We start from the raw sequence: 140,000 nt of genomic DNA, 5'->3' as shown, positions 1-140,000 counted from the left end.
CTCTGCTCCACTCCTCTCCCCTTCCCTCTCTGCTCCTCTCCTCACCCATTCCCTCTCTGCTCTTCTCCTCACCAATTCCCTCTCTGCTCTTCTCCTCACCACTTCCCTCTCTGCCTTCCCTCTTATATCTTTAAGAGTTAATTTGGAAAATGGTAACTCGTTATACAAACTTTTTCCAAACTTTTCCCCTTCCCTCTCTGCTCCACTTCTCTCCCCTTCCCTCTCTGCTCCACTCCTCTCCGCTCTTCTCCTCTCCCCTTCCCTCTCTGCTCCACTCCTCTCCGCTCTTCTCCTCTCCCCTCCCCTCTCTAATCCTCTCCTCACCCATTCCCTCTCTGCTCTTCTCCTCTCCTCACCACTTCCCTCTCTGCCTTCCCTCTTATATCTTTAAGAGTTAATTTGGAAAATGGTAACTCGTTATACAAACTTTTTCCATGGTGCCCCAAGATTGCTAATGAGTTGCTTGTTACAGGATTAATTGAATCATCGTAATAATTAAACATAGTTAATCGATTTGATAAAGCAATCGTCATCACATTAATGATAGCCAAGACACGACATCCTTTCCCTCTCTTCTCCGCTCCTCTCCTCTCCCCTTCCCTCTCTGCTCCGCTCCTCTCCCCTTCCCTCTCTTCTCCGCTCCCCTCCTCTCCCCTTCCCTCTCCGCTCCTCTCCTCTCCCCTCCCCTTCCCTCTCTGCTCCTCTCCTCTCCCCTTCCCTCTCTGCTCCGCTCCTCTCCTCTCCCCTTCCCTCTCTGCTCCTCTCCCATTCCCTCTCCGCTCCTCTCCTCTCCCCTTCCCTCTCTAATCCTCTCCTCACCCATTCCCTCTCTGCTCTTCTCCTCTCCTCACCCCTTCCCTCTCTGATCTGCTCCGCTCCTCTCCCCTATCTGCTCCTCTCCTCTCCTACCTTCAGGAGTGATCTGTTCTGTTATGTCTCTCTCAGACAGAAAGCCGTGCTGTTTCATAACGATGGATCTCTTCCTGGCTCCAGGTATAATGAATCCAGACTAGTGAGGCTCTGTTGGTAGAGCATGGTGTTTGCCATGCCAGGGTTGTGGGTTCGATTCCCACGGGGGACCAGTACGGACATAATGTATGAAATGTATGCATTCACTACTGTAAGTCGCTCTAGATAAGAGAGTCTGCTAAATTACTAAAATGTAAATGTATTAGGGCCCGCGTCGCTAATGGAAACTATTAGCGTTAACTTCTAGCATTACATCAATATTTGTTCTCCACTGTTTCTACATGACTATATTACATCAATATCTGTTCTCCACTGTTTCTACATGACTATATTACATATCTGTTCCCCACTGTTTCTACATGACTATATTACATCAATATCTGTTCTCTACTGTTTCTACATGACTATATTACATCAATATCTGTTCTCCACTGTTTCTACATGACTATATTACATCAATATCTGTTCTCCACTGATTCTACATGACTATATTACATCAATATCTGTTCTCCACTGTTTCTACATGACTATATTACATCAATATCTGTTCTCCACTGTTTCTACATGACTATATTACATCAATATCTGTTCTCCACTGTTTCTACATGACTATATTACATCAATATCTGTTCTCTACTGTTTCTACATGACTATATTACATCAATATCTGTTCTCCACTGTTTCTACATGACTATATTACATCAATATCTGTTCTCCACTGATTCTACATGACTATATTACATCCATATCTGTTCTCCACTGTTTCTACATGACTATATTACATCAATATCTGTTCTCCACTGTTTCTACATGACTATATTACATCCATATCTGTTCTCTACTGTTTCTACATGACTATATTACATCAATATCTGTTCTCCACTGTTTCTACATGACTATATTACATCAATATCTGTTCTCCACTGTTTCTACATGACTATATTACATAAATATCTGTTCTCCACTGTTTCTACATGACTATATTACATCAATATCTGTTCTCCACTGATTCTACATGACTATATTACATCAATATCTGTTCTCTACTGTTTCTACATGACTATATTACATCAATATCTGGTGCCATATTCTCATCTCTTTGAAGCCTTTTCTTGTTGTGGTAATCCCCCACCCCTCCCTGGGTCCCATGCTTCGACTTGTGTCCATGTAGATCTTGGGGATTAGGATTAGACCATATGAAAGGAGGTGTGTATTGTGTTTTATCAGTCAAAGAGGCTGTGTGTGATTAGGCTCCTCATGCTCCCATCGAAACAGTTCGGAACAGTTGGTAAATATTATTCTGACATTTTATGATGTTTTTCTTTGTTTTGGTCTAAGGAAAGGGTTTTTCCGGCTGTTCGTGCACAAATGTTTTCTCGAGGCAAGCCGAAGTCGGTAGCCTAAGTCTATGCTCCTTTGTCGGTGATTGGTCAACAGTAAGGATTCTTCAATGGAGTGTTTATTGTCATTCAATGAGAGATGAATTGTTTTCATGCACATTTTTTCCACTTGAGAAATACTGCCCCAAACATATTAGCTAGATGTAAAAATTAATAACAGATTTATTGAGTTATTTTAGATTAATTCTGATTATTCTGAGAAAGTGTATACTGGCTACGGTGTCTCAAGATGGACAAACAGTACAATTGCCGTTAAAATTTTTTTTTAGCGAAGGTCTTTTAAAGGAATATGTGAGCACACTCGTTCCGTTCGCCTAGACAAGTTCAGCTAGGCACCAGTTTTCTTTGCATGTTACACTAATGATGAAGTAGAAGTGTCTCGTTATCAAATTAAAGACATGTGAGACTCAATTCAGGAAAACACTACTCCTCTTCACACAGCTATGATGAATGTGTCTGAGAGTAAAATAATCCATCTATGGGCCAGTACATTGAGATAAGGCCAGACGCTGGGGCTTTCTGACTGGGTTTAGACGTAGTCCTGGGTGCAGCTGTGACAGACTGCCATCTAAAACAGGGGAGGAGCCAATAGAGAAAAGTGACAAACGAGTATTTGACTATTAAAGAGTCCTTAGAGACACAAGAGAGGAAAAGAAAGGTAGGAGTCTACTGGCACGATGCCCATACTACATCTGACCATGTCTTACCCAAGTCTGTCCTGATTAGATAAACCCCGAAGCCCAGCACAACCCAGGACCACTCGGGACAAGAGACTAGGGAGTCTGGAGAGTCTGTTGACTGTGACTCTATAGGGCTTTCTGGATCGAGCCAGGGGACACATCGGACAAGCTAATGAGAAGACTAATTGTGTGTGTGTGTGTGTGTGTGTGTGTGTGTGTGTGTGGTGTGTGTGTGTGTGTGTGTGTGTGTGTGTGTGTGTGTGTGTGTGTGTGTGTGTGTGTGTGTGTGTGTGTGTGTGTGTGTGTGTGTGTGCGTGCGGCCGTGCGTGTGTGCGTGCGTGCGTGCGTGCGTGCGAGATCATTTTTTTATTTCACCTTTATTTAACCAGGTAGGAAAGTTGAGAACAAGTTCTCATTTACAATTGCGACCTGGCCAAGATAAAGCAAAGCAGTTCGACACATACAACAACACAGAGTTACACATGGAGTAAAACAAACAGTCAATAATACAGTAGAAAAATAAGTCTATATACAATGTGAGCAAATGAGCTGAGATAAGGGAGGTAAAGGCAAAAAAGTCCATGGTGGCGAAGTAAATACAATATAGCAAGTAAAACACTGGAATGGTAGATTTGTAGTGGAAGAAAGTGCAAAGTAGAAATAGAAATAATGGGGAAAGAGAAAAAGAAAGAGAACGAGAGAGAAATAAATAAATAATAGTTATAATCCTAGTTAGTGTGAGTTCTGTGAACCCTCTCCATCCTAGTTAGTGTGAGTTCTGTGAACCCTCTCCATCCTAGTTAGTGTGAGTTCTGTGAACCCTCTCCATCCTAGTTAGTGTGAGTTCTGTGAACCCTCTCCATCCTAGTTACAGTGTGAGTTCTGTGAACCCTCTCCATCCTAGTGACAGTGTGAGTTCTGTGAACCCTCTCCATCCTAGTTAGTGTGAGTTCTGTGAACCCTCTCCATCCTAGTTAGTGTGAGTTCTGTGAACCCTCTCCATCCTAGTGACAGTGTGAGTTCTGTGAACCCTCTCCATCCTAGTTAGTGTGAGTTCTGTGAACCCTCTCCATCCTAGTGACAGTGTGAGTTCTGTGAACCCTCTCCATCCTAGTTAGTGTGAGTTCTGTGAACCCTCTCCATCCTAGTTACAGTGTGAGTTCTGTGAACCCTCTCCATCCTAGTTACAATGTGAGTTCTGTGAACTCTCCATCCTAGTGACAGTGTGAGTTCTGTGAACCCTCTTCATCCTAGTGACAGTGTGAGTTCTGTGAACCCTCTCCATCCTAGTTACAGTGTGAGTTCTGTGAACCCTCTCCATCCTAGTTAGTGTGATTTCTGTGAACCCTCTCCATCCTAGTGACAGTGTGAGTTCTGTGAACCCTCTCCACCCTAGTTAGTGTGAGTTCTGTGAACCCTCTCCATCCTAGTGACAGTGTTAGTTCTGTGAACCCTCTCCATCCTAGTGACAGTGTGAGTTCTGTGAACCCTCTCCACCCTAGTTAGTGTGAGTTCTGTGAACTCTCTCCATCCTAGTTACAGTGTGAGTTCTGTGAACCCTCTCCATCCTAGTTACAGTGTGAGTTCTGTGAACCCTCTCCATCCTAGTGACAGTGTGAGTTCTGTGAACCCTCTCCATCCTAGTGACAGTGTGAGTTCTGTGAACCCTCTCCATCCTAGTTAGTGTGAGTTCTGTGAACCCTCTCCATCCTAGTTAGTGTGAGTTCTGTGAACCCTCTCCATCCTAGTTAGTGTGAGTTCTGTGAACCCTCTCCATCCTAGTTACAGTGTGAGTTCTGTGAACCCTCTCCATCCTAGTGACAGTGTGAGTTCTGTGAACCCTCTCCATCCTAGTTAGTGTGAGTTCTGTGAACCCTCTCCATCCTAGTTAGTGTGAGTTCTGTGAACCCTCTCCATCCTAGTTAGTGTGAGTTCTGTGAACCCTCTCCATCCTAGTTACAGTGTGAGTTCTGTGAACCCTCTCCATCCTAGTGACAGTGTGAGTTCTGTGAACCCTCTCCATCCTAGTTAGTGTGAGTTCTGTGAACCCTCTCCATCCTAGTTAGTGTGAGTTCTGTGAACCCTCTCCATCCTAGTGACAGTGTGAGTTCTGTGAACCCTCTCCATCCTAGTTAGTGTGAGTTCTGTGAACCCTCTCCATCCTAGTGACAGTGTGAGTTCTGTGAACCCTCTCCATCCTAGTTAGTGTGAGTTCTGTGAACCCTCTCCATCCTAGTTACAGTGTGAGTTCTGTGAACCCTCTCCATCCTAGTTACAATGTGAGTTCTGTGAACTCTCCATCCTAGTGACAGTGTGAGTTCTGTGAACCCTCTTCATCCTAGTGACAGTGTGAGTTCTGTGAACCCTCTCCATCCTAGTTACAGTGTGAGTTCTGTGAACCCTCTCCATCCTAGTTAGTGTGATTTCTGTGAACCCTCTCCATCCTAGTGACAGTGTGAGTTCTGTGAACCCTCTCCACCCTAGTTAGTGTGAGTTCTGTGAACCCTCTCCATCCTAGTGACAGTGTTAGTTCTGTGAACCCTCTCCATCCTAGTGACAGTGTGAGTTCTGTGAACCCTCTCCATCCTAGTTACAGTGTGAGTTCTGTGAACCCTCTCCATCCTAGTGACAGTGTGAGTTCTGTGAACCCTCTCCACCCTAGTTAGTGTGAGTTCTGTGAACCCTCTCCATCCTAGTTACAGTGTGAGTTCTGTGAACCCTCTCCATCCTAGTTACAGTGTGAGTTCTGTGAACCCTCTCCATCCTAGTGACAGTGTGAGTTCTGTGAACCCTCTCCATCCTAGTGACAGTGTGAGTTCTGTGAACCCTCTCCACCCTAGTTAGTGTGAGTTCTGTGAACCCTCTCCATCCTAGTGACAGTGTTAGTTCTGTGAACCCTCTCCATCCTAGTTACAGTGTGAGTTCTGTGAACCCTCTCCATCCTAGTTACAGTGTGAGTTCTGTGAACCCTCTCCATCCTAGTTACAGCTCTCACAGTCTCACGTCAGAATTAGACATTCATCCATGTATCTCAAATGTCAAATTTCAAAAAGTTGTTCAAAATGTCAAATATGAAACTTTAAGTTTAAGATTAGGTATGTCGAATACTGACTTGTATCAAGGGTGACCTGGCTTGATTGAACTCAAAACGCTGATCTAACTACAATACGTCCTCCACATCAAAGGGATGGGTCTAATCCACTGCATCAAAGATGTGCCTATCCAACCCCATTATGAACATATCTGCTGGAGTCAGGGCCTTTGGCAGGATTATACTGAGCTCTAAACCTCAGCGCCTGCTGACGTGACATGATGTGGCTTTGAAATCCTCCTCAGAAACGGCACAGCATAAATTGCCACAGTCATTAAACGTCTACAGTCATTAAACGTCTACAGTCATTAAACGTCTACAGTCATTAAACGTCTACAGTCATTAAACTGCTACAGTCATTAAACTGCTACAGTCATTAAACTGCTACAGTCATTAAACTGCTACAGTCATTAAACTGCTAGTCATTAAACTGCTACAGTCATTAAACTGCTACAGTCATTAAACTGCAACAGCCGGAGGCGGGCAACATCAACCTGCCTCCATTCTACCACAATGTGACTATTCACTGTGGGCTTATTCACTGTGTACTTATTCACTATGCAAATAAGCTTAGGGTTAAGAAGGCTGGGGAAATCAAAGAGTGTTTGTACGAGCCCTCGCCACCCAGAAACTCAGAGGGAGCAGGCTTGTCAATGCCTCCCTATCTCCTAACCCACTCCCCTCTCTGGACAGACAGATGAAAGAGAGAGAAAGACTTTTCTCAGTGAAGACTGCAGCAGATTGTCTTCTACACACCCCGTCATTTACACACACACACACACACACACACACACACACACACACACACACACACACACACACACACACACACACACACACACACACACACACACACACACACAATACTCTCCTCGACTCGTCTCCTTCCTCTGCACTGTCTGAAAATATATGAAAGGTGCGTGTAATGCTTATCAATCTAATGATCGTTGAAATTGAATAATATAATATTAGTTTCATACCAGAGCAGATGAAGGAGGGGAGACAAGGATACACTTTTGAAATGCATTCTAGGTGGTGTCTTACTCTATTTTAGAGGTGTATATCCTGAGACTAGACTCTTGTGTAAAAACGAGAGAGGAAGGTGAGAGATGAACATACACAAGTACACACACTTTCTGTGTGCAGCCCGCTTCGCACTTGGCAGGTCCCCTGAAATACCACCCGCTCTGTCGCCGCACACCCCATTTCTTTCTCACTCACTCACTCACTCACACACACACACACACACACACACACACACACACACACACACACACACACACACACACACACACACACACACACACACACACACACACACACACACACACACACACACACCACACACACACACACACACACACACACACACACACACACACACACACACACACACACACACACACAGAGCCTGCAGTCTGTTCCAGAATGAATAACACACACACAGCACATGGGAGGAGCAGACAAAAGACATGGATATAGACATACAGTAAACAAAGACACACACACACACACACACACAGAGTGCATTGTGAGGGTCTAATTTCTCTCAGTAGGATGTATGGGGGGGGGGGGCTTAACCCTCCAGAGTCTAAGCCCTGGGGGGGGGGGGGGGGGGGGGGGGGGCAAAACTACTAAACTAACATATGGAATTGTTTTATGATGGTCATACCAAGGATTATTTAGCTATTTTATTTCTAATTTTAAGACCCCTTAATAATTAAAAAATTTGATGAAACATTGAATATGGCCTTACTGCTATTAGCCCATAGAAACACATTGAATAACAGATTTACTACATGGAACAACATATAGTCCTCCCAAAAAATCTTAAGGAAGTTTGTTCTGAAGTGTCTGTCCTATATCTGAGAGATATAAGAAAGATCAGGAAGCAAATGTATTTATTTTCTAAATGTATTTAGGCACAGAACCATCTCCATATACAGTACCAGTTAAAGTTTGGACACAGCTACTCATTCCAGGGTTTTTCTTTATTTTTACTATTTTCTTCTATTTTACTATTTTTACTAGTTTCTTCAAGTGCAGTCACAAAAACCATCAAGCGCTATGATTGAACTTTGCCATAACAAAGAGGTTTAATATTTATTGAATCAAGACATTTCAGCTTTTCATTTTTAATTAATTTGTAAAAACTTAGAAAAACATAATTCCACTTTGACATTATGGGGTATTCTGTGTAGGCCAGTGACAAAAAAAATCTACATTTATTCTATTTTAAATTCAGGCTGTAACACAACAAAATGTAGGGAAAAAGTCAAGTGGTGTAAATACTTAGTGAAGGTGCTGTATCTACCTCAATTACCTTGTACCGCTGCACATCGACTTGGTACTGCTACCCCGTGTATATAGCAAAGTTACCATTACTCATTGTGTATTTACTACTCCTGTTATTATTTTTCAATTATTTCTCTGCATTGTTGGGAAGGGCATGTAAGTAAGAATGTCACTGTTAGTCTACACCGATTGTTTACAAAGAATGTGACAAATATAATTTCATTGGTTTGGATGATCAACCCCTTCATCCCTCCCTCTATCTCGCTTCCTTTATCCCTCCCGTGGGGAAACCTTCCTTCTATCCTTATTCTTTCTTCATCTACGTCTTTATCTCTCTTCCCCCACAGGGGATATCTTCCCCATCTCTCATTTTTCTCTTTGCTCCTCACTCACCCTCCCCCATCCCCACTGTCCAGACACCTTCCCTCTCTCTTCACCTCTCCTTCTCTTTCCCTCTCTCTCTCTTCCCTGTCTCTTTTGTCCTTCCTTCCTCTCCCAAGATGGAGGGTTTGCCCGGCGTCACTTACTTAAAGGGTTGCTATGGTAACACCCGGGGGGGCTTCAGGTGAAGGATGAGGCTTAACCAACCCTTTAATCCCTACCGCCTGCTCGGAATTCATCAGAGAAATTAGATTCACACTTAACACACACACACACACACACACACACACACACACACACACACACACACACACACACACACACACACACACACACACACACACACACACACACACACACAAAGATGTACAGATCTAGGAAGACATAAGTAGAATGCAGATTAATTAATTACATTAAGAGATATACCTTGACTCAGACACACACAGTCTAATGACATTAGATAGGAGGGGTGCTGACTGATAAGGACAGTAAATGTAAAGTTCACCAGACAGCTCCACTCAGACAGACGCCTGCTGGTGTGGATAACACATGCACACCAGTGGCGGTTGGTGCCGTTTAAGATTAGGGAGGACCTTATTTCTATTGCAGCATTAGATTAATATATTATTAGTAGATTTGGATAGAAAACACTCTGAAGTTTCTAAAACTGTTTGAATGATGTCTGTGAGTATAACAGAACTCATATGGCAGGCAAAAACCTGAGAAAAATCCAACCAGGAAGTGGGAAATCTGAGAATTGTAGTTCTTCTTTTGAATCCCTATCGAAACTACAGTGTCTGTGGGGTCACGTTGCACTTCCTAAGGCTTCCATTGGCTGTCAACAGCCTTTAGAAACGTGTTTCATCCTTCTCCTGTTACTGGGCAGAAAATAGGAGCTCAGTCAATGAGTGGACTGCCTATGGACAAAGGACTTGGTGATGTGTGAGCCCGCCAGCACGCCGTTCCTTCTTTTTCTTCTTGAATGAATACGCTATTGTCCGGATGGAATATTATCGACATTTTAGGTTAAAAAGACCCTAAGGATTGATTGTAAACAACGTTTGACATGTTTCTACGAACGGTAATGGAACTATTTGACTTTTCGTGTCTGGATTTATGCTCGCACGTTATGCCTTTGGATAGTGATCTGAACGCATGAACAAAACGGAGGTATTTGGACATAAATATGGAGTATTTCGAACAAAAATAACATTTCTTGTGGAAGTAGCAGTCCTGGGAGTGCATTCTGACGAAGATCAGCAAAGGTAAGAGAATATTTATAATACTAATTCTGAGTTTAGTTGACCCCAGAACTTGGCGGGTATCTGTATAGCTTGCTTTGATGGCGAGCTATGTACTCAGAATATTGAAAAATGTGCTTTCTCCGTAAAGCTATTTTAAAATCTGACACAGCGGTTGCATTAAAGAGAAGTATATCTATAATTCTTTCAATAACTGTTGTAAATTATATCAATGTTTATGATGAGTATTTTTGTAAATTGATGTGCACATTCACCGGAAGTTTTTGTGGGAATACATTTTCTGAACATCACGCGCCAATGTAAAATGGGGTTTTTGGATATAAATATGAACTTTATCGAACTAAACATACATGTATTGTGTAACATGAAGTCCTATGAGTGCCATCTGATGAAGATCATCAAAGGTTAGTGAATATTTTAGCTGTATTTTTGGTTTTTGTGATGCATGTCCTTGCTTGGAAAATGGCTGTGTGGTTTTTCTTGTGAAGTTTATGTCCTAACATAATCTAATGTTATGCTCTCGCCGTAAAGCCTTTTTGAAATCGGACAATGTGGTTAGATTAATGAGAAGTTTATCTTTAAAATGGTGTAAAATAGTTGATTGTTTGAGAAATTGAAATTATGACATTTTTGTTGTTTTGTATTTCGCACCATGCTATTTCACTGGCTGTTGAATAGTGTGTCCTGCAGAGGAGGACGGAAGCTAGCTGTCCTCCGGCTACACCATGGTGCTACCCTAGAGAGTGCTGTTGAGGCTACACACAATACCCCATGATGATAAAAGTGAAAACATATTTTTCGACATTTTCGCAAATGTATTAAAAATGAAATACAGAAATATCTCCTTTGCATAACTAATCACACCCCTGAGTCAATACTTTCTAGATGCACCTTCAGAAGTGATTACAGCTGTGTCTTTCTGGGTAAGTCTCTAAGAGCTTTGCACACCTGGATTGTACAATATATGCACATTATTATTTTCAAGCTCTGTCAAATTGATTGATGATCATTGCTAGACAATCATTTTCAGGTCTTGCCATAGATTTTCACAAAGATTAAGTCAACACTGTAACTCGGCCACTCAGGGACATTCACTGTATTCTTGGTAAGCAACTCTAGTGTAGATTTGGCCTTGCGTTTTCGGTTATTGTCCTGCTGAAAGGTGAATTCATCTCCCGAAGTCTGGTGGAAAGCAGACAACCAGGTTTTCCTCTAGGATTTTGCCTGTGCTTAGCTTTATTCCATAACATTTTTTATCCTGAAAAAGTCCCCAGTCCTTTACGATTACAAGCATACCTATAACATGATGCAGCCACCACTCTGCTTGAAAACATGCAGAGTGGTACTCAATAATGTGTTTTACTGGATTTGCCCCAAACATAACACTTTGTATTCAGGACTAAACATGTATTGCTTTACCAAATGTTTTGCTTTAGGATGCATGTTTTGGAATATGTTTATGCTGTACAGGCTTCCTTAGGTTAGTATTGTGGAGAAACTACAATGTTGTTGATCCATCCTTAGTTTTCTCCTATCACAGCCATTAAACTTTGTAATTGTTTTAAAGTCACCCTGAGCGCTTTCCTTTCTCTCTGATAACTGAGTTAGGAAGGACGCAAGTATCTTTGTAGTGACTGGGTGTATTGATACACCATTCAAAAGTGAAATTAATAACTTCATCATGCTCTAAGGGATATTCAATGTCTGCTTTTTTATTTTTACCCATCTACCAATAGGTCCCCTTCATTGCGAGGCATTGGAAAACCACCCTGGTCTTTGTGGTTGAATCTGTGTTTGAAATTCACTGCTCAACATAGGGACCAAATAATTGAACCACAACCATGAAACTCTGTAACTGTTTTAAAGTCACCATTGGCCTCATGGAGACATCTTTGAGCGGTTTCCTTCCCTTTCCGGCATTAGAAAAACATGATTCCAATTTGGCATTATGGGGTATAGTGTGTAGGCCAGTGACAAAAATCAATTGTAAATTCAGGTTGCGACAATGTAACGATGTGCGCTGAGAGTCGTGAAGCAAGTTCAGGGAGTGAGTGTTGTAATAAATAAACGTAACATAATATAAAACACAAACAACGCACGGACATGACACAGAAACAGAAACAATGATGCCTGGGGAAGGAACCAAAGGGAGTGGCATATATAGGGAAGTGATGGAGTCCAGGTGAGTCTGGTGACGCGCAGGTGCCCGTAACGATGGTGACAGGTGTGCGCCATAACGAGTAGCCTGGTGACCTAGAGGCCAGAGAGGGAGCACACGTGACATACAACAAAATGTGGAAAAAGTCAATATATATATATATATATATATAAGGAAGAGACCTACTTGGGCCAAGAAACACGAGCAATGGACACTAGACCAGCGGAAATCTGTCCTTTGGTGTGATGAGTCCAAATTGGACATTTTTGACTCCAACCGCCGTGTCTTTGTGAGACGCAGAGTAGGTGAACGGATGATCTCTGCATGTGCGGTTCCCACCGTGAAGCATGGAGGAGGAGGTGTGATGATGTGGGGGTGCTTTGCTGGTGACACTGTCAGTGATTTATTTAGAATTCATGGCACACGTAACCAGCATGGCTACCACAGCATTCTGCAGCGATTCGCCATCCCATCTGGTTTGCGCTTAATGCGACTATCATTTGTTTTTTAATAGCACAATGACCCTCCAGGCTGTGTAAGGGCTATATGACCAAGAAGGAGTGTGATGGAGTACTGCATCAGATGACCTGGCCTCCACAATCACCCAACCTCAACCCAATTGAGATGGTTTGGGATGAGTTGGACTGCAGAGTGAAGGAAAAGCAGCCAACAAGTGCTCAGCATATGTGGGACCTCCTTCAAAACTGTTGGAAAACATTACAGGAGAAGCTGGTTGAGAGAATGCCAAGAGTGTGCAAAGCAGTCATCAAGGCAAAGGGTGGCTACTTTGAAAAATATAAAATATGAAATATATTTTGAATTGTTTAAATTAATTTTGCTTACTTCATGATTCCATATGTGTTATTTCATAGTTCTGAAGTCCTCACTATTATTCTAATGTAGAAAACAGTCAAAATAAAGACACACACACACAAACTACACTACGTATGTGGACACCTACTCGTCGAACATCTCATTCCAAAATCATGGGCATTGATATGGAGTTGGTCCCCCCTGTTGCTACTATAACAGCCTCCACTCTTCTGGAACACTGCTGTGGGGATTTGCTTCCATTCAGCAACAAGAGCATTAGTGAGGTTGGTCACTGATGTTGGGCGATTAGGCCTCGTTTACAGTTGGCGTTCCAATTCATCCCAAAGGTGTTCAATGGGGTTGAGGTTATGGCTCTGTGCAGGGCAGTCAAGTTCTTCCACACCGATCTCGAACAAACAATTTCTGTATGGACCTCGCTTTGAGCACGGGGGTGAAATAGGGAAGGGCCTTCCCCAAACTGTTGCCACAAAGTTGAAAGCACAGAATTGTCTAGAATGTCATTGTATTCTGTAACGCTATGATTTCCCTTCACTGGAACTAAGGCACCTAGTCCGAAACATGAAAAACGGACCCAGACCATTATTCCTCCTCCACTAAACTTTACAGTTGGCACTATGCATTCAGACATTTAAAGTTCTTCTGGCATCCGCCAAACCCAGATTAGTCCGTCAGACTACCAAATGGTGAATCGTGATTCATCACTCCAGAGAACGCGATTTCCACTGCTCCAGAGTCCAATGACGGGGAGCTTTACACCACTCCATTAGACACTTGGCATTGTGCATGGTGATCTTAGGCTTGTGTCTGGCTGCTCAGCCATGGAAACCCATTTCATGAAGCTCCTGACGAACAGTTCTTGTGCTGACGTTGCTTCCAGAGGCAGTCTCGGTATTGCGTGTTGCTATGCGCTTCAGCACACGGCGGTCCCGTTCTGTGAGTTTGTGTGGCCTACCACTTCGTGACTGAACCGTTGTTGCTCCTAGACGTTTCCACATCACAATAACAGCACTTACAATTGACCGGGGCAGCTCTAGCAGGGCAGAAATGTGATGAATTGACTTGTTGGAAAGATGGCATCCTATGATGGTGCCACATTGAAAGTCACTGAGCTCTTCAGTATGGGACATTCTACTGCCAATGTTTGTCTATGGAGATTGCATGGTTGTGTGGTCTATCTTATACACCTGTAAGCAATGGGTGTGGCTGAAACAGCCATATCTACTAATTTGAGGGGGTGTCCACATACTTTTGTAAATACAATAATGTATATCCCACATCCCTCCAAACACATATACCACAACCTCTCAAATACATATACCACATCCCTCTCAAACACATAGACCACATCCCTCTCAAACACATAGACCACATCCCTCTCAAACACATAGACCACATCCCTCTCAAACACATAAACCACATCCCTCTCAAACACATAAACCACATCCCTCTCAAACACATAAACCACATCCCTCTCAAACACATAAACCACATCCCTCTCAAACACATAAACCACATCCCTCTCAAACACATATACCACAACCTCTCAAACACATATACCACAACCTCTCAAACACATATACCACAACCTCTCAAACACATATACCACAACCTCTCAAACACATATACCACATCGCTCAAACACAGAGAGAGAGAGAGAAAGAGAGAGAGGGAGAGAGGGGGAGAGAGGGTGAGGTAGCTGGCATTGTAGTTCTGCAGCAGTGCTCTGCAGAGAAACACTGTATTCACTCCACCCTGCTCAGTATTCTACTGAAACACTACAAGCACGCAGTATGTGTGTGCATGTGCCTGCCTGTGTGTGTGTGGTGTGTGTGTGTGTGTGTACACTGATACGTGCTTACATTTCTGATCACACCCTCTGCCAGTCTCCTTAGCTTAGCTCACTCTCCAAATCGGGTGCAGAAAGCAAGCACTGCGGCAATAACCCCACTCCCTGCTTAAACACACACACACGCACTCACAGTTCAGAACAACCATAACAAACAACATCTTGCAGTCATCATAGGGAAACAACACTCGGTCAACCAATAGGGATGCAGGATAACAGTTATATTTATCTACAAACCAATCAACACACAGCAAACAGCACACAGTAGGAGAGATAGAGGGAATGAAACAGTGAGAGGAGAGAGAGAGAGAGAGAGAGTGCAAGAGAGAGAGCAAGAGAGAGAGAGAGAAAGATAGATACAGTTGAAGTCGGAAGTTTACATACACCTTAGCCAAATACATTTAAACTCCGTTTTTCACAATTCCTGACATTTAATCCTAGTAAACATTCCTTGTCTTAGGTCAGTTAGGATCACCACTTTATTTTAAGAACGTATAGTAGAGAGAATGATTTATTTATTTCAGCGTTTATTTCTTTCATCACATTCCCAGTGGGTCAGAAGTTTACATACACTTAATTAGCATTTAGTAGCATTACCTTTAAATTGTTTAACTTGGGTCAAACATTTCGGGTAGCCTTCCACAAGCTTCCCACAATAAGTTTGGTGAATTTTGGCCCATTCCTCCTGACAGAGCTGGTGTAACTGAGTCAGGTTTGTAGGCCTCCTTGCACGCACATGCTTTTTCAGTCCTGCCAACACATTTTCTATGGGATTGAGGTCAGGGCTTTGTGATGGCTACTCCAATACCTTGACTTTGTTGTCCTTAAGCCATTTTGCCACAACTTTGGAAGTATGCTTGGGGTCATTGTCCATTTGGAAGACCCATTTGCGACCAAGCTTTAACTTCCTGACTGATGTCTTGAGATGTTGCTTCAATATATCTACATCATTTTCCTCATGATACCATCTATTTTGTGAAGTGCACCAGTCCCTCCTGCAGCAAGCTCCCCTAAAACATGATGCTGCCACCCCGTGCTTCACGGTTGGGATGGTGTTCTTCAGCTTGCAAGCCTCCTCCTGTTTCCTCCAAACATAACAATGGCCATTATGGCCAAACAGTTGTATTTTTTTTCATCAGACCAGAGGACATTTCTTCAAAAAGTACGATCTTTGTCCACATGTGCAGTTGCAAACCATAGTCTGGCTTTTTTATGGCGGTTTTGGAGCAGTGGCTTCTTCCGTGCTGATATAGGACTCGTTTGACTGTGGATATAGATACTTTGAACCTGTTCCTCCAGCATCTTCACAAGGTCCTTTGCTGTTGTTCTGGGATTGATTTGCACTTTTCGCACCAAAGAACGTTCATCTCTAAGAGACAGAATGCTTCTCATTCCTGAGCGGTATGATGGCGCCGTGGTCCCGTGATGTTTATACTTGGGTACTATTGTTTGTACAGATGAACGTGATACCTTCAGGCTTTTGGAAATTGCTCCCAAGGATGAACCAGACTTGTGGAGGTCTACAATTTTTTTCTGAGGTCTTGGCTGATTTCTTTTGTTTCAAGCAAAGTTTGAAGGTAGGCCTTGAAATACATCCACAGGTACACCTCCAATTGACTCAAATGATGTCAATTAGCCTATCAGAAGCTTCTAAAGCCATGACATAATTTACTGGAATTTCCCAAGCTGTTTAAAGGCACAGTCAACTTAGTGTATGTAAACTTCAGTCCCACTGGAATTGTGATACAGTGAATTATAAGTTAAATAATCTGTCTGTAAACAATTGTTGGAAATATTACTTGTGTCATGCACAAAGTAGATGTCCTAACCGACTTGCCAAAACTATAGTTTGTTAACAAGAAATTTGTGGTGGTTGAAAAACGATTTTTAATGACTCCAACCTAAGTGTATGTAAACTTCCGACTTCAACTGCAGATAGATAGATAGATAGATAGATAGATAGATAGATAGATAGATAGATAGATAGATAGATAGATAGATAGATAGATAGATAGATAGATAGATAGATAGATAGATAGATAGATAGATAGATAGATAGATAGATAGATAGATAGATAGATGAGTGAAGGGAAAGCCAAACAGAGGAGAGGGACATCAATCAAAATCATGGCTCTATTCTGGGCATCATTTCAGGCCACATGCTGGCAGAGGGCTAGGAATCACCCTCAGAACATAGTGTGACCTGCCAAGAGACAGGAAGATGTGTGTGTGAGTGTGTGTGTGTGTGTGTGATGACGTGTTTAACTATTCTTGTGGGGACCAGAATTCCCCACCAGAATAGTAACAAATAAAAATTTGACCAACTGGGGACATTTTGTTAGTCCCCACAAGGTTTTGGGGTTGGGGATAGGGTTCAGGTTAGGGTTGGTAGGGTTAGAGTTCAGGTTAGGGTTACGGTTCAGGTTAAGGTTAGTGTTCAGGTTAAGGTAAGAGTACGGGTTAGGTTTAGGGTTAAGAGTTACGAAAAATAGGATTTTGAATTGTGTGAATTGTGTGTCCCCTCACGGTTAGCTGTACAAGACTGTGTGTGTACAGTCTGTGTGTGTGCGTGTGTGTGTGTTTGTGTGTGCGTGTGTGTGTGTGCGTGAGCATGTGGTGTGTGTCCACATGCATTCATAGAAAAGCAAATCCAGTTTAATGCTTTAATCGGAAGCACCTCAATTGCCGGCAACTGCCAGGGTCTCATAAACAAAACACACACTACAATACCCTAACGCTAAGACAGGCATTACCGGGTCAGTCTAATTCCTCAGTCACTGTCAGGGTGTATTAATGCCAATGTTAATCAGACACCTGGAGCCACACACACACACACACACACACACACACACACACACACACACACACACACACACACACCACACACACACACACACACACACACACACACACACACACACACACACACACACACACACACACACACACACACAGACAGGAGGGACGCCTGTTGAAGTCAATCACGCTTATCCTCTGAATCAAAGTCCACCTCATCCCTCCTGCTTTGGCTCAGATTGGCCCTGCCTGGCTTGGTTGGGATTGGATGGGCTTAGTCCTGCCATGAGGCATTTAACATACAGCATAGCACTGCTAAATACCACATATTAACATATGAACATGCTGGAGACTGGTGGGAATCAGTACTGTGTTGTTGTTGGAGTGTTTAAGTATTTTGCATGTGTAAATGCATGTGCAGTGTGTGTGTGTGTGTGTGTGTGTGTGTGTGTGTGTGTGTGTGTGTGTGTTAGCTAGCGTCCCTGACTGACAGACTATGCCCATCTGCAGTGGGGCTCCAACACTGGGACCAACAACCTGGCAACTGGCGCCACCCCAAAACATCTGAGCACCCAAACCTAGCCACAACCATAACTCAACCTCCACCCAACCACTACTTCAACCACCAGCCAACCTCTGCCCTCTCTGACCCAACCCTCTCTCTGCAATATGAGAGAGCATCGGTCTGTGTGCAGGAATAGAAACACAGTCAATGAACATCAACATTAACAAACAGCAACTGCACTGTATACTTAAAGGCAAATACACACAGACACACAGTCATACTAACACAGTCACAGGAACACAGTCACAATAACACAGACACTAGTGCTCCCTCTAACGTGCTTATTTACATAAAGTCAAGACATGTTGGAAATGCACTGGTGGTGCCTGCACATAGACACTATGAATCTGCGTGTCCCTTACCAGCCACCTGCTGAATTGATGTTTGCGGTGTCCTTCCTCCTTCCTCTTCTGTAGTCAGCCAGTCAACGAGGGTGTTAGACAGCCAAGCTAGAACCATGTACATCTATCTATCCATTCATCCATCTAGGAGCGCAGGGCAGCGCGGTCAGTCGCCGGTTAGACATCAGGAGATGGGAGAGAAACGAGGAATAACATACTGTCCATCTATCCCTCCACACCCTCACAGTACAGGGTAAAGACAGCTCTCTGTCAGCCAGAGAACCATAGAGAGAAAGAAACAGAGAGACAGCTAGAGACAGTAGCCCCAGTAACTACAGGCTCCAGTGTGACTGAGCAGGGATACAGGACAATAATAGGCATCCTCTCCTCAGGAAAGGATGAATAAAGGAGGGACAGATAGAGGGAGGAGTTGAAGAGGAGGAGGGGAAGCGGCCAAGTAATACAATGGAGCATGCCCAGTTGAAAATCCCAGGGTATTTAAATGTCACATGACCCCATCCAGGCTGGCAGTAATTCTGTATGCAGTGATGATGGAGAGAGAGGGAGATGATGGAGAGAGAGGGAGATGAAGAGAGAGCGAGGGAGGGGGAGAGAGAGGAAGGGGGAGAGGGAGGGGAGAGAGTGCTCTTTGGATTGGTGGTGGGTGGCAACGTCACAGCTGTTCAATTCCCCTTTCATTAGAGAGAGACATGCCTTTAATCTCCTCCTAGGCACCACCTCCAGGCATTCCATTCAGCCAATGAGATGACAGCATTGGCCAGTCCCAGATTCATTTTCCATGACCAGGACGTACCTGCAGGCGGAGCCCCGAATATCAGGAGAGGAATAGAGTTCTCAGACTTTGATCAGACTTTGCCACACAGGTCACATAAATGAGAAAATATAGACTAATCTCAACTGAACTGTTTGAGATTTGACTGGTTCTTCATATTTTTTATAATGCAACCACAAAAACTGTGAAAGCCACACACTGATTATATGGATTAAATCTGCATCCAGCAATCAACATTTGGTCCTATCCTACACCTTTTCAGTTTTCTACAAATAATAAATGTAACCACATCCTGTATGCTACTTGGTTTGCAAAAAGGCTACTGCAATGCATGTCAATTCATTAATAAGCAAATCCGTGCGCGCTCGCATCGATCTTTTGAGCAGAAAGCAGTTGCACAGTCCTCGGGAAGATCTCCTCGCGTCCTCTCTCCTCCTCAAAACTCATTACAGGAGAAGGTCGGAGGGGACGGATCTGACTTTCTCATCCAATAGGTTTTAAGGAGACGAGGGCGTGAGCAGTATGCAATTGAGATCTCCACCATCTCAGTCGATCGACTGGTCCGCTCCTGCTATGATAACAAGCAAGAGCGACCTCTATTGGTTGATAATGGAACATAAAAAAACGATGGGAATCAGATGACTGAACGTAATGTCAATGTTGAGCGGCTTCACTGTAGATTGTGTTTCAATATTCAAATAAAAAAAAATGTATTTTTACAAAAAATATATAACTTATAATATAGCTCCCTCTTGTGGGCATAAGTATCTTCAACAAATACCACTGACAAATCCAAGTGTTTGTATACGTATATCATTGGCTTTATCCTATTAAAATTATTGCCATGTATCCACTATCCATAATGATCTGTAGAAGAATTTGTTTATCGCTATATATTTAGCCACTCATCTCTTACCCGGTTTTGAGTGCCTCTAGGATTGAGGCTGAAATCCCCCCAAAATAGGCTAATCTTTCTATAATCCTTTCTAGGCTGAGTATGCCTGTGGTGTTCTGGGGAGGCAGACCTGTTGGTCTCTGACAGCTGTTTGCATCTGTGCATGTTTTGACCTCCTACTGCACATTCACATTGCTGACTGGCTCCAGTGGCTAAGAACCGCTAGTAGAAAAGGTTTCCACTAGAGAGCACAGCCACAAAGTCCAAATTGGCTATATTGTAAAAATCAACAAATAAAAAAAGTGCTTTTTGGTCTTCATTTAAGGTTAGGGTTAGTGTTAAGGTTCAAATCTGATTTTAGGAAGATAAATTGTAGAAATAGGTGTTTTATAACTTTGTGTTTGGGGTAGCTAGTGACGAACCTAGCTACACTGAGTGTACAAAACATTAGGAGCACCTGCTCTTTCCATGACAGACTGACCAGGTGAAAGCAATGATCCATTATTGATGCCACTTGTTAAATCCACTCCCATCAGTGTAGATGAAGGGGGAGGAGACCGGTTAAAGAAGGATTCATAAGCCTTGAGACATGGATTATGTATGTGTGTCATTCAGAGGGTGAATGTGTTTTTATTTAACAAGGCAAGCCAGTTAAGAATAAATTATTATTCACAATGACGGCCTACCAAAAGGCCTCCTGCGGGGACAGTGGCTGGGATTTAAAAATATAAATATAGGACAAAACAGACATCACAATAAGAGACACACCATAACACTACATAAAGAAACCTAAGACAACAGCATAGCATGGCGACAAGACAAAAGATTCAGCGTCTTTGAACGGGGTATTGTAGGTGCCAGGCACACCGGTTTGTGTCAACTGCAACTCCCCTGTTTCTGTTTTTGTATTTTTACGCTCAACAGTTTCCTGTTGATATCGAGGAGAATAGTCCACCACCCAAAGTACATCCAACCACCTTGACACAACAGTGGGACGCATTGGAGCCAACATGGGCCAGCATCCTTGTAGAATGCTTTTAACGCCTTGTGGAGTCCATGCCGTCATGAATTGAGGCTGTTCTGAGGGCAAAAGAAAGGTGTTCTTAATGTTTTGTACACTGTTTAATGGTGCAGTACCAGTTTGGGGACAAGTGCCCTTTTATGACGATCATCACAACCCTCCCTCCAGTCCGGTGTTGCGCCCGAACCAGATTAAAAGAGATCATGAACAGTCAAACAAATTAAGACCTGTCAATTATTTGCTGGGAAATGTGGGGCAAGAAACAAGACAAACCTCATTCATAATTCAATATTGATTTATTTCCAATGAATATGAATTCAAAATGTATAAGTTATGCAGAGCAACTAACTCATCCTAAAATGTTTTACAAAAATAAAACAATTTCATGTTAATTGTACTGACTAAAATAACACCAAGTTAAAGAGTTCCATTCTTCAGATCCGAGCACAGCTTTCATATTGGATTTTTTTCATTCTGAGAATCACTTCAGAATAACGTGTGTTTCACATCCCTGCTTTCTTTCCACCTGGTCACAACAGAGGTTAACCCTTTATCCACAGCAGGGACACTAACCCCTCAACAATAGATACACAACACTGGGGCCGTACAAGCGTCACAGGGTTAAATAGTAGGGGTAAGAGGTTTATAAGTTCAGTGACTTTGGGTCTCACGAAAAGCACTTAAAATGTAAAATAACTAGAGGTCTTAGCTTCCTTAACACATCTCCTTTCCAAGATGACCATTGATGGATGCAAGCTTTACATTTGAGAAAGCATTATTGAAGGTCTATTGGTGCAAATTGTAGATAGATTAAAGCAATTGTTTATTCTAGGAACCACAATGAGGGAAGTAGATAGAGGAAAGGAGGCCATTTAAGACAAGGATCATGCACATACTTCCACTTAATCCTTATAGCCTTCACTTCAGCCCAGAAATAGTCAGAGGATCTCTACTGACTGTTCACTGGAAATACCTGCTTGTTTGGCAATAAATACCTGTAAGTCACTCTCAATAAGAGCGACTGCTCAATCAGGCTTTCCCAAACTCGGTCCTGCGAAATGATTGAAACCAGGAAGACACTACACCTACACAACACAAACACAGGCTTAGTTTTAACACTAACCACCAATACAGTTGAGGAGTGTTTTACACATCATACTGTAGGTTTACAACCCCTGCTTAGGATCAAATCAAATACAACACTGTCAATGTGTACTCTGCATGTCATGGTTTACAGGAAGATAACATATAAAAAAAAATAAAAGGAGACAAAAAAACTCATTAAAAATAAAAGTTTGCTTTCCAAACAAAAGCTCTTAAACCCAATCCAGCTCCGGAGAGCAGTGTGAGATTTGGCTGTGGGTGCTGAGTAGGACTATACTGAACCTCTTAAATACTGACCATTCCTGGGTTCAGGAACTGAGAACACTACTGAGAGCAGAGACCCAGATGGATGTGTCAGAGAGAAGGACGGAGCAACACCAAAAGTGCAGTTTAAATCAACGGGACAAAATAATAAAACCAATTTTAAAATGAAATATAAAGACACTTTTGGCTGAAGTGTCTTGTGTAGAGTTCTGTTTTCCAGTCAGGTTACTGAGCAAACAGCTCAGCAGAATCGCTGCTCTGTGTTAGACTGGGTTTGTCCCACTGGAACCAGTAAGCCCTTCTACCTTTACCTGTATACCTCCTAGTTAGCAATATGCAGTCGCCCTTAATCATATCCTAAATTAGGTAATCACTCCACTGTGATTCAAACAAAACAGCAAACGATCAGGAAGCGGGCAGGAAGAAACTCTGTATTACCAGGTCTTCAACACCCCAGACTGACAGTAAGGGGTCAGGAGAGAGAGGGGTGTGAGGGGATGTCATCTAGTCCAGGGGTTCCCAAACTTTTACTTCCACAAATTGAGGTGTCTTGAACGGTGAAAAAAAACATGCACAGACCAAAGTAGAAGTAAAAATGTTGCAGTTTTAAAGCTTATTTCCTGTAACTACACATTTTTTTACTGAAGCTGAAATTCAAAATGATATTTCAAGCTAATTTATGAGAAGAAAAAAAAATATAGGTCCATTATCTTTTGTACGCACTTTCTATTTAGTTGTTTAAGTTTACGAAGAAAGCTTTTTTCCATCCCAAAAACACATCTAAAAAGTATATTTTTTTGTAACGCACAAGCAACCCACCTGAACCCCTGGTCCCGACCCACAGTTTGGAAACCACTGGTCTAGTCAACAGCTCTGATGTGGTCTTTCCTACACATCCAGTCTAAAGGTTTGGGAGTTGGGGGGGGGGGGGGGGGTCACTGGGTAGGGGAGAAGACTAAGAAGTTCTGATGCAGTCTGTTGAAAATAGGATTTAGGGACAGTGAGGGCTGTTCGAGGGTCACAGAGAAACAGGATTTATGATCAGTTGTGTTGTAGGGGTCAGAGGTTAGGGGTCAGCTGTGGTGTTGTTGTCTCTGGCAGACAGTGAGGCGGAAGGTGGAGCTGAACACGTAGCCGATGCTCTCCTCCACCTCCTGAACACGGCGGAGGAAGCGACAGCGGTCTCTGGCTAGCTCCTCCCACGGCCCACGCCTGTCCTCATCGTCCTCGCTGGCGTAGAACTCATCCACCTCATCACGGAAACCCACCTGGAGAGAGAGAGAGAACTACATACATCACCAGGCTAGAACCTTCTCACTGAAACACCTGCAGGCCAGATGTAAAGTTCACTTCTGTGTACATTCTAACTCACAAGACTACATTTCAGCTTGACAAAACTAGGTCAACTCAATATTACCTCAATATTCTGAAAGGAGAAACTGCAGTGTATAAAGCATCCAAAATCAAACCTACAATTATGTCAAAAAAAAAAAAAGACTTCTATTTTAAACGGTAGTCCTAACCCTGACATTCACACACACAATGAAAAACACTTGCTCCACAGCTCTCTGCATTTTTCCCAAATTTCACTCAATCCATTGAAGAAACTCAACTAGGCCCTCTAAGCCTAATGATTGAGATTTATACCCATCGCTCATCACTGGGAGGCAACACTACACGTCTAGAGCTGCAACCGTTTGGGCAGAGACAAGCAGAGGCAAAGTAAAAAAAGAGGGGGGAAAATCAGCTGTGTGATGGATGCCCCATGCCACACGAGACAATAAATCTCCATAAGCAGCAGCATACTGAGGTTACCAGTACCATCATACACTATCAGAGTGGAGGTTATTACAGACGGAAGACACTGAAATCTGCTCAGCATGGGCAGAAGGGTTAGGAGAACGTTGTGGAAGCGTTGCAAGAACGTTATGAGCCAGCGCACCGAGCCAGAGAAATAAAAATATATAAGGCCTTCAGAGAAATTCGATTTCCTTCTCGCTCAGTTATCACCGTTGCTAAGTAACATGGTAGTTGTGTGCTCCTAATGGGGGATAATGTAATACAAAGGGCATGGAAAATACAGCTGGACTATATCAAAGACAGCCGTGGGATTGTGCTCATGGATGACTAGGTCTACACTCATAGTGATTATCTTCCATTCCACTGACTGGGACAGGCACGAGTCACAGCTCTAGCTGACAGCAATGTACTGCTACTGTATTACCACTGCTTTAGCTACAGCCTTCACTCACATCTGTCTAACAGCAGTCAATATGCTGCTTTAGCTACAGCCTTCACTCACATCTGTCTAACAGCAGTCAATATGCTGCTTTAGCTACAGCCTTCACTCACATCTGTCTAACAGCAGTCAATATGCTGCTTTAGCTACAGCCTTCACTCACATCTGTCTAACAGCGGTCAATATGCTGCTTTAGCTACAGCCCAATGAATGACTGGTCAGTCATAGCATTACAGCACATTTCAATGGGAATGTCTATAATGAAAAATGTTTTATTACATTATACAGAGCTGTAGAGGTTCACTAAGTGCACTCAGCCTCACAGACTCTGGTCTCCCTGGTACAAATATGGGACTCTAACACCAGCTGATCAAAGGAGAGTGGGGGAAAGAGTTGTTGCATAGGTTTCCATCACTCGCACAGTCAGACAGTAATAGTAACGCATAAAAACAGAACAGCTAATGCAAAGTCAGTCCCTCTTCCCCTTTCAGTACGCTGAGTGAGTAAGTAATAGACTCCAAAGTTCAAAATCCATCAGTTAGAGAACGTGGTAGAGTATGAATTTTCCCACAACAACCCAACTCAAAGATTGTGTGATAACCACGTCGGATAAGAAGTTTGAACGATGAGCTCCAATTATTATTGATTTTTTAATGAATATACATGTCTTTCCAGACCACGTGAGCCGAAGTGATGTAGAAAAACTCTGGTCACATCCCGTCAGTCATGGGGTCAGGAAAACCCGCTGGCCCCGTCAGACTATGTCGATGCAGTATGTAAGTACACCACAGGAGAAAAAACAATGCTTCCTCTTCAGCTACTCATTAACAAACAGCCTCCAGCAGTTAACTGCTGAGTGGGAAGAGCAATCATTTTAGGGGTCATTGCCAGGTTCTCACATTTTACCACAGTCAGGTGAGTGACCAATGCCCATGGATGACAATGTGACTGATACTATGTAAGAATAGACCTACCATTTTAAAAAACAGAATGAGGAACATATGAATAACAAGGTGTGTGGCGCTTTCTTTAGGCCTACCAGAAAGTCGCCAATACTGACCTTTTTGACTGTGACGCAGCCCGTGGTGGTGATCTCTGGGGTGGGAAGGATCTCTGAGAAGCCACTGTCCAGTCTCTCCTCTGCCTCCTCCTTCCTGTACTGGGGGGGTGAGTGGCTCTGTCCCTGGCCCTGTCCATGACGGGGGGTTGTCTTGCTGCTCTTCTTACAGCGCGCCCCTGTCCCTGCTTTTGCCCTGGTCCAGACTGGTTCTCTAGTCCTGAGCAGGGCCTGGAAGTTGAATGGGCTGTAGGGGTCTGATGAGGTGCTGAAGGAGTCCCACAGCCTCAGGCTCTCAGCCTCATCCACCTCACTGCTGCTGGACTCTGAGCCAAACTCCTCCGCAGGAGAGGGGGAAGAAGAGGAGAGGGGAGAGGTAGGTTGCTCTGGGGGTGAGGTGTGAGGGGAGCAGGCTGTGGTGGCTGTAGAGGTGGAGGGGATGGTCCTGGGGGTGGTGTTAAGGAGGGCGGTGAAGTTTTGGGGGTTGTAGGGGTCCCTGTTTTGGCACAGTGAGTTCCACAGTCTCTCAGTCTCAGAGTCATCCTCCTCTTCATCGTCATCCAACAACTCGGAATTGGAGAATTCTGACGAGCCCTCGCTGTCGAAACCATCGTCATCCTCCTCGCTGAGTGAGTCGTCTGATTGGCTGTCGTCGCTGCAGGGGCTGCCCATGATGTAGGCGATGGCCTTGTTACTGCACTGGGGGGTGGAAGGGGGCAGAGCGGTGGTAGACACTGATGGACCCTCAGCCGCCGTTTCCTCTTCCTCAGAGTCCTCAATCTCTTCCTCCTCTAATTCCATCCCTCCAGTGGCAGCAGTCTCACCCACTTCTCTCTGATTGGATGCATCCCTCTCTGGCCCACTCTCTCCAGAGCTCCCCTGTGTTGGTGTGTCAGACGTGATCGTCTCTTCCTTCATCTCTGTGATCCCTTGTAGCTCTTCAATGGGAGGCCTTAACATGTACAGTCTGGAGGTGGAGTGTTCTTCTTCCAGACTGGAATAGCCATTATCCTGGTCAGGGGTAAAAACTGCCACCTCACTGCAGGCAGTGACAGCTCTAACTCTGACAAGATGATCACTGATACCGACTGTTTCCCGGTGAACTAAGGAGAGACTGTCAGGGAAAGAGAGAGACTCTGGCCAGGTGGCAGTTTGAAGGCTTCCATTGTCCTTTGGCTCCTCTTTGTTGCAGGAGGCGCCAGTGCTTTTGCCATCCATTGATTCGCCATCATCACACTGTACAAACAGCCCTGTTGGCTTGGTAACTGTAGCCTTTGTACCACACTCCGGTTGAAAACAATGACCATTACTGTTGTTTGCCCCAGTGCCCTCTTTCCTCCAAGACAAATTTGACAGCCACCCTTGAGCGCTACTGCTTCCCCAAAGCCCACCCCACCAGTTACCAGCGGTACTATTTTCCCTGGCTGATACCGCGTCAGATGACCAACCGTTCCCACCGAGGACATGCCCTTGCTCGGTGTGATTCATTTCCTGAGCCGACGCTGCGTTCAACAAAACATGACTGAGAAAACCTCTCGCGATTGCGAGGTATCCTACCGGAGTTTGTTGCCTTATATTTAAGTCCATTTCAGCAGCATTTTGAATCCCTAACTCGTAAAGAGAATCTGCTGTCAACCAACTCGGAGTACTATTACCTGACGTTGCTAGCCCAGGGCTACCATGCTGGTATTGCAGGTACGATAGGTGATGTGCATGGTTTTGAGTTCCAGGCAAGACGTCGTCCAGTTGTCCTAAAAATGTGCTTTCTGCCTCTACAAAGTTATCTTTGAAATCCCCACTGACCCACCCTGTCACATTGTCAGGCAGGGCAGGAGTACTTGGGCGCCATGGTATATACTTTTGCAGAAATGACAGGGCAGGCCTAGAAACCGCGGAGAACATGCCCATCCACGAGCGCTCCTGGTTTGGTAGCCGGAGAGAGGCCACTCCATGCCCGGCGGGAGTGGATGGAGGCGTCTTCACACCAGAGAAGTGTTCCTCGCGATTCATGTTTCTAAACATTCTCAATACTGGCTTGTGGCTAACAAATAGTCACTATGCAAGATACATTAGTAAAGTTTCGATCAAGAATACCGCTTGCTGCTGGGAAGTTTGTTAAAGCTTTTTGGTTAGTTAGCTAGCTAACGTACACGTGTAGGACAATTTAACACGCTGACATATAGTAGCTAGTTTACAATATATTAATAACTCGTATTAACTAGACTGCCAAAATAAAATATGCCAATCAAACTTTAGTCTGGCAATAAAGGATTACAAGAACTAACATTAGTTATCTAGCTAACTAGTGCTAATAATGCTAGTTTGAACAGCTGTTACCTGGCTAGCTAACGTAATCTTGATTTTGAGAGCTGTTCGTTTCGCTGGAAGTTGCTAGCGACACATTTGAGAATAACTTGGTGTGCACTCCAGAGCACTGTCCATAGTTGCAGGTGAAACATCCATTACTGTTGTCCCTTATCCATCATCTTACACCGAAAGGCTAGCAATAGCATACATACCGGTTAGCTCTCCTGTTCAAGCGAATACCATCGTCCATGTTGTCCGTGGTATGGGAGACATTTTCCTGAGAGTGGTGGTTAGACTTATTTCGCGCGGTAAGCATCGTACAAACAGGGGTAGTGAAGGTAGAAAGCGAGCAAAGCCTTGGCGAGTCATAGCATGTGGAGAAATCCAGGATAAACGAAGATATGCAATCCATTTTGGTCTTGGTTGGAGAAAAAAACGGGTTAGATTCTCGCACGTAGCACCCGGCGACAGCGCAGTTGCAAACCTTGATCCGAGACTTCAACGAAGCTCAACAATTCATTACAATAAAATCATGGAATGCAACCGCATGATAAATATAGTATTCAATAGAGAAGCTTGTTATAATACTTCAGTGCGATACTTCTCAGTTTTTTACAATCATGGTTGCGTTTCCTTGTACGGTCGGTCGACTACTCTGCCCACTTTTCAGAAGAGGATTTCATCAGAAAATGAAGGGGGCGTCGTGAAAGAGGTCTTGTAGAAATGTTTAGGGACCGTCGCAGAGTTACCATCGTCAGTAATCCACATGGCGATTATGCATGACATGACACAAAATGTCCCTGTCATATAATGAAAGTAAATATCTTGACTCCTGCAGCATACTGCAGTGTATGGAAAAAGCTCAGTGTGTCAGGTGTTGAGATGTTGATAGTTCACACAAAATAATATCACAATACTGGGTTTCAAGATAAACTCTCAATAGTTAGAAATATACATTTACATTTACGTCATTTAGCTATTGCAGTAGTCAATGAATGCATTTGGCAGTTTTTCTAAATACATATACATTATTAACCCTTGGGATCATATAGGCCTACTAGTGTGTTGAGAATCAAGTTCATGTTCCACTCTGTGTTGCTCTCCAGTTACAGGTTTTTGCATGGCTACCAGTGGTGGAAAAAGTACCCAATTGTCATACTTGAGTAAAAGTAAAGATGCGTGCTCAGTCCCCTCCTGTACTCCCTGTTCACGCATGACAGCACGTCCAAGCACGACTCCAACACCATCATTACGTTTGCTGATGACAACAGTGGTAGGCCTGATCACCAACAACGATGAGACAGCCTATAGGGAGGAGGTCAGAGACCTGACCGTGTGGCGCAAGGACAACAACCTCTCCCTCAATGTGATCAAGACAAAGGAGATGATTGTGGACTACAGGAAAAGGAGGACCGCGCACACCCCCATTCTCATCGATAGGGCTGCAGTGGAGCAGGTTGAGAGATTCAAGTTCCTTGGCGGCCACATCAACAAACTAACATGGTCCAAGCATACCAAGACAGTCGTGAAGAGGGCACGACAAAACCTATTCCCCCTCAGGAGACAAAGTATTTGGCATGGGTCCTCAAAAGGTTCTACAGCTGCACCATCGAGAGCATCCTGACGGGTTGCATCACTGCCTGGTATGGCAACTGCTCGGTCTCCGACCGCAAGGCACTACTTAGGGTAGTGCGTACGGCCCAGTACATCACCGGGGCCAAGCTTCCTGCCACCTCTATACCAGGCGGTGTCAGAGGAAGGCCCTAAAAATTGTCAAAGACTCCAGCCACCCTAGTCATAGACTGTTCTCTCTGCTACCGCACGGCAAGCGGTACTGGAGCACCAAGTCTAGGTCTAAGAGGTTCCTAAATAGCTTCTACCCCCAAGCCATAAGACTGCTGAACAGCTAATCAAATGGCTACCCACTATTTGCATTGTCCCCCTCCTCTGAAATGCTGCTGCTACTCTCTGTTATTATCTATGCATAGTCCCTTTAATAACTCTACCTACATGTACATATTACCTCAATTACCTCGACACCGGTACCCTCTGTATATAGCCCCGCTATTGTTATTTTACTGCTGCTCTTGAATTATTTGTTATTTTCATCTCTTACTTTTTTTAGGTATTTTCTTTAAACTACGTTGTTGGTTAAGGACTTGTAAGTAAGCATTTTTGTACCTGTTGTATTCGGCACATGTGACAAATTTCATCAATGGAAAAAGGATGCATCTCATCTTAATTACGAGTCTCATAGCAAAGGATCTGAATACTTATGTAAATAAGGCGTTTTTTAAAATTTATTTTAATACACTTGCAAAATTGTCTAAAAACCTGTTTTTCGCATTGTCATTATGGGTTATTGCATGTTGATTGATGAGGAAAACGTTTTATTTAATCCATTTTAGAAAAAGGCTGTAACGTATCAAAATGTGGAAAAAGTCACGGGGTCTGAATACTTTCCGAATGCACTGTATACAGCAAAATTGTTGTGAGAGACTGTCCCTTTTGCTCCTGATTCCCCAAATACTTATGTTGTTAGTCATGATGTATAACATACAATGCCGCAGGTACTGTATGGACGTCCTTAAATTTCACTGTGCAATATTGTCCATATGATAACACAGACACTCCGTCTCCAAACATAGCTAACAGTAATAGCCTACGTACAGTGGCATGCGAAAGTACTCACCCCCTTGGCATTTTTACTATTTTGTTGCCTTACAACCTGTAATTAAAATAGATTTTTGGGGGGTTTGTATCATTTGATTTACACAACATGCCTACCACTTTGAAGATGCAAAATATTTTTTGTGAAACAAACAAGAAATAAGACAAAAAAAACAGAACTTGAGGGTGCAAAACTATTCACTCCCCCAAAGTCAATACTTTGTAGAGCCAACTTTTACAGCTATTACAGCTTGGGGTATGTCTCTATAAGCTTTGCACATCTAGCCACTGGGATTTTTGCCCATTCTTCAAGGCAAAACTGCTCCAGCTCCTTCAAGTTGGATGGGTTCCGCTGGTGTACAGCAATCTTTAAGTCATACCACAGATTCTCAATTGGATTGAGGTCTGGGCTTTGACTAGGCCATTCCAAGACATTTAAATGTTTCCCCTTAAACCACTCAAGTGTTGCTTTAGCAGTATGCTTAGGGCCATTGTCCTGCTGGAAGGTGAACCTCCATCATCAAATCTCTGGAAGACTGAAACAGGTTTCCCCTAAGAATTTCCCTGTATTTAGCGCCATCCATCATTCCTTCAATTCTGACCAGTTTCCCAGTGCATGCTGATGAAAAACAACCCGACAGCATGACGCTGCCACCACCATGCTTCACTGTGGAGATGGTGTTCTCGGGGTGATGAGAGGTGTTGGGTTTGCGCCAGACATAGCGTTTTCCTTGATGGCCAAAAAGCTCAATTTTAGTCTTATCTGACCAGAGTACCTTGTTCCATATGTTTGAGGAGTCTCCCACATGCCTTTTGGCGAACACCAAACGTGTTTGCAATTTTTTTTATTTAAGCGATGGCTTTTTTCTGGCCACTCTTCCGTTAAGCTCAGCTCTTTGGAGTGTACGGCTTAAAGTGGTCCTATGGACAGATACTCCAATCTCCCCTGTGGCGGCTTTGCAACTCCTTCAGGGTTATCTTTGGTCTCTTTGTTGCCTCTCTGATTAATGCCCTCCTTGCCTGGTCCGTGAGTTTTGGTGGGTGGCCCTCTCTTGGCAGGTTTGTTGTGGTGCCATATTCTTTCCATTTTTAATAATAGATTTAATTGTGCTCCGTGGGATGTTCAAAGTTTTGGATATTTTTTTATAACCCAACCCTAATCTGTACTTCTCCACAACTTTGTCCTTGACCTGTTTGGCGAGCTCCTTGATCTTCATGGTGCCGCTTACTTAGTGGTGTTGCAGACTGGGGCCTTTCAGAACAGGTATATATATACTGAAATCATGTGCCAATTATATTGCACACAGGTGGACTTTATTTAACTAATTATGTGACTTCTGAAGGTAATTGGTTGCACCAGATCTTATTTAGGGGCTTCATAGCAAAGGGAGTGAAAACACATGCACGTACCACTTTTCCATGTATTTATTTTTTGAATTTTTTGAAACAAGTAACTTTTTTCATTTCACTTCACCAATTTGGACTATTTTGTGTATGTCCATTACATTTTACACTGTATATCGTATAATGCATGGTTCAAATCGAAGGAGGTTGGTGGAACCTTAATTGGGGAGGACAGGCTTGTGGTAATGGCTGGAGTGAAATTAGTGGAATGGTATGAAATACATCAAAACACATGGTTTCCATGTGTTGATACCATTATGAGCCATCATCCCCTCAGCAGCCCCCACTGGTTCAAATGCACAACTCATGGGAATGTCTTAAGAATAGAAGATTGGACCAACTTGATTGTCAATGCTTTTGTGTGTGCCTCGTGCCTGGATTGAGCTTTTAATACTTATGAGAGTGTCTCATGCTAGGTTGTGTCATGACGTGGTCCTTTCTGGGTATAAATCATGGCTCCCCCCTCACTCTCTCCTACACCCAGGTTCTGTTATCTCAGGTCGTAAATTCCTGGAGGAGACTCTCTCCCCCTTTTCATGTAGAGAGACCACAGAGTGAACATAGGATTTCACATGGCCGAACTCCTATATCCCCAAAATGGGAAAATGATAGAAAATGTCCACTTGTGAGAAGGTGGGAATGGTCCGTGGACACTTAAGGGACGGGTATAACGAGCGTTTCATTTAGTGACCTCAGAGAGGACAGGAAACACACATAACTATATCTCTGAATGGGTACATTTCTCAATTATGAGGTTTGTTTCTAATTCTTGTATACAATCAATGAGTAAAGATCAAACTATTTGTGAAATGGTGTAATGTGATGTTGAACCTTTAATTTGAGAGAATTGTATTCCCTTTAAAGTTGAACTAAGTCATTGGCCCGCCTCCGTGAGCACAGACATGATCAGGCGTCATAGACCCACCTTTTCTACTGTTACGAATAAAAGCCCCTCCTGAGGAAATCCTCTTCAGACCACGCATACCTCGGCGTAAACTGAGGTAGCACAGGTTTGAGTTTAGACTAAGCAAACCAACAGCGTGAGCTGTGATTGTGAATAGTTATTGAATTCCTAACCATACCACATGGAGCATTGGCTACACGGCTGGAAATGGTTAAACTCTGAGACTATCGATCCCTTCAGAATAAGAGCAAATCTTAGATACTAATTACTAGTCTGCAGCTAGAAATTATGTAAACCTGAGACGAGATTACAGACAACTGCTGAAACATCTATTCTATGAGATCATTTCTGAATGGTAGTATCCATTCTCACCATGAAAAACTTTGATCTTCAGGGAAACAGAAAGAGAGAGAGAGACTCGGATGAACTGACTCTCCAGCAGACGGACCGGATTCCAACAGGAAAGATTAAGACACATGGGCGTAAATATATATTGGTTGCAATTATTCCCGAATGAGTGGGTGTTCATGTGCATAGGATTAGCATTTCAACTAATATAATTATCAACTGTGTGTAGTGATCCCTTTTGTCTTTCCCACTCTTTCTCAGTCCACACCCACTTCCCTTTGTCCACCAAGCCGTCATATCGGCTTAGCCCACTAGGGAATCTTACCTATCATTTTTGTTAGTAACATATCTGTTTGTTTGTTTATGCATTTCTGTGACTATTTAGTTAGTCAGTAAATAAATGATTAAGCCAATTGGTGTACGATTTATAGTAAAAGGCTGGGTTCAAGCAGACCAACAATTTACGACATTTGGAATGAGACTGACGTGAGGTAAAGAATAATTCAATAATAGAAGCCTAATTGATCAAATATTAAAATATCTGAATTTATATTCTGAAAATTATAACTTTGTAATCTGAAGATTTTCCGTGGTGCCCCGACTTCCTAGTTAATTACATTTACATGATTATTTTAATCACGTAATAATAATTACAGAGAATTGATTTCATAAAATAACAGTCTTCACTTTTAATGATGCCAAAGACACAACAGTTGGTTGGTTGGTTGGTTCAGTTGGGGGGCCCTAGTTTGTTATAAGAGTGCCTGGATACCAGACTGTAATTTGAATCTTTAACATATGTAGTATAACACTGGTATGAGGCATTGACTCCTAGTGGTCGAATTCCATACAGATGTAGGATCTTAATTTGACCACCCTGTTGCAGGAGAACTTTCCTGCAATGCAGGACATTTAAAACTTGTAGTGTATTTGAGGTTTATAATTAAAAGGCTTCTGAAGTTTGATTTTCCCTTACGAAAATATATCAACCCATACAAAAATGTCCATTAATTATAATCCACATAATTCATGTTTCCTGTTGATACAGGATCATTTTCCTGCTGTAGCTCAAATTAATATTCTACTTCTGTAGATTCTCATCATCCTATACTTATGTTTCTATGTGGTCATCTGTGGTCTCTCAGCTTTAGCCAGCAGATCTTGTCTGAGCAACACTCCTGTAATGATGAGCCTTGTTTCCCCACATAGAGGTTAACCCAGGGTGATTCACACTTAGCCTGATCTAATATAATTGTTACCTCAGTATGGGGACAGGATAGAGACCTGGGTGGATAGGTGTGATGGGACACAGAGGTACGCAGACTGACTGAGATAAATCAAAGTAAACATGATTATCAGGGTTCGGCCATTGAGCTACACTGAGATGAACAGATAAACCAAATAGTTAGGTTTCCATTGTAATTAGACATATTTCAATGTTATTTACATACAAACAAGATGGTGCAATGATTTGGAATGTTACTGACAAAAGCTTCTGAGTCAGTGGCTGTTTATTCTTACATGGTGCTTTCATCAAATGAAACACGCATCGGCTATGCTCACAAAAATACACAAACATCTTTTCAATTCAAGTTTATTTTGTTATTTAGTGCAAATTATATTACATAACATGGTCAAAAATTAAGAAAACAACAACTAGAACTATATACTGAATTAAAGAAATAGGTCACATTAATGATATTCTCAGTATTTACAGTACACAAGATCCAGTTCATTTTAAAAACGTACATTCTGTCCCATTGACCTGGAAGGATCCAGGTAAAACCCTTACCCAGTCCCAAATAGACCCCTACCCCTAGCCCCTACCAGATAGGCACTTCACATAGATCTAAAAGATCTAGACAGGTACCTCCTGGTAAACTTGGTGAAATGATCACCATATTGCTTCATGTCCTTTCAGATCTACACTTAGTATATAGCAGCTAGGTGCTAGGGGCTAGGTTTGGGAGTCCCAATGCCTTCAAATGAACCCCTGTCCCAGTCTCCTTCCATTCATAATCACTGGTCTGTATTTAAACATGAGAGGCAAGAGCAATATTTTTGATCCGATCCCTTTTACCCAGAGTACTTTACTGTATAGAGATCCAGAGCTATACGACTCTCCTCTTAGCTACAGTATCAAGACCAGAAAGGAAAAGAGACAAGGAGGAAGCTTCCTTTACCCCAAAGTGGTACAACTGACACACATAAAATAAATCAGACACTTTCACTTCAATGTCTGTCATCAGCTTTATAGCACACAACAAACACCTACACTCTCAACATGGAGAAGTAATCTTTCAATCATATAGTTTTCCTTGTAACTTCACACTGCAGAGCCTAAAGCTACAGTGCAGCCATCCAGACTGCTGTGAAACTCAGAGGAAATGTTGTTCATGTTCTAGAAATCAAACAGAAAGAGGCAGATATCCACCAGACACATTCAAAAGGCAGTCAAATAAAGTGTTGTTTTTGAATGAGTTCAGTGGTTAAACTGGTTGTTCCGGGTTAGGCGTATCAGTGCTCTTTGATTACTGCTCTTTAGCCCCAGAGAGGCTAACCTCTAGTCATTCAACACACACCTGTTCAGACTACCTATCCCTGTTTCTAAAACTGTGCTCTTTATGAATCATGAATGAACTGGAAAATAAACATGTTCAGAGATATCAATTCTTCATGTGCTAAATCAGACAAATTCATAAATAACTGTACAGGGCTGGTGAACTGGTCAGTAACTCCTAGGCAGAGTATGCTGAACAGTATGTGACGTTAAAGGAAACCAAACCAAATAGTATCTAAATATTCAATTTTACGTGTTACATTTCAGCACCTATGAAAGCCAGCCTTAACTTGTATTAGCCTGTCTGTAATTGTATTGTGATCTGAAAACATCAGACACCAAGATGTTATGATATCTTACCAATAACTGCTCTATTTGAAAAACTTCCTTCACAGCCATATATGACCAGAAGTTGTTTTTTTTCCCAGAACAAGTGACTTGGACCTGGAATAAACCTGGTCCTAGGTATTGGCAATTTTTCATGGTCAGGTCATTTCTTGGTCAGGTCAAAACTCCTAGCCCTAATTCATGAATTGATCTTGATCTTTCCCTCTCATCAGTGAATTAAGACATTGATTATGTGTGGATATAGTACGCTGCCCACAAGCAGTTTACTCCAATGAAAATTGACTCTTTACATTGCGAGAGGTCACAGTGTCTGTCTGCCAGAGTGAAACAGGGCCAGTGTGTAAGCCTCTTACAGAAGAAAATGAGAAATCACTGCCAAAAAAAAGACTGTGCAGCACACCCCAACATTTCCCAAAGACAAGATACAAATGGGTAGAGCGATGCTGCTGTAGGTGCATGTTGTTGAGTTTTTTTCCCCCTGGTATGTATGAAATCACACACACAATCCTTATTTTGCACTTATCCTGTGTGCTGTTGTGTTTTCTATTATAGCTACAGTACTGGATAATACATAGGCAGGATCCCTTTGTAGTTTGAAACAACATGAAAGTCCAATGTAAGTGAAAAATGGATGAGAAATAAATCCAAGTGCAATATGTCCACTGGATTCAGTTGAATGGTGCAGTTAAATGGTGTTTCAGTTTTGTGTTTGAAAGAGCATTTTCTTTGTGATATACAGTGCATCTCTGGCCCCAGCAAACAGTTAGATTCTCCCAACATCCACGTATGTGTTGTGTAGAAGCACTAATGCAAAAACATATTTGTGAAGGCATTGATAAAAGCAAAAAATAGAAACAAGCGATTCATATGAGGTTTCTCTCAATAAGAAATTTGAAATGCAAATAGCGATTATCAAATAGGCAAATGAAGCTTAGGTACAGCTTGGATAACAACAGCTATTCAACAATGGAAGACACAAACACACAGCGCACAGTCCTACAAGTTCTACAGCAGAGTAGCTACAGTCACTGACTGAGTGGACTAAAAAGAGTCTTTCATGTGTCTGGGTAGACCCATACCGTAATGTGCCAGGGTAGCCCCATACCGTAATGTGCCAGGGTAGTCCCATACCGTAATGTGCCAGGGTAGACCCATACCGTAATGTGCCAGGGTAGACCCATACCGTAATGTGCCAGGGCAGGTCCAGTGGGTACTGTACATCTTTACACCACAACAGTACAAAAGCATTCATTCCCTCTCTCAAATCAGAAAGAGTGACCCAACATAATTCACATATCACAATTTACATAAATCTGGGGTACACAGAAATGAAAATATACATATACCACACAACCAAACAGAGCTCAAAATGGAGCTGCATTAACAGAAGGGTCCCATTTGAAAAATAAATAACTTAGGGTTTTCTTTTAAAAGACATGACTTCCAAGGGAACTAAACCTGTTTCAAAGTCTTTTTCATCAGGCGATAAGACAGACGTCTATCTGTTGGCCCTAGATAAAGATGTGGTCCATGGGAGAATATCGATTGCATATTCCTCGCGTCCTCTTTCCTCACCTCCTTCTCAAAACCCATTGCAGGAGAAGGTCAGAGGGGTGGGACCTCTGGCTCTCTCATCCAATGGGTTTAGAGAAGGAGATGAGGAGAGAGGACAAGGAGTATGCAATTGAGATTCTCCCCATGTTTTCAATGAGTAGTAATGCCTTCTGCTTCCTCCCATGGTCCTTGTGACCTGGTCTTGGGAGGCCATGTTGTTACCAGAGAAAGGTATTCTGGTAGTCAGAGTCACCAGAGATACAGATTGGTAATCTTCCCTTCTGGTCACATGGTCCGTAGTTATCCCTTTTTATGGTGGTCAGAGGCCAGCCTGGCTAACAATAGGTCCATATAGTACAGTCCCATGGATACAGTGTCCAGTGATGATTGACCGTCGGTGAGTCTACAGACACCCACACAAACACACACCCCCACTGGGCATGATAGGGGTCAACACACACCCCCACTGGGCGTGATAGAGGTCAACACACACCCCCACTGGGCATGACAGGGGTCAACACACACCCCCACTGGGCATGACAGGGGTCAACACACACCCCCACTGGGCATGACAGGGGTCAACACACACACACCACCCCCCCCCCCCCCCCCCCCGGGCATGATAGAGGTCAACACACACCCCCCACTGGGGGAATAAACCAGACCAACTCTCACAACTGAACACACCTATGCGCGTGCACACACACATACACACCAACCTGATTAGTAATTTCTCGCCCTATTTCTCACCCTCCACCTCTCTCTCACTTAGTGTGTGGAGTCGGTGCTGGGCGTGCCCAGTTGGTGCCAGTCTGCCCAGCACTGTCCGGGTGTCAGAGTCTTCAGAGGGATGAAGGCCTCGCCCAGCAGGGTGTTTTCCCAGAATGCACCATCCCCCAGTACCCGTAGGTGGATAACCCTCTGCTGCAGGTCTCCACGAGGGATGCGGTCATATACCAACTACAGGGAAAGAGAAGACACACAGAGTTATATACCAGCTACAGAGAGACAGACAGAGAGACAGAGTTATACACCAGCTACAGGGACAGTAGAGATACACAAAGTTACATGCACAGTCACATATCAACTAAGTCTCACCATCTCATTGTAGGTGGGATTGCAAGTGCGGCGCGCGGCCTTGGTCTTCCTCTTGCTGGTTTTCTGGGGGTCTGGGAGGAGGTACAGCTTGACATAGGGGTCAGGGTCTGTCCCTTCCTGCAAGGGTTGCTAGGAAATACACAAAAGGAAGGATAGTCAGTATATATCTAAAATAACAGTCTACAGTAGAAGTCTTCAACACCATTACATTCTCACCATTACATTCTCAAAGTACACATGCACACACAGAATGCATGCACACGCGCACACACACTCACCAGGCCTCGTATGTGCATGACCATAATGAAGAGCTTGTCACTCTTGTAGGAGATGGAGAGCTTGACCTCTCCTACCACTTTGCCTGAGACCGGAGCCCAACAGATCTCTGCAGGTGGGGAAAAATGACAAACAGAGACAGAACATGTGGTTATAGCAGAATTATTGTCTCAATGTAGGATTTTAATAAGGCTATACAGTATGAGTGTGTGTGTGTGTTTATAGTGGCAGGAGGTGTGTACATGTATTGTGTTTATGTGTGTGACGGCCCAGGGAGCAAGGAGGGCTGGATCTACAGAGATCGGTGACTGTATACCTATATACTATATGTGCAGTAGATACATCTTCATTAGAACACCAGTCAGCCAGATTGAAAGCTGGAGTTCCATTAACCGCTAAGCCCTAACTCATGAACGTTGCTAAATGACTAAAATGTAAAATGTCTATGATTGGTTACGTTATCACATCGGCTACTATTCCTGTGACCAAGGACACAGAGTGTGTCATGGACTCTGCTTGGTGTGGCTGTTTGTTTTAGAAAGTGATAAAGTTAACCCTGTAGCTATATGCTATGCATTACATCTCGTTAAAATCAGGCTTCCGATAGATAACCATCTCCTCTCAGCGAGTCACCTGATGCATCACACACTGTGGGTGGGTGGGTGGGTGGGTGACCTGCAGGTTTGCTCTGCAGTGTGTTCACCACTGTTCCAGGTTTCTCGTCTCTTTGCAGAGGATGGAAGAAAGTGTAGATGAGGTCACACTGAGATAAAGAGAGACAGAAAGACAGAGAGAGACAAAAATAGACACAGAGACAGAAAGAGAGAGAAAGAGAGAGAGAAAGGGGAAGAGAGGAGGTACATTCAGTCAATGACAGAAAACAACATGACACCTCCACGAGACCCAATTCATTCCTAGGTGGAACATCAACTCACACCAACGCTGTGGGCGGTATTTCCAAACTGAAAAACAGAAATGGGCGTGGTAGCAGTTCTAGCTTGTGTTTAAGTTTGACATGGAAGTTGAGCTGTGTGTGTGATGTCAAACTGTTCTATTACAGATACAGTAGAGGGAAGTTTGCCAGCAATCAGAGGCAGGACAGTTCTGGTAAGTGACTACAGTACCCGCCCTGACAGACTGTGTGTGTGTCTAAGGCTGTAACACTGATATGCGGCTTCTTCTAAAAGGGGCTGATTTCTAAGAAACTCTCCAGTCATACTGAAACCACAACCACGTTCAGTGACTCCACACAGATCATTCTGCCTCCACTTTAATGAGCCTGTGTCAGTGCACATAAATAACTGGCAGTTATATAAATAATACACTAACAATTACAGCAGTTTCACATACAGTTGAAGTCGGAAGTTTACATACACCTTAGCCAAATACATTTAAACACAGTTTCACAATCCCTGACATTTAATCCTAGGAAAAGTTCCCTGTTGTAGGCCAGTTAGGATCACCACTTTATTTTAAGAATGTGAAATGTCAGAATAATAGTAGAGAATTATTTATTTCAGCTTTTATTTCTTTCATCACATTCCCAGTGGGTCAGAAGTTTACGTACACTCAATTAGTATTTGGTAGCATTGCCTTTAAATTGTTCAACTTGGGTCAAACGTTTCGGGTGGCCTTCCACAACCTTCCCACAATAAGTTGGGTGAATTTTGGCCCATTCCTCCTGACAGAGCTGGTGTAACTGAGTCAGGTTTGTAGGCCTCCCTGCTCGCACACGCGTTTTCAGTTCTGCAGACAAATGTTCTATGGGATTGAGGTCAGGACTTTGTGATGGCCACTCCAATACCTTGACTTTGTTGTCCTTAAGCCATTTTGCCACAACTTTGGAAGTACACTTGGGGTCATTGTCCATTTGGAAGACCCATTTGCGACCAAGCTTTAACTTCCTGACTGATGTCTTGAGATGTTGCTTCAATATATTCACGTAATTTTCCTTTCTCATGATGCCATCTATTTTGTGAAGTGCACCAGTCCCTCCTGCAGCAAAGCACCCCCACAACAGGATGTTGCCACCCCCGTGCTTCAAGGTTGGGATGGTGTTCTTCGGCTTGCAAGCATCCCCCTGTTTCCTCCAAACATGATGATGGTCATTATGGTGAAACAGTTCTATTTTTGTTTAATCAGACCAGAGGACATTTCTCCAAAATGTATGCTCTTTGTCCCCATTTGCAGTTGCAAACCATAGTCTGGCTTTTTTTAATTGAAGTTTTGGAGCAGTGGCTTCTTCCTTGCTGAGCAGCCTTTCAGGTTATGTTGATATAGGACTCCTTTTACTGTGGATATAGATACTTTTGTACCCGTTTCCTCCAGCATCTTCACAATGTCCTTTGCTGTTGTTCTGGGATTGATTTGTACTTTTTGCACCAAGGTACATTCATCTCTAGGCGACAGAACGCGTCTCCTTCCTGAGCGGTATGACGGCTGCGTGGTCCCATTGTGTTTATACTTGCGTAATATTGTTTGTACAGATGAACGTGGTACCTTCAGGCGTTTGGAAATTGTTCCCAAGGATGAACCAGACCTGAGGTCTACCATTTTTCCCCCCCTGAGGTCTTGACTGATTTCTTTTGATTTTCCCATGATGTCAAGCAAAGAGGCACTGAGTTTGAAGGTAGGCCTTGAAATACATCCACAGGTATACCTCCAATTGACTCAAATGATGTCAATTAGCCTATCAGAAGCTTCTAAAGCCATGACATCATTTTCTGGAATTTTCCAAGCTGTTTAAAGGCACAGTCAACTTAGTAAACTTCTCACCCACTGGAATTGTGATACAGTGAATTATAAGTGAAATCATCTGTCTGTAAACAATTGTTGGAAAAATGACTTGTGTCATGCACAAAGTAGATGTCCTAACAGACTTGCCAAAACTATAGTTTGTTAACAAGAAGTTTGTAGAGTGGTTGAAAAACGAGTTTTAATGAGTCCAACCAGAGTGTATGTAAACTTCTGACTTCAACTGTAGTCATTTGCATTAACAATGAACTGTTAATATAGAATTAGGATGACATTCATGGTCAGTCTAGTGATTTTCAAACCTGTACTCTGGGACACCCAGTCATTCCATGTATTTGATCTATTCCAGAGTTAGCACACCTGATTGAACCGAGTCAACACCTGACGAGGTAAATCAGGTAAGGGAATCACGTCTGAGGGAACCAAGAGGTTTGAGAACCACTGGTCTAGTGAATATAGTGATAACACAGTGCTTTAAATAGACCTTTAAATAGAATGGCAGACACACAACAGGGGTCACTATGTGCCTGAACCAAAGGTCGGAGGTGACTGGTTACCTGGGCGACTTCGGGTGCAGCGTGCACCAGATGCCAGACGTATCCGTTGAGCTCGTCTTTTCTCCTATCAGCCATCGCCTCTCCCCGAGACCGCCCAATCAAAAACCGGCTGGGGAAACTGGAAGGGGCATCAAAGGCAGTGGTGTAAAGTAAGGAAAATACTTTAAAGTACTACTTAATTAAGTAATTTTTGGGGGTATCTGTACTTTACTCAACTATTTATATTTTTTATAACTTTTACTTCACTGCATTGCTAAAGAAGATAATGTACTTTTTACTACATACATTTTCCCTAACACCCAAAAGTACTCGTTACTTTTTGAATGCTTAGCAGGACAGGAAAATGGTAAAAATCCCTACTTCCTCTGATCAAGCGGATTTACTAAACACACATGCTTCATTTGTAAATGATGTCTGAGTGTTGGAGTGTGCCCCTGGCTATTCGTAAATGTAAAAAAATACAAGAGGGGCTCCCGGGTGGCACAGCGGTCTAAGGCATCACTACAGACCCTGGTTCTTTCCTGGGCTGTATCACAACCGGCCGTGATCAGGAGTCCCATAGGGCGGCGCACAATTGGCCCAGTATCGTCCGGATTAGGGGAGAGCTTGGCTAGAGGGGCTTTACTTGGCTCATGGCGCTCTAGTGACTCCTTGTGGTGACCCGGGAGCCTGTAGGCTGACCTTGTTTGTCAGGTGAACAGTGTTTCTTCTGACACATTGATGCGGCTGGCTTCCGGGTTAAGTAGGCACGGTTTGGCGGGTCATGTTTCGGGAAGACCCATGAGACAATATCGAAAATTGGGGAGAAAAAATTTAAATACAAGAAAATTGTGCCGTCTGGTTTGCTTAATATAAGGAATTTGAAATTATTTATACTTTTGACACTTAAGTATATTTTAGCAATTACATTTCCTTTTGATACTTAAGTATATTTAAAACCAAAACCAAATACTTTCACTTTTATTTGACTAATTTTCTATTAAGGTAACTTGCCAGCAGCATACCACCCTACGTCCCACTGCTGGCTTGCTTCCTTCTGAAGCTAAGCAAGGTAGGTCCTGGTCAGTCCCTGGATGGGAGACCAGATGCTACTGGAAGTGGTGTTGGATGGCCAGTAGGAGGCACCCTTTCCTCTGGTCTAAAAATAAATATCCCAACGCCCCAGGGCAGTGATTTGGGACATTGCCCTGTGTAGGGTGCTGTCCATCGGATGGGACGTTAAACGAGTGTCCTGACTCTCTGTGGTCACTAAAGAGCCCATGGCACTTATCGTAAGAGTAGGGGTGTTAACCCCAGTGTCCTGGCGAAATTCCCAATATGGCCCTCATACCATCATGGTTGTTAATGGGCATAATGCCAACCCAGAGATGGCACTAGTGGGGCACCTATCTAGGATATATAAACAGGTGCATTATGAGTGTCTGATTAGAATGTCGTGACCTGTAACATGTTATACCTGAGTAAAGGATTATGCTTGAACTTTACCAAACTCTCCGATGTGAGTTATTCACATAAAAACAACGGTCACCTAATAATCCCCAGCTTACAATTGGCACATTCATCTCCCATGTAACTATTCCCCAGGTCGTTGCTGTAAATGAGAATGTGTTCTCAGCCAACTTGCCTGGTAAAATAAGGGATAAATGAAATCTTTAAGTATGACAATTGGGTACGTTTTCCACCACTGATCAAAGGACATTGCTATGATTTCACTTTACAGTTACTACAGTTAGTATCCACCTCATTTTCAAACATTTCTATGGGCACAGCCAAATAACGGAAGTGATGGATTTCACTTCCGGTTTACTTCCCTACTGCAGCGCGCCGGTGGAAAACTTGCCAGAGGAAATGATTTGAAAGTCAATTCCTTTAGTATAAAAATAAAATAAACAAGTATAAGTGTAATTTGATTTAATTTAAGATCGCTATCGTTTGCTAGTCCTACTGGTAGGCTAGTTCTGTTGTGATAATAACGTTAGTTATATTGTCAGAGTTAAGGCCCGGGCAATACACCAAGCCAATAACTATAACCATAATTGTAATGATAAACTATAGGCTACATAACTATAAAACGCTGGTGAGCATCCACACAAGAGGAAATGTCATAGTTGATCATTCTGCAGTCCTACACCTGTCAATCAACTGATCCACACATGCCACTGCTTATAATAAGGTGGTAACAAGACCATTCATGGAGTCTCTAACAGAGAGATACAGGTTCAGACAATTCCGTGTGTTCATTGTCATAGTCATAGTGAATTTTTCTATGCTGTAGGCCTGTTCTACATTCAGCAAGACCAAGCCTGCTTCTTTCCCCAAATAGGCTATTAGGCCTAGCATAAAAAATGAAATGTCCTACTGTATCTTTTGTAGCTATTCCTGAGATTTTACGAGAAGAGAAATGGCCTATTGTGGAGAGGCTTGCATAGCCAATAGCCTGTTGTACACGGAAATAGCTGGAAGAGAGTCTAGTGATGTGTAGCCAAAGTAAGAAGCTAAATATTAGGGCTATAGGCTAAATATTTACCTGTCAAAGTGCAAGACAAATAATTTGACAGATTATGAAATGGCAGATCTGTAGTGGGTTCCTCCAGGCTGTGCTCTGTGGCCTACGTTTTTAGACAATACAATTATTATACCTGGGCTACAACAACACAGTGCAATGAGGAACGTATTATTGTTATCAAGTGAGTACACAATTATTGTCCATATGCTGTAAACTGATGTGATGTAGGCTAATTTGAATAACTGCTCATGCCGAAATAACTGCATAGGCCAACAGCCTAGGCCTGAGTATGCAACTATTTGGGTCTATTCTTGACAGTTTAGAAGGTCTAGAAAGGTACATTAGCAGGTGACTCATACGGTGTATTTTGTCAGGATGTAGCCTGGTGTTAAGATAGGCCTACTGTAGTAAAATATGAACTTCTCCTTTCCAACTCCCTACCCGTGAATGCTGTAGCCTATTTTACAGTCAGCCAGCAAGAGTGCATCTCTCCTCCAACAGACTATTAGTAGGCTAAAGAAAATACGTTGAAATGTGTCCAACAAGCTTTTGTAGTCTGGCTTTTCCTGGGACTCTACAATAATTCAAAGGAATAGCTGTGGCAGTGAAAAGGCCAGGTGCATAATTGCACAGCAAAACAGTGAAGACAGACAGGCTGTAGACTAAGTTAGAAGTGGATGCATATTAGCCAATAATTCATTAGCTCAATGTTAGGCTTCACACTGCAAGTGAATATATCCAGTCAATTTACACAGCGAAAGTAAAAAAGGTTTATCAGATAAAGAAATCCTAGGTAGCTGCCTATACTATGTGTGCTCCTGAGGCTGTGCTGAGCGCTCCTTCCCAGTCCCCAGCTAACGGCTAGAAAACACACCATATTGTTTCAGTTTTTTAAGGGACAAGAAATGTATCCTACTGAGGCTACAACACAATGTAATGAAGAATGTTATTATTGTTCTCAAGTGAGTAACAAAACTCTAGTCTAGGATGTAAACGGCAGTGAATAGCCTGTCATTTGAACAACTGCTCAAAAGCCTGGCTTTTTGAATTGTGGTGGAAATTCTAACCAAGTGAGAGAGACTTTGTTATTTCTTCAAACAATCAACCTTTATTATCGATTAAGAATTGCAATAATTGAGCTGGTCAACGACCACCCATGGATAATCGTTGAGAGCCCAACGAGCAGATTTGGGTTACAGCTCTTTATAGCAAAGTGCATCCTCCTGAATGTTCATGACAAACAACATGTGTAGAATTATACAAAGGTTCATTATGCTATCAAGCAACAGACAGCAAGATTTACATTGTGCCAGGTTTCTGTCTCTAGGTCATTTACTGCTTGTTTATACAGGGTTATTTTCTCAGTTTCACACTCCTTAACACACAGATACTAATGCAACAAGTCCAGTGTTCATCTGCATGTGAGAGAAACTGGAGGGAGGGTTCACCTGGTCCTGGCACACAGGCCAGCATTTCACAGACACTAATCATTCAATGGACTGCAGGCTGTAGGTTCTATCACCAAGCCATCATAAATCAATTGCTAGCGCCACCCCCAGAGGCCCAACTCAGTCCCACAGACACAGATGAGACAGTACTGAGAAACCTTATTCCATGTATAAACAGTATTAAAACATCATCTTGCCATTTTCTACCATAGAATGCATGTTCATTTAGAAATAACTCCATCTAGCCTGCCTGATTGGAAAAACCATTTGGATCAGTTCTGGGTTTTTTCGCTGCAGTTTACAAGGTCCAGACACATTAGCAGGACAATAATATGGTGTATTCTGTCATGATGTATCAGCTAACAGAAACAGGTAAATACAGGGATTTCTAGTGGCGCACATATGAATTACGATAATGTGCGAGCGCAGAGGAAGTTGTATCCATAGTTGCCGCGTTTGGCTTCCGTGTTTTAAAAGTGTTGGAAAATGAGGTGGATAGTTACAGATAGATACCAGTGACATTTCCTACAGTCATTTAGATTCCAATGATTATCACTAAAATTACTATTCCTCTATTACTAGTTACTGTTGTTGTTGTTGTTTCAAGAGAAGGGTGATGTTCTGTACATGATCAATGTGTGTGTGTGTGGTGTGTGTTACCTGGGTAGTTTGGATGAGGGGAAGACGAGGCGTAGTTTACTGTGTAGTTCATAGAACTCCTCAAAGCTCCTCTGGACCAACACTGACCCCTGCTGGCCCTCTCGCTCCACCTTCACCACAAACGCCTGGGGGGAGAGACACACACACTATACAGTTGATCTTACATGACTCCAGCTTTACGTGATGCATCCTTTACAGGCTGTGGGTTAGGATTTGGGAGAGACAGTTTGTCTTTTGTATTTGTTGCTGGGCTTATACTAAAGTGTAGGTGCATGTGTGTGTAGCTAACTGTAGACTTACATAGCATTCATTTTCTGGGGCTGTGTGTGTATACGTAGTATATTGTATGACTAGACTTATGTATTCTTGTATCATTTGCTGGGGCTGTATGTGCGTATGTAGTATAGTGGACATATCACTTGCTGGGCCTATATGAACATGTAACTGTAGATATTCACATAGGTTTAATTTACGAGGACTGTAGGTGTATATGACTGTAGACTTACGTATCCTTTGCTGGAGCTGTACGTTCGTATGTGTCGGCAGACAAAGAGGTTGCGGATGAGTCCATCCGTCTTGAGGGTGTAAACCCGAGGGGCAAAGGAGAGGACAGGATGCTCCTCGGATGAGGCAAACTTCATCTGGGCCAAGTTATGGATGAAGAAGTTCAACTTAGTTGCAACACTGCCCAGACTGGACTCTATCAACCTAGAGAGGGACAGAGGAGGGACAGAGAGAAAGTGAGAGATGAGTCAGACAAGAGACCAGTCTATGACTGTACGGTTTATACTGTAAGTCTATATAGGGGCAGCGGGTAGCCAAGTGGTTAGAGCGTTGGGCCAGTAATCCCCGAGCTGACAAGGTAAAAATCTGTCTAACAAGGCAGTTAACCCACTGTTCCTAGGCTGTCATTATAAATAAGAATTTGTTCTTAACTGACTTGCCTAATTAAAGAAAAAAACTATAGAATATACTGTGTGCGTGTACCTGGTGAAGTACATTGTAGCGTCAGCCTCAGACTCGTGAGGTCTCAAGGCGTCGTAGACATACTTCAGATCATCCAGGTCTGACAGCTCAGGAATGCCACACGACAACATCTATACAGGACACAAAGGAAGACATCAGTGTGTGTGCGTTCATACACACACACACGTGTGTGTGTGTGTGTGTGTGTGTGTGTGTGTGTGTGTGTGTGTGTGTGTGTGTGTGATGTATACGTACCAGTCCCAGTAGATTGAGGAAGAGGTGTGTGTGTTTGCGGATGAGGTTGTAGGCCTCACAGCACAGGTCCACAAAGTCATGGAAACGACTGGAAGGTTTGTCTCCTCCGTTGATGACATAGGCCATGTCAGAGGTGAACACAAACGGAGCACGGTCCCTGCCAATCACAAATACACACAGATAAATACCAATCAGAACACAGGGCCATTGGTCTCTTCCAACAGGAACAGAACCAGCTGTCTGCCTGCCAATCAGAAAAAGACTAAACCAAAACCAAAGACAGTGGTAAAAGTTGCGTTCCTCTGTCCTCGCAATAGGGACTACATCTAGATTAGAAATTGAAGTTGGGCATACATTTCCTAGGGCCCTCCCGGGCTCACCGTTTGATGTTGCCAAACATCTGGGCGTGTCCTAAAAACTTGCCAAAGTCAATGTGGAACATGTGACCGCTGGTTTTTAGCATGATGTTGTCGTTGTGGCGGTCACAGATACCCAGGATGTAGGTGGCCACGCAGCAGCCTGCGCACGAGTAGATAAAGTTCTCAACAGCCTAGCAGGACACAGCACAGGGTCAGAGGTTACAGGTCAAAGTGTGTACGACGAGAGAGTGTTGGTGTGAGGTTGAGAGAGTGGGCGAGTGGGTGTGTGTGCATGAGTGAGTGAAAGCTTGTGCATGCGTGCACATGTGTCTGACCTTCTCATACTCGTCCTCTGTGGGGTTGTGTTTCTGTAGCCAGTCAGCCAGGGGGCGGTCCTTAAAGGAACCAGTCACTCCATGTTCCCCCTGGATCTTCCTCAGAGTCTCAGCCTGGGGAATCATCTCCACCATACCTGAGAGAGAGAGAGGAGAGAAGAGAGAGACGAGAAAGAGAGAGAGCGAGAGAGGAGAAAGAGGGCGAGAGAGACACATACGCTACATAACCAAAAAGTATGTGGACACCTGCTCGTCGAACTTCTCATTTCAAAATCATGGGCATTGATATGGAGTTGGTTATCCCTATGCTGCTATAACAGCCTCCACTCTTCTGGGAAGGCTTTCCACTAGATGTTGGAATATTGCTGCGGGGACTTGCTTCCATTTAGCCACTAGTGAGGTCAGGGACTGATGTTGGCCGAGTAATCCTGGCTCGCAGTCGGTGTTCCAATTCATCCCAAAAGTGATCAATGGGGTTGAGGTCAGAGCTCAATGCAGGCCAATCAAGTTCTTCCACACCGACAAACCATTTCTCTATGGACCTCGCTTTGTGGAAAAGGGGCATTGTCATGCTGAAGCAAGAAAGGGCCTTCCCCAAACTTTTGCCACAAAGTTGGAAGCACAGAATCACCTAGAATGTCATTGTACGCTATAACGTTAAGATTTCCTTTCACTGGCACAAAGGGGCCTAGCCTGAACTATGAAAAACAGCCCCAGACCATTATTCCTCCTCCACCAAACTTTACAGTTGGCACCATGCATTGGTGCAGGTAGCGTTCTCCTGGCATCTGCCAAACCGAGATTCGTCAGTCGGACTGCCAAATGGTGAATCGTGATTCATCACTCCAGAGAACGTGTTTCCATTGATACAGAGTCCAATGGTGGCAAGCTTTACACCACTCCAGCTAACGCTTGGCATTGCGCAAGGTGATCTTAGGCTTGTGTGCGGCTGCTCGGCCATGGAAACCCATTTTATGAAGCTCCCAACGAACAGTTATTGTGCTGACTTTGCTTCCAGAGGCAGTTTGGAACTTGGTAGTGAGTGTTGCAAACGAGGACAGACGATTTTTTACACGCTACTCGCTTCAGCACTCGGGGCTCCCGTTCTGTGAGCTTGTGTGGCCTACCACTTTGTGGCTGAGCAATTGTTGCTCCTAGGCGTTTCCACTTCCCAATAACAGCACTTACAGTTGACCGGAGCAGCTCTAGCAGGGCAGAAATTTAACGAACTGACTTGGTGCCACGTTGAAAGTCACTGAGCTCTTCAGTAATGCCATTCTATCTATTAGGATTGCATGGCTGTGTGCTCGATTTTATACACACCTATCAGGTGTGGCTGAAATAGACAAACCCACTAATTTGAAGGCATGTCCACATACCTTTGTATATATAGTGTATTTCCCCACAGATCAAACATACCCACAAAGAACTTGAAAACAAATCAAACATTGATAAACTACTGCAGTGTGCAGTCACATCAGCTAGATGTGTGGCCCGTTGCCATGAGAAAAGGGCAAGCAGAGGAGCACAAACATTGTAAATACAACCTATATTTATCGGTTTATTTATTTTCCCTTTCATACTTCAACTACTTGCACATTACAACACTGTACATAGCCAATAATACAACATTTGAAATGTCAAAAAACTTTTGAGAGTGTAATGTTTCCCTTTGTTTATTGTCAATTTCATTTGCGTTGGCAATGTAAACACATGTTTCCCATGCCAATAAATCCCTTTGAATTGAGAGAGAGAGACTTTTTCAGATTTTTTTTTTTTTTTACAAAGAGATAGATTTAGAGTTGGATAAACTTTGATTTTTTCACAAGGACATAAACAGGTTACTACCCTCCACAACATAACCTTCACTCCAAATCAAAACTCCAAACCTACAACCTGATTTTGGACCAAATTACAACCAAAGATTCTTATCGCAAGGACTATACAGCAAATGCTCTGGCAAACTAATGACCAGCAAAAGAAGAACAACAGAAACCTGAAAATAATGTTTAGCCTGAAGATAATTTTTCTTCTTGGCTTTAAAAGTAATTATAAATAAATTATACAAAAATAAATCTGAGCACCAACTCTGGTCAACCAGCCACATAATCTCAATCGCACTCCACACTGCCCTTTCTCACCTGGACAAAAGGAATACCTATGTGAGAATGCTGTTCATTGACTACAACTCAGCGTTCAACACCATAGTGCCCACAAAGCTCATCACTAAGCTAAGGACTCTGGGACTAAACACTTCCCTCTGCAACTGGATCCTGGACTTCCTGACAGGCCGCCCCCAGGTGGTAAGAGTACGCAACAACACGTCTGCCACGCTGATCCTTAACACTGGGATCCCTCAGGGGTGTGTACTTAGTCCCCTCCTGTAATCCCTGTTCACCCACGACTGTGTGGCCAAACACAACTCCAACACCATCATTAAATTCACTGACGACCAACAACAATGAGACAGCTATTTTTTTATTTATTCATTATTTTACCAGGTAAGTTGACTGAAAACACATTCTCACTTACAGCAACAACCTGGGGAATAGTTACAGGGGAGAAATGAGCCAATTGTAAACTGGGGATTATTAGGTGACCGTGATGGTTTTGAGGGCCAGATTGAGAATTTAGCCAGGACACCAAGGTTAACACCCCTACTCTTACAATAAGTGCCATGGGATCTTTAATGACCTCAGAGAGTCAGGACACCCGTTTAACATCCCATCCGAAAGACGGCACCCTACACAGGGCAGTGTCCTGGGGCATTGGGATATTTTTTAGACCAGAGGAAAGAGTGCCTCCTGCTGGCCCTCCGACACCACCTCCAGCAGCATCTGGTCTCCCATCCAGGGACTGACCAGGACTAACCCTGCTTAGCTTCAGAAGCAAGCCAGCAGTGGTATGCAGGGTGGTATGCATGGTGGTATGCTGCTCCTATAGGGAGGTGGTCAGAGAACTGGCAGTGTGGTGCCAGGACAACAACCTCTCCCTCAATGTGAGCAAGACAAAGGAGCTGATCGTGGACTACAGCAAAAGGTGGGCCGAACAACCCCATTAACATCGACGGGGCTGTAGTGGAGCAGGTCGAGAGTTTCAAGTTCCTTGGTGTCCATATCACTAACGAACTATCATGGTCAAAACATACCAAGACAGTCGTGAAGAGGGCACGACAAAACCTTTTCCCCCTCAGGAGACTGAAAAGATTTGGCATGGGTTCCCAGATCCTCAAAAGGTTCTACAGCTGCACCACTGAGAGGATCCTGACCGGTTGTATCACTGCCTGGTATGGTGTTAGAAGTTCACCTACGGGTCATGATTGGGGCTGTACCAAATGATTGATGTATTAGAATAATTGATTATGCTTATGTTGTATTAATAGAAGGGGAGGGCTAATAAGACCCCTCCCTCTTTACATGTATAGGGTCCTAGACCACAGATTAACAATATATATACATTATGAGGTTTTAATATTGTTCCACAGTTGTTTTCTAGTTCTCTCTCTCTCTCTCATAAAGAGACCCCTCTGAGAAATGTGTGACTGAGACAGAACTCTGCAGGGGAGTGTAGGAGATAAGACTACTCAGACAATCCACTATAAATCACTTTGGACATTTACTGCTAAGCTTTTAGATAACACACTAAGAGCCTTGTTTATATAGCTGTGTAGGCATGGTTTTGGTCTCATGAGTAAAAGATAATGACGTAGGCAATGTCATCACGAGGGCTGGATTTTGGGTTTGATAAAATAACATGGGACCTTTTCATTGATGCAGAACTTACTTGGAAACATGCGTTATGTTTCTGTTGTCAACTTCTGTCTGCAATTGCATTAATCAAGGTTTTTGAATTATTTAATTAAAGATATTGTCATAATGCTAATTTCACCAATGATTGACAAGGATCAAGGAAATGAACCCCAACAATGGCAACTGCTCGGCATCTGACAGTAAGGCGCTACAGAGGATAGTGCAATTGGCCCAATACATCACTGGGGCCTAGCTTCCTGCCATCCAAGACCTACAGTTGAAGTCGGAAGTTTACATACACTTAGGTTGGAGTCATTAAAACTCTTTTTTCAACCACTCCACACATTTCTTGTTAACAAACTATAGTTTTGGCAAGTCAGTTAAGACATCTACTTTGTGCATGACACAAGTAATCTTTCCAACAATTGCTTACAGACAGATTATTTCACTTAATCACAATTCCAGTGGATCAGAAGTTTACATACACTAAGTTGACTGTGCCTTTGAACAACTGGGAAAATTCCAGAAAATGATGTCATGGCTTTAGAAGCTTCTTCTGAGGCTAATTGACATAATTTGAGTCAATTGGAGGTGTACCTGTTGATGTATTTCAAGGCCTACCTCAAGGCCTACCAAACTCAGTGCCTCTCTGCTTGACATAATGGGAAACTCAAAAGAAATCAGCCAAGACCTCAGAAAAAAAAATTGTAGACCTCCATAAGTCTGGTACATCCTTGGGAGCAATTTCGCCTGAAGGTACCACGTTCATCTGTACAAACAATAGTACGCAAGTATAAACACCATGGGACCACGCAGCCGTCATACCGCTCAGGAAGGAGACGCGTTCTGTCTCCTAGAGATGAACGTACCTTGGTGCAAATAGTGCAAATCAATCCCAGAACAACAGCAAAGGACATTGTGAAGATGCTGGAGGAAACAGGTACAAAAGTATCTATATCCACAGTAAAACGAGTCCTATATCGACATAACCTGAAAGGCTGCTCAGCAAGGAAGAAGCCACTGCTCTAAAACCACCATAAAAAAGCCAGACTATGGTTTGCAACTGCACATGGGGACAAAGACTGTACTTTCTGGAGAAATGTCCTCTGGTCTGATGAAACAAAAATAGAACTGTTTGGCCATAATGACCATCGTTATGTTAGAAGGAAAAATGGGAGGCTTGCAAGCCAAAGAACACCATCCCAACCGTGAAGCACAGGGGTGGCAGCATCATGTTGTGGGGGTGCTTTGCTGCAGGAGGGACTGGTGCACTTCACAAAATAGATGGCATCATGAGAAAGGAAAATGACGTGGATATATTGAAGCAACATCTCAAGACATCAGTCAGGAAGTTAAAGCTTAGTCGCAAATGGGTCTTCCACATGGACAATGACCCCAAGCATACTTCCAAAGTTGTGGCAAAATGGCTTAAGGACAACAAAGTCAAGGTATTGGAGTGGCCATCACAAAGCCCTGACCTCAATCCTATAGAAAATGTGTGGGCAGAACTGAAAAGGTGTGTGCGAGCAAGGAGGCCTACAAACCTGAGTCAGTTACACCAGCTCTGTCAGGAGGAATGGGCCAAAATTCACCCAACTTATTGTGGGAAGGTTGTGGAAGGCTACCTGAAACGTTTGACCCAAATTAAACAATGTAAAGTCAATGCTACCAACTACTAATTGAGAGTATGTACATTTCTGACCCACTGGGAATGTGATGAAAGAAATAAAAGCTGAAATAAATCATTCTCTCTACTATTATTCTGACATTTCACATTCTTAAAATAAAAGTGGTGATCCTAACTGACCTAAGACAGGGAATGTTTACTAGGATTAAATGTCAGGAATTGTGAATAAATGTTTTAAATGTATTTATATAAATGTATTTGGCTAAGGTGTATGTAAACTTCCGACTTCAACTGTATATAATAGGCGGTGTCAGAGGAAAGCCCATAAAATTGTCACAGACTCCAGTCACCCAAGTTATAGACTGTTTTCTCTGCTACCGCACGGCAAGCTGTACCGGAGCGCCAAGTCTAGGACCAAAAGGCTCCTCAACAACTTCTACCCGCAAGCCATAAGACTGCTGAACAATTAATAAAATCGCCACCAGAAAATGTACATTGACACCCCCCCCCTCCCTTTTGTACACTCGCTGTTTGTTACCTATGCATAGTCACTTCGCCCCCACCTACACACAGATTACCTCAACTAGCCTGTACCCCCGCACAATGACTCGGTACCAGTGCCCCCTGTATATAACCTCATTATTCTTACTGTGTTACTTTTATTATGACTTTTTATTTTAGTCTACTTGGTAAATATTTTATTTTTGAACTGCACTGTTGTTTAAGGGCTTGTAAGTAAACATTTCACGGTAAAGTCTACACTTGTTGTATTCGACGCATGTGACAAATAAAATTTGATTTGATAATAATACACACAGGCAAAAATGACGTGAGAGCACAGCAGGAAAGGCAGGCCACAGCACTCAATGAGGTGACTGAAAAAGCTTCTTCTACTTTCCCCAAAGAAATCAGAAATACACACATTGTCATCCTATAGACATTGTCAACCTACAAGAAACATGGTAAAGAGGATATGTAAGTCGCTCTGGTATAGAGCGTCTGCTAAATGACGTAAATGTAAATGTAATATGGACCCACTGGTTGCCCTCTAAGTTACAGAGAGCTAGTAGTCCCATCCACCAAACTACCAGAGGTAAAACAGGGAAGAGACTCAGGGGGTATGCTAATTTGGTATAGAGCAGACGTAAATCACTTTATTAAATCAATCAAAACAAGAACCTCTCGCTCTCTCCCCCTCCCTCCTTACCTCTGCCTCGTCCGGTAGAAAAACATCTGAAGATCACCATCCTCATGTCCAGCCCCTCCTGGATCCAGATCTTGTTCATGATGCGGATGATCTGCAGGGTCAGCATGTCCTGGCGCAGGTCGTCACCTGACTTGAGAGCAGAGGTCAGAAGATACAGCAGTCAGAGGTCAAAGGTCAACAAGGTTTCAGAAAGGCACATTTAAGTGGTTTGTTGATTCAGTAGAGTAAAATGTGCACAACTGTGGCTGCATCTCAGTAGTCTTAAGTGGCTCTCTGATTCAGCGGTGTTTGAAATGTTTACCTTGAAGATGACATTGATGTTGTCTCCCAGAGGATCCAGGTTCTGGAAGGACAGTTTGAGGGGCACGGCGTTGGAGTTGAAGTAGGAACACAACTGCAGACAAAGATCGCACACAGACAGGAATAAAACACACACACACACACACACACACACACACACACACACACACACACACACACACACACACACACACACACCTGTATGTTGATGGCTTTGACCAGCATGCCAGGGTTGAGGGGGAGACGGCAGCTGCTACTGACTGAGAAGAACTGCCCGACCTCCTCCAGTCCCTCCCGAAGGATGGCCTGTCTGCTGGAGGGAGAGGTGTCCCGGACACGTTGGGCTACTTTAGCCAGGATGGTGACCAGCCAGCACTGTCTGTCAAACTCCTCTCGGAAACCCCGACCCACACAGCACAGCAGGCCTGCTAACAGGTGCTGGTACCTCCCACTGAACTGACTGTCCTGCAGAGTGTCCTTCAACAACCTGGGAGAGAGAGGAAATGTATTTGACTATTGTTCATGTGGTCCACTGTGCAGTACTGTGTACATTTATAAATGTGAGTATTTAACAAAGGTGTACTTTGTGTTCAGGGCCCGTATTCATGAAGCATCTCAGAGTACTCCTCTAGCATCAGTTTAGCCTTTAAATCATAATGGTTAACAGGGTGGACCTGATCCTAGATCAGCAATCCTACTTCTTATGAATATGGGCCCTGATGTAATCGTGTTAACTCATTTTTAAGAATATTTGTTTATGCATCATCCAGTAAGTTTGTTTAAGTATTTCCCAATCTGTCCAGCAGGTGGAAACATGTTTTACCTACTGAAGACAACGCATCAATGACATTGTCCTACATTACAGCATTGTCATGTATGGAATGCTGTACTTCACTTTTTATTGGGTGTTTCTGTGAGCGAATGTGAGTGATGAATTGCCTCATGTCTATGTTAAGAGGTGGTGTGTCTGTGAGCCTACATCAGGTTGTGTGTGTCTGTGAGCCTACATCAGGTTGTGTGTCTGTGAGCCTACATCAGGTTGTGTGTGTCTGTGAGCCTACATCAGGTTGTGTGTGTCTGTGAGCCTACATCAGGTTGTGTGTGTCTGTGAGCCTACATCAGGTTGTGTGTGAAGACAAAAGGAAGGCCGAGTGTGTCTTGATGCATGAGCTGATATGTGTGTAAGTTTCACCAGAAGAGATAGTGTGCGATGCGCATGTCCCCTATGGCTCTCCGTAGCAGGAAACGCACCAACGGGCTGTCCAGGTAACACTCATATTTCAGAGCCTGCGAGAGAGCGAGAGAGACCGATTGAGAGAGTTGGTTAGATGCTCCACATAGCCCTCTAATGAGGTGTTTGTATGGTAATCATAAGGCATTGGTACAGTGTTACCTGCACCAGCTGTGGTAGGAAGTCCAGCAGCTCAGGGTCAGAGATAGAGTCCATCCACTGTACTGCAGTATGCCTCAGCTCCTGATCAGGGAACCTAATACACATTCAATACATTTGGCATTATATTGTTTCAATCCAAAATAAATAAATATTTCAGAGATCAAACAAATGCTTGGACCTCATTAATCATTGAACTGTCATGTTTAAAAGAGGATGATGCATGTGATGTCATGCATGTTGCCCTGCTGGTTGTGAACTCATGGTATTTATGTTCCAGAACAGGATTCTAAGCCTGTCAGGTCCACTCCCATCTCTGACCATGACCCCAAACTGACAGCATGTCTGTGGTCCACACGAACACCTCCAGTCTGAACACATCACGACAAGGTTGAATTGTGACCACAGGTCTTCTGGCGACAATTGCCCAGTGACTGTTTCCCTGGCAAGTGTTGCCCCAGAAACCATTGCCTGGCAACCACATACACACATGCAAACACACCGTCCCCTTACGCGGCATGCAGCAGGCCCAGTGCGTGGTGGTGGTTGAGACATGCCCACTGGCGGAGCAGGGCATAGATGTCTGACAGACATGCCCACTCCCAGCAGGGGGCACTAGCCAGCACCAGGGGCAGGGCACCACTCTCTGACTGGCAGAACGAACGCTTCTCCCACAACAGACGCTTGTCCTCTGGAGTCAACCTGGACACACAGAGACAGAAAGAGACAAAGAGACACAGAGAGAGAGACAGCGAGAATAAATATAAGCTCACATAATATTTAGCTTGAGAGTGGGGGAAAGAGGGGGATATGGAGAGAAGGGAGGGGTAAAAGGTTGGAAATAAAGGGGGAAATACTGGGTATTTTGGTGTTGATCTCAGCAGCATTAGATGGCCTCTCTCCACTGTAATAAAGAGATAGATAATCTTGGTTACCCAGAAGTAAAATTATTTTGCGAAAGTTTGTAATTTCCTGTTTAACTTCTGGGGGAATACTGTTAACAATTGTGATTACCTTTGTGTGAATAAAGGAAGTGAAGTCTCCTCTCTCGTGAACGGAAACTATCGGCCAAACCCCTCTGTTTCGCTAATTTCACCCGTGTTTATCATGGCCAAAGTTTATGCTTTCAGGAATTTTTACAATACAGCCTATTTTGACTTCGTGGCTGTGGAATCTAGTGGAAAGCGTTTATCATCCGCACACAGGCTTGAAAATCACCGCACCAGTTTAAGCACAGCCTTCTCCCAATCCTGATTTTCCAAATGATCAACGACGAAATCCAAAAACCAGGAACTACTGCTGCTTGTAATCACATTCTACGTGGGCCTTGGCATATTCTTACCGTTTCATCAATCCTATCTACTACAGATTAAGAGATAGATAACCCTCGTATAAATGTGGCCAACACGTATCAATGCCCTCTTTGTTCTGTCACGATAACACTGCTCTGTTTCTCTTTGCTTTGGCAATACTCACTCTAACATGGTTACGCCAATAAAGAACAATCGTTAAATTTGAAATAGGCAAACACAAAAAAAGACAATGTTTGGAAGGTGTGTAAGGGAGAGAGTGACAGACAGTAAAAAGGGAGTAAAGGAGAGAGAGAGAGAGAGAGAGAGAGAGAGAGAGAGAGAGGCAGAAAAAGGGAGTAAAGGAGAGAGAGAGAGAGAGACAGAAAAAGGGAGTAAAGGAGAGAGAGTGACAGACAGAAAAGGGGAGTAAAGGAGAGAGAGATAATGAGGGAGAAAAATAAAGGGAGATCAAGTGACTGGTAGAAGGGAGAATAAACAGTATCAATTCATATAGTAGATTCATAGTCATCACATACACGCACAGGTTCATATGTGTATGTTTGTATCCCTGTCTCAATCAACAGACACAGGTTCATATGTGTATGTTTGTATCCCTGTCTCAATCAACAGACACAGGTTCATATGTGTATGTTTGTATCCCTGTCTCAATCAACAGACAGGTTCATATGTGTATGTTTGTATCCCTGTCTCAATCAACAGACAGGTTCATATGTGTATGTTTGAATCCCTGGCTCAATCAACAGACTCAGGTTTCTGTTCTCTAACAGACACACACAGAGCAGAGGGCTGGAAAAAGATTTGTCTTTGTTACTATTGGATGGGTTATCCTTGGTACGGTTGTTTCCATTGGCTGAATATACTGTGTCACTGTCGGGATTGGTTGATCCAGCTGGACAACAGTTGTTGCTATTGGATGAGCTCATCTGATCAACTTCCCACTTGGAGCCTGATATTGGAAGGTACTGAAGCCAGTACACTTATGTGGAAATACTTTTCTTTAATGAATTATTCATCAACAATGATAAATCTAGTGTTTTTCCATGTAATATTAAACTGATCCTGACCATTAATCATCATTTGTTGAAGTTTTGAATGTGTGCACATTGGGGCTGGGAGGTATACCGGATTTTCCTTTATACCGGTATTGATGCAGGGACCAGTTTTGGTTTTTACTTTGCCTTCTATAACGGTATTTGAATGTTTCACTTGTTAAATGTGATACGCTGTGTGGAATGTCCATTTTTATAGCTTACTCCGCTACTTAAGTCACCTCTCTCTGCCCTCTCTCTCACGCTCCATGCCGCTTTTGACCTAGTCCCGCCCCACAGGCCTAGTCCCGCCCCACAGGCCTAGTCCCGCCCCACAGGCTAACACTATTAGTTTGTGTTTCTTACATCTGCAAACAGTTAGTTTGTCTTTTGTAAGCAAATTGTGGCTAAACTGCAACATTTGGTAAAAAATAAGACCTAGATTTTTTGCCCATATCGCACAGCCCTACGTGGCAGTGTGGAAATGATCTTAAGTTAGCGTAGGAAATGCAGAAATTTATGAAAATGCTGAAAAAGTTGGTTGAAGTTTAATTGAACAGTATAAAACAACCAGAATGGAGAAATACATTTTAAGTGATATCGATGGGTCTGTGTTGCCACCCTTGGGTCACACACAAGCACATTTAAAACTTGTATTATTCAAAAACATGAAAAACTGTGAAAAATACTGTGATATGATATTTTGGCCATATCGTCCAGCCCTAGTGCACATTCTAGTCAAAAGCCTCATAGGTTGACATTAAGACATTCCTGGTTATTTAGAGGTCAAGAGAGTGGAGGGAAAGGCACAAGGTAAACATTGAACAAACATCAAAACACAAACAGCACATTCCCCCTTCCTTCCATCTTTCAAAGGCACGCTCCAAAGCCCCATTTACAGAATCCTGCTTGGAAGTAAACATCAAAACCCACTCTGGTCCAAGATAAACATGCTTCTGCTCATCTCTCTTACAACACACAAGAAAGATCATAAACTATGACAACGTCTAATGGACTAAACACTATACTGTGGGGACCAAACAACTGATTCCCATTCAAAATCCTATTTCCCTAACCCTTAACCCTAACCTTAAACCCAAACCCATAACTTAAACAGAACTCCTAACTCGAATTGTAACCCTAAAATAGCTTTTTTCCTTGTGGGGACTGGCGAAATATCCCCACTTCTGTTTTTTCCTTGTGGGGACTGGCAAAATATCCCCACTTCTGTTTTTTCCTTGTGGGGACTGGCAAAATATCCCCACTTCTGTTTTTTCCTTGTGGGGACTGGCGAAATATCCCCACTTCTGTTTTTTCCTTGTGGGGACTGGCGAAATATCCCCACTTCTGTTTTTTCCTTGTGGGGACTGGCAAAATATCCCCACTTCTGTTTTTTCCTTGTGGGGACTGGCAAAATATCCCCACTTCTGTTTTTTCCTTGTGGGGACTGGCGAAATATCCCCACTTCTGTTTTTTCCTTGTGGGGACTGGCGAAATATCCCCACTTCTGTTTTTTCCTTGTGGGGACTGGCGAAATATCCCCACTTCTGTTTTTTCCTTGTGGGGACTGGCGAAATATCCCCACTTCTGTTTTTTCCTTGTGGGGACTGGCGAAATATCCCCACTTCTGTTTTTTCCTTGTTTTCTATCCTTTTAAGGACTCTGATACCCACAAGGATAGTAAACCCCCCCCCCAAAACAAACCCACACAGACACACATGGAAAAGAGAGGAAAAGGGGGGAGAGAATAGAGGGGAGAGGAAAAAGGATGGGGGTATAATATCATCTGGGGCAGATTCACCACCAGCTGCTGCTATGACATCAACTAAAATCCACTCCTCTCTTTCCCCATCCCCCCTCCCAATACCATCCCCAGAGCACCACACTGCCCATATATCTCCTGTCTCTCTTCCTGTTCTGTCCACTACCAACCCATTAACACCCTTTAAGAACTTATACAGCTGAACGCTACGATGCTGGGTTTGTACACTTGCACAGGAACATACAGTACACAACAACTCTTACTGCTCTAATGCAGTGTAAGAGTGACTTTATAATGATGCAGTGGATGACTATGTTAGTCTGACAGGGCTGTTCTGTCATCCCATGGAGAGAATGAGTAGAAAGGTAGTGTGAGAGAGCGAGACTGATGGACAGACAGCCAGTCAGCCAAACAGACAGCCAGACAGCCAACCATTCAGACAGACGGCCAGCCAGACAGACGGCCAGCCAGAATAATTGTCTCACCAGAAAAGTGACTTCTTGTGCAGAACGTCCTGTAGTTGTCTCTGGCTGTGCTGGTCCAGTCTGGAGAAGTCATACTGGGGGCTGAACTCTGCAGGAGGGGGGGTACTGAAGCCCACCTCAAATGACGACGTTGGGAAGTCCACCTAGAGAAAGAGGTCAGAGGTCACACTAACAACAACACCAAGAATCTGCATGAAGTGTTGTGATGAGGCAAACGTACTTCAATAACTAAATATGGTTTGATTTATAATCATTGTTACTCTCACAGATATGTATACACAATACACACTCATCGAGTATGGAGAGTAAAAATACTGACTGTTATAGAGCAACTGGACAAGGTAACGGGTGTATGGAGAGTAAAAATACTGACTGTTATAGAGCAACTGGACAAGGTAACGGGTGTATGGAGAGTAAAAATACTGACTGTTATAGAGCAACTGGACAAGGTAACGGGTGTATGGAGAGTAAAAATACTGACTGTTATAGAGCAACTGGACAAGGTAACGGGTGTATGGAGAGTAAAAATACTGACTGTTATAGAGCAACTGGACAAGGTAACGGGTGTATGGAGAGTAAAAATACTGACTGTTATAGAGCAACTGGACAAGGTAACGGGTGTATGGAGAGTAAAAATACTGACTGTTATAGAGCAACTGGACAAGGTAACGGGTGTATGGAGAGTAAAAATACTGACTGTTATAGAGCAACTGGACAAGGTAACGGGTGTATGGAGAGTAAAAATACTGACTGTTATAGAGCAACTGGACAAGGTAACGGGTGTATGGAGAGTAAAAATACTGACTGTTATAGAGCAACTGGACAAGGTAACGGGTGTATGGAGAGTAAAAATACTGACTGTTATAGAGCAACTAGACAAGGTAACGGGTGTATGGAGAGTAAAAATACTGACTGTTATAGAGCAACTGGACAAGGTAACGGGTGTATGGAGAGTAAAAATACTGTTATAGAGCAACTGGACAAGGTAATGGGTGTATGGGAGAAATGGAAGGGGGGATTGGGGGAGAGGAGAGGAACAGAATTAAGTGAGGAATTAACAAGGAAAGTAGGAGGGGAAAAAATAACATGAAAAGCCAAGAGAGAAGAAATGTAAAGTCATGGCAGGCCACTGAGGGAAAGCCTTTAGGAAGAAGGAAGACAGAGGAATATAACCAAAATTAGGTCAGATAGAAAATCAATTCTTATGTATTATCCAGTCAGTTTGTTTTGGCATTGAAATGTTTGACGGTGTGCAGAAGAAAATGTGTGTGTGAGAAAGAGGGGGTTACATTCGGATTAATGAGTGACAGATGAATGCCAGGCCCCAGATGTGTCTTATGTGATGTTGGGGCAGTGGGTGTGTGTGAGAGTGAGTGAGTGAGTGAGTGAGTGAGTGAGTGAGTGAGTGAGTGAGTGAGTGAGTGAGTGAGTGAGTGAGTGAGTGAGTGAGTGAGTGAGTGAGTGAGTGAGTGAGTGAGAGAGTGAGAGAGAGAGATTCGGATTAATGAGTGACAGATGTATGCCAGGCCCCAGATATGTCTTATGCGATGCTGGGGGAGTGTGTGTGTGTGTGTAAGCATATGTTGTTCTGCCATCAGTGATGAAGTATGAAGCCTCAAATGATGTCGCCACATTAACGAGGAGACCGATTGCAATAGAACACACACACAGATCCCATTTTAACGCAGCCCACAGCACTGAGACAAAGAGCCACTGGGAACCAGCGTCACAGGCCAACTGGCACTGCCACACACTGGGCTGGCACTGCCACACACTGGGCTGGCACTGCCACACACTGGGCTGGCACTGCCACACACTGGGCTGGCACTGCCACACACTGGGCTGGCACTGCCACACACTGGGCTGGCACTGCCACACACTGGGCTGGCACTGCCACACACTGGGCTGGCACTGCATGAGGGAATGGGTTTACAATACAATACTGCTGGGAAGAAACACTGTGTCTACGTGCATGAGAGAGAGAGAGAGAATGAGTGAGTGAGAGCGAGGAGAACGTGTGTGTCAGAAAGGAGGGCAGACAGCAGGGCACTAATATCCAGGGTGAGTTTTTTGGCCAGAGCAGATCCAACTGACCTACTTTCAGGTCCCTTCTGCAGATAGCAGTTGTAGTGTGTGTGTGTGTGTGTGTGTGTGTGTGTGTACTACATGCATGACTACCAATGTGTGTGAGAGTCCCTCTGCCTATGCTTTAACATGTGTGGAGAGTATTCTGGTCATAGAGACAGACAGAGCACTTTGGAAGTCCAAACCCCCATCTGCTCCACAGCTCTAAAACGGGTCAAAAGACAGCCAACGTTCATGTTACACACGGAGGCAGGAAACCTACTGTACCTGTAGCGTGTGAATAAGCCTTTTATAGGCTGGTCTTTTGACCAGGAGCAACGGTGTATGTTTTATTGAAACAGGCCAGTCTGGAGAGGAAAGAGGGCGGAGAGAGTGGGGAAGAGGGAGGGCGGAGAGGAAAGGAAGGAAAGCTGTAAAAGAGGGATATAGAGAAAAAGAGAGGGAGCGAAAAAGGAGGACACTAAGGTAATAGGGAACTACACCTTGAAAAATAAATAGAGGGAAATAAGAGAAAGAGAGGAAGGAAGAGGAGAAAAATTGTGTGCTTGCGCACATATGCCGTGTGTGTGTGTGTGTGTGTGTGTGTGTGTGTGTGTGTGAGTGAGTGAGTGAGTGAGTGAGTGAGTGAGTGAGTGAGTGAGTGAGTGAGTGAGTGAGTGAGTGAGTGAGTGAGTGAGTGAGTGAGTGAGTGAGTGAGTGAGTGAGTGAGTGAGTGAGTGAGTGAGTGAGTGAGTGAGTGTGTGAGAGAGACTAGGTCAGTTACCTGCAGGATGACGCTGTCAGGCTGGCTGAAGTTGGGGAAGCTGGAGCGAGCGTTACTTCCTGGGGTGGAAGGCCACAGGCCCAGTAGCTTCCTCCCACATGTCAGGATGCTGAGGGAGAGGGTGATGGTCATAATCTCAGACACACGCACCCACCCACCCTCCTGTGGACTAATACTCACTGTCTGAAGTTGAAGAGGGGCATGGTGACCCAGCCCAGGGATTCGATGCTGCGCCGCTGCTTACTACCCTTCTCTTCCACTCCTCCAGGGGGTGGTAGAGCACTGGCATACAGAGTCACTGTCAGCTGGGTCTCCCTTGGCAACTGGTTGATCTGCACTGGGAAACACACCCTGCAGGGTAGAGAGAGGAAGGAAGGAAGGAAGGAAGGAAGGAAGGAAGGAAGGAAGGAAGGAAGGAAGGAAGGAAGGAAGGAAGGAAGGAAGGAAGGAAGGAAGGAAGGAAGGAAGGAAGGAAGGAAGGAAGGAAGGAAGGAAGGAAGGAAGGAGAAATGCAATGAGAGAGGAGGATATAGAGAAGGATTGAAGGGGAAGAGAGGAATAGAGAAGGAAAGAAAGCGTGGGGGGTTGAGAGAGTGGGAGAGAGCGATTCAGTTGTAGTTGAATTGTGAAATGCAGTAGCTATAATATAAATACAAATTGTCCTAGAAGAGAGAAGTCTGGGAGTGGCACTGTAACTGCTAGTGAACAGCAGAATACTGTTATAGAGCTAGTAAACGATCCCTCACTGTAACTGAACAGCAGAATACTGTTATAGAGCTAGTAAACTATCCCTCACTGTAACTGAACAGCAGAGTAAAGTTAGAGCTAGTAAACTATCCCTCACTGTAACTGAACAGCAGAATACTGTTATAGAGCTAGTAAACTATCCCTCACTGTAACTGAACAGCAGAATACTGTTATAGAGCTAGTAAACTATCCCTCACTGTAAATGAAAGGCAGAATACTGTTATAGAGCTAGTAAACTATCCCTCACTGTAACTGAACAGCAGAATACTGTTATAGAGCTAGTAAACGATCCCTCACTGTAACTGAACAGCAGAGTAAAGTTAGAGCTAGTAAAGGAGCCCTCCATTTATATTTAGCCCTCTGCTTTCAACACGTCTCCCACATGAAAGAGAATAACACATTAAGAACTCTGTTGGAATCCTAAAACTTCAAAGACTTGTTAGCATGAAAGAAGCTAGCATCGAGCCAACTAAAAATAGTAGTGTGATGAACAAACACCATTGGTTCTGAGTTAAACCCCACTGGTTGATCTGCTAGCATGCTTCGCTAACTAAGACAACATGTTCAGTTACGGGGTCTGTATGTACACTATGGGCGGAAGTCCCGGAATAGATACTTGAGGAACAATAGAGAACAAAAGAGGAATGGCTCACCCCCCAACTTGTGCCATGTCATTTTTTTGAACCTTCATTTAACTAGGCAAGTCAGTTAAGAACAAATTCTTATTTACAATGACGGGCTACCCTGGCCAAACCCTAACGACGCTGGGCCAATTGTGCGCCACCATATGGGACTCCCAATCACGGCCGGTTGTGATACAGCCTGGAATCGAACCAAGGTCTGTAGTGACGCCTCTAGCACTGACATGCAGTGCCTTAGACCTCTGTGCCACTTGGGAGCCCAAAGGACACATGAGGTTATGAGGACACATGGACCACCTATTGAGAAGTGCCTTTTGTTAAAGAAATCAGGTGATAAATTAGGTGAAAAGGAGAATGGAGTAGGACTTTAAGATGAGTCGTCCAGCCAAAAAGACAAAAATGTACATTGAAGACTTACACACAACCAACAAACCAAGAACAGTTCGAGGAAGGCTACCTTACAAGGCTGTAGCCTGCTGCACTCCCTGTCCAAACTCCAATGTACTCCAAACTCCAAACATGACCTATTTGGTATTTGTGCCAGGCCTATGTGTTTATTCCATCTCAAGAAGCTTCAACAAGCTGGACACTGTCAAGCAGTCTTCTCGGGAAGTGGTGTTTTAGGGTCAAGGTTTTGCAAAATTGTTGTCACATCTGAAGGAACCATTAGGCAGGCCTACACGGGTTGACAAAATCATGTTTCTCTACAACACTTTATAAATCCACCCGGATACCGGAGGACTAAAAATATTATTACAATAGAGGCAAAAATAATATTGCAACAATAGTATCTTTAAAATAACCCCAGGGACAACACATCAAGAACAGGAGGTACAGAGATCAGTAAATAGATACCGGATGCTGCATACATAGCCAAGGATACTAGTTACAACCCACAAATAACAACACAATGTAAACACTTTCCATCTGCTTCAATAAGTACACACATGTCCACCCACATGCATGACCAACAGCTCTTTCCAGTAGACACATATAGGGGAAAGTAGGTGGACAAACAGAACACCTGGTACTAGAATGGGATGGCTTGAACACTAACATGCTTTAGGAAGCCTATGTGTATGTTATGAGTACATGTTGTTAGAAGTGGTTGTTTGGATAGCAAATATCTATATTGCTTTTAAATGATAAGCATCAAGTAATATAAGGATACATAGACTCACTGAGTGGTGAACATCTCTGTGAGGTTGGTTAAGGTGCCTATAAGGTCTGTTGTGACAGGCTGTGATTGGGTACATACCTCTGGTCCCAGACTACCAGGTGAAACAGGTACTTGCTGACCTGCTGTTTGCTGGTGTGCTGGGGGGCACAAAGCTCCGCCCCTCCATGGGTCAGAGAGCACGACAGGAAAAAGCCCTCGTAGCTGATAGGAAGAGGAAGTGGAAATCAGCCAATGGGATAACAGGGTGACAAGGTGAATCTAGGTGAAAGCTATGATCCTTTAGTGGTGTCACTTGTTAAATCTACTTAAATCAGTGTAGATGAAGGGGAGGTGACCGGTTAAATGCAAACTCAATATTATGAAGGTGTTTTTAATGTTTTGTACACTCAGTGTAGATGATAGGCCAATGGGGTTTCATAATGACTACGCCTGGAAATGCTAATGTTACAAGTAACTGAGTACCGAGTCAAGTGAACTGAAAAACAAGTAAAGACATTTCTTCATTGGTCTTCTGACCGTATATTCTGATGTGAGTGTGTGTTAGTGTGTATGTTGAATAGCATGTATTAGTCGCTCTCTCAACCTCTGAATGCTCGGCTAAGAAAAGCCAAAAGGTGCTCACATAACATTTTGTAACAATGTTACCGTGTAATTTGTCTTACAGTAGAGTGCTATTGCTACTAGGGAAGTAACGATTACCCGACCCCCATCAGCGCCCGTTCTAAATGTTTAAGACAGGACTCCATCGGACCCTAAACTGATTAAAATTTTGCGCATATGACTTTTTTTCTACCTTCCAAAAATACCTCATAGTTTGACAACTGATGTGGCCTTTCCTTCAGTGTGGAACTAAGCATGTAACTGTGTTGAGTCATTGATCTACAAGTCATTTTGCATGCCGAACAACCCTAGGGAATATCAGTAGCCTAGTCAAACTGAGCACTGTGCACAGCTTTGCGCACTGACCAACGCAAGGTAGGCGGCCTGCTCCAGATCTTGCGCATCTGCACCTTCAGCATTCAAATGCAAAAATGGCTTGCGTGATATTAGGCTTATTAGGTTATTGTTATCTCTGCCATGTTGAAAATGGTGTTTTACCGGAATAAAAGTTAAGCTACTGGAAACAACTCTGATCTGGCTATAGCCTGTGAGTGTGGGGGAATGGGTAGGGTAAGGACTTATGTAAAATGAATGTGTTTATGCAAAAAAAACGTTAGTGCATCGAATCGTATCAAACAACATTGCATTGATTCATTCTGTAATCAAACCAAATTGCACTGAATCGATTCAAACTAAAACGTATCGTTCCTGTATCGTGTCGGAGCCCATGTATCTAGATACATATCGAATCGTCTTGAAAGGGAAATATGCACATTCCTAACTGCTACCTAAATCCCTATCTGAAAACCTTATCAATACAGAGGATATCTATTGTGTGGGAGATTAGCTGATATTTTGGTATCAATTGATCTGTCTTCCTGCATACAAAGACACACCTTCACACACACAGATGGCATGTGAAACCGCCAGACAGGTGCCGAGTGACCAGCCAGAGCTCTGCCCCGCCCCTTCGGGTCAAAGGTTAGGCAGGGTTCCCAGGCTGTCAATCAATCACGTGCCAGCATCAGTTTCAGGGGGAGACAAAGGAGTCAGCCAACTGGGGTCTGGAGAGGGGAGTGGGTGGAGCAGAGCGGACCATTCATGTGGCTGGAAGGGGGTGGGGGAGTGAAGGAGGGCCATAGACGGCGGTGGGGATAGGGAGGGTACAGGGGAAAGTCTAGGAGCAGAGACAATGGTAATGGCAATAGGGCTGCAGGGTGAGTGTGGGGGAATGGGTAGGGTAAGGAGTAAAGTATAGAATGTATGGGAATGGTGGGATGGCAGTGCATATACCCCTGCATATGTGGCAGTGCCAGAGGAGAATTGAGGAAAGGGCAGGTGCTGAGAGAAGACAGATTCATGGAGATTCAGGGGGAGGGTTTGGCCTGAACTGAATTCACTCAGGTCAATATAGAGGGAGGGATGTGATGGGTAGGGAAAAGGGAGGAAAAAGGGTAGAAGATGGAAGAGAGGATGGGAAAAGTAAGAGAAGTGAAAATGGGATGGAGGGTGATGGAAAGAGAGAAGGAGAAGAGGATATGGAGAAGGGGAGAGGATATGGAGAAGGGGAGAGGGAGAAGGGGATGGAGAGAGAGAAGGGAAAGAGAATGAGATAGAAAGTGGAGAGGGAATGGGAGGGAGAAGGAAAGAGAAATAGAAGGACAGAGAATGAGAGAGGGAGAATAAGAGAGAGAGGGAGAGGGATAAGGAGAAGCAGTGGTGTAAAGTACTTAAGTCGTTTTTTGGAGTATCTGTACTTTACTATTTATATTTGACACCTTTTACTTCACTACATTCCGAAAGAAAATGATGTACTTTTTACTTCATACATTTTCCCTGACACCCTAAAGTACTCGTTACACTTTGGATGCTTAGCAGGACAATTTTTTTTTATTATTCACACACTTATCAGAACATCCCTGGTCATCCCTACTTCCTCTTATCTGGTGGACTTACTAAACACATGCTTAGTGTTGGACCATGCCCCTGGCTATCCGTAAATTTAAAAAACAAGAAAATGATGCCATCTGGTTTGCTTTATATAAGGAATTTAAAATGATTTATACTTCTACTTTTGATACTTAAGTATATTTAAGCAATTACATTTATTTAAAACCAAATACTTTTAGACTTGTACTCAAGTAGTATTTTACTGGGTGACTTTCACTTCTCTTCTCTTTCACTTTTACTTCTCTTCTCTTTCACTTTTACTTCTCTTCTCTTTCACTTTTACTTCTCTAAGGTATGTTTACTTTCACTCAAGTATGAAAATTGGGTACTTTTTCCACCACTGGGGAGAATGAGAGGGAGGGAGAAGGAGAGGGATAACACAATGGTCCATAACACAATGGCATCCTCATAGATTATACTAGGGAAATCCAGCCTGAACAGCTGCCTGTGTGTGTGTGTGTGTTACCTGGCCGCCCATGTGATGGGGATGCGGTGAGCAGCGTAGACACTAAAGGATAGGACGGTGGTGACCAGGCCTGCTTCCTGTGTGGGCGCCGTGTGCTGGTTGCTCTGCACCGTGGTGTGGAAGTTAGCGTTGAATGTGCTGCAGTACAGCTCCACCAGATCTAAAATGGCCACCGTCAGCTTCTCCACCACTTTCTCTGCAACATTTTCAGAAAACATTTAGATTCACATCACCTTCATTTAGCAGACGCTCTTATCCAGACAGACTTATACTAAGTGCATTCAATTAAGGATGGCTAAACAACCACTTAACACAAGCATTAAAAGTTAAACTTTCTGAATGTTAGTAATAATCAGGGTGCAGAATTGAGCACCCATGACTGCGCGGTCACACACGTCTCCAAATCATTCATCAAGTTTGCTGATGACAACAGAGTGGTGCCAGGAAAATAACCTCTCCCTCAACGTCAACTCATTGTATATACTGTATTCTAGTCATGGTTCATCCTATATAAAACTTATTTTTTGGATTATGTATGTATTGTTTTGTATTGCAAGGCCATCAGGCCATCAGACTTAAATAGCCATCACTAGCCGGCTTCCACCTGGTTACGCAACCCTGCACCTTAGAGACTGCTGCCCTATTTACATACTCTACCGTTTAAAAGTTTGGGGTCACTTAGAAAGGTCCTTGTTTTTGAAAGAAAAGCACATTTTTTTCTCCATTAAAATAACATCAAATTGATCAGAAATACAGTGTAGACATTGTTAATGTTTTAAATGACTATTGTAGCTGGAAACGGCTGATTTTTTATGGAATATCTACATAGGCGTACAGAGGCCCATTATCAGCAACCATCACTCCTGTGTTCCAACGGCACGTTGTGTTAGCTAATCCAAGTTTATAATTTTAAAAGGCTAATTTATGATTAGAAAACCCTTTGCAATTATGTTAGCACAGCTGAAAACTGTTGTGCTGATTAAAGAGACAATAAAACTGGCCTTCTTTAAACTAGTTGAGTATCTGGAGCATCAGCATTTGTGGGTTCGATTACAGGCTCGAAATGGCTAGAAACAAATAACTTTCTTCTGAAACTGTCTATTCTTGTTCTGAGAAATAAAGGCTATTCCATGGGAGAAATTTCCAAGAAACTGAAGCTCTCGTACAACGCGGTGTACTACTCCCCTCACAGAACAGCGCAAACTGGCTCTAACCAGAATAGAAAGAGTGGGAGGCCCCGGTGCACAACTGAGCAAGAGGACAAGTACATTAGAGTGTCTAGTTTGAGAAACAGACGCCTCACAAGTCCTCAACTGACAGCTTCATTAAATAGTACCCGCAAAACACCAGTCTCAACATCAACAGTGAAGAGGCGATTCCGGGATGCTGACCTTCTAGGCAGAGTTGCAAAGAAAAAGCCATATCTCAGACTAGCCAATAAAAATGTAATATTAAGATGGTGAAAAGAACACAGACACTGGACAGAGGAACTCTGCCTAGAAGGCCAGCAGCCCGGAGTCGCCTCTTCACTGTTGACGTTGAGACTGGTGTTTTGCGGGTACTATTTTAATGAAGCTGCCAATTGAGGACTTGTGAGGCGTCTGTTTTTCAAACCAGAGGAATGTCAAACATCAAACATTAGTTATTGTCATCATTCCATGGTTGTGCCCCAAATGGCACCCTATTCCCTATATACTGCACTACTTTTGACCAAGGCTCTTAGGGGTGCCATTTGGGACACAGAACATGGCTGCTCCATGTCAACACAGCTCAGCTGACTGGGCTCCACTGTTTACATTGTGTCTCTTTCTACATCCAGTGGAGCAGCAGCTCAGCCCTACACGGGAAACAACATCCCAACTCTCTGAAATGTTATCCCTCTCTTTTCAAGGGCGGACGGACAGATAGAGCACGGCGGATGGATGGAGGTGGTGCTTGCTGTATCCTGTACGAAGCTAGCCATCCTTCTTGTTTGTTTGAGTGTGACAGGGAGGTAGAGAGTGGGGATATCCTCTATCACGGATGTGCTTCACAACAAGTCAAGGACACTTCCGCTCTGACATGAGGTAGTGCTACTGTGACGGACCAGTGTGCCTGCTTAGCAGTATAGCTTCCTCCCTATCCGGGTACACTGTACAATGGCTCGACCCAGGTTCCTCTGCCTTGCAAACACACGTGACCGCCCACTTGACAACGTACTAGTCAGTTGTGCCGCCGAAAAGCTAGCAACTCAGCTGTGGAGCTTACGGTAGGATCTTTATTGCGTTACACTACTGTACAGACCTGACCTGGACCCCATAACCAAGTGTCCCTCCTCTCTCACTTCTCTCCATCTGTACTCTTATAGTATCTCATCACACCTCTTTTTCTATCCTCAGTTCTCTTCTGTCCTGTCCTTTCTGTCTGTCTGTCTGTCTCCTATCCTCCTTCCCCTCTTCTGTCTGTCCTCTCTGTCATCCCCTACCAGCCAGTATCTCTGTGTGGATTACTCAGTGCTATTGTAGGACATTCAATTAGTGAGGAACTTACCTCTGTTCTCTCTGATGGCCAGCACTGACGAATCCTGTGAAGAGACACACACAGTTACAGAATCCAATCAACCAACCTTCGGTCCTGGAGTTACAGGAGTAGAGTAATTCATGAAGTTATCCTTGTGTACCGGTCTAAGATCAGTTTTGTATTTAGACCATAATGTTTAAGACTATGATTGGGGGAGGGTAAACTGATCCTAGATTTGTGTATCTGAAGCATGGTAGATGTGATTGTGAGTGTGTGTGTTTACCTTCTGGACTCTGGGCTGCAGACGACAGGGGCATGCTGGAAGCTGGTTGAGGGCGGATGTGATGTCAGGCGTTTCCACAGCAGCCAGGGAACTGCAGAGAGCCTTCACTGATTGGACGAGCCGTTCCACGTGCAACACAAGCTCCACCTACAGAGGGCGGGAGGGAAAGAACATAGAGAATTCAACCTTACACATCAATTTTAAGAATAAAAAAACCTAAAATGTTTGTGTTCCTTCTTGTGTGTTTTTATGTGCGTGTATGTACAAGGTTACCTCTGATAGAAGGAAGGACTCAGACTCGTTGTGAAAGGTGTCCAGGAGCAGAGTCAAAGCCTCCCTGTTCAAACAAGGAAATATCAACAACACAGTTAAGGATATCAAAGTCCCAGCTTAAGGCCTTCTATTGCTTGTTAAAGAAGTTTTCACATATTCCAAAAAGACTTGACTAATCCGTCCAAGTTGGTAGCCAGATCACATTTATTTTACTTCCATTCATCCAAGTTATCCAATCAGATTAGGAATCACCTTGATAAAGGTTGCATCTGTAATGTGATCAGTGGCGTGAGAGTGCTATGCCCCTCCCCCTCACCTAGTAACTGTCTGTTTGATTGGTCGCTCCTGCAGCAGGATGCTGTGGTTCATCATAGAGGCCGTCTCATCATCCTCCTCCTGTCAAGCACAACACAACCACATAATCAAACAAGAGTGTGTGTGTGTCTCTGCTACTGCATGCGTATGTGGTGTAGTGTGAGTGTACATGTGTGTGTTTTCACCGTGCGGCACAGTTCTGTGTTGACAGAGCCTCTCTTGGTGAGGAAGAGACGAATGTCCCAGTCAAACTTCACACACAGCTGGATATGCTCCAACCCTGTCAACGTCTGGGAACTGACAGAGACAGAGAGAGAGAGAGAGAGAGAGAGAAAGAAAGAGAGAGAGAGAGAAAGAGACACACAGAGAGAGAGAGAAACAGAGACAGAGAGACAAACAGAGACAGACAGAGACAGAGACACACACAAAGAGAGACAGACAGACACACAAAGAGAGACAGACAGAGATTTTATTGTAAAGATTTCCCCCCAAAAAATACAAATAACAAAGCATTGAAAAACAAAGACATTATTCATAAAAATAAAACATTTGTCGGACAAGTATGCCATTCAAGTGGATAAGCCATGTCCCTACACAATGATGTGATGCAGCTGTACTTAGTGAATACACACAGAGGAGAAAACCCACTACAATATGGGCCTGGGGGTTCATTGTGAGGTGATTGTTTTGCTCCATAAATAAGAGCGAGAGACGGGAGGGAAAATAAAAAGAGAGAGCTAAAACCCTACTACTGTCCAGCCTTGTGATTGACAGCTTAGTAACAAGCAATGACCTCAGCACACAGAGCAAGTCCCGGCCACTTTTAACAGCAGCAGGTTATCAGGGGAAAACACACTTTCTGCTGCAGGCTGGAAATGCACACAAACACAGCTGCTCTGGGCCTGAAAAACAAACAAACAGAAAGACTGACACACACTCTTGCATGTACAGTCGTGGCCAAAAGTTTTGAGAATGACACAAATATTGATTTCCAAAGTCTGCTGCTTCAGTGTCTTTAGATATTTTTGTCAGATGTTACTATGGAATACCGAAGTATAATTACAAGCATTTCATAAGTGTCAAAGGCTTTTATTGACAATTACATGAAGTTGATGCAAAAAGTGAACTTTTGCAGTGTTGACCCTTCTTTTTCAAGACCTCTGCAATCCACCCTGGCATGCTGTCAATTAACTTCTGGGCCACATCCTGACTGATGGCAGCCCATTCTTGCATAATCAATGCTTGGAGTTTGTCAGAATTTGTGGGGTTTTGTTTTTCCACCCGCCTCTTGAGGATTCAAGTTCTCAATGGGATTAAGGTCTGGGGAGTTTCCTGGCCATGGACCCAAAATATCGTTGTTTTGTTCTCCGAGCCACTTAGTTATCACTTTTGCCTTAAGGCAAGGTGCTCCATCATGTTGGAAAAGGCATTGTTCGTCACCAAACTGTTCCTGGATGGTTGGGAGAAGGTGCTCTCGGAGGATGTGTTGGTACCATTCTTTATTCATGGCTGTGTTCTTAGGCAAAATTGTGAGTGAGCCCACTCCCTTGGCTGAGAAGCAACCCCACACATGAATGGTCTCAGGATGTTTTACTGTTGGCATGACACGGGACTGATGGTAGCGCTCACCTTTTCTTCAGACAAGCTTTTTTCCGGATGCCCCAAACAATCGGAAAGGGGATTCATCAGAGAAAATGACTTTACCCCAGTCCTCAGCAGTCCAATCCCTGTACCTTTTGCAGAATATCAGTCTGTCCCTGATGTTTTTCCTGGAGAGAAGTGGCTTCTTTGCTGCCCTTCTTGGCACCAGGCTTTCCTCCAAAAGTCTTCGCCTCACTGTGCGTGCAGATGCACTCACACCTGCCTGCTGCCATTCCTGAGCAAGCTCTGTACTGGTGGTGCCCCGATCCCGCAGCTGAATCAACTTTAAGAGACGGTCCTGGCGCTTGCTGGAATTTCTTGGGCGCCCAAAAGCCTTCTTCACAACAATTGAACCGCTCTCCTTGAAGTTCTTGATGATCCGATAAATGGTTAATTGAGGTGCAATCTTACTGGCAGCAATATCCTTGCCTGTGAAGCCCTTTTTGTGCAAAGCAACAGCACATGTTTCCTCACAGGTAACCACGGCTGACAGAGGAAGAACAATGATTCCAAGCACCACCCTCCTTTTGAAACTTCCAGTCTGTTATTCGAACTCAATCAGCATGACAGAGTGATATCCAGCCTTGTCCACGTCAACACTCACTCCTGTGTTAACGAGAGAATCACTGACATGATGTCAGCTGGTCCTTTTGTGGCAGGGCTGAAATGCAGTGGAAATGTTTTTTGGGGGATTCAGTTAATCTCTTCACTCTTCATAACATTTTGGAGTATATGCAAATTGCCATCATACAAACTGAGGCAGCAGACTTTGTGAAAATTAATATGTGTGTCATTCTCAAAACCTTTGGCCACGACTGTATATGTGCCGATGCTCTGAGACAGAAATTAAAACACACAGGTGCACAGAGCCAGAAAACATGCGCGCACACACACACACACACACACACACACACACACACACACACACACACACACACACACACACACACACACACACACACACACACACGTTCAGCTACACTGGACCGGAATAAAGCTTGCTGTAAACTACATTTCAACCCTGTCTGGCTGTATTCCTCTGAAAGAAGACTTCATAGGGGAGTGGGAGGGAGGGTGTGATCGTGTCAGGGTGTGTGTGTGGTGCGGGGGGAAAGGACATGTTTTAGGGGAAACCCACTGCGGCTAAGCTGGCCCACAGACATACCATTTCTGTCTGTGAGTTTGTGAGTGTGTGTATGTGTGGAAAAAGGGTCTAGAAGAGTCTGTGTTTTAGGGGTGGTTTAGGTCAGCCCACAGACATCAGCAGAGCTTGTTAAAAACTACCACAATTGAGTCCTTCAGTTAAATTTGTGTATATCTGGACCACAAACCACACACACACACACACACACACTCCAGCTCTCTCCCTCCCACAGTCTACCCCCAACTCACTGCCCTGTCATTCATGACAAAGCCTAAACAAACACATTCCTATAGCCTGGGCCTCTAACATACACACACACACCAAGGTAAGGCTGAGACATGCATACACACACACACACACACACACACACACACACACACACACACACACACACACACACACACACACACACACACAGGGCTGAGACTATGAGCTGAGACTTCAGAAGGCGAGGTCAGTACAGGTGCATCAAAGCTGGGACCGAGAGACTGAAAAACAGCTTCTATCTCAAGGCCATCAGACTGTTAAACAGCCATCACTAACACTGAGTGGCTGCTGCCAACATACTGACTCAAATCTCTAGCCACTTTAATAATTAAAAATTCTATGTAATAAATGTATCACCAGTCACTTTAAACAATGCCACTTTATATAATGTTTACATACCCTACATTACTCATCTCATATGTATATACTGTACTCTATACCATCTACTGCATCTTGCCTATGCCGTTTGGCCATCGCTCATCCATATATTTATATATACATATTCTTATTCATTCCTTTACACTTGTTGTAGAAGGTAGTTGTTGTGAAATTGTTAGATTACTTGTTAGATATTACTGCATGGTCGGAACTAGAAGCACAAGCATTTCGCTACACTGGCATTAACATCTGCTAACCATGTGTATGTGACAAATAACATTTGATTTGAGTGTATAGCCAAAGTCTAGGAGTGTGTAGCCAAAGTCTAGGAGTGTGTAGCCAAAGTCTAGGAGTGTGTAGCCAAAGTCTAGGAGTGTGTAGCCAAAGTCTAGATGGTCGTCTTTACTTTTGTAGGAACTCGGCCTGACCGCAGACTTTGAGGAGGTAGTGGTCGACGGCAATGTGATCGAGGTCTTCATTAGCATAACACAACGTCTGGTAGATCAAAAGGTCTACCGTAGACGACCCTGAGAGAGAAAGAAAGAGAGAGAGAGACCGAAGAATGAGGCAATAGAGTGACTGTTTATTTGGCCAGTTTGATCTCTCCGAGTGAGATCAAACATACTCTCTGCCCCCATCATGAGTCATGACCTGACGGTACCCACAGCACATAGTCTTACACACTAATGGTGAAAGGGTGAGCTGGAGAGAGAAACAGAGAGAGAAACATCCCTTAAATCTCTCTCTCCCTCGCTCAGACAGATGAATGAGAGTCGGTCATGTTAAATTGAGAGGTCAGCGTAATTACATTAAGGGAACTCCAACAACAGGCTTTTCCTAATCCCTTATCCCTTTTCCCAGATCCCTTATCCCAGATCCCTGATCTTGAAGAACCACAGTGGTCTGGACAAGACTGAGGCCAGCAAACATTACATTCACTGAGGGTGTGTATGAGAATAGGGATGAGATCTCTGTGCTGTTGAACCTGTGGTGTCTGCATTGTGTGTGTGATTGTCTTACCGTCGCAGGTGAAGGTGAGTGGTTCTCTAAAGTGGTCGCTGATAACCGTAACCTTGACGCTGACCCCTAACCCCTGTTGCAGCTCTTCAGGCCCCACTGAGGGTGACCACACAAACCCTGTGTTCTTAGACTGGTCACTGCACGGATATGCTGACCGCAATCTGAACACAACACACAGTCATGATTATTAACAGGTAATAAATAGCCTGACAACACACAGTCATGGTGATAATTGCATATAGACAGCCTGACCACAACCTGACCACAATTCAACCACAACACAGAAATGTTTCGAAACAGCTTGACTGAGGGTGAGAGAATAACATTTGGGCACAATCCCAAATCAACCCCTAAACAATAGGCCCTATGTGGAGTTCTGAGAGGATTTGACAGTTGTAGGCAATAGCTCCATCTTGCCTTCTAATACTGTGGGTGGAAGTTTCACCATGTGGCTTATATCAATCAAATCCTACACAAGTACATAGGGTTCGATTTGGGATTGGGCCATACACTTACACATCGAGCATATGGCAGAAGGCGGCCACCTCCTCATCTCTCTCCTCTGACACCTGGAAGAGCTCATAGCCAAAACCATTGAGCCTGGTGCCTAGGGACACCTGTCAATCACACACAGAGACGCCTGTCAATCACACACAGAGACGCCTGTCAATCACACACAGAGACACAGGAACGATCAGAGTCACAACTGAAGGTAATGGAACTTTCAGAGTCACAGAACTCAAAGTAACGGAAAACAGCTGGGCTGGAGTAAACGGGATAAAACAAAACTAGACATTTCAAGGCCTCTTTATTTGTTTCTAGGTTTCCCTAGAAACATGGAATGAGGGTATAAGGTAACAACGTTAGATGGGGATTAATGCTATGTCATGCTAAGTCACGTAATGAAGCTGTCGTGAACCTGTCGTAACCCTGTCACAGGGTGAGTAGTTACCGGGTCGGCCGACACTCTGTGCTGGTTCTTGTTGCTCTTCTGGATAGATACGTAGGTGCGGGGGGGCACCTGAGGGGGGAGGGTCATGCTTCGACCCAAGGGCTTCCCTGATTGGTCCCCGTTGGCCCGCCTACACCTTGGCGATGGCAAATCCCCATTGAGCTTGGCGAGAGCGTCGTTGAGGCTCTCGTAGTTTAGCGTCTCCCCTGACGACAGTTTGGGCTGGTCCACCTCGGGGGTGAACAGGTTGATATCTCGGGGAGTCGTAGTGGGTCGGGGGGGCAGGAAGGGCTCAGAGGAGGGGAGTAGAGGGGTCCTGGGGGGTACAGCAGGAGGAGGGTCATCATGAGAAGGGGGGAAGCCTTTAGGCAGAGTCAGAGAAGAACCAAAGCTAGACCCAGACTCCCCATAGCTGGAACTCAAGTAGTCTCCCTTCCCTGGACTCTCCAGAATATAGATGGGCTCCCTGGCCCTGGCTGGGGAGGGCTGTGGGGAGTGGGACCCCCCAGGCGGGAGGTGGTGGAGGGAGAGGTGCGAGCCAGATAACCCTCTTAGCAAACTCCTTCCAGGAGGACTAAGGCTGGGGCGGGGTGGGAGGGGGCGATCGACCTGCCTCTGGCCCTCCCAGGGGGGTAGCGTTGGTACCTTCCCACCACCCTGGCTGCTGGTCCCCTGGCTGTCCCCCCCCTTGTCCTGTTTGAGTCTGGACAGGGCATCATACTCCATCTGTAGGGCTTCAGCCAGTACCAGCTCTCTCTGGCTCAAGCCCAGGGAGTCCACTCCCCAGGGACCCTCGCTATCCTTCTGAGTTTGTGCTGCCGACATGCTCATACAGGGGACGCCACCACTGACAGGAGAGGAAGACACCGGTGCTAGGGCTTCCAGAGAAGAGACATTGGGCTTAGAATACGCTCTGTGGAGAGAGAGAGAGAGAGTTTATCAGAAAGAGTAAAAAAAAAAGCTATTAAAGTCAAAGGGAGAATGACGGATGTGTTTCTCTTCTGCCAAAGACACCAAATACTCTCAGTTCAATGTGTAATCCACAGCTATTACCCACCCTCTTTAATTTAATCTTCAATTGTCTTTGTAACATTAAAGTTGCAATATGCAGAAATCGCTCTGCCATTTCCTGGTTGCTAAAATTCTAATAGTTTGCCTAATTTCAGTTGATGTGACAAAAGAAGCAAGTACAGTGTAGAGAATCATTGTACCATCTAAACCGCTGTGAAATATACACTGCTCAAAAAAATAAAGGGAACACTTAAACAACACAATGTAACTCCAAGTCAATCACACTTCTGTGAAATCAAACTGTCCACTTAGGAAGCAACACTGATTGACAATAAATGTCACATGCTGTTGTGCAAATGGAATAGACAACAGGTGGAAATTATAGACAATTAGCAAGACACCCCCAATAAAGGAGTGGTTCTGCAGGTGGTGACCACAGACCACTTCTCAGTTCCTATGCTTCCTGGCTGATGTTTTGGTCACTTTTGAATGCTGGCGGTGCTTTCACTCTAGTGGTAGCATGAGACGGAGTCTACAACCCACACAAGTGGCTCAGGTAGTGCAGCTCATCCATGATGGCACATCAATGCAAGCTGTGGCAAGAAGGTTTGCTGTGTCTGTCAGCGTAGTGTCCAGAGCATGGAGGCACTACCAGGAGACAGGCCAGTATATCAGGAGACGTGGAGGAGGCTGTAGGAGGGCAACAACCCAGCAGCAGGACAGCTACCTCCGCCTTTGTGCAAGGAGGAGCAGGAGGAGCACTGCCAGAGCCCTGCAAAATGACCTCCAGCAGGCCACAAATGTGCATGTGTCTGCTCAAACGGTCAGAAAGACTCCATGAAGGTGGTATGAGGGCCCGACGTCCACAGGTGGGGGTTGTGCTTACAGCCCAACACCGTGCAGGACGTTTGGCATTTGCCAGAGAACACCAAGATTGGCAAATTCGCCACTGGCGCCCTGTGTTCTTCACAGATGAAAGCAGGTTCACACTGAGCACATGTGACAGACGTGACAGAGTCTGGAGACGCCGTGGAGAACGTTCAAGCTGCCTGCAACATCCTCCAGCATGACCGGTTTGGCGGTGGGTCAGTCATGGTGTGGGGTGGCATTTTTTGGGGGGCCGCACAGCCCTCCATGTGCTCGCCAGAGGTAGCCTGACTGCCATTAGGTACCGAGATGAGATCCTCAGACCCCTTGTGAGACCATATGCTGGTGCGGTTGGCCCTGGGTTCCTCCTAATGCAAGACAATGCTAGACCTCATGTGGCTGGAGTGTGTCAGCAGTTCCTGCAAGAGGAAGGCATTGATGCTATGGACTGGCCCGCCCGTTCGCCAGACCTGAATCCAATTGAGCACATCTGGGACATCATGTCTCGCTCCATCCACCAACGCCACGTTGCACCACAGACTGTCCAGGAGTTGGCAGATGCTTTAGTCCAGGTCTGTGAGGAGATCCCTCAGGAGACCATCCGCCACCTCATCAGGAGCATGCCCAGGCGTTGTAGGGAGGTCATACAGGCACGTGGAGGCCACACACACACACACACACACACTACTGAGCCTCATTTTGACTTGTTTTAAGGACATTACATCAAAGTTGGATCAGCCTGTAGTGTGGTTTTCCACTTTAATTTTGAGTGTGACTCCAAATCCAGACCTCCATGGGTTGATAAATTGGATTTCTTAACCAAGGCCCAGGGAGAGAATATGCTGACGCATATAAGAACCCAGATAATTAACAATACAGTGTGTTTCCTCCCACCTGTTTCAACAAAGTGTGTGTGTGTGAGTGAGTGAAAGAGAGAGAAAGAGGGTGAAAAGGGCAAGTTGAGAGGTATGGAGAAAGAAAAAAACATTCTGATCACATCAATCAGCATCTTTGTCACGCAGCTTCCATTTCAACACCCTGTCCATTCTAAGCTTCTGGGTTGTGGTGAGATGTCAGGAACACATTAGAGAGACAGAACATCACAACTTTAATGAACAAGACTGCCGAGGCGTGAGACTGTGTGTGTCTCCTCTAATAAATTAGCCAGCCAAGACCCAGACATGTTTATAAACACAGGCTCAGCTCCAGACGCCAACAGATTATTATTAGACCTTTATTTAACTAGGCAAGTCAGTTAAGAACAAATTATTATTTACAATGACGGCCTACCAGATGAAGAGTCACACACACACACACACTAGGAAAGACAGATGTATTGGCTCTCTCTGTAACCAGGCAACACTATCCATACATTGACTGTTCTTCAATCTCCTTTAGTGTCAGCCATTTGGTTGCTACGGTGAGGAAGCTCCAGTGCAGGAGGGATGGCAGGGCCTGGCCAGTAGCCCGGGGGGAGCAACCCAGAGTGGGGCCGAGGAGAGGGGAGGGAAGAGGTGGAAATGGAGGAGGGGCCACATTGTTGGAGAGGGATGAAGTGGGGGTGGTTAGGGGAGGTGGGGACCAAGGCTAGATCCAACCCCCTGGAATCTGTCCCCCAGAGGCATATAATCCCATTCATTTGAGGAGGGGTTCACAGATTGAAAGAACAAAGGATGGGGAGGGGGGCTGTGTGTGTCATGTGAGGAGGGTCAGACTCAGATTTGTTCACACAGCTAGGCAGTCCAGAGACAAAGGGGATGCTGTCATCACCACACCCACCCCCCTCCCCCACCAACCCAACCCACACACACACACACACTAAACTGCTGAAGTATGCCACAACAGTTGCAGCGCCCCTTTCTGCTACAGCCAGCTGATGCCAGAGTAATGACACCACAGAGATGTCACACGTCCCTCTCTCATCCCCCGTCATCCCTCACATCCTCCACCTCTCCCACAGAATGAACGTCATGACATCCCACTCACTCTTTTCTGTATGCATAGACACAAACGTTAACACAGATGGAAATACACACACAGACACGAGACTACAGACATCCTAGTCTTATAAACTGTTTGAGTTTTATATGAACTGTAAATCAGTAAAATCTTTGAAATTGTTGCATGTCGTGTTTACATTTTTGTTCAGTTAAATATTTTTTTTGATAACTTTCAATTCTCCCTGACTGTCTTTTATTTTGGTGATTGTAAATTCTCAAAGATAATATTATTAAAAAAATTATATAGCTCCATTATCTTTTCTACCTACTTTATATCGCCCAAGGATGTCAATGGCCGAAAAATCTCTGCCATCTAACCAGTTCCATTCTGGGATCAACTGTCCTATTGTTTTGCTCAGCCTCAGTGCAGAGGAAGGAATGCTTTTATCATTTATATTATATCTTATAACTGTACTCTGATGATTATACAGTTGCTGTACTGGAGATCATGACATAAAAATGGCATAACAGGACATGATCCTTGGCAGAGTCAAAAAAAATCTGTTCAGAGAATTTTGAAATGATCCACACCTTCCAATTCATAAATAATCCCTTTCCTATTCTCTGTTGGTTCTCTGCAGTGTATACCTAGATTAGTAGTAATGGTCCTATATCCACAGTCGATAACACAACAACCTAACCACAACCAGACTAACTGGTCTGACAGCTGATCCTAAATCCTACTGGATGTGTCAACAACATTACAGCAATGTTTGCTAATGTTAAGTCCTAACCTCTCTGGTTAATTGTTTGGTTAATTGGAAGGGTAGCCCTCAGTGATCTAACATCAGTGACAGTGATGTCTGTCAATCACATGGTATACCACATAAGCTTTATAATAGAGGATCTAGCAATGAAGTAACCTGCACTACACATTGTAACAAACTAGGAAGTACTTGCATTATGGTGTACTTGACACTTAGGTAGTGATGTATCGATATGACATTTTTGGACGATATCCGATATTTTCCTTGACCCCCCCCTCAAAAAAAGATACTGATAACCGATATTACATTTTTTGCGGCTTTTTAAGCATTCTAGTACAGTTAACACACACACGTGGACACAGCGGTCTAAGGCACTGCATGTCACTACAGTCCCTGGTTCGAATCCAGGCTGTATCACATCCGATTGGGAGTCCCTTAGGGCGGTGCACAATTGGCCCAGCGTTGTCCGGGTTTGGCCGTCATTGTAAATAAGAATTTGTCCTTAACCGACTTGCCTAGTTAAATAAAGGTTACAAACACACCACACACACACACACACACACACACACACACACACACACACACACACACACACACACACACACACACACACACGTTACTTTGTTGGCATTTACATATGTCCCCATTACCAGTAAAACGTAATCAAAACCTATTTCTTTCACTTACTTGCTGTGTTGTTTCGTTGTTCAGTCATTTCATTCTCAACCAAGATTTCTATGGAACGCCGTTTGGGTCTTTGCATGTAAAAAAATATACTATTTAAAACTATTTGGCATGTCAAATAAGTTTGTTGACCAATCAGGACCTCAATATGACTGCACGTCACTTAAAAAATTATTGAACGCGTTAAATTATTATGTAGTTATTACACATTGATTACACTATCACTCGTATTTCATATGTCACAACGATTCATCAATACGAATGCTATGATGCTGGTAAAGTTGTCTTGTGCACCTACAGTGCTGGTCATAAAAAAGCTAGCTAGCTCATGGATGCAAACAATGTTCTTCCCCAAAAACATAGCAAAACGACAATCTGTTTCAGTAGCTATAGTTAGCTAGCTATCTATATAGCTAGGGGTCATCATCTAAAATAACCCTAATTTATAAGCCAGTTCATATTTGATTAATGGTGGACGGACTCATCTATGTGAAGCTAGCCAAAACAGTGGACTTTGCGGTTAGCTTTCAAAATAAGAGTATGGCATAATTCTACTATTTGTATTCATTTGCATCACTGTCAATTACATACTTTTATTTTGAAGGCAAACCGCAAATTTCACTATTTGCCTAATCCTTATTGTGGCTAGCTTCACAACACATAACCCGGTCCGGTCGAGCATCACTAGACAGATGAAGCTAGCTGGCTGCTTATAACTTTAGCTTTGGGCAACAGGGTTAAGTAGCTGGCTAGCTATTTATTTTCATGAACTGAAGTTCAATTTCAATAGGCGAACAACAAGTGGCAACCTAGCTAATACTTACAAGGATTCCTAAATCAGTTTTTGCTAAGAATAATGAAAATGACTGCAGTTTCTATGGGTCATCGTTTTCAGGCTGGTTGTATTGGTGCTAGCTAGGTACCAAGCTAAAGCTAGCTACCCCAGAAGTTGTGGTCGAACAAATGATGCTTTATTACCAACGCGGTATTGTAAACACATTGTTCGTGGCCGGTGTTTGCAGACTTTTTTTGTACAGCTTTGACAGTGCTACTGTCTCTTTTTTGACATGCAAAGACCCAAACGACGTTCCATAGTATGTATGTCGTGAAGCTAATAGCAGTGACGATATTACTGTGTAACTCCGGTAGGAAACATCGGAAAAATAGCGCACTTGGTAGTGTTAATTGGTGCTCGACCAGTCGGCGAAAGCCAACATCACCCACGACAGAGAACGGTTGATTGTCAAGGGCAATGAATTCTATTGTTTTGGCTTAAATGGATTTCGCCTTTGAGTTGTCTCGCTGATATTTTGTTATTCTTTCAAATGACTGCTTGACTTGTTGACCGCTCGATCCACACAGCAGACATTGTAGGCTAGTTTAGGAATGCTGTGTTGCACGTATAGCACAAAATTTTACGTGGCGTCATTACGTCATGTACCTTCGTTATATAGGTATGCACGTCCGCTTTGACATCGGTTTTGCACATCAGGCGTTAAACAAGACATCGGCCGATACCAATATTTCCGATATGTTCACCGATGGAATCTTCCGGCGCCGACAGAGATGGCCGCCTCGCTTCGCGTTCCTAGGAAACTATGCAGTATTTTGTTTTTTTATGTGTTATTTCTTACATTGTTACCCCAGGAAATCTTAGGTTTTATTACATACAGTCGGGAGGAACTATTGGATATAAGAGCGACGTCAACTCACCAACATTACGACCAGAAATATAACTTTTCCGAAGCGGATCCTCTGTTTGGCCTACCAGCCAGGACAATGGATCGGATCCCAGCCGGTGACCCAGAACTACGACGCCGTAGAAGAAGGGGCAGACGGAGCGGTCTTCTGGTCAGGCTCCGTAGACGGGCACATCGCGCACCGCTCCCGAGCATACTACTCGCCAAAGTCCAGTCTCTTGACAACAAGGTAGACGAAATCCGAGCAAGGGTAGCATTCCAGAGAGACATCCGAGACTAACGTTCTTTGTTTCACGGAAACATGGCTCACTCGAGACACGCTATCTGAGTCGGTACAGGCACCTGGTTTCTTCACGCATCGCGCCGACAGAAACAAGCATCTCTCTGGTAAGAAGAAGGGCGGGGGTGAATGCCTTATGATTAACGAGACGTGGTGTGATCATATCAATATACAGGAACTCTAGTCCTTTTGTTCACCTGACTTAGAATTCCTCACTATCAAATGCCGACCGCATTATCTACCAAGAGAATTCTCTTACAAGCATTTCGCTACACTTGCATTAACACCTGCTAACCATGTGTATGTGACAAATAAATTTGATATATCGTGCATCCCTACACTTAGGCTTTCATTTTGTTTGATGTTTTGAAAACCAAAGCTAAGTAGTAGCATAGTTACCCTTGACTAGGACTATTGCGGTGACCGTGTTACACGAGTTATCACCGCAGTAAAATTCTATGTGACTGTTGAGTCATGGTAATCTCCTGTTATGCACTGTGGACATGCATTAGTAGTAGTAGCCAACTCGCTAATGATCATCAGGTCGCTAATGGCCTGGTACTTAGGGCTCTATTGTCCCTCTAACATCAACGCATGGTAGAGAAATTAACATTCAATTCTCTGACAACAGCTCTGATGGCAGTCAGCATGCTAATTTCACACTCCCTCAAAATTTGAGACATCTGTGGCGTTGTGTGACAAAACTGCACATTTTAGAGTGGCCTTTTATTGTCGCCAGTTCAAGGTGCACCTGTGTAATGATCATGCTGTTTAATCAGCTTCTTGATATGCCACACCTGTCAGGTGGCTGGATTATCTTGGCAAAGAATAAATGCTCACTAACAGGTATGTAAACAAATTTGTGCACACAATTTTAGAGAAATAAGCTATTGGTGCATATGGAACATTTCTGAGATCTTTTATTTCAACTCATGAAACCAACACTTTACATGTTGCGTTTATATTTTTAAATCAGTATACTAGGGCCAGGGTGATACCAGTTTCGCAATACTCTATTTTACATACAGCAGGTTTATAAAATACCAAGAGTTTGGTCTGGTTCATGTTTTAAAATATCGCAATACTGGTATTATCACAGACCTAGAATTTAGCAGTAATGATTTTGTTATTATGTTTGAGCAAAAGAACACAGCATTAGCCATGTCAGAATATGTAGAATTGCAGGAAATTAGCTTTAAAACTGCAATATTTTATCTCGGCTGCATGTAAAAATGTGTAGAATTGCAAGAAATTTGCTTTAACCTCTAGGGGGTGTGGGACGGTAGCATCCCACCTGGCCAACATCTGGTGAAATTGCAGAGCTACAAATTCAATTACTATAAATATTTAAATTTCATGAAAACACAAGTGTAATACATCAAAATAAAGCTTAACTTGTTGTTAATCCAGCCGCTGTGTCAGATTTCAAAAAGGCTTTACAGCGAAAGCAAATCATGAGATTATCTGAGGACAGCGCTCAGCACACAAAATATTACATACAATCTAATCTACCAGACAAGTAGATTAGTCACGAAAGTCAGAAATAGCAATAAAAGTAATCACTTACCTTTGATGATCTTCATATGGTTGCACTCACAACACTCCCAGTTACACAATAAATGTTCATTTTGTTCGATAAAGTCCCTCTTTATATCCAAAAACCTCCATTATGTTGGCGTGTTTTGTTCAGTAATCCAATGGCTCAAATGCGGTCAGAAGAGGCAGACGAAAATTCCAAATAGTATCCGTAAAGTTCGTAGAAACATGTCAAACGATGTTTATAATCAATCCTCAGGTTGTTTTTAGCCTAAATAAATCGATAATATTTCAAACCGGACAATAGTGTCGTCAATATAAAAGAAAAACAAGAAAGGTGCGCTCTCGGGTGAGCTCAGAAAACAGCTCTGGGGACATCCCACTATCCACTGACTCAAAGTTGTCATTCTCAATAATTTTTCAGAATAAAAGCCTGAAACAATGTCTAAAGACTGTTCACAACTAGTGGAAGCCATAGGGAATGGAATCTGGGTCCTATCCCTTTATATGGTGGATAAGCTTTCATTGGAAAAACAGCCATTTCAAAATAATGACACTTCCTGGATGGATTCTCCTCTGGTTTTCGCCTACCATCACAGTTCTGTTAACCTGTTGGGGATAGGGGGCAGTATTTGCACGGCCGGATAAAAAACGTACCCGATTTAAACTGGTTACTACTCTTGCCCAGAAACGAGAATATGCATATAATTAGTAGATTTGGATAGAAAACACTCTAAAGTTTCTAAAACTGTTTGAATGGTGTCTGTGAGTATAACAGAACTCATTTGGCAGGCAAAAACCTGAGAAGATTCCATACAGGAAGTGCCCTGTCTGACAATTTGTTCTCCTTCTGTGGCATCTCTATCGAAAATACAGCATCTCTGCTGTAACGTGACATTTTCTAAGGCTTCCATTGGCTCTCAGAAGGCGCCAGAAAGTGGAATGACGTCTCTCCTGTCTCTGGGCGAAAAACAGCAGGAGATTTTGTGAGTGGTCAGGCTGAGAACAGTGACACTGGAGATGCGCGTTCATGTGAATTCTCCATTTTTTTCTTTCAGCCTTTGAATGAATACGTCGTCGCCCGGTTGGAATATTATCGCTATTTTACGAGAAATATAGCATAAAAATTGATTTTAAACAGCGTTTGACATGCTTCAAAGCACGGTAATGGAATATTTTGAAATTTTTGGTAACGAAATGCGCTCGCGCGTCACCCTTCGGATACTGACCTGAACGCATGAACAAAACGGAGGTATTTGGATGCAACTATGGATTATTTGGAACCAAAACAACATTTGTTGTTGAAGTAGAAGTCCTGGGAGTGCATTCTGACGAAGAACAGCAAAGGTAATCCAATTTTTCTTATAGTAAATCTGAGTTTGGTGAGGGCCAAACTTGGTGGGTGTCAAATTAGCTAGCCGTGATGGCCGAGCTATCTACTCAGAATATTGCAAAATGTGCTTTCACCGAAAAGCTATTTTAAAATCTGACACCGCGATTGCATAAAGGAGTTCTGTATCTATAATTCTTAAAATAATTGTTATGTATTTTGTGAACGTTAATCGTGAGTAATTTAGTAAATTCACCGGAAGTTTGCGGTGGGTATGCTAGTTCTGAACATCACATGCTAATGTAAAAAGCTGGTTTTTGATATAAATATGAACTTGATTGAACAAAACAGGCATGTATTGTATAACATAATGTCCTAGGAGTGTCATCTGATGAAGATCAAAGGTTCGTGCTGCATTTAGCTGTGGTTTTGGTGACATATATGCTTGCTTTGAAAATGGCTGTGTGATTATTTTTGGCAGGGTACTCTCCTGACATAATCTAATGTTTTGCTTTCGCTGTAAAGCCTTTTTGAAATTGGACAATGTGGTTAGATTAACGAGAGTCTTGTCTTTAAAATGGTGTAAAATAGTTGTGTTTGAGAAATTCAAGTTATAGCATTTTTGAGGTATTTGTATTTCGCGCCATGCGATTCCACTGGCTGTTGACTAGGTAGGACGCAAACGTCCCACCTTGCCCAGGGAGGTTAAACTCACAGTCATTATTTTAACAGTTTTAGAAACTTTGGAGTGTTTCCTATCCAAATCTACTAATTATATGCATATCCTAGCTTCTGGGCATGAGTAGCAAGCAGTTTACTTTGGGCACGCATTTCATCCAGAGGTGAAAATAGTGCCCCCTACCCTAGTGAGGTTAAACTAGAGGTCGACCGATGAATCGGCATGGCCGATTAATTAGAGTCGATTTGAAGTTTTCATAACAATCGGTATTTTTGGACGCCGATTATGGCTGATTACATTGCATTCCACAAAGAAACTGCGTGGTAGGTTGATCACCTGTTACGCGAGTGCAGCAAGGAGCCAAGGTAAGTTGCTAGCGAACATTAAACTTATCTTATAAAAAAAAATGTAATCTTCACATAATCACTAGTTAACTACACATGGTTGATGATATTACCAGGCTAACTAGCTTGACGTGCGTTGCATATAATCAATGCGATGCCTGTTCATTTATCATCGAATCACAGCCTACTTCACCAAATGGGTGATGATTTAACTTGGGTAGGGGGCAGTATTTTCACGTCCGGATGAAAAGCGTGCCCAAAGTAAATTGCCTGTTACTCAGGCCCAGAAGCGAGGATATGCATATAATTAGTAGATTTGGATAGAAACCACTCTAAAGTTTCTAAAACAGTTAAATTATGTCTGTGAGTATAACAGAAATGATATGGCAGGCGAAACCCAGAGGACAGACCATCCCCCCCCCCCCCCCCCCCCCCAAAGAAAATCTGCCTACCACTGTTTTCAATGGATGTTACTTTTATAAGGCAAAATCCTCCCAGATTGCAGTTCCTAGGGCTTCCACTAGATGTCAACAGTCTTCAGAAAGAGTTTCATGCTGTTTTTTGGAAAAATGAACCAGAAATGGAAGTTTTTCTAGGTGGCTCCCATTTTGGCTGTAGTGTTTCCAAGCGCGTTCTTTGGTATTTTTCTCCTGTAAAGAAAATAACGATTCTCTGTCTTAAGTTTTATCATTTATTTATGTATTAGGGTACCTAAGGTGTGATTATAAATGTTGTTTGACTTGTTTGGAAAAGTTTATTAGTAACGTTTATGTTTGGAAAAGTTTATTAGTAACGTTTGGGATTCATTTTGATTGCATTTTGATGGAGGGAAACTGGGTGGATTATTGACTGAAGCGCCAGCTAAACCGAGTTATGGATATAAAGAAGGACATTATCGAACAAAAGGACAATTTGTAATGTAGGTGGGACCTTTTGGAGTGCCAACAGAAGAAGATCAAAGGTAAGGCATTTATTATATCGCCATTTCTGACTTTCGTGGCGCACCTGCCTGGTTGAAATATGTTTTTCATACTTTTATATGCGGGGCGCTGTCATCAGATAAATCGCATGGTGTGCTTTCGCCGTAAAGCCTTTTTGAAATCTGACACAGCGGCTGGATTAGCAAGAAGTTAAGCTTTATTTTGATGTATTACACTTGTGATTTTATGAAAAGCTTTATTTTGATGTATTACACTTGTGATTTTATGAAAGTTAAATATTTATAATTCTATAGTTTGAATTTCGCACTCTGCAATTTTACCGGATGTTGGCCAGGTGGGACGACCATCCCACCTGCCCATAAGAAGTTAACAAAAGCACAATAGATGCATGAATGTACCTAACCATAAACAGCAATGCCTTTCTTAAAATCAATACACAGAAGTAAAATTTTTTTAAAGCTGTGTATTTAGTTAAAAGAAATTCATGATAGCAGGCAATATTAACTAGGGAAATTGTGTCATTCTCTTGCGTTGATTGCACACAGATTCAGGGTATATGCAACAGTTTGGGCCGCCTGGCTCGTTGCAAACTAATTTGCCAGAATTGTACATAATTATGACATAACAATGAAGGTTGTACAATGTAACAGCAATATTTAGACTTAGGGTTGCCACCAGTTCGATAAAATACAGAATGGTTCTGTATTTCACTGAAAGAATAAAGATTTTGTTTTCGAAATGATAGTTTCCGGATTTTACCATATTAATGATCAAAGGCTCGTATTTCTGTGTTTATTATTTTATAATTAAGTCTATGATTTGATAGAGCAATCTGACTGAGCGGTGGTAGGCAGCAGCAGGCTCGTAAGCATTCATTCAAACTTTACTGCATTTGCCAGCAGGTCTTAGCAATGCTTGAAGCACAGCGCTGTTATGACTCAAGCCTATCAACTCCTGAGATTAGGCTGGCAATACTAAAGTGCCTATTAGAACATCCAATAGTCAAAGGTATATGAAATACAAATGGTATAGTGAGAAATAGTCGACACGTAATAATTCCTATAATAACTACAACCTAAAACTTCTTAACTGGGAATATTGAACCACCAGCTTTCATATGTTCTGAGCAAGGAACTTAAATGTTAGCTTTTTTACATGGCACATATTGCACTTTTACTTTATTCTCCAACACTGTTTTTGCATTATTTAAACCAAATTGAACATGTTCCATTATTTATTTGAGGTTAAATAGATTTTATTGATGTATTATATTCAGTTAAAAATAAGTGTTTATTCAGTATTGTTGTAATTGTCATTATTACAAATAAAAAATAAATAAATAAAAAAATCAGCCGATTAATCGGTATCGGATTTTTTTGGTCCTCCAATAAATCGGTATTGGCGTTGAAAAATCATAAAATCGGTCGACCTCTACTTTAAACTGCTAAAATATTTCTACACCACCACGATGGGGGCCTCAAACTCTGCAGTACAGCTCAACAGCGGAGGTGTCATAATACCCGTAAAACCTAGCGGTCAAACAGGGAAATGATTCCGATCGTCTTACCACCATACATTTTTTCCATAGGACATTTTCATGAAAATATACGGACCACAAATTCCAATTGGCTAAACTTAAACTCTCATCATTGTTAGCTCTGGCATCTTACCCAAACCAAGGACCCAAACCAAGGACTGATCACCCCAATCCACAAAAGTGGAGACAAATTTGACCCCAATAAATACCGTGGGATATGCGTCAACAGCAACCTTGGGAAAATTCTCTGCGTTATCACTAACAGCAGACTCGTACATTTCCTCAGTGACAACAATGTACAGAGCAAATGTCAAATTGTTTTTTTACCAAAATTACCATACGACAGACCACGTATTCACCATGCACAACCTAATTGACAAACAAAACAAAGTCTCATGCTTTAAGGATTTCAAAAAAGCTTTGACTCAATTTGGAATGAGGTCTGCTATACAAATTGATGGAAAGTGGTGTTGGGAGAAAAACATATGACAATATAAAATCCATGTACACAAATAACAAGGGTGCAGTTAAATGAGCAAAAATTACATTTATTTCCACAGGGAGGCAGCTTGAGCCCCACCCTATTCAACATATATATCAACGAATTGGCGAGGGCACTAGAACAGTCTGCAGTACCCGGCCTCACCCTACTAGAATCTGAAGTCAAATGTCTACTGTTTGCTGATGATCTGGTGCTTCTGTCCCCAACCAAGGAAGTCCTACAGCAGAACCTAGATCTTATCCACAGATTTAGTCAGACCTGGGTCCTGACAGTAAATCTCAGTAAGACAAAAATAATGTTGTTTAAAAAAAAGTCAGTGTCCAGGACCACAAATACAAATTCTTTCTAGACACCATTGCCCTAGAGCAGACAAAACAATTATATATACACCTTGGCCTAAGCATCAGTGCCAAAGGTAACTTCCACAAAGCTGTGAACGTTCTGAGAGACAAGGCAAGAAAGGCCTTCTATGCCATCAAAAGGAACATAACACTTGACGTACCAATTAGGATCTGGCTAAAAATACTTGAATCAGTTATAGAACCCATTGCCCTTTATGGTTGTGAGGTCTGGGGTCCGCTCACTAACCAAGAATTTACAAAATGCGACAAACACCAAATTGAGACTCTGCATGCAGAATTCTGCAAAAATATCCTCTGTGTACAATGTAAAACACCAAATAATGCATGCAGCGCAGAATTAAGCCGATACCCGCTAATTATCAAAATCCAGAAAAGAGCCACTAAATTCTACAACGACCTAAAAGGAAGAAATACCCAACCTTCTATAACAAAGGCATCACCTACAGAGAGATGAACCTAGAGAAGAGTCACCTAAGCAAGCTGGTCCTGTCCCCACAGAGCCCCAGGACAGCAACACAATTAGACCCAACCAAATCATGAAAAAACAAAAAGATAATTACTTGACAAATTGGAAAGAATTATCCAAAAAACAGAGGAAAATAGAACACTATTTGGCCCTCAACAGAGAGTATACAGTGGCAGAATACCTGACCACTGTGACTGAAAGGAAAGCTTTGACTATGTACAGACTCAGTGAGCATAGCCTTGCTATTGAGAAAGGCCGCTGTATGCAGACTTGGCTCTCTTGAGAAGATGGGCTATGTGCACACTGCCCACAAAATGTGGTGGAAACTGAGCTGCACTTCCTAACCTGCTGCCAAATGTTTGACCATATTAGAGACACATATTTCCCTCAGATTACACAGATCCACAAAGAATTCGAAAACAAATCCAATTTTGATAAACTCCCAAGATTTGTGACCTGTCGCCACAAGAAAAGGGCAACCAGTGAATAACAAACACCATTGCAAATTCAACCTATATTTATGTTCATTTATTTTCCCTTTTGTACATCATTACAACACTGTATATAGTAGAGGTCGACCGATTAATCGGAATGGCCAATTAATTAGGGCCGATTTCAAGTTTTCATAACAATCGGTATTTTTGGCCACCGATTTGCCAATATTTAATTTTTTTTATAAATATTTTTTTAACTAGGCAAGTCAGTTAATGACGGCCTAGGAACGGTGGGTTAACTGCCTTGTTCAGGGGCAGAATGACAGATTTGTACCTTGTCAGCTTGGGGATTCAATCTTGCAACCTTACGGTTAACTAGCCCAACGCTCTAACTGCTTTACATTGCACTCCACGAGGAGCCTGCCTGTTACGCGAATGCAGTAAGAAGCCAAGGTAAGTTGCTAGCTAGCATTAAACTTATCTTATAAAAACAATCAATCATAATCACTAGTTAAACTAGTAATATCATCAACCATGTGTAGTTATCTAGCCTGTCCTGCATTGCATATAATCGATGCGGTGCGCATTCGCGAAAAAGGACTGTCATTGCTCCAAATTGTACCTAACCATAAACATCAATGTCTTTCTTAAAATCAATACACAAGTATATATTTTTAAACCTGCATATTTAGTTAATATTGCCTGCTAACATGAATTTCTTTTAACGAGGGAAAATGTGTCACCTCTGCAACAGAGTCAGGGTATATGCAGCAGTTTGGGCCACCTGGCTCGTTGCGAACTGTGAAGACTATTTCTTCCTAACAAAGACAGCCGACTTCGCCAAACGGGGGATGATTTAACAAAAGCGCATTTGCGAAAAAGCACAATCATTACACGACTGTACCTAACCATAAACATCAATGCCTTTCTTAAAATCAATACACATTAGTATATATTTTTAAACCTGCATATTTAGCTAAAAGAAATCCAGGTTAGCAGGCACTATTAACCAGGTGAAATTGTGTCACTTCTCTTCCGTTCATTGCATGCAGAGTCAGGGTATATGCAACAGTTTGGGCCGCCTGGCTCGTTGCGAACTAATTTGCCAGAATTTTACGTAATTATGACATAACATTGAAGGTTGTGCAATGTAACAGGAATATTTAGACTTATGGATGTCACCGTTAGATAAAATACGGAACGGTTCCGTATTTCACTGAAAGAATAAACGTGATAGGTCATTAATATGGTCAAATCCGGAAACTAAGGCTCATCTTTCTGTGTGTTATTATGTTATAATTAAGTCTATGATTTGATAGAGCAGTCTGACTGAGCGGTGGTAGGCAGCAGCAGGCTCGTAAGCATTCATTCAAACAGCACTTTCGTGCGTTTTGCCAGCAGCCCTCCGCAATGCATTGCGCTGTTTATGACTTCAAGCCTGTCAACTCCCAAGATTAGGCTGGTGTAACCGATGTGAAATGGCTAGCTAGTTAACGGGTGCGCGCTAATAGCGTTTCAAACGTCACTCGCTCTGAGACTTGGAGTAGTTGTTCCCCTTGCTCTGCATAGGTAACGCTGCTTCGAGGGTGGCTGTTGTCGATGTGTTCCTGGTTCGAGCGAGGAGAGGTACGGAAGCTATACTGATACACTGGCAATACTAAAGTGCCTATAAGAACATCCAATAGTCAAAGGTATATGAAATACAAATCGTATAGAGAGAAATAGTCCTATAATAACTACAACCTAAAACTTCTTACCTGGGAATATTGAAGACTCTTTCATATGTTCCCATGTTCTGAGCAAGGCACTTAAACGTTAGCTTTTTTACATGGCACATATTGCACTTTTACTTTCTTCTCCAACACTTTGTTTTTGCATTATTTAAACCAAATTGAACATGTTTCATTATTTATTTGAGGCTAAATTGATTTTATTGATGTATTATATTCAGTTAAAATAAGTGTTCATTCAGTATTGTTGTAATTGTCATTATTACAAATAAAAAAATAATAATAATAATCAGCCGATTAATCGGTGTCGGATTTTTTTGGTCCTCCAATAAATCGGTATCGGCGTTGAAAAATCATAAATCGGTCGACCTCTAGTATATAGACATAGTGACATTTGAAATGTCTTTATTCTTTTGGAACATTTGTGAGTGTAATGTTTACTGTACATGTTTTATCTATTTCACTTGCTTTGGCAATGTTAACATGTTTCCCATGCCAATAAAGCCCCTTAAATTGAGAGACAGAGAGAGAGACGGAGAGAGTGTGTGTGTTCTGGGATCTGGTTCCCATATTCCAAAAGTCAAATGGATTACAGTATGGATAGAAGGAAAACACCAGCCTCCATAAAGTTTATTGCAAAAGTAGCTGCAGCGCATGGTCATATAGCTCTGAGACAAGTATAGGCAGCCAGACTGTCAGGGACATGTGTTCATGAGTATACTAAAGACAGGAGAATATTATAAAAGGTGTGTGAGATTGACAACGTTTCTTTTGCTATCTTTTTCCCTCTTTGTCTCTCTAATTTACAACTTGATGACAACTTGGCAGATTTTCTAAATTGTTTATACTTGGTTAATTGCTTGCTATAAGCCCACCATGTGCACATCGTTGTCACATGTGCCATGCCCTTTTCTCAAGAATGTCACTTGCCTGGAAACCCGACATTGAATTGCATTGAGCTCTACATCAGGCAGAAATTAGCATTTTAATCATAAAGGTTTCCTCTCACGATCTCTACAAGCCAGAATGTTGAATAAAAGTATAATTTAATGTACTTAACCAGTTGTCCATGAGGTTGGTCCTGTTGGCGGTAGGAATGTGAGACAATATATCCAGTCTAATTACATAAACTTTTCAAAGGGCTGGTAGTGCGTTCAGATTTAGATCACCTGAAGCATGCACAGGACCATGTAAATATATGCAAGAGCTCAGGAAGTTATGTTGTGATCATGCTTCAGGTTATATAAATCTGAAGCACTACCAGAGCTTTGAAAAATGTATGTAATTATTACATTCCTGTGGATATAACGTTATTGTCTCACATTTCTACCGCCAAAAGGCCACTGACAACCGGTAAAGTACGTTAACATATCATTTTATTCAACATTGGCTAGTACAGGTCATGATTCAAACGCTGATTTCTGCCCGACATAGAATTAAATGCAATTCAACGTCGGGTTTCTAGGCAAGAATGTCACCTGCTTAAAACCCTACTACTATACATTTCCACCATTAGCCCAGCAACCTAGCTGTTTGATGTCACGGTTTGTTGGCTATTTCATGACATGGCCGACTGAACACAACCTACCAACCTGACAGCTTTTGACTTCAAAACAATGCCACAGCAAATACTTCACTGGTGCAACCACGACATGGTTGGTTACACTGTACCGCCTATCTAAACGGTCACACTGTCAGAAAGGTAACCATGGCATGACCGAGGTTTGATTAGGATACATTCTAACAACATATAAAGCGATAGCCTATTCTGAATAGTGATTTGTTGCCCACATTCTGGGCCTATTTCTTATTTCCTATTATCAGATAATTAGAAAAGTATAAAATAGACGTGGGCTATCCGCCTGTGCCTCGGTCTGCCACCGAACAGCGTCATTCTGTTCAGACGACCAGCAATAGCGCAATCGGTATTTTACTGCAAGTAGACACGAGCGAGCTACCAACTTCACCGCTCACTAACTTCATTTGAAATGCAACAAAACACAATATTCCATCTGATATGTAACATATGTTTGGACATTGATTATTAATTCCTGGTGAAAACCCCCCTTACCTGCTTTATGGCCGCCAACGAGCTGGTGCCATAATATCCGAATTATTCTGCTTTCAGGCTGCTCAAATATTGATTCAAAATATTGTTGATTCCAAACTGTATCCAACAATTTCCGGTGTCTGATATTGTTGATATATCACGCATTAACGTGATTAAAGTCGAAAATCCGTACCCGCGTTCCTAATTGTTGGCCCTCTCGTCACTATAAACCGGTTATTTCGCCTTTTTTTTTGTTTTGCTGATCGGTTGCTCATCGCCTTCTCATCCGCGTGTGTGGGGCCGGAGCGGCAAGTGAGAATAACTTGGAGAAACGTGACCTCTGGCGGACAGTTTATGTAACAACACCCTATTTGCTTGTTTCTATTTTGCCTGACAGCAGGGTGCGATTCGGGGCGTTCCTGCATGTGGGCGTTCTTCTTCTTCTTCTTCTTCTTCTTCTTCTTCTTCTTCTTCTTCTTCTTCTTCTTCTTCTTCTTCTTCTTCTTCTTTGGTGGGGTTTATCGGTGGTTGACCTCCAACGTTATGATGCATTACCGCAACCTACTGTACTGGAGTATGGGCCAGACAGGAAGAAACTAAATACTACCTGCCAGCCCCTTTGCTCTTAGAAAAGATAACAACATATTTGAGACTATATCTAATGACGTTCTACTCAATATACTCTTTAAACTAATTTCCTGTATCCCCTTCTCCCTCATACTAGATCTCGTCCTCTCTCTTTCCTTCCAATAATGTCCACACTGTATCAACACATGCTCCACTCTCTCTGTTTCCTGGCAATACTCACATTTTCCTGTTGGAAGCTTTACAATCACATGTAAGGTCTTATTCAACTGGCTGTGTCCCACCCTTATGCTTGTAAATATAGCCTCCTCTCTTCTGTACCTTCCTGCCGTTCTCCCCTCCCCAACTTTCCTCAGTACTTAAAATAAATGCCTGCCCTTAGTGTCTCTATTCCACTCCTTCTGCCATTTCTCCACCATCACTGTTCATATCATGCTTTTTTTCCTCTGCCTTGCTCATTGAAACTACCACATCAACATCCCCACTACTTAGTGGCTGATGTTGTCTCATTCTGACATTACATCAAATCAGCTAATAAAAGCTTGGTTATTATGGATTTGACAAGAAATATGTTACCCTAAAAAAGGCTTTTTTGTTGCCTCCTTATCAATACATTATGCGGCTACTTACTGTGCAAGACACAGACAGCTGAGTACTGCCAAAGCAGGGATCATCAACTAGATTCAGTCGCAGGACGATTTTTTCTTGAGTGGAAGTTCGGGGGTCCGGAACATAATTACAAATCATTTGTAGACTGCAAATTGACTGCAAGAAGCCCAAACAGATATAATATTTGACTAAAACATAACCATTTCAAACCTTGCTTACATTTGTATATGATCACGTTGTGTCTCTCTATTATGCATGGTCATACTTGGGAACAGATGTCTTAAATAAAAATCACTTGGTGCTGATTCCCTAGTGTTTTTTTACAGTCTTTTATGCCCAACATTCTTTTACTTTGAGATTTGTTTGTATTGTTGTGAATTCTTAGATACTACTGTACTTTTGGAGCTAGGAACACAAGCATTTTGCTGCACCCGCAATAACATCTGCTAAATATGTGTATGTGACCAATAAAATGTGATTTGATTTGATTGGAACAATGAAAATTCTACACAAATGTATTTTTTTACTTAGTCATTTTTTTCCTTCTCATAAAATCCACCTGGCCTTTGAGCCACCAGTTGAGGAACCCTGGCCTAAAATGTGACATCATTATTGGTTGGCAAATTCATCCCTGCATTTACACTTTAGGACCGGTAGGTGGCAGAAGAGGATAGTTTCTCCCTCACTCACACACAAAGGCAGTGCACTTTGTCTCCTCTCTGCAGTTAGGTCTTCTGACCTGCTGTATCCATGGCGACCTTGGCTGATGACCGAGCCCAAGACTGACTATTGGATAACAATCCCACAGCCACAAACAGTGACTCTATGTACCATAGATTACAATTTGCATACCACAGATCCACGGATGACACAATTGCCATTGCATTACACACTACCCTATCCCACCTGTTTTTTTAATCTCATGAGACACTTTATTCCGTCTTATTCTGAAATTGCTTTATAGAATTGACGAAAGGGAGGAGGGGTCCTCATGAGAAATTAGAGTGGAGATAATATTGTGAGGAATTGTTTGTAGAGTTAAAGAAACAATTGTAATTGTAGAGTTTAAAAAAGCAATTCTGTCAAGCACCAGCATTGGGGTTACCAAACCTAAAATTACCTTTATAAATGTTGTTCATGAGTAAGAAGGGCATTGTAGTGCAGTGGTTATGCAAAATCATTAGACTCTGTGGCGAGAGAAATGACGCCGTGTCTGAGGGTGGTACAGGCTAAATAAATGGGTTTGCATAACACTGCTTCCACTACAATGGGCCAAAAAAGTTGATCTGTCCTGATTCACTGCATATTAATCTTAAAATAGTAGACATTAAGGAATTGTGAAGCAAATAGGGAATGTCCAACGGAGATTGGTAATAGAATATGCAGTAAACATTGGGACGGATTAAAACACAAATGATTAATGAGTGGAGGGAGGACAGTGGACTCCCAGTGAACAGAATTGATCATGTTTTGTTTTATCTGTAATTAAAACGTTTGTGTTACTGATTAAGATTTAGCGTAGTGAAAACTAACAAAATGTACATTTTCTCTTCCAGAAGAGGATGGGGTGTCCCTACAGTGGTTGCTCCACTGCAATTATGCTGCGAGACTTAGAGGTAATTTGTGGTTTTGTACAGTACCCTGAGTCACTACTTCATTGCTCCAGACCAGCGCAAGGGATGTTAGAGCACTAATTATCCTTTTGTGTCCCAAGGCACTACTGTGTCTCTGTAGTACTGTAACCTACTCTTGACCGGTCACATTGATGCGGTCTGAGACACTGCATCACAGCAGCAAGCTGTGTTGCTACAGATCCTGGTTCAATATCCATGCCAGGCCTCAACTGGGAAACCCATGAGATGACTGGAGGTTTTTGGATTCTCTCCCTCTAAAAACATAAATGAATAATTCTAAATAACAAACTGGCTTTATTTACAAATTAGTAACAATATCTCACCCCATGTTCAAGAATGGTCTTTTTCTTGCTCATTTTACTTCATTTGAAAACAAAATAATGTTCAAAATATTGTTACTTTTTAAACAAAGAGATTATTATTAGAATTAATTTAGTATAATATTAAAGACCCTTGGATATTCACACAGATATATTATTAATCCTGTTATTAGCAGGACAATATATAATGGTCATATCGGTCAAGGCTCCCGAGTGGCACACAATGGGATTGCCTTGCAGTTCGCCAGCTGTATCCACTGAAATAGCGGTGGGCGCGTGAGGTTCAAGGTAGGAGGGCAGGGGGCACGGGATGGGCCACAGAGCCACGCACAGAAGATGGACCTAGCCCATGGGAAAGGGAGGAGGAGGAAGGGGGAGCCAGGAAGGGGGATCCCCACTGGGTAGCACAGAGCAACACTTTAAGGGGTGTTGCACTAATAATGGCGCTTACTAAGGAAACGTTCTCACAGTTCTTAGTGCCTGTCTGCACGTTCAAACTAAAACAATATAACTAATAACGGTGCAAAAAAATGCCCTTTAGATATGAATTCGGAGGGCAGATATTATTAAATATTAAAGCATTAGACCTCTCACTACAGGGGTCACTTAAAAGTTACGTGAAAAATTACAATTACAAGTCAATTAAAAATTACATGAAAATCCCAAACTCTAAAAGTAATTGGAAAAGTAGATACAAATTATTTGTGACATTGTGGTTACAATAAAGAATGTAAACAAGATGTAAACAAGATGCTGTGTTTTTATTTACAGTAGTGATGGACAGCTGGGGGCATTTTGAAAACAGGTTTTCAAACACTTGTAGCCCGATTAACAGGAAAATAGACTCTTTATAGCCCGGCTACCATAGGTGTGAAAGTCATACCTTTCCAGTACTCCTCACCTGCCCCAAATTCCAACCTTAACGCAGTTAAACAAAAACGAGCTGTTTATCAAAAAAAATGACACTGCGAACAAAGAGAACAGACGAAATGGACATTGTTTTCATCAAGCCAGCTTCTGTCTATGGTGCTACCCGTTCCAGGGTTAGGACCATAACCATGAGAGGACTTGAAAATGAGCCGGAGCTGAGAGGATCACCAAAACTAAAGATATTTTGGTTTCAGTGCATTTTCTAAAATAAAAATGTATATAGCCTATCAATGTGTAGGCATACTGTGTAATAAAATTGATAATTAAATAAAGATGAATTAAAAATGAAAATAATTGTGTACTAAAAACATGAATGTGTTTCTGCAGAGCATACAGTACAACCATGCCGACAACCATCTGTGGAGATCAGTGTACAAAGGGCTGGACAACGGACCGCACAGACAAAATGCACGGTTGCCAAGAAAGCGGTTAGTTTTGCTAGATTCTTAAAATGTGTACGCAGCATTTGCGTGTTGGAGTCAATTTTAATTCTTAATTGATCTACTGTTTCTATCATAGGCCACTCTAATCCAAGATGGCGTAGCAGTCAGACGTGTGTTTTGTCCCATCTTGTCCCGTGTAAATAATCATTATCCTAATTTTTTCACGTATATATTTCGTATATATTTTAATCTCACTTTCCAGCTACGGACTGAATATACTCTCCTGCAACCTGCCTCTCACAATGTGGTACGGATCTGCTATTTTTATACTTTAGAACCGGAACCTCCATCAGAGGCTAGCCAGCTAACTAGCTACTAGCTAGTAGTCAGTTAGCCACTGCTAGCGGTCTTCATCGTTAACTCAGACACCAGCCAGCCTCAGCTCGATCAATACCTGCCAGTCTGCACAGCGCGATATCAACCCAGAGCATATTGGACTGCTTTTTCTCTACCACATCTCCGGATTCCTACCGCAAGCTCTGGACCTTTACACCGGATCATCACAGCTAGCTAGCTGCAATCCGAGTGGCTACTCCTGGCTAACGTCTCTGTCCCGAAGCAAGCACCAGTTAGCCTTGAGCTAGCCTCGCGCTAGGCCCACGTAATCGTCAGAGGTGGTTTCAACAGGCTTTTCCATTGCGACGTCGCCGAAGAGCCATCTGCTGGCCATAGCCCACTAGCTTCTGAATTGCCGTGTCTCCAGCTCGCCTAGCGTAGTAGCGACTTCCGAACGGCCCCCTGACTCACCTATTGCTGCTCATTGGGCCCTGTGATCACTCGGCTACTCATGTCTCTCCCTAATGTCAATATGCCTTTTCTACTGCTGTTTAGGTCATTTATATTTGTTTTATTTCACTATAGAGCCCCCAGCCCCACCCTAAATGCCTTAGATAGCTCTTTTGTTGCACCCTCCACACATGCGGAGATCTCACCTGGCTTAACTGCTGCCTCCAGAGACGCAACCTCTCTCCTCATCACTCAATGCCTAGGTTTACCTCCACTGTACTCACATCCTACCATACCCTTGTCTGTACATTATGCCCTGAATCTATTCTACCATGCCCAGAAATCCGCTCTTTTTATTCTCTGTCCCCAACGCACTAGATGACCAGTTTTTATAGCCTTTAGCTGTACTCTTATCCTACTCCTCCTCTGTTCCTTTGGTGATGTAGAGGTTAACCCAGGCCCTGCAGCCCCCAGCACCATACCTATTCCAAAGGTGCTCTCATTTGTTGACTTCTGTAACCGTAAAAGCCTTGGTTTCACTCATGTTAACATCAGAAGCCTCCTCCCTAAGTTTGTTTTATTCACTGCTTTAGCACACTCTGCCAACCCTGATGTCCTAGCCGTGTCTGAATCCTGGCTTAAGAAGACCACCAAAAATTCAGAAATTTCCATCCCCAACTACAACATTTTCCAACAAGATAGAACTGCCAAAGGGGGCAGAGTTGCAATCTACTGCAGAGATAGCCTGCAGAGTTCTGTCATACAGCTCTGTGCCCAATCAATTCGAGCTTCTACTTTTAAAAATCCACCTTTCCAGAAATAAGTCTCTCACCGTTGCCGCTTGTTATAGACCCCCTTCAGCCCCCAGCTGTGCCCTGGACACCATATGTGAATTGATTGCCCCCCATCTATCTTCAGAGTTCGTACTGTTAGGTGACCTAAACTGGGATATGCTTAATTAACACCCCGGCCATCCTACAATCTAAGCTAGATGCCCTCAATCTCACACAAATTATCAAGGAACCTACCAGGTACATTATCTGAAGGCAGAGATACGAGCGACAGCTGATGCATTGGTTCAGAGCCAGATATCACTGCCGGAGAGTCAGGCGGAGAATGATGTGTTGAAGAGGGCGAGGAACGAGATGGAGTCACAATCCATGCCAGGCACACCTGTGAGCTCTGGAACTCCACCTCCGACAGGCAGAATCAACATACCTGGGATGGATCCCGAGGCAAATGTGGCTTACCAGTGAACCTCCAGTTGTTCATCATTAATACTGTGTCTCAGAAGTTTCTGTCCATGACTGATGCAACCCAAAAAAGCATTAAAGACAAAGTTAATGAGTACTTGAGGTCACTGAGAAAGTCTGGACATGGCCTGCTCTCCCTTATGTAAGGAATTAGGCACTTTACCATGTTAACTACAGTATGTACTGTAGGCTATGTTTACTTGTCAGACTGCACAGTAGCCTAATAAACATATACTGTACAGTACTGTATTTCTTCATCAGCATCTTTATGCTTCCGTTAATACAATAATGATAAAAATACTCTTTCAAAATTCCGATGTTTATTTAGTTATGGATCCATAACGAATTACTTTGAGAATAAATATCACTGAATTACAGAAATATTGGAACAAAGTTGTCTAATGAAGGTAAAAAAATTGTTGCTTACTGGAAAATACTCTTTCAAACACACACGGTCACGTTGTACAGCGCCGTTATGGCTATTAGCAGGCAGCTGGAAAATAGACTTGCCTAGAAGGAGGGTTGGGGGAGAATTCTTTCGTCAAATGTATTTCTTAGTTAGGTTGGCTGTATCACAACCGGCCGTGATTGGTTGCAATTTCAGTTTAATCCACCAGAAAATACAAAACAAATAATACAACAAAAAGTATTATTATTATTATTACTATGTATCACATCTGACCATGATTGGGAGTCCCATAGGGCGGCGCACAATTGGCCCAGTGTTTCTCTCCCTCTAAAAACAGAAATAAATGTTTTGGACTTTACAAATATTATTTTGGCCTTTATTCAGATTACAATTGCTCACTTTCATTTAAAAAACAACGAAATAACCTCCAAAATATTGTTATATATTATCAAGTTGATGGCACAGTCATATAGCCCGCCACCTACATAAAGCTGAGTGATGAAATCATTCAAGCCTTTGGATCAAAATAAATAAGTACCAACATTCTTTCTGATAGTCTTTAATAAAGAAATGTTTTGGTTATCCTGACCTGGACACCATGTACAGTATTATAATAGCCCATTATGGGCTATTAGCAGGACAATATACCTTTACCAACACCTCTCTGTATTTTGATACTTTGTGGATGGGGCCTCCCCAGTGGTGCAGTGCAAAATGTGTTGCTACAGATGTAGGTTCGATAACCATGCTGGCCGCCACCGGGAGACCCATGAGGCGGCTTTTGGTTTTAATTTAGAATCCTCTATATGTAATTATTGTTGGAGAGTCACATCATATTTTTTGATATACTGTAGGCCTACCGTAGGCAACATGAGTCTCACTAGTGTTGAGTAATGTGCTGTTAAAAGTGGAGTAGGTCTTATTTATTTAAATAACATATTGAAGTTAGAAGCTATAGGATTTGACGCAATTGCCTACAACTATTTTAGCAGGACAATATACCTTTACCAACACCTCTCTGTATTTGATACTTTGTGGATGGGGCCTCCTGAGTGGCGCAGTGCAAAATGCGTTGCTACAGATGTAGGTTCGATAACCATGCTGGCCGCCACCGGGAGACCCATGAGGCGGCTTTTGGTTTTAATTTAGAATCCTCTATATGTAATTATTGTCGGAGAGTCTGTCACGTCTGCTCCCACTCTTCCCTTCCACTGGCGCTTGAGGGAGCCAGATTACCCTTCATCACACGCTCCTGCCATCCATCACCCACACCGTCACTCACATCAGTGTTATTGGACTCACTTATCACTTATCACACCTGGACTCACTTATCACATGTTCATTTCCTCCCCTATATTTGTATGTTCCCTTGCTCTGTTCCCTGCTGCTGCATTGATTGTTTTTTGTCTTTAGTTTTAGTTCTGACGCTGTTCCTGTCTCGTCTATGTCAGTTGTTTATTAAATGTTTACTCCCCGTACCTCCTTCGTCCCTCCAGCGTCATTCCGCGTGACAGAGTCATGTCATATTTTTCTATATATATATTCACTTGAGTATGAATGGGTCGCTTATTCTCAAATAGCTCTTTGTGTATGAGTCCGGATAATTAATAATAGACTGAGGAAAGATGCAAGAATGTATACTCCCTACTGCTAAGAAGAACGTTATGGAGTATCTGAAAGATTCAGTCCTAGATCTACTGGTGAACCACAAGGGCAATGGGAGATCAGGAGCAGGAGAAAGATTCAATGACGGGGACGAAGAGAGGTTGATATGGTGTGGGAACACCTTTTGTAACCTGCAGACCGACAGGAGAAGTCTGGGTGATGAGGAGGTGTCTTAGAGCCTTCATTGTTGTGGACCCCAGCAAAACAGAATCCCTAAGGTATAGAGTCAGGCTAAGGGAAACTGGGTATCATCATATGTATAGCTTAACGCATTACTAATACTTGTCATATTTTGTGTTTTCATTTTCTTTTAATTAAAAAAAAATCTACTGAGAATATTGTTTGCTTTTCTGTTCATTCATCACTAATTTCAAAGTTTATATAATGTTGAACAGTTTGGAGTTACTATTCAAAAAGGAGGGACTGTTGGATTCTAGATTGAAATATACTTATTCATGCTACCAGACTAGAACTTATTGATTACTTTACATGTAAAATAATGTATATGTTGGGGTCAATGGAGGGCGGATAAGAACTAGGTGTATGGAAAGTTACTGATTGAGGAATGGGGAGTGCAAAAAGTTTACATTGTCAAAACATGGAATTGTTAAATCTTATGGCTCTTAAGGTGGGAGGCAAAGGGCAACAGTCTGGTTTCAGTCACTGATAAGGTAGGACAGTCATGGATTAGGGAGGAGTGAGGAATTCAGCCCGAGGTCAGGTCAGATGAAGTGAGAAGGAACAGTCCTATTACACACACATATACTTCCATGCCCACGAAGGTTCTAGCGTCAGGCAGAGCCATGAATACACCAGTGAGAGGAACCAATGAAGTTCCTGACCTTACAACAGAGATGTATTGGCTGTCTAGATGTGCAAGGAGTTGACCTCCCTACAATGCCTGGGCATGCTCCTGATGAGGTGACGGATGGTCTCCTGAGGAATCTCCTCCCAGACCTGGACTAAAGCATCCGCCAACTCCTGGACAGTCTGTGGTGCAACGTGGCGTTGGTGGATGGAGCGAGACATGATGTCCCAGATGTGCTCAATTGGATTCAGGTCTGGGGAACGGGCGGGCCAGTCCATAGCATCAATGCCATCCTCTTGCAGGAACTGCTGACACACTCCAGCCACATGAGGTCTAGCATTGTCTTGCATTAGGAGGAACCCAGGGCCAACTGCACCAGCATATGGTCTCACAAGGGGTCTGAGGATCTCATCTCGGTACCTAATGGCAGTCAGGCTACCTCTGGCGAGCACATGGAGGGCTGTGTGGCCCCCCAAAGAAATGCCACCCCACACCATGACTGACCCACCGCCAAACCGGTCATGCTGGAGGATGTTGCAGGCAGCAGAACGTTCTCCACGGCATCTCCAGACTCTGTCACGTCTGTCATGTGCTCAGTGTGAACCTGCTTTCATCTGTGAAGAGCACAGGGCGCCAGTGGCGAATTTGCTAATCTTGGTGTTCTCTGGCAAATGCCAAACGTCCTGCACGGTGTTGGGCTATAAGCACAACCCCCACCTGTGGACGTCGGGCCCTCATACCACCCTTATGGAGTCTGTTTCTGACTGTTTGAGCAGACACATGCACATTTGTGGCCTGCTGGAGGTCATTTTGCCTGCTCCTCCTTGCACAAAGGCGGAGGTAGCGGTCCTGCTGCTGGGTTGTTGCCTTCCTACGGCCTCCTCTACGTCTCCTGATGTACTGGCCTGTCTCCTGGTAGCACCTCCATGCTCTGGACACTACGCTGACAGACACAGCAAACCTTCTTGCCACAGCTCGCATTGATGTGCCATCCTGGATGAGCTGCACTACCTCATGCTACCACTAGAGTGAAAGCACCACCAGCATTAAAAAGTGACCAAAACATCAGCCAGGAAGCATAGGAACTGAGAAGTGGTCTGTGGTCCTCACCTGCAGAACCACTCCTTTATTGGGGGTGTCTTGCTAATTGCCTATAATTTCCACCTGTTGTCTATTCCATTTGCACAAGAGCATGTGAAATGTATTGTCAATCAGTGTTGCTTCCTAAGTGGACAGTTTGATTTCACAGAAGTGTGATTGACTTGGAGTTACATTGTGTTGTTTAAGTGTTCCCTTTATTTTTTGGAGCAGTGTATTTCTCCCCAATTTTGTGGTATCCAATTGGTAGTTACAGTCTTGTCCCATCACTGCAACTCCCGTACGAACTCGGGAGAGGTGAAGGTCGAGAGCCGCGCGTCCTCCGAAACACAACCCAGCCAAGCCGCACTGCTTCAAATAAATCAAATCAAATCAAGTCAAATTTTATTTGTCACATACACATGGTTAGCAGATGTTAATGCGAGCGTAGCGGAATGCTTGTGCTTCTAGTTCCGAGCATGCAGTAATATCTAACAAGTAATCTAACAATTGCACAACAACTACCTTATACACACAAGTGTAAAGGAATGAATAAGAATATGTACATAAAAATACATGGATGAGCGATGGCCAAACGGCATTGGCAAGATGGTATAGAGTACAGTATATACATATGAGATGAGTAATGTAGGGTATGTAAACATTATATAAAGTGGCATTGTTTATAGTGGCTAGTGATACATTTATTACATCCAATATTTAATTATTAAAGTGGCTAGAGATGAGTCAGTATGTTGGCAGCAGCCACTCAATGTTAGTGATGGCTGTTTAACAGTCTAATGGCCTTGAGATAGAAGATGTTTTTCAGTCTCTCGGTCCCAGCTTTGATGCACCTGTACTGACCTCGCCTTCTTGATGATAGCGGGGTGAACAGGCAGTGGCTCAGGTGGTTGTTGTCCTTGATGATCTTTTTGGCCTTCCTGTGACATCGGGTGGTGTAGGTGTCCTGGAGGGCAGGTAGTTTGCCCCCGGTGATGCGTTGTGCAGACCTCACTACCCTCTGGAGAGCCTTACGGTTGTGGGCAGAGCAGTTGCCGTACCAGGCGGTGATACAGCCCGACAGGATGCTCTCGATTGTGCATCTGTAAAAGTTTGTGAGTGTTTTTGGTGACAAGCCAAATTTCTTCAGCCTCCTGAGGTTGAAGAGGCGCTGCTGTGCCTTCTTCACCATGCTGTCTGTGTGGGTGGACCATTTCAGTTTGTCTGTGATGTATACGGTAAGGAACTTAAAACTTTCCACCTTTTCCACTACTGTCCCGTCGATGTGGATAGGTGGCTGCTCCCTCTGTTGTTTCCTGGAGTCCACAATCATCTCCTTTGTTTTGTTGACATTGAGTGTGAGGTTATTTTCCTGACATCACACTCCGAGGGCCCTCACCTCCTCCCTGTAGGCTGTCTCGTCGTTGTTGGTAATCTAGCCTACCACTGTAGTGTCGTCTGCATACTTGATGATTGAGTTGGAGACGTGCATGGCCACGCAGTCATTGGTGAACAGGGAGTACAGGAGAGGGCTGAGAATGCACCCTTGTGGGGCCCCAGTATTGAGGAACAGCGAGGTGGAGATGTTGTTTCCTACCCTCACCACCTGGGGGCGGCCCGTCAGGAAGTCCAGGACCCAGTTGCACAGGGTGGGGTCGAGTTTGGAGGGTACTATGGTGTTAAATGCTGAGCTGTAGTCAATGAACAGAATTCTTACATAGATTCCTCTCGTCAAGATGGGTTAGGGCAGTGTGCAGTGTGATGGCGATTGCGTCATCTGTGGACCTATTGGGGCGGTAAGTGATATGGTCCTTGACTAGTCTCTCAAAGCACTTCATGGTGACGGAATTGAGTGCTACGCGGCGATAGTCATTTAGCTCAGTTACCTTAGCTTTCTTGGGAACAGGAACAATGGTGGCCCTCTTGAAGCATGTGGGAACAGCAGACTGGGATAAGGATTGATTGAATATGTCCGTAAACACCAGCCAGCTGGTCTTAGCATGCTCTGAGGACGTGGCTAGGGATGCCGTCTGGGTTGGCAGCCTTGCGAAGGTTAACACGTTTAAATGTTTTATTCACATTGGCTGCAGTGAAGGAGAGCCCGCAGGTTTTAGTAGCAGGCCGTGTCGGTGGCACTGTATCGTCCTAAAAGCGAGCAAAGAAGTTGTTTAGTTTGTTTGGAGACAAGACATCGTGGTCCACGATGGGGCTGGTTTTCTTTTTGAAGTCCGTGATTGACTGTAGACCCTGCCACATACCTCTCGTATCTGAGCAGTTGAATTGTGACTCTACTTTGTCTCTATACTGACGCTTAGCTTGTTTGATTGCCTTGCGGAGGGAATAGCTACACTGTTTGTATTCGGTCATGTTTCCGGTCGCCTTGCCCTGATTAAAAGCAATGGATCGCGCTTTCAGTTTTGTGCGAATGCTACCATCAATCCACGGTTTCTGGTTGGGGAAAGTTTTAATAGTCGCTGTGGGTACAACATCACCGATGCACTTGCTAATAAACTCGCTTACTGAATCAGCGTATTCATCAATGTTATTGTCCGACGCTATGCGGAACTTATCCCAGTCCACGTGATCGAAGCAATCTTGAAGCGTGGAATCCGATTGGTTGGACCAGCGTTGAACAGACCTGAGCACGGGCATTTCCTGTTTTAGTTTCTGTCTATAGGCTGGGAGCAACAAAATGGAGTCGTGGACACACATTTTCCGAAAGGAGGGTGGGGGAGGGTTTTGTATGCGTTGTGGAAGTTAGAATAACAATGATCCAGGGTTTTGCCAGCCCGGGTCGCGCATTCGATATGCTGATACATTTTAGGGAGCCTTGTTTTCAGATTAGCCTTGTTAAAATCTCTAGCTACAATAAATGCAGCCTCAGGATATGTGGTTTCCAGTTCACATAGACTCCAATGAAGTTCTTTCAGGGCCGTCGATGTGTCTGCTTGGGGGGGGGGGGATATACATGACTGTGATTATAATCGAAGAGAATTCTCTTGGTAGATAATACGGTTGGCATTTGACTGTAAGGAATTCTAGGTCAGGTGAACAAAAGGACTAGAGTTCCTGTATGTTGTTATGATCACCCCTCGTCTCGTTAATCATAAGGCATACACCCCTGCCCTTCTTCTTACCAGAGAGATTTTTGTTTCTATTAGCGTGATGCATGAAGAAACCAGGTGGCTGTACCGACTCTGATAACGTTTCCCGAGTGAGCCATGTTTCCGTGAAACCAAGAACGTTAGAATCTCTGATGTCTCTCTGGAAGGCAAACCTTGCTCGGATTTCGTCTACCTTGTTGTCAAGAGACTGGACATTGGCGAGTAGTATACTCGGGAGCGGTGCGTCATGTGCCCGTCTACGGAGCCTGACCAGAAGACCGCTCCTTCTGCCTCTTCTGCGGCGCCTTTGTTTTGGGTCGCCGGCTGGGATCCGATCCATTGTCCTGGGTGGTGGCCCAAACGAGTTGACGTTGCTCTTATATCCAATAGTTCCTCCCTACTGTATGTAATAAAACTTAAGATTTCCTGGGGTAACAATGTAAGAAACAATACATAAAAAAACAAAATACTGCATAGTTTCCTAGGAACGCGAAACGAGGCAGCCGTCTCTGTCGGCACCAGAAGTTTTTTTTGCTTCTTGATACAATGCCCACTTAACCCAGAAGCCAGCCGTGTTAGGAGTGTGTATCGGAGACGAAGTCACGTGCAGGTGAGCAGAGTGTAGTGAACAGGCACACTTTTTATTCCGGTCAAAATGACAGCACAAAAATAACATAAAATGTGCCCAAAACACAGAACATAGATAAAAAGTAATGCACGTAACAACATCCACAATATCAAAATACACGTAACACAAAAAATCCTACACAAAGACATGATGGGGAACAGAGGAATAAATACATATGAATTGATTGGGGAATGAAAACCAGGTGTGCAGGGAACAAGACAAAACAAATGGATACATGAAAAATGGAGCGGCGATGGCTAGAAAGCCGGTGACGTCGACCGCAGAACGCCGCCCGAACAAGGAGAGGAGCCGACTTCGGCGGAAGTCGTGACAAGCAGCACCGTACACCTGGCGACCACGTCAGCGTGCATTGCTGCTGTAGGTTGCTTTGAATGGAATCATACGCTAAATGGCATATATTATTATGAATCGTGACCTTCCAGCTGTCAATATGGAGTTGATAAGTCTGAAAGTGATTCAAAAACATTCTGTAGTATGTATCTCTATTCATACTGTTCAGATGGATTCAGACAAAATATTAGGCTGGTCACTGGTTGCTTGGGAAAATGAGTCTACGATGATGAAATTATCCATTCATGGTATGTCTGTGGATTTTCTAAAGAATGGACAAATGGAAATTGCTCATCTTTCAAGTTCATGGTTATCAACATAAAATACAGTGCCTTGCGAAAGTATTCGGCCCCCTTGAACTTTTCGACCTTTTGCCACATTTCAGGCTTCAAACATAAAGATATAAAACTGTAATTTTTTGTGAAGAATCAACAACAAGTGGGACACAATCATGAAGTGGAACGAAATGTATTGGATATTTCAAACTTTTTTAACAAATAAAAAACTGAAAAATTGGCCGTGCAAAATTATTCAGCCCCTTTAATTTCAGTGCAGCAAACTCTCTCCAGAAGTTCAGTGAATGATCCAATGTTGACCTAAATGACTAATGATGATAAATAGAATCCACCTGTGTGTAATCAAGTCTCCGTATAAATGCACCTGCTCTGTGATAGTCTCAGAGGTCCGTTTAAAGCGCAGAGAGCATCATGAAGAACAAGGAACACACCAGGCAGGTCCGAGATACTGTTGTGGAGAAGTTTAAAGCCGGATTTGGATACAAAAAGATTTCCCAAGCTTTAAACATCCCAAGGAGCACTGTGCAAGTGATAATATTGAAATGGAAGGAGTATCAGACCACTGCAAATCTACGAAGACCCGGCCGTCCCTCTAAACTTTCAGCTCATACAAGGAGAAGACTGATCAGAGATGCAGCCAAGAGGCCCATGATCACTCTGGATGAACTGCAGAGATCTACAGCTGAGGTGGGAGACTCTGTCCATAGGACAACAATCAGTCGTATACTGCACAAATCTGGCCTTTATGGAAGAGTGGCAAGGAGAAAGCCATTTCTTAAAGATATCCATAAAAAGTGTCGTTTAAAGTTTGCCACTAGCCACCTGGGAGACACAAACATGTGGAAGAAGGTGCTCTGGTCAGATGAAACCAAAATCGAACTTTTTGGCAACAATGCAAAACGTTATGTTTGGCGTAAAAGCAACACAGCTCATCACCCTGAACACACCATCCCCACTGTCAAACATGGTGGTGGCAGCATCATGGTTTGGGCCTGCTTTTCTTCAGCAGGGGCCTGGAAGATGGTTTAAATTGATGGGAAGATGGATGGAGCCAAATACAGGACCATTCTGGAGGAAAACCTGATGGAGTCTGCAAAAGACCTGAGACTGGGACGGAGATTTGTCTTCCAACAAGACAATGATCCAAAACATAAAGCAAAATCTACAATGGAATGGTTCACAAATAAACATATCCAGGTGTTAGAATGGCCAAGTCAAAGTCCAGACCTGAATCCAATCGAGAATCTGTGGAAAGAACTGAAAACTGCTGTTCACAAACGCTCTCCATCCAACCTCACTGAGCTCGAGCTGTTTTGCAAGGAGGAATGGGCAAAAATGTCAGTCTCTCGATGTGCAAAACTGATAGAGACATACCCCAAGCGACTTACAGCTGTAATCGCAGCAAAAGGTGGCGCTACAAAGTATTAACTTAAGGGGGCTGAATAATTTTGCACGCCCAATATTTCAGTTTTTTATTTGTTAAAAAAGTTTGAAATATCCAATAAATTTCGTTCCACTTCATGATCGTGTCCCACTTGTTGTTGATTCTTCACAAAAAATTACAGTTTTATATCTTTATGTTTGAAGCCTGAAATGTGGCAAAAGGTCGAAAAGTTCAAGGGGGCCGAATACTTTCGCAAGGCACTGTATATACTATTGTAATATTTGTTGTGGCTTGAGACAGTATGTGGAATCATCAATGTTGGACTTTCAAACAGCTGAATTATAATGACCAAATATTATAATTGAGTAACTTAAAACATACGGTATGTGTAAATATCCTAATCACTATGGTGCAGTAATAAATATACAACCCAATAATCAGATAGCCTTGGCCATTTCAACTTCCTGATGACCTACACAAGTACAGGAAGCTACAGGGAAGGGGTATGTACCATAGAAAGTCTATATGCTGGGAAGACATAATTATCATTATTAAAACCATCATACAGTTGTATCACATTACGCACCATATTTTAAAATCACAATAGAGATGCCTACAATGTGGCTGCCCACTGTGTCTCCCATAACAATGACGTCTCAAGGGGGTGTTTGTATGGCCAGGCGGCCCGGGTCTAAGTCGATGACAATGTCAACGGGCTATACCACTGGCGCCAGGGAACAGCCCCAACCCTGTCCTCTTCTCTATCCTCCAGCTTTACTAAAATAGTTTGGCCTTAGCATCCAACAACACATTTAAAGAGGTAAACAATCAATCATGACCAAAATCCTACTTCTGGGAGGCTGGGAGCCCTGAGCAGCGGGGGGATTTTCTGTGTTTTATGTTCGAAGCAATTAAAGGGAAAGATGTTTTTTTAAACAGCCGGCCATCTTAGAACAATAGAGTGTAGATCCCTTTCTAGTCTCCATCTCCATTCTGAGCCTGGTATTTGTAGGAAAGGGGTGGCACTTCAGAGGACACAGTTTACTTTAGTTTAACTCCAGGTTAAATGGTCAGGTATGTTCTCTGAAGACATCTCCTCACTGCAATAATGCTCCCAGTTATTGGACAAGACATTGTTGCTTGAGGACGGATTAACAAAGAGTTAATCGGTGACGAATAGTCTATGCTAATAGCAGTGAAAAATATGTCTTAGCATTTGTATTTTACAACTAATCCTGTCTGGAGTCAGACAGGCGAGGGGCAGAAAAAAAGCTAAATACTGTTGTAATCCCTTCAAGTACATGCTTTTATCTGAAAATGCATGAGCCACACAGTCCCGTGTGGCTCAGTTGGTAGAGCATGGTGTTTTCAATGCCAGGGTTGTGGGTTTGCTTCCCATGGGGGACCAGTACGGGGGGAAAAAGTGTATGAAATGTATGCATTCACCACTGTAAGTCACTCTGGATAAGAGCGTCTGCTAAATGACTAAAATGTAAAAAAGGAAAAGACAGACAGGGATATACTGTAGCGACCACAGAATTTTACAAATGCGTACAATTATTATTGTTTAATTCTTACTGTGAATGTATTAATAATATTAGTGGTAGTAGTAGTTGTAACCATTGTGTGCTTGAGAGTCATTCCACATTACCACAAAAACATCTACAATGTACGCATTTGAGATCATTTTTCTTCTCTAAATGCATTAGGTGGAGAATGATTACATCTCAGACATATTATGAGACATCTGTCTAAATCTGCAGTGATGTAATTGTATAATTTCCCATGTGGAGCTCTTTCCTGAAACATGCTATTTAGAGTTGGCAGGAGGGATCAGCAAGCCTCTCTGACCAGTGCTTGTACTCTCTAGTGGAGAGGAGAGGAACACATTAATATGAGGAGGTTTGAAAAATATTGTCCGTGCTAATCAAAAGACTGACTGGCCAATTAAGTCCTTCATGTTGTTGGAGAGAATGTCCTCCACTTACTGCATACAAGGCTCAGCGAAATATGTGAAATGCTATAGAGAATATCACAAAAATGCCTAAAATAAAAGCAAACCAAACTGACATGTTAACGTGTTTGGAGGGTTTAGATGAATCAGTCGAGGAGCCATAGTTTTCTTACATTCTACTGGAAAAAGGCAAGACAAAGAGTTTAATGCGTAAAGAGAAAACAGAACTCTTCTAACACACAACAATAAATACACAACCCAAACCAGTATATTGAACCACGACTTACTGCACTAAACAGGAGTCGCTAGTGCGCGATGGGACAAGAACATCCCTGCCGGCCAAACCCTCCCCTAACCCAGACGATGCTGGGCCAATTGTGCGCTGCCCCATGGCTCTCCCGGTTGCGGCCGGCTGCGACAGAGCCTGGACTCAAACCAGGATCTCTAGTAGTGCAGTGGTCTAAGGCACTGCATCACATTGCTAGCTGTGCCATTAGAGATTCTGGTTTGAGTCCAGGCTCTGTTGCGGGAGGCCCTAAAATTGATTTTATTGACATTTTTGGTCAACAATCCACACAAAATATTCAGTATTGTCAAAGTGGAAGAAAGATTATATGTATTTTTAAAGATAATAGTTTCTTCATAACTAAAATATATTTGCTGCATAAGTATTCTGCTCACCTGAGTCAATACATATTAGAAACATCTTTGGCATGTCTATTGTAAGGTTCTGTATTTATTTTCTTAGTCAACCTTGTGTTCTATTTCATTGTGTTCTTGAACATAGCCCTGTTTCATTGTGTTCTTGAACGTAGCCCTGTCTTTAATTTTTGTTCATTGATTTCACCTGTGTTAGTTACTCAACTGGTCTCAACAGCTCCTTATTTACTTCCTTCTGTATGTGCCTTTGTGAGGTATTGTTCGTTTTGACTCTACCAAGCCTTTTCCTAGCTCGTTTGTGAGAACCAGTTATAGCCTTCAGCCCTAGTTTGATTCACCTGCCTGTTTGCCTTCCTGTGTATGACCATTGCCTGCCTGTGACCGCTTCTGCGAAGGCGAAATAACACCTGCCCAACTCTGCGTGTGAATCTACACATTTTTCTCCCTGAGTATTCATTACATCTATAAGAGCTTTGCACACCTGGATTGCGCAATATTTGCCCATTATTCTTTTCAAAATTCTTCAAGCTCTGTCAAGATGTTGGGGATCATGGCTAGACAGCAATTTTCAAGTTTTGCCATAGATTTCCAAGCAGATTTAAGTCAAAACTATAACTTGGCCACTCAGGAACATTCACGGTCGTCTTGGTAAGCAATTCCAGTGTAGATTTGGCCTCGTGTTGTAGGTTATTGTCATGCTAAAGGTGAATTCCTCTCCCAGTCTCTGGTGTAAAGCAGACTGAAGCAGGTTTTCCTTTAGGATTTTGCTGGTGCTTAGCTCCATCCCGTTTCTTTTTATCCTGTAAAAACTCCCCAGTATTTTCTGATGTCAAACATACCCATACCACGATGCAGCTATCACAATGCTTGAAAATAAGGAGGCAGTTACTCAGTGATGTGTTGTTTTGGATTTCCCCCAAACATAAGACTTAGCATTTAGGTCAAAATATCAAATTAAATGTTATTCATCAGATGCTTTGTAATCAACATGTGTGGACTAACAGTTGTTAGGTTCTATGTTCTGATACAATAATCCAGACGGACTCAAGTAAAGCTCATACTAGATTTATTACAACACACTGGGTCAGACAGCTGCAAAGACAAGACATGAAGTCACAAGCACATATTTAAACCTCCGACTAGGCTCCTCTTCCCAATCAGGGCTGGGTAGGTGGCGTTATTGTTCTATCTTGAGGCCGGAACCTTGGTACTCCTCCACGCATCTCACCGGCCTTCTTAACAGTCAGGAGAGGCCTTGAGGTTAGAGAGTCAGTCCACTACATCCTTTACATACACAGAGAGAACACTTTGTTCTATTCTAAGAAATGAGCCATCTATTCATACTAAGATAATATGATGATATACAACATATTAAGAGTATATAATGATATAAAACATATTGAGAAATATAAAGATATAAAACATATGAAGATATGAGTGTTATAGGACAGTAATTTAGCTCTAGCACATGGCTCCTATCCCACCCTTTATGGACAGGCTCCCTGTTTACTTTCACTTTTGCCAAATACCATTGCACATAGATCATTCCCTCTAACCCATAACACATTGAGCACTACTGCTAGGCCACTTATATAGTTACAAACATATAAAAACGTGCTCAAGTCAATTAGTCAGTTTCCAACACAGTGAGATGCTTACCTACAAGCCCTTCTCAACAATGCAGAGAGAAAGAAAATAGAGAAATAATAGAAAAGTAAAACACATAATAATACAAGTAATAGTAGATACACGATGAGTAACAATAACTTGGTTATATACCAGGGGTACCAGTACTGAGTCTGTGCAGGGGTGCAGGGGTATGAGGTAATTGAGGTAGATATAAAGGGACAGATAGTAAACAGTAGCAGCAGCGTATGTGATGAGTCAAAAAAGTTTGTGCAAAAAGGGTCAATGCAGAAAGTCCGAGTAGCTATTTGGTTAACTATGTAACTAACAATTTATCAGTCTTATGGCTTGAGGAGAGAAACTATTCAGGGTCCTGTTGGTTCCTGTAAGGGCTGTCGTCGTAATAAAACCAAGGTGCAGCGAAGGATGTGTATTCATTTTGAATATTTAATAAAATGAACCACTATAAACAAAACACCAATGAGCAACGACAGCAAACAGTCCTGTCTGGTCTAAAATGAACAAAACAGAAAACACTAGACAGACACAATCACCCACAAAAACCCAAAGGAAAAACAGGCTACTTATGTGTGACTCCCAATCAGCAACAACAAACTACAGCTGTGCCTGATTGGAAGCCACACGGCCAAAATCAATGAAACAAACCAACCTAGAAAAAAGAACATAGAACGCCCACCCAATGTAACACCCTGGTCTAACCAAAATAAAGAACAAAAACCCCTCTCTATGGCCAGGGCGTTACAGTTCCACACTTGGTGCATCGGTAGCGCTTGCAGTACGGTAGCAGGAGGAACAGTCTATGACTTAGGTGGCAGGAGTCTATTTGTAGGGCTTTCCACTGACATTATTACTTTAGTGCCTTTTTGCATACAAGATGCATGTTTTGAAATATTTTTACTCTGTATACTTGTATTCTTCTTTTCATTCTGTAATTTAGGTCATTATTGTGGAGTCACTACAATGTTGTTGATCCATTTTCAGTTTCTCCCATCCCTCCCATCACAGCCATATTATTTCAGATAGAGTGAGTCCATGTAACTTATTATGTGATTTGTTAAGCCAAATTGTACTCCTGAACTAATTTAAGCTTGCCTAAACAAAGGGGCTGAATACTTATGCAACAACTATATTTTAGTTATGAATTTTTTATTTATCTTGAAAAAAAATAAGTTCTTCCACTTTGACATTACAGAGTATTTTATTTGGACTATTGACAACAAATATGACAATGAAATCCATTTAAATCCCAGTTTGTAAGACAATAAAATGTGAAGAAATCAAAGGGGTCTGAATACCAGGCACTGTATCTACTGCTGTATTCTTGGTAGATCTTGTGTAAATTCATCCGTCGTATATACATATAGGTTGTATTTGGATTACTGTTACAGTGCTATTTGGGTTGTTAATTAGATGTGTTCTGACGTAATATGAAGCAATTGAGGAAATTAATAGTCTTTATATCAATATTGCGTGACACAATATTTCTTCCTCTCTTATTAACACCCAATAAGAGAAGAACAGGATTGATCTGGGCCTCAGGATCAAAATAGTTATCCAATTAAAATCAGCAGGAGCGTGGTTGCCACGAGACCTAGAGCTGTGCAGCCCACTATTTTGGTCCAAACCTCACCCTCAAGCTGTTGGGCACAGCGTGAAGATAGAGTCTGGCATGCAATAATCTGTCATCTCTTGGGGGTAGAGATATACAGGAAAGATGGGAGAGAAGTTTGTGCCAGAAGAGCATGGGCCGGATATGAACCGACACGGTCTACAGTGCATTCGGAAAGTGTTCAGACCCCTTGACTTTTTCAACATTTTGTTACGTTACAGCCTTATTCTAAAATGGATTAAATAGTTTTTCCCTCCTCAATCTACACACAATACCCCATAATTATTTTTTTTATTTTTTTTTCTGAGGATGTTACATATTGACTGTAATTTGGATAATACTGTAACAAATTGGTCTGGATAAGATTGTGTATCAATCAGTTTTAAAATCAAAGCAAAGTTTATTGGTCACATGCACAGATTTTAAGATGTTATCGCAGGTGCAGCAAAATGCTTCTGTTTCTAGCAGCAACAGTGCAGTAATACCTAGCAATACAAAACAATCAACACATGATCCATTTTTTTTATTTTATTAATAGATATAGCTATGTTTTTCCTCAAATAAATCTGTATTTCTCAACAGATCTGTGGATATAATATAATCTCACACCCTGTGATTTGACAGCTAAAGTATACTGATTGTTTATGAAACATTTCTAAAGGACTTAATATGTTTACAATATCAAAGGGGCTGAATAGTAAATAGATGAGTGGGTTTAATTGATCTGCAGATGGATTCTACCTGTTTTTTTTCTCCACTCTGCCATCTACCATTCTGGTTCTAGATTAGGATGTGTGCATGTTAATCTCTGTTACTTTTGAACTTCATCACATAAACTCAGCAAAAAAAGAAACGTCCTCTCACTGTCACCTGCGTTTATTTTCAGCAAACTTAACATGAGTAAATATTTGTATGAACATAAGAAAATTCAATAACTGAGACATAAACTGAACAAGTTCCACAGACATGTGACTAAGAGAAATGGAATAATGTGTCCCTGAACAAAGGGGATGGGGGGATCAAAATCAAAAGTAACAGTCAGTATCTGGTGTGGCCACCAGCTGCATTAAGTACTGCAGTGCATCTCCTCCTCATGGACTGCACCAGATTTGCCAGTTCTTGCTGTGAGATGTTACCCCACTCTTCCACCAAGGTACCTGAAAGTTCCAGACATTTCTGGGGGGAATGGCCCTAGCCCTCACTCTCTGATCCAACAGGTCCCAGACGTGCTCAATGGGATTGAGATCCGGGCTCTTCGCTGGCCATGGCAGAACACTGACATTCCTATCTTGCAGGAAATCACGCACAGAATGAACAGTATGGCTGGTGGCATTGTCATGCTGGAGGATGAGCCTGCAGGAAGGGTACCACATGAGGGAGGAGGATGTCTTCCCTGTAACGCACAGCGTTGAGATTGCCTGCAATGACAACAAGCTCAGTCCGATGATGCTGTGACACACTGCCCCAGACCATGACGGACCCTCCACCTCCAAATCGATCCAGCTCCAGAGTACAGGCCTCGGTGTAACGCTCAGTCCTTTGACGATAAACGCAAATCTGACCATCACCCCTGGTGAGACAAAACCGCGACTCATCAGTGAAGAGCACTTTTTGCCAGTTCTGTCTGGTCCAGCGACGGTGGGTTTGTGCCCATAGGCGACGTTGTTGCTGGTGATGTTTGGTGAGGACCTGCCTTACAACAGGCCTACAAGCCCTCAGTCCAGCCTCTCTCAGCCTATTGCGGACAGTCTGAGCATTGATGGAGGGATTGTGCGTTCCTGGTGTAACTCAGGCAGTTGTTGTTGCCATCCTATACCTGTCCCGCAGGTGTGATGTTCGGATGTACGGATCCTGTGCAGGTGTTGATACACATGGTCTGCCACTGCGAGGACGATCATCTGTCTGTCTTGTCTCCCTGTAGCGCGGTCTTAGGCGTCTCACAGTACGGACATTGCAATTTATTGCCCTGGCCACATCTGCAGTCCTCATGCCTCCTTGCAGCATGCGTAAGGCACGTTCACGCAGATGACCAGGGACCTGCTCATCTTTCTTTTGGTGTTTTTCAGAGTCAGTAGAAAGGCCTCTTTAGTGACCTTAATTATCTACCATCTGTAAACTGTTAGTGTCTTAATGACCGTTCCACAGGTGCATGTTCATGAATTGTTTATGGTTCATTGAACAAGCTTGGGAAACAGTGTTTAAACCCTTTAAAATGAAAATCTGTGAAGTTATTTGGATTTTTACGAATTAACTTTGAAAGGCAGTGTCCTGAAAAAGGGACGTTTCTTTTTTGCTGAGTTTATTTAGCGCATTTATATAATATTTCTATATTTATCACATAGAGCATCACGACTATGTCAATGGCTGTTCAGCATGTTGAATGTCCTTTAGCTACAGTACTAACCATTTGAAAGTGTCACACCCTGATCTGTTTCACCTGTCCTTGTGATTGTCTCCACCCCCCTCCAGATGTCACCCATCTTCCCCATTATCCCCTGTGTATTTATACCTGTGTTCTCTGTTTGTCCGTTGCCAGTTCGTCTTGCTTGTCAAGTCAACCAGCGTTTTTGTTATCAGCTCCTGCTTTTCCCAGTCTCTCTTTTTCTCGCCCTCCTGGTTTTAACCTTAGCCTGTCCTGACCCTGAGCCCGCCTGCCTGACCACTCTGCCTGCCCCTGACCCTGAGCCTGCCTGCCAACCTGTACTTTTGCCCCACCTCTGGATTGTTGACCTCTGCTTACCCTGACCATGAGCCTGCCTGCCGTCTGGTACCGTTGCCCCACCTCAGGTTTACTGACCCCTTCTTGCCTTGACCTGTCTATTGCCTGCCCCTGTTGGAATATTAAACCATTGTCAATTCGACATGTCTGCATCTGGGTCTTACATTGATTCCTGATAGAATGCAGAGGTACTGTTAGAACTTCCAGTGAGCAGTAAAATGGTAACCGAAAGGAGTCAAATCTTCAACAGGAAACATGTACAGTGGGGGAATAAAAGTATTTGATCCCCTGCTGATTTTGTACGTTTTCCCACTGATAAAGAAAGGATCAGTCTATAATTTTAATGGTAGGTTTATTTGAACAGTGAGAGACAGAATAACAACAAAAATGTCCAGAAAAACGCATGTGAAAAATGTTATAAATTGATTTGCATTTTAATGAGGGAAAAACGTATTTGACCCCCTCTCAATCAGAAAGATTTCTGGCTCCCAGGTGTCTTTTATACAGGTAATGAGCTGAGATTAGGAGCACACTCTTAAAGGGAGTGCTCCTAACCGCAGCTTGTTACCTGAAAAAAAGACACCTGTCCACAGAAGCAATCAATCAATCAGATTCCAAACTCTCCACCATGGCCAAGACCAAAGAGCTCTCCAAGGATGTCAGGGACAACATTGTAGACCTACACAAGGCTGGAATGGGCTACAAGACCGTCGCCAAGCAGCTTGGTGAGAAGGTGACAACATTTGGTGCGATTATTCGCAAATGGAAGAAACACAAAAGAACTGTCAATATCGCTCGGCCTGGGGCTCCATGCAAGATCTCACCTCGTGGGGTTGCAATGATCATGAGAACGGTGAGGAATCAGCCCAGAACTACATGGGAGGATCTTGTCAATGATCTCAAGGCAGCTGGGACCATAGTCACCAAGAAAACAATTGGTAACACACTACGCCGTGAAGGACTGACATCCTGCAGCGCCCGCAAGGGCCCCCTGCTCAAGGATACATATACATGCCCGTCTGAAGTTTGCCAATGAACATCTGAATGATTCAGAGGACCACTGATGAAAGTTTTGTGGTCAGATGAGACCAAAATGGAGCTCTTTGGCATCAACTCATCTCGCCGTGTTTGGAGGAGGAGGAATGCTGCCTATGACCCCAAGAACACCATCTCCACCGTCAAACATGGAGGTGGAAACATTATGCTTTGGGGGTGTTTTTCTGATAAGGGGACAGGACAACTTCACCGCATCATTTGACGGGGCCATGTACAGTCAAATCTTGGGTGAGAACCTCCTTCCCTCAGCCAGGGCATTGAAAATGGGTTGTGGATGGGTATTCCAGCATGACAATGACCCAAAACACACGGCCAAGGCAACAAAGGAGTGGCTCAAGAAGAAGCACATTAAGGTCCTGGAGTGGCCTAGCCAGTCTCCAGACCTTAATCCCATAGAAAATCTGTGGAGGGAGCTGAAGGTTCGAGTTGTCAAACGTCAGCCTCGAAACCTTAATGACTTGGAGAAGATCTGCAAAGAGGAGTGGGACAAAATCCCTCCTGAGATGTGTGCAAACCTGGTGGCCAACTACAAGAAACGTCTGACCTCTGTGATTGCCAACAAGGGTTTTGCCACCAAGTACTAAGTCATGTTTTGCAGAGGGGTCAAATACTTATTTCCCTCATTAAAATGCAAATCATTTTATAACATTTTTGACATGCGTTTTTCTGGATATTTTTGTTGTTATTCTGTCTCTCACTGTTCAAATAAACCTACCATTAAAATTATAGACTGATCATTTCTTTGTAAATGGGCAAACGTACAAAATCAGCAGGGGATCAAATACTTTTTTCCCCCACTGTACACTAGATACAATATATTATTACGTATGTGTCCACTTAGTCCTCTACACATGCATTTGAAAGACAGACCTGGGTGTGTATAGCAAAGCCTATGGTAACATCTTCATTTAGATGAGCTCCCTTCTTCAACATATAGAGTTCACGTTTGAAATTACAATAAGACCCCCAACACACACACACACACACACACACACACACACACACACACACACACACACACACACACACACACACACACACACACACACACACACACACACTCATGTTTGCAAATATTTCTATTTTGGGTTTAGGATTTAGCAGTTTAAGTCAAGAAGCATGAGGGGGTGTAAACCCCATCACATATGGGGAGATAAGGAGACCACATACTGTTCTATAGCTACTGTACAGATGTTGGGGAAACCAGTGAGTAAAAGTAGGTCTTAAAGTCTGATCCAACAACTCCTCTCTGTCAGCTTTTCCTTTCACTCTCAATGTATCCCACCCATGACACCCTCTCTATCTCTCCCTCTCCTCCCCCTCTCTATCGCTCCTTCTCGCTACCTCTCCATCTCCTTTTCCTCACCTCCTCCTCTCTATTTCTCCCCATATACCTTTCTAACATTACCAGTTCAACATCAACATATAGCTCAGATGAACTTTGAGAATAATTAAACATCAGAACAGACTCTTTCTTCTGTGCCTCACTTTTTTAATTTGCATTCAGCTGGATTTCTTCACATTTTCCTATTTGAGGTGTCAGAATGATAGAGAGAGAAAGAGACTGAGATAGGAGAAAGATAGCAAGAGAGGGAGAAAGAAAAAGCAGGAGATAGATGAGAAAGAAAGAGAGAGAGAGAGAGAGAGAGAGAGAGAAACGTCTTTAATCTTTTTGAACTTTTGTGAATGTAATGTTTACTGTTCATTTCACTTTTGTTTATTATATATTTCACTTGCCTTGGCAATGTAAACATACGTTTCCCATGCCAATAAAGACCTTTGAATTGAAATTGAGAGGAGAGAGAGAGAGAGAGAGAGAGAGAGAGAGAGAGAGAGAGAGAGAGAGAGAGAGAGAGAGAGAGAGAGAGCGAAAGAGACCCATCCTTTGTAAGGGGTATCAAATTAATGACATACCAAAGGCCTCCAGTAGCGAAAGCTTTTAGGGCTTAAAGCTCCACCAGGAACCCCCCATGGCTGCCACCATAATCAAGAAAGGCAGATTTGGAATTCTTGAAAGATGGGGAGGATGGAGGGGAAGGGTAATTATCTGTCTGCCCCCAGCCACCGCTAACACTGTGTGTCAATGTCGGTTAGGCCATACAAAGTTGATTTACTGTTTAACGGATGACCCGCTTCACATCCACCAAAAAAAAGAGGAAAAAAATATTATTTTCGATGAAACGAACGATTCACTTTGTCATTGTAGTAATTGGGATTTGGTTTAATCACGGTGAATCGGATCATGTGAATCAAAATAATCATTTGTAAAATGCAAACAGTAATTTTAGGAAATAATATTAGCAAGTAGCCTTCCCTTTGATTTATGTGGCAGCAAAACCTGTTTTATAGATACTTCAAGTTGATTTGGGCAGTCAATTTATTGGACATCGCAACTCAATAGATGCTTGTTAGCCTGCAAAGTAAACACTTCTAAGGTAAGCTAAATATGACTAAACTAGAAAAGGTACATTTCCTGAAGAGAATTTGTGCACTTGCTTCAGCTGTCTAAAGTGATTTGTATTTTACTGCGATATGTGTTAACTGTAGAATTCAAGCTGAATATAAGCTAAAGCAGTTCATTACAGTAAGAACAGGTCTCATTACTTTAGTACACTGCTATATATTTCAGCTCGCACATAAATGATTAAAAATGACAGAACTATGCCTCTGAATAATATACCATGACCAGGATTCAAACTGAATTTACCATTATACTTAAAGTTCCAAATCTCTAGGTTGTACTAAGATTGTTTAGTACTTTTGCAAGGGGTTCAAATAAAAATTAAAAAGTCTAAATATTTTATTTTTATTAGCCCGCTCGCCTCACTTAAAAAAAGGAATGTCCTTAATGTAAAAATCGAAATATATAAATACATACTGTATGTAAATATATTCTGTGTACTGGAGTTGGTTAAGTGAACTGCGTCCGTGTGATGAGTACTAAGTCATGAAGAATTGTGTTAGTTCCCACTCTCAGAGCTAAGAGCTAACAGGTCAGTGGGCTAATGTGGTCCTGAGCTGAGGAGAAGACCCAAGTTTGAAACTTGTCATATCTGTGGTTTTCTCTCTCTCCTTCGAACGCACACACACACACTCACTCACACTCACTCACTCACGCACGCACGCACTCTCTCTCTCACACACACACACACACACACACACACACACACACACACACACACCCCCCCTGAGATGTGCCACACTGTCTTTTTGATGGAGGAGCTTTGTGAGAGATAGAATGGGTTTGGGCCAATGAGGGAACAGATATGGCTGCATGGAGTAATCCACAGCTCTCTGTCTGTAACTCAATACATATTAGTTATTCCAGAAAACAATCAAATGAAAGAAAACAATAACTCCACTGTAACTTCCACCTCTCCTTAAATAGATAGCACCGCACCAGCAGTCTTTACTGTCACCAGTCAACCTCCTTTTTCCCCCTTCCCCGCCCCTCAACACCTGTCCCGCGCTACCCACTCACATCGACCCACTGACCGGGAGCGCGCACCAGCCGAAGATGTGATTGCGGCTTCACGGATAGCGAGAGAGGGAGTCCTGTACCGCATTACACGAAATAACGAGCACAGGCACACACTTACACACATGCTACTGCAGAGCTGACACACACAGCGGAGAAAAGAGAGGGAACAGCGAAATATCTGCGGTCACGCCACTGGCACGCAGGTAAGTAAACAACAGCATTCCTCTAACAGGCTTCTAATAATAGGTCATACCTTCGCATCGGGTAGTGTCATATTGCCTAGTGGCTAACGGGTTTATGAATATTTGAAGATGTCAAGATTAATTATGCTGTGAAGGGATGCCGCCGCTTCGGTAAAGATGGTAGATGTTTTCGGTAAAGCCATCTGCAATCGTTCTTGACCGGGTGTAGCCTTCTCACGTTGCCGAGCCGAGCCTAATGCGCTGCGCATGGATGGATGATGCTGCGGTGGGTTCTTTTTTTGCTGCTCTGCGCAAATTATAAACAGGGTCAGTATACAGCCGTTTATTTCCACACACCAGTCACATTTATGTCTTTATAGGTAGTTGTGATGTTTGATACAATATTGAAGGAGACAAACTAGCAATTGAATGGTTGTCAGCATGGTTGTTTTGTTAGGCCGGCAGATGCGGGCGGGATGGCTGGTGCTGTAAATTATGCTACAGATAGGGAGGCTGACAGCACTCCTCGAAGTGAATGTGAGTGTTGTCGCAACAGAGAGTCTTTTTTGGAGGTTGGTCATGCAGAGATAATTCAGGGGATCCGTTTGGTTATCTGAATCACGTTATGTCACCAAACGAGTTACGCGCGGCCCATAGCTCTTCTATTCAGCATTCTGTTTCTGATTCTGATTCATACATCCGCCAGGCCTCTCTGTAAAGACAAATTAGCTAGGCCTACACATTTAATGGTTATAGGCCTACATTGTGGAAGAAATCAACATAACTTTAGCCGAGTTTCATTCACCTGGTGTCAGTTAGAAGTGAAGAAAACAGATAGGCTTGATCTCTTGATTTGATCTTGTTGTCTTGGGTCTGTGCGTGTGTGTATCACTACCTGGGCTGTGGCCTTATGCAAGGGCTATAGAGGGGAATATCTGTCCTCTCAGTGGCAAAGGGGCAGACGTTCCGATCTATAGTCCTTACGTAAGGCTATCAACAGGCCACAGCCCAGGTAGTGATACACTTACACACACATACACTTCTCTATCTTAACAAATGATTTGCCACTTGTCTTACAAGAAGCTAAAATGACTATTATGATTGCACACTCTACACACCAGCACTGAGACTCTTAGCAAGGAGTTACAGTCAGGGTCAGAATGGGTAATTAACAACAAACGGGTCTTAAATACATCTTGATTAATGTCTGGTAATATGTTAAGGTACAGTAAAGAAAGACCTGGCAAAGCTGCAGCTGGCTCAAAACAAAGCAGCTGGCCTTGCCCTTAAAGGGGCAATCAGCAGTTACTACATCCCTTTTTGGACTTCTAAATTAATGATATGTACACATGGATTATTATAGTTTTGCCCCACTTTGTCTCCCCAATTTTGTCATATCCAATTTTGATCCTGTGTCATCGCTGTAACTCCCCAACTGGCTCGGGAGGCGAAGGTCGGGTCATGCGTCCTCCTAAACATGGCCCGCCAACCGCTTCTTAACACCCGCCTGCTTAACACCATTCACCTGACAACCGAGGTCAGCCTGCAGGCACCAGGCCCGCCACAAGGAGTCGCTAGAGCGCGATGAACAAAGTAAAGTCCCCCCGACCAAACCCTCCCCTCACCCGGACGCCGCCGGGCCAGTTGCACGCCGCCCTATGGGACTCCTGATCACGGCCGGTTGTGATACCGCCCGGGATCAGACCCGGGTCTGTAGTGACGCCTTTAGCACTGCGATGCAGTGCCATAGACCGCTGCTCCACTTGGGAGGCCATCCCCATTGATTCTTGAAGAATATTACTTAGAAATGCGTCAACTGTTGTACCCCATCAGAACCCCAAATATACGCTTGTTTACACCAATGTTTGTAAACAAAGAAAATATAAGCAAACACTATATAGCTTCAAAACATGGTTAAAACTATAATTTTGATATCATGGATGGTCAATCCTTGCATCCATTTCTCCAGCTCCATACCTCATCTTTTTACCAGGGGCAGGGAGGCCGCTTTGTTGTTGTTTCTACTGCTGATTGCTGCTTTATCTGCACACACAGAACTATACTGAGCAAAAATATAAATGCAACAATTTCAACAATTTGACTGAGTTACAGTTCATATAAGGGAATCAGTCAATTGAAATAAATTCATGAGGCCCTAATCTATGGATTTCACATGACTGGGCAGGGGCGCAGCCATGGGTGGGCCTGGGAGGCCCACCCACTGGGGAGCCAGGTCCAGCCAATCAGAATGAGTTTTTCCCCACAAAAGAGCTTTATTACAGACAGAAATACTCCTCAGTTTCATCAGCTGTCTGGGTGACTGGTCTCTGACAATCTCGCAGGTGAAGAAGCCAGATGTGGAGGTCCTGGGCTGGTATGGTTACATGTGGTCTGCGGTTGTGAGGCCAGTTGGACATACTGCCAAATAAAACGACATTGGAGGCTACTTATGGTAGAGAAATTAACATTAAATACTCTGGTAACAGCTCTTTTGGACATTCCTGCAGTCAGCATGCCAATTGCACGCTCCCTCAACACTTGTGTAACGGCCGTCGTTGAAATGAGACCAAGGTGCAGCGGAGGATGTGTTCATCTTGTAAGGTTTAATGACCGAATGAACACTACACAAAACGAAACCAAAAAACGACCATCCACAGTTCTGTCAGGATACAAACTAAACAGAAAACATTCACCCACAAACCCCAAAGGAAAAACAGGCTGCCTATGTATGACTCTCAATCAGCAACAATGATCTACATCTGTTCCTGATTGAGAGCCATACACGGCCGAAACAAAGAAAACCACCAACATAGAAAAAGAAACCTAGAACTCCCACCCATGTCACACCCTGGCCTAACCAAAAATAGAGAACAAAAAACCCTCTCTATGGCCAGGGCGTTACAACTTGAGACATCTATATATAACTTTTTTTATTTATTTATTGTGAATTTAAGGATACGTTTCATTTTTTACAACCAAATCTATTTTTTTTTATGTAAATGGGATGTTATAGAAGGGTCCAGACACCTTTTTTGTGATTTCACATGTTTTTGAGAAACTTACCCCAAACAGCAAATTACTTCCTCATCCTCCTTGTGTAGCCAGCCAGCCAGGTCACCCATGATATAAGTCAGTATGCGGAGTCAATCACCACCTTCCGGAGACACCTGAAACCCCACCTCTTTAAGGAATACCTGGGATAGGATTAAGTAATCCTTCTAACCCCCCCCCCCCCCCCCCCCACCCTCCCCCCACCCTCCCCCCCCCCAAAAGATATAGATGTACTATTGTAAAGTGGTTGTTCCACTGGATATCATAAGGTGAATGCACCAATTTGTAAGTCGCTCTGGATAAGAGCGTCTGCTAAATGACGTAAATGTAAATGTAAGTATTCGACTTCCATCCATGTCTGTGGCCGTCGGAAGATAATGTGGAAAACGGCCACTAGGGGAAACAGTGAGCGTTGTTATGTTCATGTAGGTTTGAGTTTTGCTAAGGATTTGGGGATGGCATATGGGTGTATAAATCTGCCTCAAGTGCCAAAGGTTGCAATATAATTTTTTTTTGTGATTTTATTTTTAAAGCCTGTTCCAAACCTTAACCCTTATCTTAACCATTCAGAGTTAATAATGCCAAAGCATAAGATTTTGAGTTAATGCCTAAACTTAACCCTAACCTTAAAAATGTCCTTTATTTTGACAGTTACCTGTAGCAGCAGGCTACACAATGGAACAGCTGGATAAGGGAAATGGCTAGAGTCGCGCAAAACGGAATATACCATTGGGGATAAAGTTCGGAATGTCACAATTTCATGTGTACAACATCTAAAGACCTGCATCACTATACTGAGAGCTTTGCCTTTCTAAAAGGATGTATTTGGGTGTTTTTGGAGCCTTTGTTCAAGTTTTTTCGGGGCCCCTACACAACGAGGACGAGGAAGTGATTTGCTGTTTGGAGTAGGTTTTTCAAAAATGTGAAATCACAAAAAGGTGTCTGGAACCTTCTATAACATGCCATTTACATCATAAGATTTGGTGGTAAAAATGAAAACGTATCCTTTGATGGAGTATCTTATATTGCTCTTGTCTATTACTGTTCTGTAATCTGTCATGTATCTGTTCATCTTATGTGGACCCCAGTAAGAGTAGCTGCTGCCTATGCAGTAGCTAATGGGGATCTTAATAAACTAAATTCCCAGCAGGCAATCTCTGGGACAGCTTAAATACAGCAGCAGAACTGGGCAGATGTCATCTGGAACTATAACTAAGACCCCCTTCACATTCACTGACTGACTGGCGTACTGACAAATTCCTATTGAATAGAATTACTAGAGGAGCATGGATTTGGACCACAATGGAGATAGCAACATTAGTAGACAGATGTTTCCCTCTATAGCCCTTACAACAGACAGACAGATGGAATAAACATGATAATATCTTTATCTAATAAGATGCCAACATTTTGCTTTTGGTCTATTAAGGAAGGATCCTGGTCTGAATTGGGACTCAGAAAGTAAGGGACTAAGGATCCTGGTCTGAACTAACTGAATTACTTAGACATCAGTCCAGTAAAAAAGTCAGGAAGAGGTTTGAGTTCAACATTATGTCTGTAGGCTAGAGAAGATTCTGTCCCCACTAATTTCGTCTGACCACATACAAAGCTTCTAGTTTTGTGCAAACATACATACAGATCCATCAGAATAAGCCTATATTCCCTGCTTTTCAACTCAACTGATCTGCTGCCATATTATTTCTGTTATGAATGAAAGATGCCAGGTTTGAATGGTAGCCAGCCAGGACTGTGAACTGGAGCTTGGCTCTCTTCTAGCTGTGGAGAGACCGTCTTTAGTTTGGGGATATGGATCTGTCATCAACCCCTTTATGGATACATTCTGTCAGTCCTTCTCTTAGCCTATAGGCTAAAAGGACACTTGCACATATGAATACACACACACACACACACACACACACACACACACACAATGCCTCGTCATGAAGGGAAATCGAACCCTTGGATTCGGATGTCGTCTGTTTGGCGGCGGGCTGTGGGTTTCCTCTGATTAACAACAGAAGGAGAGATGCGTGTGATCATTTGGAGACAGTGGCAGATGTGCTGTCAGGCTTTAAAGATATGTAAGAGTCCAAATCAATCACACGTTCCTATATGTCATGTCAGTCTATAAACTCTGTAGCAACAGTAGCTCCACTTGGTTTGTCAGAGGGCAAGGTGGAGCTAACACCTACCAAATCAATTCAGATCTATACGCATAGTGAGTAGGGACTAGGAGTTCATTTGGAATTTGGCAACTACCAGGGTCGAGTGGTTGTTGGTCTTGTGATCTCATTGTGGATGGGGATTTCTCTCTGTGTTGCAGTACACATGTTTCACCACCATTTACATTTTTTACATTTTACATTTCACATTTTAGTCATTTAGCAGACGCTCTTATCCAGAGCGACTTACAGTAGTGAATGCATACATTTCATACATTTTTTAATAATTTTTTTGTACCACCAGGTGCTGCTGTTTCATTTTCTAAACAGTGTTGTTCTCTGCTGACGTGACTGGTGTCAGAACTTCTCTAGTCTCTGTGCTGAATGGCTTTTGGATGTTGATGGCTGACATCTGACCTCGAGCAAGTCCAACATTACAGCTTTGCTCCAATTGACCCTGCTCCCCAGGGTAGTGAGTAAGTACATCCTAGATGTTTCATCACCATTACCTCACATATCCTTTGTGTTTGATTCCAATCCGAGAGTCAAATCCAGAAACTGTGTTTACCACTTACACAAGCAGGTGCCCAAACCCAGTAGCATACTGGCTGTATATGTGCTTCTTTGTTTCTGTGAGTGTACATTATGTGTGCGTTGAACATACGCCTGTCTACCCGACCATCTTATCCCAGTCCCTCACAATGTTTTTGGGCCATATGGCCTCTTTTTCAGTGATCCCCTCGTATGCTAGCATGCTGTTAGCTGATTGGAGCACTGCATTGTGGTCAGTCTTGGCCTGGCCAGGTGGTTGTGGGGAGACCTGCGGAGGTGCGCAGCGATAGGTTAATGAAATCTGCATTAGAGAACCCTGCTGTCCTCTCAGTGGCTTATCTGGCACTGTGTGTGTGTGTGTGTGTGTGTGTGTGTGTGTGTGTGTGTGTGTGTGTGTGTGTGTGTGTGTGTGTGTGTGGCTTTCCTCTCCATAGCTTAGCTGGCATTGAACTGAGCCAGAGCGCTAGAAGAACTGCAGGTTTTAATTCAGACCTTGGCACTCAAGTCTCATTCTGTAGGTCAGGAGGATACAATCTCATTCAGACACACAATGAGTTGTTTATACCAGAAAGCATGCACACATGCATGAATCAGTCATCCTATCATGAGAAACGTGTCTTTCTCTTCCCTCCCTCCTCAGAGAAAGAGAGAGAGAAGCATTGTGTGCTCTCTGCTGCTTCACATCTCTGCACGTAGCACTGCAACATTAGGACATGCATATTTATCAAGGACAAATCCGACAGAGGACTTTTCAGTTTTGATAAGGACAAAAGCAGAGCGGGAAAACTCTGTTCAGATAAGTTACTAACACATTACATGAATGCCAAATAGATTTTTCTTTTAGATACTGTGTTTAACTTATGGTTTTTACCTATTCTATTATATTCTTAAACCAAGTATTACTAAGCGCGCACCACTAACTTATAGTGTTCTATTCGGTTTTCTTTTATCCTACTTCAACATGTTAGGAGACGCATATTTTGTGTGTGCCTGTATGTGTGTATGACTCTGTGTGTGCCTGTATGTGTGTATGACTCTGTGTGTGCCTGTATGTGTGTATTGCTCTGTGTGTGTCTGTATGTGTGTATTGCTCTGTGTGTGTCTGTATGTGTGTATTGCTCTGTGTGTGCCTGTATGTGTGTATGGCTCTGTGTGTGTATTGCTCTGTGTGTGCCTGTATGTGTGTATGGCTCTGTGTGTGCCTGTATGTGTGTATGGCTCTGTGTCTGCCTGTATGTGTGTATGGCTCTGTGTGTGTATGGCTCTGTGTGTGTATGGCTCTGTGTGTGCCTGTATGTGTGTATGGCTCTGTGTGTGCCTGTATGTGTGTATGGCTCTGTGTGTATATGGCTCTGTGTGTGCCTGTATGTGTGTATGGCTCTGTGTGTGCCTGTATGTGTGTATGGCTCTGTGTGTGTGTGTATGGCTCTGTGTATGGCTCTGTGTGTGTATGGCTCTGTGTGTGCCTGTATGTGTGTATGGCTCTGTGTGTGCCTGTATGTGTGTATGGCTCTGTGTGTGCCTGTATGTGTGTATGGCTCTGTGTGTGTCTGTATGTGTGTATGGCTCTGTGTGTGTGTGTATGGCTCTGTGTGTGTCTGTATGTGTGTATGGCTCTGTGTGTATGTGTCTGTATGTGTGTATGGCTCTGTGTGTATGTGTATGTATGTGTGTATGGCTCTGTGTGTGCCTGTATGTGTGTATGGCTCTGTGTGTGTCTGTATGTGTGTATGGCGCTGTATGTGTGTATGGCTCTGTGTGTGTGTGTCTGTATGTGTGTATGGCTCTGTGTGTGCCTGTATGTGTGTATGGCTCTGTGTGTGCCTGTATGTGTGTGTGTGTGTGTGTGTGTGTGTGTGTGTGTGTGTGTGTGTGTGTGTGTGTGTGTGTGTGTGTGTGTGTGTGTGTGTGTGTGTGTGTGTGTGTGTGTGTGTGTGTGGGGGATGGCTCTGTGTGTGTGTGTCTGTATGTGTGTATGGCTCTGTGTGGGTCTGTGTGCTGGTTTGTTTCATTAGGCTCATGTGTAGGTAGCATCTGGTGTTCTTCAGAGAGGAAATGAGCCTATAGTGAATCCTTTATAGTTCAGCATTACTAGTCTGTCTGTAGCCTCTTGGTGAGTGCAGGAAATCTGCTACACTAGCTACTGGTACAACAATTTACACTCCATTTCTATTGAGGTTAGAAAATATTTGGAAAATGATGAAAAGTAATGTTTTTATGATGCTGTTATTCTAAAAGCACTGTTTAATAGTTTTGAATTTCATGTCAAATCAATCAATTAATCAATTAAAGAAATACCTGCTTTTTGTCTAAGGTAGTTTTGTATAAAGACATTGACCACTTTCCTCACACTTTGGTGATGTTCATCATATTTTCTAAAATATTGTGCTATTTTGTGCCAAAGCATTATTTATTTAGTCTAGGTAGGGCATTTGAATGAGAGTGATCATTCATTTCATTGTATTTATTTAGCCAGGGTAGTCATCAGCAACAATTGCCGCTGTTTTCTAGGGACTTCTGGGTTCATCAGAACACAAAGCCCTAAACCGACCTTCCTTCCTGTTGAAGTCGGAAGTTTACATACACCTTAGCCAAATACATTTAAACTCAGTTTTTCACAATTCCTGACATTTAATCCTAGTAACAATTCCCTGTCTTAGGTCAGTTCGGATCACCACTTTTTTTTAAGAATGTGAAATGTCAGAATAATAGTAGAGAGAATTATTTATTTCAGCTTTTATTTATTTCATCACGTTCCCAGTGGGTCAGAAGTTTACATACACTCAGTTGGTATTTGGTAGCATTGCCTTTAAATTGTTTAACTTGGGTCAAACATTTCAAGTAGCCTTCCACAAGCTTCCCACAATAAGTTGGGTGAATTTTCGCCCATTCCTCCTAACAGAGCTGGTTTAACTGAGTCAGGTTTGTAGGCCTCCTTGCTTGCACACACTTTTTTAGTTCTGCCCACAAATGTTCTATGAGATTGAGGTCAGGGCTTTGTGATGGCCACTCCAATACCTTGACTTTGTTGTCCTTAAGCCATTTTGCCACAACTTTGGAAGTATGCTTGGAGTCATTGTCCACTTGTGAGACCCATTTGCGACCAAGCTTTTACTTCCTGACTGATGTCTTGAGATGTTGCTTCAATATATCCACATCATTTTCCATACTCATGATTCCATCTATGTTGTGAAGTGCACCAGTCCCTCCTGCAGCAAAGCACCCCCACAACATAATGCTGCCACCCCCGTGCTTCACAGTTGGGATGGTGTTCTTCGGCTTGCAAACCTCCCCGTTTCCTCCAAACATAACGATTTTCATTATGGCCAAACAGTTGTATTTTTTTTTCATCAGACCAGAGGACATTTCTCCAAAAAGTACGATCATGTGCAGTACCTGTTTCCTTCAGCATCTTCACAAGGTCCTTTGTTGTTTTTTGTTGTTGTTCTTGGATTGATTTGCACTATTCGCACCAAAGTATGTTCATCTCTAGGAGACAGAATGCGTCTCCTTCCTGAGCGGTATGCCGGCTGCGTGGTCCCATGGTGTTTATACTTGCGTACTATTGTTTGTACAGATGAACGTGGTACCTTCAGGCGTTTGGAAATTGCTCCCAAAGATGAACCAGACTTGTGGAGGTCTCCAAAATCTTTTCTGACGTCTTGGCTGATTTCATTGATTTTCTTATGATGTCAAGCAAATAGGCACTGAGTTTTCCAAGCTGTTTAAAGGCACAGTCAACTTAGTGTATGTAAACTTCTGATACAGTGAATTATAAGTGAAGTAATCTGTCTGTAAACAATTGTTGGAAAAATGACTTGTGTCATGCACAAAGTAGATGTCCTAACTGACTTGCCAAAACTATAGTTTGTTAACAAGACATTTGTGTAGTGGTTGAAAAATTAGTTTTATTGACTCCAACCTAAGTGTATGTAAACTTCTGACTTCAACTGTGTGTGTATATATATATATATATATATATAATATATATACACTATATATTATATACACTATATATTATATATATATCTATATTATATATATATCTATATCTATATAGATAGATAGATAGATATCACCAGTAGTACATTTACTGTTAATTCCCATCATTTCTTATCTACAATGTTTGTTTGGTTACGGTAATTTCTGTTGAATGCATGAATATATTATTATTACAGTCTTACCGTTGTCATTTTAGGAGTGGTGTTGTGGAAATTCTAATCAATAATGAGGAGAGACAAGGTGAATCACCAATCAGGATATTACTTTATTCAAAATGTATTAATAACATTGATTAATTATTGCAATAATGAAGCTTGTCAACGACCCACCTGTAGGTGATTCGTTGAGAGCCCAACGAGTGGATTTGAGCCACAGCATTTTATAGCAAAATCCATTCTCCTGAATGTTCATGACAAACATTAGATGTATGGACTGGGTCACAAGGTTAGGATTCGTATGAAAGATACTTTATAATTCACAGCAAACAGTATCTGCTGTAAAGACTGTTGTCATTGTGTAGAATGCATGGTCTGGCCCCCAAAACTAGTTACTAGCTGTGCGCCAGTAGTTCAAACAGACAGCTTGGTGCATTCAACATGTCAATACCTCTCAAAAGTTCAAGTATTGATGAAGTCAATCTCTCCTCCACTTTGAGTCAGGAGAGATTGATATGAATATGCAATTTTCACCTGACCACACAACTGAACAGTAGTCCAGATGCGAGTCCAGATGCGACAAAACTAGGACCTGCCTTGTTGATAGTGCTGTTAAGGTAGAGCAGCGCTTTATTGTGGACAAACTTCTCCACATCTTAGCTACTGGTGTATCAATAAGTTTTGACATGACAATTCACAATTCAGGGTCACTGGCTCCGGAAACTCTGAGGGCCCAGAATATTTTATACAATGTTGCAAGTTTGCTAGCATGAGCTTTGGGCCGGACCAAGTAAATAGATGATTCAATGTTTCAAGTTCCTTCCAGACAGGCCATGCCTAGCCAATGTGATTTATAGGGTATTTATTTTTATCAGGATGCGGGCTGCATTGTTTTTATTTGTTGGCTTTATGTGGTCTATATTTATATATTGCCAATGGCAATATAAGTTATTTTTAGATTTGTATCATTTTAATTTATATAGAATGTTGTTTAACCACATGACATTGATTTTGAGATATGAAACTGTTCCACAAAAATGTGCACATGAAAATCATAACTGGCACACATATCAGTAGAAATTAGGGATGCACCGATATGACATTTTTGGCTGATACTGATATCCGTTATTTTCCTTGCCAAAAAGCCATAGCGATCTTTTACATTTTAGCGGCCTTTTAAGCATTCTAGTACAGTTAAATAGTTGACGCACACACACACATGGACACAGCGGTGTAAGGCACTGCATCTCAGTGCAAGAGGTGTCACTACAGTCCCTGGTTCAAATCCAGGCTGCATCACATCCGGCCGTGATTGCGAGTCCCATAAGGCGGCGCACAGTTGGCCCAGCGTTGTCCTGGTTTGGCCGGGGTAGGCTGTCATTGTAAATAGGAATTTGTTCTTACCTGACTTGCCTAGTTAAATAAAGGTACCACACACATCACACCACACCACACTGACCAAAAAGTTATTTTGTTGGGAATTATGAATGTCCCCATTACCAGCAAAACATAATCAAAACATTCATATCTTTCACTTACTTGCTGTGTTTCGTTGTTCATTTGTTCAGTCGGTTCATCTTGTCCAGCTGTGTATGTAAAATTTCAGGTAAACCCTCTTTCTTGTCTGCATCGAAGTAGCGGCCCTTGTACCTAGCATGGAGCATGGTGGCGACACAGTAAAGAGGCTCAGAGAGAATGCCACCGAATCGCTTGTTCACAGCCTCAAGTACTTTTGTAAGTTTTAACCCCACAGTGTCTGCAGTTTTGTTGAGCAGGCGTCGCAATGCCATGACAGTGGGTATCACGTCTGCTGCAGACACAGTTGATTAGCTTATTTCTCCAGTCAGTTGTTCGAATGGCGCTAGGAGTGTTCATGTTTCCAAGTTTCAAACATGTTCTCAAATGCCATTGGAATGGCAGCAGCGGTATGACAACGAGCACATTCTTGAGCATGCAATACAGCTTTCCTCAGTACGAAATCCTCGTTGACCCACTGTGCTGTCAGACTCAGCATGCTCCTGGG

General features: G+C 43.1%; 4 protein-coding genes across 6 annotated transcripts in view; 1 reads left to right on the top strand and 3 right to left on the bottom strand.

Moving 5' to 3' along the window:
• Window positions 1–18,763, bottom strand: part of LOC106583501 (pleckstrin homology domain-containing family A member 6) — a 208,658-nt gene extending 189,895 nt beyond the window's left edge. The window contains exon 1 of the mRNA XM_014167754.3: window positions 18,640–18,763. The gene's annotated coding sequence lies outside the window, so the exon portion shown is untranslated. The remainder of the gene's footprint in view (window positions 1–18,639) is intronic.
• A 2,841-nt stretch (window positions 18,764–21,604) lies between these two features.
• On the bottom strand, window positions 21,605–28,999 carry ppp1r15b (protein phosphatase 1, regulatory subunit 15B). The gene is made up of 2 exons (XM_014167761.3): window positions 25,995–28,999; window positions 21,605–23,963 (listed from the first exon to the last, which is right to left on the bottom strand). Exons 1-2 carry the CDS (start codon window positions 28,011–28,013, stop codon window positions 23,769–23,771), a joined length of 2,214 nt encoding a protein of 737 aa, XP_014023236.3. The 5' UTR covers window positions 28,014–28,999; the 3' UTR covers window positions 21,605–23,768.
• A 6,203-nt stretch (window positions 29,000–35,202) lies between these two features.
• On the bottom strand, window positions 35,203–98,858 carry LOC106583503 (phosphatidylinositol 4-phosphate 3-kinase C2 domain-containing subunit beta). 2 transcript variants are annotated; one of them, XM_014167762.3, is made up of 32 exons: window positions 98,547–98,858; window positions 79,366–80,278; window positions 78,930–79,030; window positions 78,414–78,574; window positions 77,800–77,920; window positions 74,149–74,260; window positions 73,965–74,044; window positions 73,649–73,712; window positions 73,376–73,522; window positions 73,123–73,156; window positions 70,594–70,789; window positions 67,656–67,778; window positions 65,190–65,360; window positions 65,010–65,118; window positions 62,162–62,304; window positions 58,087–58,275; window positions 57,577–57,670; window positions 57,376–57,470; window positions 56,382–56,670; window positions 56,185–56,277; window positions 55,884–56,013; window positions 49,301–49,437; window positions 48,987–49,156; window positions 48,607–48,763; window positions 48,373–48,482; window positions 47,892–48,093; window positions 47,386–47,510; window positions 42,772–42,889; window positions 40,136–40,223; window positions 39,463–39,569; window positions 39,185–39,313; window positions 35,203–39,046 (listed from the first exon to the last, which is right to left on the bottom strand). In XM_014167762.3, the coding sequence occupies exons 2-32, from the start codon at window positions 80,194–80,196 to the stop codon at window positions 38,855–38,857; spliced, it is 4,818 nt and encodes a 1,605-aa protein (XP_014023237.2). In that variant the 5' UTR covers window positions 80,197–80,278; window positions 98,547–98,858; the 3' UTR covers window positions 35,203–38,854. The 2 variants fall into 2 exon arrangements, with proteins under 2 accessions (XP_014023237.2, XP_082823747.1); XM_082967621.1 differs by having other exon boundaries at window positions 39,463–39,575; window positions 40,142–40,223.
• A 29,020-nt stretch (window positions 98,859–127,878) lies between these two features.
• LOC106583506 (neurofascin) overlaps window positions 127,879–140,000 on the top strand; it is a 161,214-nt gene continuing 149,092 nt past the window's right edge. The window contains exons 1-2 of one of the 2 annotated variants that reach the window (XM_045705761.2): window positions 127,879–128,076; window positions 133,573–133,744. The gene's annotated coding sequence lies outside the window, so the exon portion shown is untranslated. The remainder of the gene's footprint in view (window positions 128,077–133,572; window positions 133,745–140,000) is intronic. The other variant, XM_082967617.1, reaches the window with a different exon arrangement.

This window comes from Salmo salar, chromosome 22 (genome assembly GCF_965601325.2).
Source record: "Salmo salar chromosome 22, fSalSal1, whole genome shotgun sequence".
Lineage (NCBI taxonomy): Eukaryota > Metazoa > Chordata > Actinopteri > Salmoniformes > Salmonidae > Salmo > Salmo salar.
This window is presented reverse-complemented; position numbering and strand designations above follow the sequence as displayed.

Excerpts from the sequence above, each read along its gene's own strand:
- ppp1r15b (XM_014167761.3), bottom strand. The coding sequence starts at position 28,013 with ATGTTTAGAAACATGAATCGCGAGGAACACTTCTCTGGTGTGAAGACG. Across the intron at positions 23,964-25,994 it reads GCTGCGTCACAGTCAAAAAG|GTGGGTTTCCGTGATGAGGT; the intron begins GTCAGTATTGGC and ends CTCTCTCTCCAG.
- LOC106583503 (XM_014167762.3), bottom strand. The coding sequence starts at position 80,196 with ATGAGCATGTCGGCAGCACAAACTCAGAAGGATAGCGAGGGTCCCTGG. Across the intron at positions 48,483-48,606 it reads TCCTCAATCTACTGGGACTG|ATGTTGTCGTGTGGCATTCC; the intron begins GTACGTATACAT and ends TGTCCTGTATAG. Across the intron at positions 42,890-47,385 it reads CCCTCATCCAAACTACCCAG|TTTCCCCAGCCGGTTTTTGA; the intron begins GTAACACACACC and ends TGCCCCTTCCAG.